General features: G+C 46.3%; 1 protein-coding gene across 1 annotated transcript; it reads right to left on the reverse strand.

Moving 5' to 3' along the window:
- Nucleotides 1–43,148: 43,148 nt before the first annotated feature.
- On the reverse strand, nt 43,149–89,695 carry PECAM1 (platelet and endothelial cell adhesion molecule 1). Its single transcript, XM_063081002.1, has 16 exons — nt 89,451–89,695; nt 89,335–89,361; nt 78,336–78,629; nt 76,932–77,237; nt 73,874–74,149; nt 71,570–71,818; nt 70,002–70,277; nt 66,895–67,182; nt 66,112–66,219; nt 64,873–64,900; nt 63,656–63,729; nt 61,800–61,853; nt 60,756–60,818; nt 55,044–55,100; nt 49,152–49,174; nt 43,149–44,164 (listed from the first exon to the last, which is right to left on the reverse strand). The coding sequence occupies exons 1-16, from the start codon at nt 89,482–89,484 to the stop codon at nt 44,135–44,137; spliced, it is 2,187 nt and encodes a 728-aa protein (XP_062937072.1). The 5' UTR covers nt 89,485–89,695; the 3' UTR covers nt 43,149–44,134.
- Nucleotides 89,696–112,558: the final 22,863 nt, after the last annotated feature.

Raw genomic sequence — 112,558 nt, forward strand, 5'->3', positions numbered from 1 at the left:
CTTAATTTCCTTTTCCTCATACTGGGCAGCCACCCCCCACCCCAGCCAAAAGAAGTAATTTCCTCTTCCTGCAGCCTAGCAACAAGTACCCCGACAGATGGGGAAACTGAGGCTCCAAAAACCTGGGCAAATTCATTCGAATCTGGGTTTTAGAGCGCCGTCAGGCACATCTCTCTCTGTCCAATTCCAGATATCGGCTTAAAAAGGGCAAATTCCCAGCCTCCCGCACCTGACCACGACATCCAATCTAGAACTGACTCTATTGCTCGTTGTTAGAGCTTAGAACTCATCTAGTATAAACTACTCATTTTTGAGAGGCAGTGTCTGAGGCCAGGAGAGGTTAAGTGATTTCTAGAGGTAAATTCTCACTTAGAATTAGCTTTCTGGGGCGGTAATGCCCATTTTACATTTATCATTTGTTAACCTGGGGTGGGACCAGAAGGACCGGCACACCACACTGGCACATCAGAAGAGTGCCCTCTGCTTATCCATATTGCCTATCAGTGTGCCGTCTACATCAGTGGCTCCCAAACTTCAGCATCAGATCATCCTGCACGATTTTAACATGCAGACCCCTAAGTTCCACCCCAGCACCTCCATTCACGATGTCTGGGATGGTCTGGGGAAAATACCCACTCCTTTTCAACACCCCTCCCTCCATGTGACGCTGATGCCACTGGTAGAAGGGCCACACTCGGGCACATATTTCGAGGCTATCACAGTCATGAAATTGAAATTCAACAGCCAAAAATAAAGGTAAACTTCTTTTTATCCTCAAAATTAGTAATATGGTTGGGAGATTTACTGGTAAAGCTAGAGGTGACCTGCTAAGAAACTCGGAACATTTCCCTGAATGGGTCATGGCAAGAACTGAATTTAGAAGGGCACTGGACCCAAATGTAGCAACAGCTGACAGCTTGAAATCCTAGAAGAGGGGAGGGCAAGGTTGAGGCCTAGAGCCCAGGGAAGCCAGTCTTGTTCTCTGACTAGTGAGACAATGCATAAATACCTTAATGGCAAACACGCCCTTGCCCATATTGTCATCACCTGGCCCAGTCATAACCCCGGGAGCATGCCTTGCCTCTCTGGTGTGGCGTTCTGATGCCATCAAGCCCTGCCCACCCTCTGGCGACATTCCTCTCCTCCTCCCAGTGTCCAAGACACCCTTCTGACCCAGAAGTCACTGCCCTGGGACTTGGAGGTCAGCCTCCTTCCACTTCAACACCTCCCACAGATTGCATGCTCTTGTAATAGCCTCCACACAACCACCGTTTTTGCTGTGGTATCTGATGGGCACTGTGCTTGTCAGGAATGACTCTGCACACAGATTTATCAGCCTCATCAGGGCTGGGTCTCTGGGTTGCAGACTTCATTGCCTGGGATCACTACTTGCCTCTCGGCCTTCCCGAAGGAAAATGAATTCTTAGCCTAAGAAGAGAGGGGTTCAGTCGTGGATATCTGGAAATGAGCAGCAAGGGCCGCTATCAATGCAGATACAGTCTGACGCTCTTTTTGGCCACATCTTCACACCCCCACCTCAGAGAGAGAGAGGGAGAGAGAGAGGAGAGAGAGAGAGAGGGTGAGAGATAGAGAAAGGGTGAGGGCCCTGGTGCTCCCCTTGCAAGGGTTCTTGGAAGCCAGCAGTGTGCATCTGAGAGCACTTACCACTCTCCTTGCCCATACCAACCTCTATTTAAATGTTAGGTTAATCAATACATTATCAACTTAACCTCAAACTAGGGGCCAGTAAGATCCAGCACGAACACTTAGAAGGAGCCCTTGTTTTTGAAAAGTGAGGAATTTGAATGTCTTGAAAAATAAATGAACATACAATAAACATAATTATATGACTGTTTCCTAGCTATTAAGAGGTTACTCTGCACCAGATACTATGCCAAGTCGTTTATACATACTAATTCACTGAAACCTTACAAGAACCCTGTATGGTAGGTATGATTGTCATTTTCTCCCTTCTACAGATGCAGAAACTGTAGCTCACAGGGGAATGGTGATGTGTCCAAGACAGCAGGCTTGGTTAAAGGAAGAGCCAGCATTTATGACTCTAATGACCAGGCTCCTCCTCACTGCTCTGCTCCAGTGCCTGCCAAAATGCCCTGTCTTGATGCCAGAAAGGGGATAGATAACTTCAAAAGGCAAAAGAAGCAAATATCACTAAACTTCATCCAAAGGAAGTTAAGATAGGAGCACTGCCTTGGAGTTTAAGTCCCATTGTGCCAACTTACCATCTGTTTGACCTTAAACAAGTTGTATTATTAAATCTCTTTGAATCTCAGATTGTTCATCTATAAAATGGGAACAAAAAAAATTCTGCCTTCTTGGGCAGGTATGAAAATCAAATCAAATGAAGAATATGTACTAATATATGGGTACTTTGAACTTACAAATGAAATGGGTGATTTAGAGCTTGGCATCTGTGACTTATTGCAGTGACCTATGACAAAGCTCAGGGATTGTGTGGCTAAATTCAGATATCGAGAAAGATTCCTTACTTTGACCCCCCAAATAGCTGCTCTATGTGAAGAGCATGTACAAAGTGAACTAAATGTTTCCACCTACAGTAGGATCTTAAGTAATAGAAATTCGAGCCCAAGGTATAACTCTACCATCTCTCCTTGTCAGCCCCCCATCCCTGACCCTGGGCTTTCTCACAACCCGGGCTTCAGCCATCAATTAAGCCTACTTAGGTCCTGATATACTTCAGTTATTCCCAATTATGACAATTCCTATTTCCTCACAAATCTCTAAACAAACAAAAAACACTCCAAGATTTTTATTTCAGCTTTTTGTACTTTTGGAGGAAGAAATGGTTCAGAAGTATAGAAAAACAAAAAGTTGATCCGCTCGTACATCTAACACAGGTTAGGAGTCCATTGTGCCACACGCTGTACCCTTAATCATCAATGACAGCGCTCAGTAAGAACCAGGTGGTGTGCTGAGCACTGGGGAGATGAAGGCGCTTGAGGACTCCCCAGGTGGACTTTTGACCCTATGTCTAGTAGACAAAGCCTGACAAGTTGACAGACCATTACAGGCTTCCATAGAGGTAAGCCCAGGAGCTATGGGGGCACAGAAAAGGCACTTATAACCCCTCGGGAAGCCCGATAATGTTTTAGGGGTGGCTAGATGAAGGTTATGAGGAAGAGAAACCGGAAAAGTGATTACAGACCCAAGCAAGAGTGTTGTCATGAAAGCCAAGGGAGAAGCGATTGGAGGAGAGAGTGGTCAATGCAACAGATGCCTCAGGAGGGTCAAGTTAGAAGAGGCCTGGAAAGTATAATTTGGGATGTGGAAACTGGAAGATGATAGGGTCATTGACAACAGCAGTGTAGGTGGGGCACGAAATGCAGATGTTCCCTAGGGCAGGGCTTGGGGGAAGAGCTCAGAAAAAGGACAATGAAGAGGCTGAGGAGGAGAGGACCGATGGGACAGGGGACAGGAGGCCCAAGGGGATGGGAACTTTCCCTGGGTCAGGAAGAGGGTCTCCTCTTCAACTGAGATAAACTAGGTGCTGATGTGGAGGTTTCATTCCTCTTGGTGGCTTCTCCAGTCCTTCACTGTTTCTTTCCCTTTTGTTATCACCTCCTCATCCACTTAGGAAATGACTTTGCTTCCTACTTGAGAGCTAAAAAGCAGAAGCCACCAGGCAGGGGTTTACTCAGCTTCCTGCCTTCCACCTATGAACGAATCTGTACCCACACCCAGAATGCCTGAGGGCCCAGGCGTTTGCGGTGGCCCCAGGTGTGCTGAGTTGCACGGATGGCTCTCTGGGGCTGCACCACTGGGCCCGGGTGTGGAGAATCCAGAGGCAGGGCCAGGAACAGGAGAAATACTGAACAGGTGGGGGTGCCGACACCAGGGCAGTTGAAGGGATGGGTCGTGGGTTCTATGCTGGATGGGGATAAAGGAAATCCAAGGAAGAGGGGATGGATGGGAGGAAATACGTGTGGCCGGAAGGATGAGCAGGACCAGACTCTGTGTTTTCATTCAGGCACAGGGGAGGTGAGGTTTTCACAGGCAGGCAATTCTGAGTGACGACAAGGGCAGGTGCAGCCACAGAACTGGAGTTTCTACAGATGCTCAACTCCTGGGTTTCCCTCTCACCGGGTTCCTTTATGGAGAATAATCTGAGGACTGGCAGCCTCCAGCACTTTCTGTCCTCTCTGCACCACCACTGCGAAGACCCTCCAAGATGAGAGTGAGGAAGGGGGAAAAACGTCATTCTCAGCTGGTTTTCCTTCTATAATGCAAACCTCTGAATAATCAGAAGGACTCCCGTCGTCCTCGAGATACAAGCATTTATGGGAAGCCTGCTCTGGGGAAGTCGTCAGGGGCTCAACTGGTGGGGTGATACTCGTGCGACTAATCTCCTGCCTTAATGGAGCAGTGAAGGATGGTGATGTCGATTATTTACTTTGCTAGTTAGCATGTGAGACCTAAGGTTATTAAATATAAGTGCTTTAAAGCTCTGTCATTCCAAGCTCCCTCGGGAATGGTGGCTTCTAACTGATGTGGAGCAGGACCAGAGGAGAATTTCTGGGGAGAAAGACTGACATTTTCCTCCCTTTCCACCCTTCCTCTGTCTGTGCCTCACTTCTCAGGGGCTTCCCAAGTGCTCTGCATAGAGAAAGATACGCCTTTTGGAAGATATTCCCACACTTCCTCTATGACCTTGAAATTGCCCACCGTCCTTGCCGCTTCCCAGCCACAAGTCCCTCTGCTCACATCATCGCCCTCCTGCCTCCACTCCAGTACGGGAAATCCAATCTCGAGCTTGCCCAGAATCACCCTGGAGCCCAATTCTAACTCCAGGGATGAGGGGCGGCAGTGCAGCCAGCAGGTGCTGGCCTGACCCTGGATCTCCCTCTTCCCCACCAGAACTCATCACCCCTAAGCAGCAGCAGTGGGAGGGCTCAACTGGACATTTAGTGGCATACCTCCATCTAAACACAGAGGAAGCTTGTTTTTCTTTGTGTTGTTGTTTGTTTATTTTTAACCTAGAAACGGTGATATTTATACACCCTGATATAGAGTAGTTTGAAGTGGGACGTGTCAGCAGGTTGTCGAACAGAATCATGGATGGAAACGGCAGAATCGCTAGCCTTTGCCATTTCCGTGTGGCTACTCAGCACCTATTTGATTCAGAAGGCAAAGAAAGCCTATGTCTGAGACAGAGCTTAGGCAAAGAAACGGTTTAAATTTATTTTGGCCAGAGTTGCCCAGAAATCAGAGCTTGAGACAAAAGCCCATGTGCAAATACAATATTGGGGAGTGTGAGCACAAGGAGAGCGTTATTGCAGTTCAGGGGACCAAAGCAGGGCTAGAGGAAGAAGCATTTGAGAAAGGGTTATTGGGTGGCTTGATTTGGAGGCTCTGTCTGGGAAGCCCTATGAGAAGCATCTCAGAACCCACCTCTGAGGCCGGCCCGTGGCTCACTCGGTAGAGTGCGGTGCTGATAACACCAAGGCCACGGGTTCGGATCCTATATAGGGATGGCCGGTTTGCTCACTGGCTGAGCGTGGTGCTGACAACACCAAGCCAAGGGTTGAGATCCCCTTACCGGTCATCTTTAAAAAAAAAAAAAAAAAAAAAAAAAAAAAAAAAAAAGAACCCACCTCTGGAGCTGAAGAGGAAGAGGGAGGGGAAGGCATTTATCTACTAGGCCTACCCTCATGGGTGAAAGGCTCTGTACAGGGGCCTGAGCCCTGATTCCAGAATGCACTGGCTTGGCACTGAGTGGGTTCCCACATGTTCTAAAGCTGCAGTTTCAAAAGAGGTGTCCTTGGCTGGGGCTGAGAGGTGCCAGCTGCAAGCCTGAGGCAAGATACTGTCAGGTTGCACCTGCCAGAAGCTGATAGGAGTATTTACAGATCTGACCACTTAGAGCAGTGGCTGGAAAGGCCTCAAGTGGTATTTAAGAGGTGTCTAGTACAGACTATCTCCAAAAAGAGAAACCTATTGCTATCACAAATTTGGAGCCAAAAAAAGCTGTCATTTTAGGTTAGGGTGGAGGGATATAAGATATTGTATTAGGCCTTTTTGTGTTGCTATAACAGAAATACCTGAGATGGGGTAATTTATAAAGAACAGAGGTTTATTTGGCTTACGATTCTGGGACAGCTGTAGGTGGCACGGGCCTCAGGCTGCTTGTACTCATGGTGGAAAGTGGCAGGCAGCTAGCAGGTACAAGCAGATCACATGGCAGGAGAGGAAGAGAGAGAGAGAGACAGAGAGAGAGAGCGAGCGAGCTAGGTGGCCACGCCAGTTGCTGGGCTCTTTTACCTGCCGGTAATCCTGCACTGACTGGGCCGATTGTTGAGCTAGGGCTGGGTCTGGAGCTCCCAGACCCCTCAAGCCCATTCACAGACTGGGTCACAAACCCTTCATACACCAGGCTGGGTCACCAGACCCCTTCGCACAGGTCTATGAGCTAGGTAAACAGCCAGAGTCCTTGGAAGCCACAGGTTTTGGAAAAGCACGGCTGCACTGACGGCAATCACACCAGGCAGTAAACACCAGCCAAAATGGCCCCACACAGGCACACTAACTCCACCCCCCCACACACACAATGTTTACTGAACCACTTCCAACTGGCCCTGAGGCGAGGGGAGCCTGATTAAATTATTCTATTTTCCCGACATACCCCCATGACTCAAACAGCTTCCAACACTGCCACATTGAGGATCAAATTTCTGCATGAGTTTTTGGGGGGACAACACATCCAAACTCTATCTGATATCAAATGTCTTTTAATATTATAGTGTTTTTTTAGGGAGGCAGCATTAGGCTAGTGGCTGTGGGGTTATTTTGACTTGAGTTCAGGGTCTGCCTCTATCATTTCCAAGTTGTGAGACCTTGGAGAAGTTATTAAAACTCCCTCAGCCCCTATTTAATCATCTATAAACTACAGGTGTCCACATCATACATTATTATAAAGATTAAGTGTATGTAAAATGTTTAGCACAGTATCTGTACATAATAGATGCTCAATTAACAGAAGCTGGGTTTTTTTTTTTATTCTAGAGAAAATTCTTGGCCATGGAATATAATGCATGCAGGAAGATATGGGGTGATGAGCTTAAGACTCAAAAATAAAAGTGGAGGGCCGGCCCGTGGCTCACTTGGGAGAGTGATGCTGATAACACCAAGGTCACGGGTTCGGATCCTATATAGGGATGGCTGATTAGCTCACTTGGGAGAGCGTGGTGCTGACAACACCAAGTCAAGGGTTAAGATCCCCTTTCCAGTCATCTTTAAAAAAAATTTTTTTAAAAATAGTGGACGAAGATATCATCACATGGTTGCAAGATACCAAAAAGGACTTCTCATACTCCAAACAACCAAACAGCTTCTATTTACGGTGACTACATATCTTGGAGTTTCCAGGGTAGCAGCCATGTCAAATATTCTCTCTTGTTGTCCCAGTACATAAACTCATATTTAAGAGACAGTCACCTTGATCTTGGACCACCAATAGGTTTATCCCACCAAGAAGGGAAAACATCAGCCCCTAGATTCCTTTGCTCCACCCACCCCTGGAGTGTCAGAAACATAGCCCTGCCTCCTGGGGACCTCTTCCAACACCTCACCTGAGAGGGCAGCTTTGTTCGTTTGCACAGGTGAGCTAATTAACAGCCAATAGTCACTTTCAGAACCAGACACTTGAAGCACAATGAATACCACACAGCAGAGGAGGAACCAAAAATTCACCGGTGGAGCCCCCCGCAAACTTCTATCCCCCAGTAACCCTCTCTCCTGATGGGCCTGTGTTATCCACCACAACAGGAAATGGTTTGGGTTTTTCTGTTATAAACACGACAGAAGCTCATTTTAGAATATTTAAAAAACAGAAACAAAGAAAAAAGAATAAAAAACGCACTCATTTTCTTACAACCTATTAACAATGGTCAACATTTTGTATTTCCTTCTGTTGTTTTTTAAAGCATACTTTGTTTTACATAGCTGTTGTTTTACGATCTGTAGGGGTTTTGTATTCTGTTTGAAATGTAACATTGTAATAATGAGCAGCAATATGGCATGAGTCTTGACGTGGCGTCAGAAGGGTCTGAGTATTAATGCAGCCCTGCCACTTACTTGCTCTGTGACTTTGGGCATATAATTTACATTTTCTGAGCTTCAGGTTTGTTACCTGTATAAGAAGATGAAAGACACATCCATTCTCTGCCACTAGTTTTCTGTGTGGTCCTCTAGACTGTAAGCTCTCTGAGCACTGAGCCCCTTCTGACTGGTCCTCTGCTAAGACCCTACAGCCTGGCTCTGGCGGATTAAGGATGGCCACAAAGTCTTGGCCATTCCTCCCAACCACAGGTAGAGCTTACTTCTCCCCTTCCTCAGAGTCCTGGGCTGGCCTTGTGTGGTAGCAACCCTCCAAGATGGCCCCAGTGATTCTCACGTCCTGGTCATTCCTGCCCTTTCATAATCTGCTCCCACCATGAATCAGGACTGATCTGTGTGACAAACAGAATATGGTGGAGGTGACAGCTAACTCATAGAGGGCATTCAGGTTTCTGCCTTGGTCTCTTGCATCACTTGCTCTGGGGGAAGTAGCCACCATGTTGTGAGGACACTCAAGCAGCCTGTGGAAAGGCCCATGTGCAGAACTGAGGCCTCCCACGGAGGGCAAGCACCAATTTGCCAACTACATGAGTGAGCCACCTTGGAGATGGATCCCAGAGCACAGCTGAGCCTTCAGTTGAGTGCAGCTCTGGCTGTCATTTTCACTGCAATCTCATGAGACACCCAAGAAGTGACCAGAATAACTGCTCCGTCATTCTTGACCTACAGAAACGGTGAGAGATCAACATGTATCATCATTTAAAAACACTAAGTTTTGGGATTATTAGTAATGCAGCAGTAAATAATGAATACACCCTATGTATTAGTCCATTTCCATTGCTTTTAACAAAATACTTGGAACTGGGTAATTTATAAAGAAACTGAAATTTATCGCTTACAGTTTCTGAGGCTGGGAAGTCCAAAGTCCATCTGGTGATGGTGACAGTGACCCAGGGGTCTCACATTGCAAGATGGTGGAAGCAGAGAGAGCCAAGAGAGCGAGAAAGGCAGACTCTCCTCTTCTTTTAAAGCCCTCAGAACCACACCCCGACCACCATTTTTAATCCATTCACTACTGCATGGTCCTACAATCCAATCACCTCTTCAAGGCTCCATCTTTCAATACCTATAATAGGATTTCCCACCCTCTTAACAGTCACAGTGGGGGCTAAGTTTCTACTACATAAAACTTGGAGGACACAATTCAAGCTTCAGGGAGTTTGGGGGGGTGGACATAATCCAATCTACTATACCCTATGACTGGCTTTGACTGATAGAATGCAGCAGAAATGATATTCTGAGACTTCTGAGCCCAGGCTTTGAGAGGACTGAAGCTTTCATTTCCTGGTCCTTGGAACCCAGGAACCATGCTGTAAGCAGCCCCAGCCACATGGAGAAGCCACAGAAGAGAACTGAGGCACTCTGGGTGCAGGCGCCAGCTAATCTCCCAGCCAATAGCCAGCTCGATGAGTAAGTCATCTTGGGGGATCCAGCTGAGTGGTACGTTAGAAAACTGCAGCCTTAGCTATCACATGGAGCAGGACACACAGAAATGGGAGAGAATACAATAGCTGTTTTGAGTCTCTGAGTTTTGGGGTGCTGTGTTGTGCAGCAATATTTAACCATAACGCTGGCTCAGGTCCTGGCATATAACTGGCTCTTGAGAAATGTCTGGTGATTGAATGGGTGACCCTTATTGGGTCTCAGTTTCCTCTTCTATAAAATTGCAGAGGTTAGGCCATTCCATGCCTTAACATTCTGTGAGTCTCTGTCTCTCTGCTGTTTTATGGCTGCTTGCCTGGCTGCCAGCCACAGAGTCTCACTTTTTTCTTGCAGGAAGGTCCCATATCTGTGGCATCTTTGTCCCCACCCCATGCCAGTTCCTTCTTCTTTCTTTCTGTGGCACTCACACACCCGGGCACTTCTTCCTCATGAAGCTCCCCCGATGACTTCAAACATGGGGCTGTGCATCTTGGCAGGAAGAGAGCAGCACAGGCCCTCCCCCTCCACCTTACAGACAGCACCTGGCCACTTCTGCCAGAGGAAATTGGAAACATTCCCAACAGGTCCCTGGGACACACAGGCCAAGAGCAGAACAAATGCAGACCTTCCTCAAGGCCAAGTCCTGTTGTTGTCTTTTGGCTAGAAAATGACTGACCTCTTTCACAGTGTCAAGAGCCTGGCCTAAGTTTCCTAGAATATAGACAAGGTCTCTGCTTCTGAGAACGAACATTCAGCCTCCGGTTTATTAGGTTCCCTTGTTTGCCACAGAGGTGCCACAATTACTTTTATGAGCAGAGTCTACAGCCCTTTGGGAGGAGGGGCTAGATCAATATCATTCCATTAAAAAATAAAGAAACAAAAAGGAAACTAGGCCTAGAGAAGTCAGCTAGCTCACCTAAGATCACAAAGCAAGTCCAGCTTACTGGTCGAATTGGAAGTGACTCCCTTCTGTTTGGTAATCACCCGCCCTACCTGCCTACACCCACCTCGCCTCCCAGGTCACTCTGAGCAATCATGGTGTGACCCACTTAAATCACTATTCAGAAGAGCAGTTGGCCCTTCCTGACTGTAGGTCATCCCCAAATAATGATCATCATTATAATTAGTAAGGCCTCTCTCATTAAGCTACGAAGGTACCTGTTCCAGACTTTATAAAGTCACCCAGTTTCCGGAGGCCAGGAGGGATCACGATGTCATTTATCTATGCAGCCAGCAAACGCTGACTGAACACCTACTGGATTCTAGGTGCTCTGCAAGGTGTTAGCGACGCAGCAGTGAACAAAACCCAGGCCCTGCCCACAAAGCACTTGCAGTCTAGTGGGAAATGCCGAAGCTCTTCCTCTGCTTTTGTGTGAATAATGAGGTGCCATACACCCCAAGCCCAGCTCATGGTACAGTTTTCGTACATTGCAGAGGAGAGGAGAGAACACCAACTGTATTAGTCCATTTAGCATTGCTATAACAGAATACCTGAGATCAGTAATTTATAAAGAAAAACGACACTTATTGCTTACAGTTTGAGGCTGGGACGTCCAAAGTCCATCGGTGGCGATAGTGACTCAGGGGTTTCATGCTGCAAGATGGTAGAAGCAGAGAGAGCAGAGAGAGAGAGAGAGAGACAGACTCTCCTCTTAAAGCCCTCAGGACCACGCTCCTGACCACCATTTTTAATGCATTCACTCCTGCAGGGTCCTGCAATCCAATCACCTCTTCAGGGCTCCACCTTTCAATGACCACAATAGGATTTCCCACCCTCTTAGCAGTCACAGTGGGAGCCAAGTTTCTAATACATAAATCTTGGGGACACAATTCAAGCTTCAGGGAGTTTTGGGGGGACATACTTCAATCTACTACACTGACCTCCCCCTTATGCTCCGGACTTGCCCAGCTGCCTGCTTGGTCTCGCCTCTCGGTTGCTGATAATCGTCATCTTGAGTCAAAATGCCTCAAACGGAGCTCTCAGCCTCTGCCCACCCCCGTCTTTGTCCATGGCACCTCTGCCCGCCCACCCTCTTGCTCATGGTCACATCCAGTCCACGAGCTAGTCCTGGCTTGTGCACATCCAAACTCTCAGATCTGTCTACTTCTCTTGTCTCCAAAACCACCACCTCTTACCCGGTCTCTGCATTTACTCGACGATTCTACTTGAAAATCATAATCACGAACCTCAGATGGGCACTTGAGACTGGCCAACAAGGCCCCTATTTCCCCAGTAAGTTCCCTGTCCCACTCCCTGAGACAACTAGGACTGCTCTTTCTGCAGATGCCCAACATCCTTCCCCTCTCACCCGATGACCTTGTCTCCTCCTCTCCTGGAAAAACGGGTCCTGCCAACTAGACCCCCCTCCATCTACTCAGCACCAGGTCTGCATACCTGTAGCATCTGTACTCATGTCATGTCTCCTCTGTCCTTGATTCTATCAAAGGCCTAACCTCTCTGGCTTCCTGAGAGTTTACCACTGCAGTTGTCTCCCCTCTTTTCTCCAGCGTAGTCAATTTCTTCCCAGATCATTCCCATCAACATACAAGCATGCTCTAGTATCTCTCTTCTGAAAAATCCCCTCCCTCTTGCCCAAGGCCCCCTCCTTCTATTGCCCCATTTTCTGCTGCCTTTTATGGCAGAACTTCTCCAGAGTTCTGTCTTCTCCCATCACCCCCTTCAGCGTGCTCCAAAGTGGCTTTCACCTGAAACCGCTCCTGCTAAACTGCTGATGACCTCCACTCTGCCAAATCCACTGGTCACTTCTGGGTCTCTGTCTTACTTGGCTCTCACTCAATCCTTTTCAAAGCATCCATTCCCTCCAGGCTGTGGTGGGACAGATCTCAAGCTTCAGCACCAGGGTCACACCTTTCTGGTTGTCTGTTTTGTGTCCAGCAGATCGGGCTTGAAGTGGGACCTCAATCTGTCCATTGGTGCCAGGAAATGCAGGAATGGATTGGTCACCAGCATGGGTGGCGGGATGTCCACTACCATCACCAAACTATATCTCCACGGACCTGTTTTCTTCATCTTTTACATAGGGCTGGAAACGGAAAACTTCAAATGTTGATACACGGTTGATAGGATTGCTGGTGTTTCTTTTTCCCCCCTCTAAATTTCTATTATTGCTATTCTAATGGTATTTGGGCCACAGGGAAAAGTTGGGTGCCAAAAATAAAATGCCTGATAAGAAGACTTAGCCCTCACCTGAATGAATCTCACCTGTAAGTGGAGAGCGGGGAGGAGTCACCCATGGGAGGCAGCAATTAGTGGAAGTGACCCACCTGCTCCTGTAGCTCTGAAGGGCGTGACAATTGGGGCCTGGCTGGCATCACTCAAGGTTCCCATGCAGCTGGGGTTGAATCTCAGTGACCTTTTCCAGAGCTTGGCTGTGGAATTCATGCATCTGCTCTAATTCTGTGTACCTTTATGCTGATAAAGAGTGCCCCAGGGAACAACTTGAAACCTCCTTGCCTTTTCTCCCTTTCTGGAGATCATTCCATATCTAATCCTAACCTTTTTCATCAATATCTTCCTCTTCCTCCTCAGACCTCTTCACCTTTACCAGACTCTGAGGCTCAAGCTCTCCCTCCTCTAAAGATGAAATCAAGCCCCGTGACCCCAGCAACCTACTCCCTTTAGCCCTGGCTTGTAAATCGAGAGTGGCCCAGGGCCCTCTGGTCCTCTCTTGTGGCCCCCTGTGTACCTCCTTTGTGGCACTTATCAAAAAAGTGATTCAAGTAATTATTAGCATCTGTGCCCCTGGACAATGAACTTCAGGAACACAGGGATTGGATCTTGTCCCTCGCTCCTTCCCCAAGACCAGGCCCATCATAGTCTCAGGAAACACTTGTTGCTGAAGGCATGATGTCCCCCAACAGATGGTGAAGGGCCCCTCTGGGCCTGCTGGACTCGAGGAAACACACCTCTTAGCTCTTCTCTTCATCTTAGTGCTTAGAGACACGATGTGTCCTATCCACCTAGAGTTGGTCGACCGGAAGAAAAGAGAGAAAAAAGTTACCACACGCTGAGTTGAGGATTTTTAGGCTAGAAGCTGCTGGCCTGAGCCTGAGTTTCTGTTCTCACTCCACAGTGGTGTGACAGACATCTTTGTTTTTATGCCTCAGAGCTTCAAACTAAGTCCCATCCAGGGAACAGAGCAGCGCTATGAGAAGAAAGGCACAAACCCTCTAGTCTGAATCCTTAGGATGATGTTTCCAGGGCTTGGGGAAAGAGCAAGAAAATCCTTCTAATGAATGGGGTTGGGGTGGGGCGGTGAGTCCAATGACATTCTCTTCAACATCAACTAAACCTACTAAAACACTGTAGTAGCTGTGTTTAAGAGGCATGAAATGATTTTACATCCTAAATCACATGGAATATATAAAGATAGGTAGAAATTCCTGCTTCTGTGGCAAAGTCTGGAAAAAAAGAGGGAGGGGACGTGCTAAATTTTATTTTCCCTTGAGGACTCTTGAAGACTGAAAACCAAAATAACTTAAGAGGAACATGATGTTTTCTGAAGTCTCCCCTTTTGGATCTAGTCCACCGGGGACGAGCTGCACCTAGTGCTGTGTGACAGGCCCAAGCCTGGCTGCTGATGCTGGCAGAGTTGGTGTGTCCTGGGGAGGAATTTGGGGCAGGGGGGAGGAGGAGGGTGCTGGAGCTAGGGATGTGAGTAAAACTGAGGATGTGTGTGTGTGTTTGCAAAGTGACAAGAGGTGTAACTCTCTTTCCTTTTGATGCTGTGACCTCCCTCAAATGTCTCCAGATGCTCAGTGCTCACCTGTGTCCATTAAATACAAAACATTTTGCTGTTTAAATTAAAAATGGTAGGTGAGTTTCCCCACTATGAAGGGAAACACTGGGCATTTCCAGAACTTCAACAAAGCCTGCATCAAACTATAGCTGGGAAGTGTGTGTGTAAAATTGTTATAAGAGTATTGATTATAATTCAGAAAAGGACTGTCAGAAGTTTAAAAAAATAAGGACGAATCCCTGTACCTGCCAGCTGCCAAAAAAAAAAAAAAGAATAAGGACCAGATCTCTAAGATCCTTTTCAGCTCTACAATAATACAAAAGTAAATAAAAGTCTTAGCAAAACAAAATCAATTGATATGTTTCAGCTTTAGGGAGACCTCGACCTCAACTCTTATTTGATGGAGAGAGGTGGTTGGGCCAAACTGTTCTAGAAAGCTACCCCTTTTTTCAGTCTTTCTCACTAATTTAGCAGAATAGAAATCATGAAGCTGTCTTTTCTTGTAGACTATAAGACCTTTTTTTATAGCAATATTTTAAGCTTTTTATTGTAGAAATTTTCAAACTTGTACAAAAGTAGAGAGGATAGCAGAATTGATACCTGTGTACCCATAACCCAGCTTTATCAATGAGCAATACATGCTTAATCTTTTTTCATCAGTCCCCTACTTTCCCCTCAACTGGATTATTTTAAAACAAATTCCAGATATATTATTTCTTTTTTTAAAAAGATGACTGGCAAGGGAATGTTAACCCTTGACTTGGTGTTGTCAGTACGACGCTCAGCCAGTGAGCAACCGGCCATCCCTATATAGGATCTGAACCCGTGGCCTTGGTGTTATCAGCACCACATTCTCCCAAGTGAGCCACAGGCCGGCTCTCATATATGTTATTTCATTTGTAAATACTTCACTATGTATCTGTAGGTAAAGTCTCCTTAAAAATACATACCTACAATATTATGGTATTGTGCATACCATATTTACTAATATTATGGTATCTATGCATGTCTAGAAAAATTAACAATAATTTCTTAATATAAAATACCTGGCCAGAGTTCAAGTGAATTTTATTTTCATATTTGACACTATTTATTGAGAGATTTCAAAATGTTTAGACTATCAAATCCACTGCTAGAAATATTTACTGAATCCAGAAAAAAGCTTTCTACATCGCGATGTTTTCTGCAGCGTTAAATGGTCACACTAGGTGAACGGTTAAGTCATGGTAATATCCAATCAAATAGCAGGGTGGTCAGAGAACAGCAGGGACCTTAGATGGACTCCTCCACCACTTACTATCAAGTCGTCTGACTTCTCCAAGCGTCATCTTAGTCACTGATAAAATATGGGTAATAATACTACCCACCTCCTGTGAGGATTAATGAAAAATGCACATAAAACCCCAAAGCGTTTGCCTGGTTCCACTGTAAAATGTGCAGCAAATAAGCATGTTTATGAAGAACTTGTAGTGACATAGAAAATTATTATAATATCAAGTTTAAAACGATAAAACAATTATACATATCATATAACCACAACCATTAAAGCATCTCAAATTAATACGCCAAAATAACTTTTATCATTGAGTGGTGATTCCCTGCTGCCTGCTCTCATTCTGTCTGCCTTTGTCAAAGCAATGCATACTCGTTGCAGAAAATTTGGAAAGTGCAAAATAGAAAAAAAAAAAAAAGAAATCCAAGGTTTGATTAATTAATAAGGGGGCAATGTTGAGATTTTCTTTTTAAGTCCTATTGCCTACCGCCCCCGCCCCCCACGACTTTTGGCTACCGAGCTGTTAGCGCCACCTCGTGGTCAAACTAAGAAACTACTCTTAGACAAAAAAAAAAAAAAAAAATCCAGTGAGGAATTAGTGTCAATGGTATTAGCTCCACGGCAGCATAAATGCCACTTTGAGTCTTCTACCGTGGGGCTTCCAACTCGAGGTCCATCTCAGTCCGTGGATCTCGTGCGTATCCTCCTGTAATTGTCCTCAGGTGAGAAACATGGGTCAAATATTTCACATGACTAGTCCGTGATACTTTCTCCATGAATCTAGCCCACCCATCTCAGAGTTATTCTGTGTTCAATCTGGGCCTTGCCAGGAACTTGTCTCCACTGGGTCTAACCTGAGAGGAGTCCACCTGCCCAGTGTTTACAGCCAGGGCGAAGAGAACCGGCACCTGGCCGCTCGAAAACCACCTGGGAGAGGGCGGAGTCAGAGAGGAACCGCACCTGCGTTCCCCTCCCCGTGGGACCCCACCCCGTGGGACTCCTCCCCGTGGGACTCCTCCCCGTGGGACCCCACCCCGTGGGACTCCTCCCGGGTCACGCCTCTTCTGTGAGGAGCCTGCACCAGCTGCGCACCCTGTTAAAGGCACCCAGCCTTCTCAAAGGCTGCACCTGCACTGCTGCATCTGAAACGTTTGGGGCGTTTTGACATAATGAGCTTTGCGGCTTCCGCCCAGAGATCCTTATTCGGGCGGTCTGGGTGGGGCCTGGCAATCTGTAATTGACAAACCTCCGTGGGTTTGGGGACCAGGGGATCCCTAGAGAGTGTCCTTTCCGGACTACCAGTCTCTGCCCTCTTCCCAAGGAGTCTGGAGAACTTCCTCCTCCTGAGTGTGGCATTGTTTCAAGGACATCCAAAAGTGACACACGTCATGGAAACAGAGCTCTGGAAGTAGAGGGAAGATTTCCTCTGGACTCTGCCCCTTAACCCTGCTAAGTCTCTGTTTCTTCATCTGTGAAATGAAGGTGATAACATTAGTACTGCAGGAGGGGTGACAATTAGCCTTGCGTTTCATGAATATTCAAAAAACCCCCCAAACAAACCATTAGTGCTTACCTCACAGGGTTGTTGTGAAGTGAAGATTAGTTAATATAATTATTTAGTTACATTTATATTTACATTTAATCATAATTATTTAATATATGTGAAGCCTAAAGCCTTTAAAACAGTGTCTAACACATAGGAACTAATATCAGTAGCAATTATCTTTATTATTATTATTACTATTACATACATATGGGTGCCTTTAAAAGGTACAACTCTGGGCCGAGCCCGTGGCGCACTTGGTAGAGTGCTGCGCTGGCAGCGCGGCGACGCTCCCGCCACGGGTTCGGATCCTATATAGGACTGACCGGTGCACTCACTGGCTGAGTGCCGGTCACGAAAAAACGACCAAAAAAAAAAAAAAAAAAAAAAAAAAGGTACAACTCTGCTACGGTTTGAATGTTTGTGTCCTTCCAAAATTCATGTATAAACTTAATCCCCAATGCACTGATATTAAGAGGTGGGGCCTCTAGGATGTGATTAGGACATGAGGACCCTGCCCTCATGAATGAGATTAGTGCTTCTATAAGGGGGCGTGAGGGAGGGCTTTTGTCCCTTTCGCCCCTTCCTCCATGTGAGGACACAGTGTTCACCCCCCCAGAGGGTGCACCAACAAGGTGCCATCTTGGAAGAAGAGAGGAGCCGTCACCAGACATCGAACCTGCCAACACCCTGATCTTGGACTTTCCAGTCTCCAGAACCGTGAGAAATAAATTTCTACTGTGTATAAATTACCCAGTCAAAGATATTTTGTTACAGCAGCAGAAATGGACTAAGACAAAACCTTATAAAGAAATCTTGAAAAAGAACCTACGGGGTTTGGTTAAAATACAGGGTTCAAACCATCCCCCTAATGACCCTCCCAGAGTGAATCCAGGTGGAATACGCATGTCGTGGATGAGCTGCACCCACAGAAGTGAGGCTCCCTAGGGAAGGATGAGTAGTGGGTGCCTGAGGAGGATTTAGGAATAGACAAGTCTAGTTGTCGTGACCGTGCACCCTGCTGCATGGAACGCTGGGGCTGTGGGGGAGACAGCACCTGGGTGTCACAATGCTGTGCCCAGGAGCGAGGACACATTGATGGCCAGCTGCTTCTGTCTTCAAGTCCTCCATCTCTGCTCTCTGATTTTATTTATTTATTTTTCTGGCAGCTCACTGGTACAGGAATCCAAACCTGTGACCTTGGAGTTTAAGGCTGTGCTCTAACCAAGTAAGTTAACTGCCAGCCCCTGCTGTCTGATTTTAAATACTCCTCTGGCACATCCAAGAAAGTTCCTAGGATGTTAAATGGATTCAAGGCCAGGCAAGGCTCAAGCTGAGAGTGGCTTCCATTGGATGAGAGACTACTGGGAAGCGCGGTATGACTTTCAAAAGGTCACCTGCAGCCCGCATCGGGAGCACCAGTTGTCCTCAAAGGACAGGACTCAGAGCAGGGAGCGCAGCTATTTCCTTTCTGATATTCAACCCAGTGACCAGAGCCAGGCAGACACCCACGGACTCCGTCACTGCCCATCTTGGAGTTGAGAGGGTTGGACTTTGGGGCTCTGGGGAAGGAGGGCACCGTCCGGGGCTGTGACACAGTCAGGACCCGCCATGCATCCTAGTGTGTCTGAGGAAGGACGTCCTCCCTGTCTTGGGGACAGTAGAATGAACGCTGTCCTGAGAGTCCAGGGCAGGGCCTGTCCCCATAGTGAGCACAGAGTGAGTGAGATGGAGTCAAACATCAGGGGAAATTTCCAGAGCAGCGGACAGACGGACTGACTGCTCGCCTGGCTGAAGGAGGGTTCCAAAGCCTTCCTGCCTGGGGGTGTGTCGTGAAGTCAGCTTTTGGGGATCACAGTGAGCACCAGTAGGCCCTTTCTTCCCAGCCCCACTCTCTGGGCATGTCACACCTGTGCCCAGGAAGGCTCCTGTCATCCTGTGAGAGCACAGCAGGGCCAGGACGGACCCTACGGTGCCTCCAGATCAGGCCCGTCTTCCTCACACTCCAGGGTCCTAGATTTTCCACAGGCCTGCCTGTCCCCATCAGACGCCGCCCTGGGCCTTGGCCTGGGAGCTGCCTCTGCCCACAAAGTTCCTCATCCTCCCTTCTCATTCAGACTAAAGGGCACCCTTTCCTTTGTTAGATCCTTGTTCAAACAAAACATTCGTAAATAACATCTTTGAAATAATTGGGGAAATTTGAATATGAACTGGGTACTAGGATAGTAAAGAAATATTATGACTTAATGTATTGGATGTAAGAAAGTATCTTTGTTTTTAAAATATACACTGAGGTATTTGGGGTGAACTGCCACCATGTTTGATATTTACTTTAAAATCCTTCAGAAAAATTTTAGAGAAAAATCGGCAAGATGTTAACAACCGTTAACCCAGGTGATGAGCATGTAAAGCTTTCTGAATGTCTCAAAGTTTATATAGTATAATGTGGGAAGAACCCCCTCTGAGAAGCACTTTCTTTTTTTTTTTTTTTTTTTTTTTTTTTTTAAAGATGACCGGTAAGGGGATCTTAACCCTTGACTTGGTGTTGTGAGCACCACGCTCAGCCAGTGAGCGAACCGGCCATCTGTATATGGGATCCGAACCCGGGGCCTTGGTGTTCTCAGCACCACACTCTCCCGAGTGAGCCACGGGCCGGCCCCTGAGAAGCACTTTCTGATCCCCAAGACCTGGATTGGGTGTTCCTGTCCTGGACCGACATGAATCACCAGGTCACTTACAGTCCTGAATTCAACTGCCTGCTTCTCTAATCAGGCTAAGACCTTTGGGGTACCCCCATAAAGTCTGGCAGAGAGTGTTGAGAAGGAGGGAGGGAAGAATGAGAAAAGATGGAGGAGTTGAAGACAGAGGCAGCTGGCCATCAATGTCCCCTCCCTCCTGGGCACAGCATTGTGACACCCAGGTGCCCGTCTCCCCCACAGCCCCAGCGTTCCATGTAGCAGGGTGCACGGTCACGACAACTAGCCTTGTCTGTTCCTAAATCCTCCCCAGGCACCCACTGCTCATCCTTCCCTAGGGAGCCTCACTTTTGTGGGTGGTGCACCCACGTCCGGGCCTAGCACACAGCAAGTCCTCAGCCCTTGCTCATTAGGCTGAATTTTCTAAGAGGAGGTCTGCTCTCCCGTCTTCCTCTTCCTAGAGGGCTCTACCAGTGTGATGATTAGAAAACGGACTGGCTTTTGTGGCCGCCCTTACTTACCATGTCCCAAGCATACCCTCGGCCACAGTGCGGGTAGGAACGGAGTCTAGGGCTGGCTGGTTAGCTCAGTTAGTTAAAGCACAGCCTTGGAACACCAAGGTCAAGGGTTTGGATCCCCATGCCAGCCAGCCACAGAAAAAAAAAGAAATTGAGGCTAAATATTTATGCCCACCACAAAAAAATGTGTCCACAAATGTATCAGAATTATTCAGAATAGGCAAAAAGGCAAAACAACCCAAATGTTCATCAACTGATAATTGGATAAATAACATGTGGTATGTCAATACAATAGAATATTGTGAGAATACTTCAAAAAGTTCATGGAAAAATAGAATGAAAAGATAATATGAATCTTTCCGTGAACTTTTTGAAGTACCCCGTATTTGCCAATAAAAAGGAATGAAGTATTGATTCATGCTTCGACATGGATGAGCCTCAAAAACATGCTAAGTGAAAGAAGCCAGTGGCCAAAGGCTACATGCTATCTGATTCCATTTACATAAAATGTCTAGAACAGGTCAATCCATAGAGACAGAGAGTGGATTAGTCATTTCCTAGGGCTATGGGAGTTAGGGAAAACGGGGACTTCCTTTTGGGGGCTACAGGGTAGGGGGTTTCTTTTGGAGGTAATACAAATGTTCTAAAATTGGCTATGGTGGTGGTTGCACAGTCTGAATATAGTAAAAGCCTCTGAATCATCACTTCAAAAGGTTGAATTTTATGGTTATGTGGATTATATCGCCATCAAGCTGTCATTTAAAAATGTACTTATATACATATTTATGGCCATTACCCCATCTATGCTGCTGGGCAATAAGGCAGACAGAGATGAATGTGGGGATGGTAATCTCCCCAAGTTAAAATAGAATAAAAGATGTGCTGCGGAGGGGGGCAAGCCTGTAAGAGGGCCTATAAACAGGACGCTGGTTTTCAGCTGTCAGACGCAAGCTGCTAACTAGGGCTGCTCATCTATGACCTTGCAAGGAGCAAGGGTTGATCTCAGTCTATTTACTAAAGAGCCCAGTGTGATGCTATGGAGATGGTGAGGAAGAAAACTCCTCCCATGACACCAGGAAAATGTAATTAAAAACATAAATCACACTTTCCAGGCTTTGGAGACATTCATCATGTAGCTTTCCACGGGCATTCCATGGACAATGCAGTTTGGAGAATTCTATGAATTACTTTGGAAAAGAAAAGGAGGGGGCACTTCCAGCATTGTGGGCATGGTGGGTGAGGAAGGAGGAAAGGAAAGAAGATAGATTAGTAGCAACTTGGGGGCCAGAAGGGCTAGCATGGGGTCGTAGTCCATTTTCTGTCACTTACAATAGAATACCTGAAACTGGGTAATTTATAAGAAAGAGAAATTTATTTCTTACAGTTTTGGAGGCTGGGAAGTCCACAGTCCAGGGGGTGCCTCTGGTGAGGGCTTTCTTCTGGGTGAGAACTCTATACAGAGTCCTGTAGTGACTCAGGCAATCACATGACGAGGATGGCAAGAGCTCCTTCATGTGCTCACTCGCTGTCCTTATAAAGCCACCAGCCTACTCCCTGATGACCCATTAAACCATTAACCCATTACTCTGTGAATGCTTTAATCCATTCATGAGAGCAGTCCCCATGATCCAATCATCTCTTAAAGGCTCCACCTTTCACACACCATAATCGGATTTCCCACTGTCTTAACGCTGTTAATGGGGATCAAGTTTTCAATGCATGAACCTTTGGGGGACACATTTAACCCACAGCACATGGGTTCACAGCCAGGACATGTGTTGTGGGCTCGCACAGCATTAGAAATTTTCTCAATCAGTTGCCATAAGGAGGTGAGTTCTAGGAGGGGAGAGATTTTTGTTTGTTTTGTTCATTGCTGCATCCTTGCGGCTGGTGCACAATAACTTTTTTGCATGCACATTGAATACATGAGTAACATTAGATTTGACTTCCAAGTCTGGTGAAGACAATAGGGACCAGCCTGAAACAATCTGAGAACTGGACAAAATATGTCTTTTTCTTTCTTTTTTTTTTAAAGATGACCAGTAAGGGGATCTTAACCCTTGACTTGGTGTTGTCAGCACCACGCTCACCCAGTGAGCTAACCGGCCATCCCTATATGGGATCCGAACCCGTGGTCTTGGTGTTAACAGCACCACACTCTCCCGAGTGAGCCACGGGCCAGCCCTGGACAAAATATATGAAACAATGGTTTAAGACATTGAACTTCAGGCAGCAGACCTCAAGGACAATGATTTTTGAGAGAGTGAAACTTGCCATTGCCCTAGTCAACTGTCTGGAGAGTTCACAGACCATGGTGTGAGGAGGAGGAACCCAGATGTAACTGGGAATTGAGTGAGGCCAGGGCAGCCAGTTTGCAAGGCAGAGACCTGAGGAACAGGGAACTTCACAAAGAGAAAGTTCTAGAAATCTGCACTGGGTCTCCTCCTCAAGTCATTAGCTCAATACTGATCAGCACGAACACGTGAGAGAACAACCTGAAGCCAGAGAAAGAACCACCTGAAAGCAGAGAGAACAATCCTTGAGCTCATACAGGATCAGGAATAGTCCATGTTCCTACCAGCCATAGTAAAACACCTTGAAACTCATGAGGCATTGGGGAGAATATGAGGGTACTCCAAAAAGTTCATGGAAAGATTCGTATTATCTTTTAATTCTATTTTTCCATAAGGTTTTTGAAGTACCCTTTTACACAGAAGGTTTCTTCCCCCCCACAGTAGTGGGAAAAATTAGCCCTAAACACTGCTGTGGGTCCTAACCAACAAAGCTTCATAGCAAGACTTGAAGGATTCCAACTGTTCCTAAGCAACATAACTGCATCCCAGAACAAAGCTCAGAGATATTTATAGGAATACAAAAATATCCAGAACCCAACAAGGTAAAATTTGCTTATGGGGGAGCTGCTGAAGCGTGATGGGAACCTGTCAATGGGAATACTGTGCTACTGATGTCTCCCACACTCTACTGGCAACCATGCAAAAAGAGCGAGAAACCAACAGAAGCCCACCGACAAGAAACAGAAGCCCTTTCACCTTTAGCACCCCTCCAGTGCCCTCTACTGACAAAACTTAACATCATGCCTCTTGCAAAGGAGAAATGCTTACAGGGTCCATCTCAGTTATCACGGGGCAGACAATGAAGGGTAGATTTGGAGCTGAGAGGGAATAAATTGATAGCTGGTAGCCACAGTCTGACATCCAGTAAAAAATTATCAGGCATGCAAAGGAGAAAAAAATACGACTCATAATGAAGAGAAAAAATCAACCAATAGAAACAGATCTAAAAATGATGCAGGTGATAGAATTAGCAGACAAAGACAAAACATCTACTATATATCCTATATTCCAGAAGGTACAGGAAAGATTGAGCATGTTTAATAGAGATATGGAAAATATCAAAAAAGATCCAAACTGAACTTGTAGAGATGAAAAATATAATGCTGGGGGTGGGGGTGGGGGTGGAGTCAGGAACATACTGGATGAGATTAATTCCAGATTAGATGCTGCGGAATAAAAGCTCAGAAAACTGAAGACATAGCACTTTAAACTATCCAAAGTGAAACAAGAGTTTTTGTACAATCACTGGTGTCCTTATGAACAGGGGATATTGGACACACAGAGGAGAAGGCGATTTGAAGACAGAACAGAGAGCAATTTGAAGATGCTCTCTTCAAATGGATGATTGGAGTGAAGGAAAGCCAGCAGCCACCGAAGCGGGAAGATGTTAAGGAATGAATGGATTCTCTCCTCGAGCCTCTGGGGGAGTGTGGCCCTGACGACACCTTGATCTCAGCCTGGTGATACTGACTTTAAACTTCTGGTCTCTAGCACTATGAGAGAAAATATGTGTGTTGCTTAAATCATGCATTTTGTGCTAACTTGTTATAGCAGCTCTAGGGAACTAGTACAGCCACACAGTAATTATCTATAATAATTATCTGTGATCATTAATACAATCAAATGACTTCCCCCATCCTGGTTAATAGGATCAGAGCTAGGTTAAAGGCAGCTTTCTGGAGCCTTCACTTTGACCGAAAACTGGCTCCATGGGATTTGGATGGCAGCCCGGCCAAGGAAGTGGGCATTAACTTGGGAGTCAGGAAGTCTGGGTTCGATCTCCATTCTGCCTTCCTCACTGGGTGATCCCAGGCAAAGGCCAGCTTTTGGTTTTCTTACCTGTAAAAGTCCTGAACTGGGAGAGAAGAGCTAGGTTTCCCTCCTGCTCGAAGTGCTATTAAGCTTAGAGGAAATGCCGATGAGAACATTCAGCACAAACATGTGCTATTATCATCTTTGGGGATGGGGGGCCCTACGGTGGCTCTCAGATTCTTCCCCTGGCAGCCACCCTGCTCCGAGTTTTTGGAAAAACAATAATGTGAATAGGAGCGCTAACCTTGACCATGTGCCAGGTGCTGTGCTAAGCATTTTATCTGCGTCCTTCTCCCCAGGCAGCATGGGAATAGGATAGTGGAGTTTGTGCTATGAAACCAGAAAGACCTGAGCTGGAGTCTCAGATCTGCCACAATCAGCCGTATGACCTTGGGCAAGTGACTCAACCTCTCCGAGCATCAGTATCCTTGCCTACAAAATGGTGCTGCCTCTCCCTATTTTCCCAGGATGTTATAAGGATCGGGTTTACCTTAAACAAAATGCCTGGCCCAGTTCTTTCACTACCACTCGTTCCTCATAGCGAGGGAAGGATTCGTGCTGAACACACGTGTTCACAAAGGGGATGTGCTGATGTGTCTGGGCTGGAAAACATCTTATGTGCCAGCAGCATCCATTCAAAAGGCAACACCACCACTCCCCTCCCCACCCCACTGCTGTGAAACTACAGAATATTTTTTCTGTGACAGCACCTAGAATCATGCATACATGGTAATTTTCTGGCAAGAAGTGAGCAACTAATTTTCCCACCGAAAATTTATTCTTCCTTCTTTTGTGATTAAAGGCTGGGGAAAAGGCATCATAAAAACCGTCTGAGTTTGGCAAAGAAAATGCAGTTTGAAACTGGAAGTAATCATTGTGTCTACAATTCTAAAAAAAATTAATAAATCGAGGTGTAGTTTTTAGAGCCAAAGGCATTTTGCCATGGAACCCCTTTGCACTGAGCACGTGGTATTAAGTTAGACCAGAAGGGTCTGCACGCATCCAACAATTCATTGTTTTTGCTCCCTAAAATGCGGCTCTGCCTGGACTTTCTGTCCTGATTAAAAGTCCCTCCAATCCCCTGAGCCACTGGCCGTGGACCCTGACGTTTCCTCAGTGCTCCGTTCTCACTCCCTCAAGTCACCCGGTCCTTTGGATTTCATGCCTCTTACAGTGGCCTCACTGTCCTGGGTAAGTTCAGCCTCACTCCCTGGCATGTTCATTAATTTCCCTGCCTCCAGGCCTGCACTTGGCTGAGCACCCTGCAAGCTAGCTGCCGAGAGACCGTTCTGATCATAGCAATAAAAAGATCGCAATGGTGACTGCCAATTTCTCAGAACCTATTGAGTATCCCCCATATTGCTTATATTCTTTCATTTAATCTCCAAAAGCCTACAAGGTTGCTTTCATTAGTCCTACTTCACTGATGAGGCAACCTGCTTAAGGTTGGTTAAGGTCGTTCACTGATTTCCTTCATGGGCTCCCCAGTACCCAACAGCTGTTTCCCAAACTATGCCCTGGGGACATCGCTGTATCAGATCGCTTATATAAGAAGATGTTAACAATAAGTTTTCATTAAAATAGCAACGAATTGTGTGTGAGGGGGAGGGAAGAGGTCTGGGACATATTCCCTATGCTGTTCCTTTTTGGAGAATCCCCGACATATTAGTATATTAAAGGCTTTGACGTGTCCTGCAATTAAAAAACAAAAGCAAAACACTTTAACCCAGAGTTTTCCAAAGGCATTTTGCCGTGGAACCCCATTGCACTGAACATCCATCAGTCTGAAGCAGGTCTGCTGTTTCTTGGCATATAGTCTGGGAACCACAGGTTTTCTGGCTCACATTGCAGGATTAGTCTAGTTGGTGCATGAGCCCCTGAGCTGGGCCTACCTGCCTCTCTGGTTTCACCTCTTCTTGTGCCCTAGGACAGCATTCTGTCAGGCTGTTTCTCCTGCCAGAACGCTGTCTCCCACCTTCCCTTCTTTTTTTTAAAAGGATGACCGGTAAGGGGATCTCAACCCTTGACTTGGTGTTGTCAGCACCACGCTCAGCCAGTGAGCAAACCGGCCATCCCTATATAGGATCCGAACCCGTGGCCTTGGTGTTATCAGCACCGCACTCTACCGAGTGAGCCACAGGCCGGCCTCCACCTTCCCTTCTCTATGTGCATCTAGCACTAGCTGAAATGTCTACCGCTTGGGAGCGCTTCCCCAAGCCTGCTTACCTAATTCCTGCCTCGATCACACCGTCCCTGTACCTAGCACCTACCTTTAGTACACATGTCTCTCTGTGTACATAGAGGAATATTTGCTTTTACATGGCTGTCTCTTGTAGACTGTGAACTTTTTGTAGGGCAGACTGTGCTTTATTTCAGAAGCCTCAGCGCCAAGCACAGAACCTAGTATGCAGTAGGTATCTGCCAGCTGAACTTCTATTGTCTTCTAGTCTACTATCTTAATATATTTTCTGGTCTATTTTCTTAATATATTTTTCTGACTATAAAAGTATGTCATGCTCATTGTTGGATATTTTTAAAAAATACATTTAAAGAAGAAATACTTACCCATAATAACAGAAGGACCAGGTGAATGATTCTCACCCTGGCTTTGACATAAGAAGTACCTCAGTGAGCTTGTTAAAAATAGAGATGCTAAAAATGATAACATTGTATAATGTTGAATATACTAATTATCCTGATGTGAGCATCACATATTGCACACAGGTTTTGATATTCAACTCTGTACCCCACAAATACGTACAATCAACTGTTTCAATAAAAAAAAAATTGATATGCTCAAACTGCAGCTAGGCCACCCAGCTGCTGCCACTGTGTGTGCATGTGTGTGTATGTGTGTGTGCTTAATAAATTTCCAGTTGTTTCTAAAACTCATCTCTCATTCAGGGTCACTACTTAGGTGATTTCCAATATTTTTGTACTATAAACAGGGGTGTGATAAACATCCTTGTATACAAATCTTTATCTCTAGGTCTATTTATTGCTTGAGGATAGATTCCTAGCAGTGAATTACTGAGCCAAAGAGCAGGAGGGTTTTTAAGGCTCTAGGGACACATCGTCAGTTACTTGTCAGTTACTCTTGGAAAGACTGTGCCACATCTCTCACTCCCACCTGCAGCTTCCAGGGTGTTTGTCTCATCAGACCCCCACAATTAGGGGCCACTTTGGACAATAAAGAGTACAAGACTAGTTGCTATCAAATGTGAAAGAAAAATTGCCTGGCTGGGTGGTTTTGAAAGAGGGGCATTTAGCAAGCATTTGAAGCCTAATTACTGTTTAATCAAGCCTAGGATGGCCCAGCCTCATTCTCTTCTTTTTGTAGAGACTGAGAATTGCAACACACGGTTGGTAATTTTGCCAACGAGGTGAGCCCCTGTCACTTCATCCGCGGCTTGTGTCTTCCTAGAAGAGCTTTGCTCTTGCTCTCTCTCTCTGTGGGACCTAGTTTGCATTTCCTCCTCCCCAGACACTCAGCAAATGGGCAGGTCCCCTAAACTGACAGCGTCTCACCTGGGATGCCTGCACCCCCAGTGCGGGCAGGGAGCTGGCTGCCAGCCACCCAGAAGGTTGCCTGAAGTTTGATGTCCTCAGCTGTCATAGTTCATATTTACCCCCTCTCCTCCTCCACCCAACTCTGGCAAGCAAGGGCACCCCTGGCAAAGTTTCTCAAGTTTTGGACCCACCTGCCTCAGAGAGAGGAACACTCACCAGGCAGCTCATGCCTTAGAATGGAAAAGGTCACACTTCCCTCCCCTGTGCTCCAGGAGCAAAGGGTCTCCAAGAGTTACAGTGTAGTTGGGAAAGAGAAGTTTCCAGAAGAAGGGAACAGCACCGTGTCTAAGTCCAAAGGCGGACAATATCTGTTCGAGTGTTCAATGTGCTTATCCTCTAACCCGCAGTTCCCAGCCTAAAAATCTATCCCAAAGAATTCTCACTCATGTGCATAATGCTGTTTGCAAGGATTTTTCCTGTTTGCAATTTTTTTCAAAAAGCCCATTAACAGGCAACTGGTTAAATAAATGAGAGTTCTTCCATGTTATGGGATGCCAGGCAGTTAAAAAAAGAGGCAAAAAATAAAACACAGAAAAAAAAGAACGAGGCAGACGACTTGTATAGACAACAGGTGAATATCTGCTATTAAATAAAAACAGCAGGTAAAATATGTAAATATGTAACATAAAATAATTTATTCAACCAGCATTTAATGAGGTCCTACTATATGCCAGGCACTGTGAATAAAAAGGCAAACCACACAAACCCCTGCCCTCATGGCAGGTACATAGCCAGGGCATGTTTATAAATAAACAGAAAAAAGACTGGAAGGAACTGTTTTTTTTTTTTAAAAGATGACCGGTAAGGGGATCTCAACCCTTGGCTTGGTGTTGTCAGCACCACGTTCAGCCAGTGAGCGAACCGGCCATCCCTATATGGGATCCGAACCCGTGGCCTTGGTGTTGTCAGCACCACACTCTCCCGAGTGAGCCACGGGCCGGCCCTGGAAGGAACTGTTGACACTGACTAGTTCTTCCTAGGCCGGGCATAGGGGAGAGAAAAATGGTTGTAAATGAGAGTTTTCATATTTTACTCTCTATGCTTCTATATTGTTGGAATTTTTTTTCACAAAAGAGATGCATCATGTTTTGCAATTTAATATAATATGAAAAGAGGAAATGAAATTAGCGGGAAATCTAGAATTGGAGTTCATGATACAGCCAGGGCCTGAGAGGCCTGAGCTTGAGGAAGCCAAGTACCACTGGGATTTTATGATATTCCATGAAAAACAAGGACACTGTCTTCTTTAAGTTGTCAATCCCCACCCCCTCCACCAACCCACACACATGTTCCACATGGCCTGGACTGTCTAGGTGTGGCCCTATTTAAAATAGGTGGCTCATGGTAAGACTGTTCGGCATGCAAAGCAGCCAGAGTTTTACATCTATCCAGGTACCCCATGGACAAGCAGCTCAGAGCAGGGCTGGATGGATATTAAATAATGATGAATCTCTGCCCTTGGCAGGTGACATGGGTCCCCACTGGTGTGAATTTTGTCCCTGTTGGAGACCAGTGTCTTTCTCTACCACCAAATCCCACCGGAGCAGACAGATGTGGTCCTTGCTCCCCTGGAATGTAGCCTCAGGTGACTCAGGTGTCTGTGGACTGAGGTTGCAGGGCAGACTCGGGCAGATCTGTCACTTACTAAGCATCTGGGAAGCCATGAGCCCCAAGTATGCCTAGCCCCCCCATACCCCTGGGTCCCCATGCCCTGATGGTGCAGTGATGTGACTGTTGGTGGCCAAATGGAGACATTTTCAGATTCTAGCTGGGATTTCCTGTCTCTTCTCAGAATGGAAGCAGGATGCCTACAACACTGGTCTTCAACTCTAAATTCATAGTCGAACCACCTGGGAAGAGACTTAAAAATATTGATGCTCAACCTTTAGCCGTTAAGTTTTATCTGAAATGGTACCCGAGCATCAGCATTTTTAAGTTTCAGAGGTGACTCTGATGTGTAGCCTGGGTGGAGAGCCATCAACCTCGGGCAGCAATACTCCCTGTCCCTGAGCACTGAGGGACCTCCTATCATCTGAGGCTGGAAACCCAGGTTATGTCTGGGGTGACCAAGACTGGTGTCCCCAGTCTGGTTTGCCTGGGGCTTTCCTGATTTTAAAACTGAAAGTCCTGCCTCCTGGAAACCCCCTTAGTCCCAGGTAAACTGGCATGGTTGGCCACCCCTGTCATGCTCTTGGTTATGGAAACCTCTTATGTGAGGTCAGTGGTCGTGTGTAAAGGCCATCCTGGGTTTCCAGAAGGCAAAATCTGCACTTTGGGGTGTGTGAGTGTGTGTCCATGGAGTGCGCACTTGAAATGGGCCTCCCAGGCCACCACAAGCTGCATGGAAGCAGGACTAGACCCAAGTATGCACCCTGCCTATCCCCTGCCCACCCTGGGGAGCCACACGTGACCCCACCTGTGTGAGACACTCAAAAGCAAGCAGCCAACCTACCCTTCAGGTTGCCCGAATTTGTAGCAGTTAGAACAGGGGTTCCTGACTCCCCTGTGGCCCCCCACCACTTGGGGTCTGCAAAGGCAGTGAGGCGGCATACGCTCCTGAGTATTTCTTAAAAGCCTAAAGAAAACCAGCCAATCATTCCCAGCTTCAGGTGCACATTTAGTTTAGGTGACTTTGATGAATTAAACCCCATAACTCATCCTCATCCTAAATGTCACTTGCTCAGAGCAGTCTTGCCTGCTTGACTCCTGTCACCACTCCTGCACACCAGGCAGAGGCTCACCTGTAATCAGCTAGTCCGATGCTAATTGGCTGTTCATGCCTGTCTCCCCAAGAGTACTTTCTGAGGCAGGGACCTTTCTTTTTTTTTTTTTTTTTTTTAAAAGATGACCGGTAAGGGGATCTTAACCCTTGACTTGGTGTTGTGAGCACCACGCTCAGCCAGTGAGCGAACCAGCCATCCGTATATGGGATCCGAACCTGGGGCCTTGGTGTTATCAGCACCGCACTCTCCCGAGTGAGCCACGGGCCGGCCCAAGCAGGGACCTTTCTGTTTGGCTCTTGCTCTCCCCCCAGGACTTGGCCCTATGCCTGGCACAAAGTAGGGGCATGAGAAACAAAGGATATTTCACAATATGGGAGGGAGGGGAAAGATAATGAGAGGGGCCTGGTCTAGGAGCCCTGAAGTTCAGAACAAACTTACTCCGTTCCCTTTGCTGGGACTCTGTTACCTGGCCAGTCTGGGGACATGTGATTTGAGGTCCATCAGGGTAAGTTTTGTGGCTTTGAGGAGTCTCAAAACAGAAAATTCACCATCCAACATCCCTCTTATTCCCGAAGAGCTTTGGTCTTGAAGAGTTTCCCATGAAAGCCTGAAAGAAGTAGATGGGCCATGCTTAGTAGTGGTTCTTGGCTCTGGCTGAACATTAGAATAACCTGGGCAGTTTGTAAAAACCTTAATGCCCAGATTCATCCCAAGCCAATTAAGTGAGAATCTCTGGGGGTGGGACCCAGGCATCAGAGGGTTTTAAACCTCTTCAGGGGATTCCAATGTGCAGCTAACAATGCAAACAGCCACTCTAAGTTGTTGGATAGTGAGAAAAGACGTGGGCTGGTAGTGACCTCCCCTCCCCCCAACAAGCTGTGTGACCATGGGCAAGTTGCTTGACCTCTCTGAACTTTCCTCTTTTATAAAATGGGATAATGCCTTCTTCACATGGTAGAGTGAGGCTTAATTGGGATCATTATTCGAAAGAGATTAGTCCATTGTAAAGCATGACATAAATGCCAGTTATTTTATTTTCTGACTTGGTCATCAGCTCAGCAGAAATAGGTAGAGATGGGGGTGGGCAGAGCAATGGTGAGACAACAGAGAGAAAAGAAAGGAAGTTGATCAGCTGGGATAGGAAGGGTCGATAGAGGGGCAAAGGGTGAAATCCACCTCTAGGGGAATCCAAGGTGTCACCAGGACCTCTACGTCTTCATCTTATTCCTAAATCTCTGTTGGTTTCTCATTCTGGGAGTGCCAGAATGAGGATGACAACTGTCTGGGTCAGAGTTCCGACAAGATGCAAAGGTTCCGAAGCAGTCCCTTTCTCGGGGACCTCCTTCACTCCCTCCACTACAGAATGGGAGATTCTCCCGGGCTTGTGCACATGGGCCTTTCATGCCAGGCAGTGGGCCCTGGATACTTGGTGAGGGGCTGAGAGAGAGCAACCAAGACCGTCCGTCCTGCTGGGGAGGCCAAGGGGGCTGGGAGCTTGGGCTTCCCCTGCCCTGCCTTGACAGGGACCCCCACCCCACCCCACCCTGAGCGGGGAGGTCAACTCACAGCAGGAAAAAGGGCGGCAGTAGTTCCTCGGACTCAGTCGACCTCCAACAGAGTGCGCTTGGCTCTTCTACCCAGACTTCCCTTCCACAGTGTGCTCAGTAATGCATGTGGAGGGACTGAGAAAGTCCTACTTGCAGTGAGCTCCACTTACTTATAGATAATGATCTTTTTTTTTTTTTTTTTTTTTGGCAGCTGGCCAGTATAGGGTCGGAACCTATGACCTTGGGGTTATTAGGCTGCACTCTAACCAACTGAGCAACCGGCCAGCCCTAGATATTGACTATTGATAGTGACAATTCCTCTTTTTTCTTGTTTGAAAGAGGGATCTGATTTCCCGGCTCCACTGCTTCCACAGCCCAGAGAGGTGGGGCCCCATCTCTTCAGTTTTCCATCTGCTCCTAGGTTTGATCTTTAATCTGTCAAGAAAAATAAGCCAGAGGAACATAGGTAACCACTGTGGGGGAGTTCAGGGTTACCATAGCTGTTATTGCCCGATTCACAAGTCCCAGGCCCTACTTCTTAAGTGGTTCCTTGTGACTTAAAATATACCCAAAGATGGTAGTTCTCCCTTTTTTATTTTGGAAAATTTCAAGCTATCAGAAAAGTTACAACAAATAGTACAATGAACATTTATATATACTTCACTGAGGTTCATTAGTTGTTAACATTTTGCCCATTTGCTTTCTCTCTCTTTCTGTATATTAAATTACTTTAATATTTGCTGAATCATTTGAAATTAGCTGCAGATATCATGATGCTTTCTTTCTAATACTTCAGCATGTATCCCCTAAGAACGAGGACATCCTATATAACCGCAGTATATTACCACACTTGAGAAATTTAACAGTTATACTATATTATGATCTAATATACATTTTATATTCAGTTTTCTCAATTGGCCCAATAATACCCTTTAATAGCTTTTTTTTTTTTTTTTTAGGGTCTGGGGCCCATGTGTTCCATTTAGTTATTTGGCCTCTTTGGTCTGTTTCAACCTAGAGCAGTTTCTCAGCCCATTTTGGTCCTTTCTGACATGGACATTTTTGAAAAGTACCAGCCAACTGTGTTAAAATTACAATTACGTTCAGTATGTGTGATCTTTGCCAGAGAAATGTGAAATTTATTTATGCTACCACTAGGTGGCGGTCTTGGTAGCCCTTGGTCCTCAAAAGCTGTGGAAGGGCAATTTGTCTCAATCAGATAAGGCTCTTATTTGGCAAAGCTTATGATGTTGGAAGTGCCCGTAAATTTATAAAGGCACGTGGTGTCCTTTCCAGCAGGGCTGCTCATATGAGTCACCTGGGGATCCTGTTAATCAGGATTCTGCATTGGTAGACCTGGGGTGGGTCCTAAGATTCTGCATTTCTAAAGAACTGCCCGGTGCTGGCGAGCTGCTGGTCTGCAGACCACACTTTGAGCAGCAGGGGTTTAGAATCAGCATATGAAGAAACATATCTATTTACAATAAAGCAACTTTTCTATTTATATTATAGTCAGCAGTGAAGCTTGTCTCATCTCCTACTACTCTCCCCTCCCACCCTCCACCCAGCCCCTCGGCCTCTCTGCCTCTGCACCGTAGGGCCTTTGCTCTGGCTGTTCCCTCTGCCTGGAATGCTCTTCCCTCAGCTCTTTGCTCAAATCTCACCTCTGTGATGAAACTCACCCAGACCGTCCTACTGAATACTGCTGCCTACCCCTGCCCCCTGCCGCCTGTTCCCCCTTAACTCGCTCAATTCTTTCTTCTTTCTGTAGTCCTCACCATCTTGTCACGAGCCATATAATCTACTTATTGTGTTTATTGTCCATTTCTGTGTCCCCCTGCTAGAATCTAAGTTCTACGAGGGAAACTCGTTTATTTTCCTCATTCATATATCCCAAGCAGTGTCTGGCACATAGTAGGTGTCTGGCATACAGTAGGTGCACAAAAAATATTTGCTGAATGAATGAACCTTAATAGGACCTTCAAAATAATGGAGTCCAATCCTCTCATTTTATTGATGAAAAATGAACTCTAGGTCTTTGGGCAAGTTCACACAGACTATAGGGATATTGTCCCTACTCTCCGTGAGTATAATCTAAAAGTAGGGCTTGTTTTTACCAGATAACTTTTAAGCTATAATTTTAATTTTTATTATTTTTACGTTAGGCCTTTCCCCTAAAGGATCTGAAGCAGCCGGCGAGATGAAAGGTAATGTGGAATGGAACAGTTAGAAATCAAACTGGAAGAGAGATCATCTCAAGGAAGAGGGAGTCAACCTAACAGGCACTTGACAGTATTTAATTACTCTAATGGGATGCAGCATTTGCCTCTAAGTTCTTTGGCAGCTGAGGTTAAACAGGAAGCACGTGGGACTCCATAGTGTTCATTGTGTGACCTAAGAAAGCCTGAGTATTCAGCAGGGACTCACGGCCAGGAGGAGTTTGGTATCAGAGAACTCTGTGTATCATCCATTGGACCCCAAATTGAACAATGTTTACCAAAAAAGTCCTAAGTCACGGTTGAAGAATGTGATCCTTCTATTTACAAAGACTAATAGTACGATGTTAAGCACGTTACAGCTCTTGTGGTTCAGGTGAGTTATATTGTGATGATCCAGCTGAAAATAAAGACAAAAACCAGAGAATCTAGAACAGTTAAAGAGGTCTAGGAATATCTTTTACAAATATCTGATGTCTCAAATTTTTGATCAACGTTGAAACATGGATAATTCATGGATTGGGTTTTCATACATTCAACAAGTTTTGATTGTTTCTACCATAAATTGTTCTCTTTCCTTTTCCCACTTCCCCGCACGTCACTCCCCAGGCCCAGCTGTCTCTAAGACAGAGAGGAAAAGCACAGGGTTGTAGGGGAAGCCGGTTCTGTTTCTTCAAGTTGCATGAAGTATTTGCCAGGGTTTTATCATGTGTCCAAAAGAGAGACAGACTGACTGCACGTGCAGCAAAGTTACCTTTTCTGGCTATCAGGAAGTTGTCCTCCACTATAGGGCAGGGACAATTGCTGATTTCTGCAGATGCTTTTTCAAAACCTAGCTCTTTTACAAAGCCTCTGAACATCCTGTGAATATTAACCAATATATTTTAATAAATATCAATGCACTTTTTCTTATACCCCCCTTGTCTTTTTTCTTTTCGTTTTAATTTAAACATTTCCCAAGGCACTTTTTCTGTCTGGTACACTTTTCACAAGTGGAAGTTCGATGTGACCATGTCTTCACCTGGGCCCCCCCAGCACGCTCTGCCTCTGCCCAGATGTGGCACCCATGCACGGAATGTCCTTTCTCCACCTGGCATTGGTTCTGTCACTTTGACGATCCTTGGCTGTGAGAGGGCCCAGGGCTTGAACCTGCAACACATCAAGTGGCCTCAGCCACCAAGTGGTGCTGGGTTCTGCTCCAGTCAAATCCATGCTTTTGGCTGAATGGCCTGGATCCCTTGGCTTCAACCACATGGATCAGTTGCTTTCATCTTGAAAGAAGAGACCAGACTGAGCCTGCCACTGAGCCGTCTTTGAGGGCTGGGTGGGCCTGTAAGAGGCTTTGCAGAACAGGCTTTTAGTCTGTGCTAGTTATTTGCTGACTCCTGCTTCTTCAGGGTATCTACTTACCTTGGCGTCTTCCACATAGCCGTGGGACGTGCACACGCTTGCAGTTTGTTGAATAAACTCTGATAAGCAATGGTGATGTGTTGCACTGTTTGGAGTCATGCTGTCTTGATTTTCACTTCTTTTTTTTAAAGTCTGGCCAGTATGGGGATCTGAACCCTTGACATTGGTGTTACAATATCATGCTTTAACCAACTGAGCTAACCGGCCAGCCCTTGATGTTACTTTTTGATTCAAATATCACATCCCCATAGGCCAACACCTCCTACAAAACAGAGAGAAGAACCTGTGTTTGTCTTGGCACGGGATCTGCTGCAAGAGCAGGACCAGGGTATCCTTGTTTTCCAGTGTGCTGTGCACACACGTGCATATGTGTGAGCACATGAACATTTGTGTGTTCGTGTGCATGTCTACTCATGTAGGCTCATGGACAAACTCTGAGATGAGTACAGCAGACCAATACATTCCAACTGGTTCAAGTGTAAGAACTCTCCTTTACCATAAAAAAGTTGCAAAGACCCTAACATGAGCTTAATTGCCCTTTTAGTATTGTAGGTTGATATATATATATATATATATATATATATATATATCCCCATGCACTTGAGGACCTTGTGCAATGACTACAAAGTCCTTCAGATCTGGGGACCCACTTCCTGAGTAGACCTTTAACACTGGAAGGGGATGACTCCCATGAATATTTGACATTCTAGCAACTTTCCCCATAGGCAAGTGTGACCAAAGAACGTGACTTCTCTCAGCAAAATATCACAAACTCCACAGATGGCATGTTTGGTTTTCTGATGTATCTCCTGCCCTTAGCATAGTTTCTGGACCTTAACAGGCACTTAAGAAGTTCTCACAAAAACATTCAATAAGATGAGGCCACTGAGTGGCCGGCTGGACTCACTCACCAGCTATGCCAACCGTTTCTGTTTGCCAGCCCTCAAAGAGCATGATTCGAAGTTTTACATAGAGCGCATGACTTATCATCTCCAAACTTGGTTGTGCAACAAACACTGCATTGCTTCATAAATGAAATATAATCTGTCTCTGAGCCCCCATTCTGCCAGGCTATTGGGAAAGTTAACGTTGGCCTCAATTGGAAAATCTCTTCCTCTCTCTAGGATTGGACAGAATCTGGAAGGCTCATGTGGTTCCTAGAAAACAGGGGAGGGAGAAGGGATTCTGGTTGGAGGCACTGCTCAAGCTCCTTGTAGTCCATGCTATCAAGGTCCTCAGAAGGCTGGCTCCCTGCCATGTGAGCTTCATGGACTCTCTGCCAAGGCTGCAAGACCCAAGGCATAGGGTCCAGTCTCCCTGGGCGCCTCTTGCAGTCAGCCATTTTCCTGAGGGACCAGCCTCCATCTGGGGCCAGGGAGTGGGTCCCTGCAGCTTATGCTTCCTAGTTTTGGGGACTCTCTGTTGTCTGCTGTTCCATTTCTGTCCCCTCCCTGATACAACCTCTCCTGGGGTGAGGGGCGCACAAGCTGGGCTTTCTAGAGTTGTGCATGGTGACAGGGGCAGGAAGGAGCCAAGGGAGAATTAACAACAAGTTACACCTCAGTGAACTGAGCCTGTCACATGGCCCAGTGGAGTGACAGCCTGCCTCAAGTCTAAATCTTTGGGGTTATTCCTAAATACCCAAAACCTCCAATGATAAATCTGCAAATGCCAAAGAGTCAACTGAAATGATCACAGTCAGCACTTCATGATAAAAAGAACTCCTTCTGCCATCTTGTTCTTCTTTAACCTCACTGGACAAGCCACCTGTAAACTCAGCTCGTCTTGGCTCAGGGATACACGCTTTTTATAAATCAATGGCTGGTGGTGTGACAGAGCTTCTAGAGACAAGTGTTAGGTTCTGGCTCAAGGTCTATCCTTACCTTGGAAGGCACTGAAATCCACTTTTTTCCTTATCCTGGAACCCAGCCCCAGACTTCATAGAAGTCTTGGGATGACAGAGGAAGATTTCCTCCGCTACAAATTCTGGCCCGAACAATCCAAGCCCTGAGGAGGGAGTTGGTGTACCAGAAACTAATGGAACAGTTTCTGGCACTAAACCAGACCCTCCAGTGCCAAGAGGTTCCTGGAAAATGAGCACATCCCTGGATCAGGAGGAAGTAAGGCAGCAACTGGGGACTTTTTCCTAATGAAGTCAATAAATCCTTGGAAAAATAATCTACCAAAGGTCAAATATACGTAGAAAACAACTTTGCAGGCTTGGAGTTTTTTTTTTTTTTTCCTCTAAAGAGGAAAAAATAGAAAATATTCCATGCATTGGCTTTCAAAATAAATAACTGGGAATATTAAACTTATCAATAAATACAAAAAACATATAAACATTAGTTCTGCATTATGGCCAATTAATGGCAGGGAGAGAAAGGGAAAAGATGAGATAGAAGAGGAAAAGAAGGGAAAGGAAGAAGCAGAGAAAGAATGAGAGATGAGACCGAGGGAGAGGTTTGAAGAAAGTTGGAGAAAGAAACAGCAACATTTCAGAGATGCAGAGACACAGAGCTCAAGAGAGCGGTGCACAGCGAGAGGACACCAGGCTGAGAAGCTCAAAAGACGACACTGAGAATATTATGTTATTTGAAGGCAAATCACTCTCACGCTTTCCTCTTTACATAAGCATCTTGGAAACAAGGACATAAGCTCATCTCGTCCGATCCTTTCTGTCCTGGGTTGAATAGTGTCCCCCCAAATTCATGTCTATCTGGAACCTCAGAATATGAGCTTATTTGGATAAATAGGGTTGTATTAGTCCATTTCTGTTGCTTATAACAAAATATTTGGAACTGGGTAATTTTTAAGAAAACAAAATTTATTGCTTACAGTTCAAGCGGCTGGGAAGTCCACAGTCCAAGGAACGCATCTGATGAGGGTTTTCGTGGTGGTGACAGTGACCCAGGGGTCTCACATGGCAGAAAATGGCAGAGCAGAGAGAGAGGCTAACCTCTTATGTGCTCTCCTTTTAAAGCCCTCAGAACCATGCCCCTGACCAACATTATTAATCCATTCACTATGGCATGGTCCTACAATCTAATCACCTCTTCAAGGCCTCACCTTTCAATTACCATAATAGGATTTCCCACCCTCAACAGTTACAGTGGGGATTTAAGCTTCAGTGAGGTTGGGGGAGCATCCAGTCTACAGCAAGGGTCTTCGCAGATGTAATTAGTTCAGATGAGGTCATACTGGATTAGGGTGGGCTCTAGATCCAATGACTGATGTTCTTATAAGAAGGCCATTTGAAATCACAGGCACACACGTGGAGGAAGGGCACGTGACGGCAGAGGCAGAGACTGGCGTGATGCAGCCACAAGCCAAGGGTTGCCAAGGACTGCTGGCCACCACCAGAAGCTGGCAGAGGCAAAAAGGAGTCTTCCCTTACAGCCCGTGCAGGGCGCATGGTATGGCTGACAGCTTGGTTTTGGACTTCTGGTGTCCAGAACCATGTGGGAGTAGATTCCTGTTTTTTTTTTTTTTTTTTTTTGTCTTTTTGTGACCGGCCACACCATGCTCAGCCAGCGAGCGAACCGGCCATCCCTATATAGGATCCGAACCCGCGGCGGGAGCACTGCCGCGCTCCCAACGCCGCACTCTCCCGAGTGCGCCACGGGGTCGGCCCAGATTCCTGTTGTTTTAAGCCACACAGTTTGTTGTAATTTGTGACAGCAGCCCTAGGAAACTAATACACTTCTTTTGCAGGAGAGGAACCCTAGGATGTGTGACATCTCCAAGGTCACATAGGCAACTGATGGCCAATCTCTTATTTACTTTCCGGCATCCTTCATCATGTCTGAACATGGAAATAGATGTTTCTCTTCTATTGTCAAAGTTCATTTTGAAATAAAAATGTTCATTTCCTATTGAATCATGAAATCTATATGAAGGGACAGTTCTGGCTTTAGAAATACTTCAGACAGGGCTCAGTTAGTTAGAGCGTGGTGTTAGAATACTATGGTTAAGAGTTTGGATCCCTGCACAGGACAGCCACAAAAAAAAAAAAAAAAAAAAGAAAGAAAGCAATACCTTGGACTATGAAGTTTTTCAATACATTTACTGTCTATTCCTTTGATATTCCAAAATAGTCTAATAGCTTATTACTTTTGAGAGATGAAGGCCGCCTCTTTCCAACATTGAAATGAATATTCGTTTCCTTATTCTGAGAAATTTTCTAAAAGCAAGCCATGTCCTGGGGATTTGGGATGTAAAATGGACCTTGAAGTAGATCCTTTGATAAGAAACATGTTGGCCACTATTTTGGGTTTTTTTTTTTTTTTTTTTTTTTTTTTTTAAAGATGACCAATAAGGGGATCTCAACCCTTGCCTTGGTGTTGTCAGCACCACGCTCACCCAAGTGAGCCAACCGGCCATCCCTATATAGGATTCGAACCCGTGGCCTTGGTGTTATCAGCACCGCACTCTCCCGAGTGAGCCATGGGCCGGCCCTATTTTGGGGTTTTTAACTGATATCAAATTATATGGAGCATCTGTGAGTTTTTAATTATTTAGAAGTTCTTAAATCTTTTGGATCATGTCTCCCTTTGAGAAATGGATAAAAGCTATGATTCTCTCCCAAAAAAGTGCATGCCCTCACAACTTTTTGCACCTGCTCTCAGGGGATTCTCAGACACCACGCCCCACTCCTACCCCCACCCTGTGGATCCCAGGTCGAGAATCTCAGCTGTGGAGACTGTCCTTAAATAGCCACCAGGGAGACATCGCCCTCCAGTTTACCTTTCACTCGTGTCCGTGGGGTTAGGCAAAAGCTGACTCTGGCCTCTATGGCAGAAATTTTGTCTCCAACATGCTGATGACACTGGTGGAGAGTCTTGAAAACAGCCATGCTCAGGAGTCGAGTTCTTGCTGAGCACCTTTCAGGAACCTGCTCCTTAAGACTCGAAGACTGAGTCAAGACAGTGGGAATCCAACAGAAATTCCCAGGGGACAATGGCAGCTTTTGGAAGAGGACTAATTTAGTCACAGGGCTGGTAGACACCTGAGGCTGACAGGCTGTCCTGTTGTCCCTTGAGGGTACCATGATCTCTGGATTCAGGGCCTTCATGCACTTTGTCCCTTCGTCTGCCACGCTCCTCACCCTCCCTTTTCCATGTGTACCCTCCACCTATGTTCAGGTTTTTGGTTAGACCCAACTTCCCGGTGAACTTTCCCTGATCACCTAAAGTTTGTGTTAAGAGGCCTTTTCATGTGCTCCTGTTTACGCTTTTACTAAACTTGTCATATTGTGTTGTGATCGGCTCTCTACTCGTCTCTCTTTCTACTCGATTATATGTTCTAGGAGGGCAGGGGCCCCTAATTCTTATAATCTTCCTACCCAACACTCAGCACAGTGTCGGGAACACAGGGCATGATGGGTGCAAAATTGTCGAACAACCTAATTAGTCCCTGGATGCTTCCACGCAGGGTTTCCCAACCTGGCCACTACTGGCATGTTGGACTTGATGATTCCTTGTCACGGGAGACTGTCTTATGCATGTGGGATGTTTAGCAGCATCCCAGGTTTCTACCCACCAGATGCCAGTAGCACACCCATCCAGTTGTGACAATCAAAAATGTCTCCAGTGCCCAGTGACCAATGGGGCACAAAAGTGCCCCGGTTGAGAACCACTGTTTAAATGAATAAAGGTTGAACTTGGAGTCACTTCGTCCCTCTTGGGTCTAGGTCAGGAAGTGAGTCGATCAGTGAATACTGATGGGGCGACGGATATATGCTCATGAAATGGGTGGCTGACGTCTCGTGGGCCTCAGAAGGATGAACACCTTCTATTACGCGCTTGCTGAGGATGGACGATTATTACAACGTGTGGGCACCAGAGGGCGCTCTCACTAATGCGTTTCGCAGCCAAGAAAACTGCCTCTCCTGGATGGGTGCGCTTGTGATGTCAGGCTTAGACCCTTGGCTGTGCCAGCTGGTTAGGAAGGCTGAAGCCCTGGATTTAGAGTTTTCAGCCGTAAAATCTACTGAGGAGGATCCCTGCGTGTGTGGTTTTCCTCCTCAGAAATAAAGGTGGGGGGAAGGGGGAAGTAATTTAAAACTCATGCATGCTCCATAAACAGGGCATCTGCAGTAGGAAGGTCTTGGCACCTTCCATGCTTCTTGGCAGCAATGACCCTTCTCTGGTGGCGGCAAGGGTCTGGAGTTGACACAGGGGCTCGGGCTCTCCCTAGATCATCAACACATCACACTTGAAGGTCATTAGAGGTCATCTAATCCCTTTGCCTTCAACCTGAGTCCATGGCCCTGAAACCGTGGAAATTGTATGACATTTTTGTGATACAACTTTGTGTATATGGAGTTGCTGGGAGGGGGGGTGGAAATCCATAGCTTTCATCATATTTTCAAAGGAGTTTAAAACCTCGAATGTTAAGGATCATGGTCTAATCTCCTTATTTTGGCAATGAGGAAACTGAGGCTCGGAGGTTAAGAGGCTCCTTTAAGTTTCTGTGGTTGGAATCTGGCAGAGTCAGGGTGCACACTCAGGTCTCCCTCCACCTTCCAGCCAAGGGGGGTGGTGCTCTGATGGAGGACTGGGCCTGTGCGTGTGGGGGTGAGGTCCAAGGCTGCTGGTGACATTGGGTCCCGAGGCCTGGATTGGCTGGGGAGGGGAGGGAGAGAGCTTTGCCGTCTTAGATTTTATTTATTTCATTATTTGCTTTTTTTTTTTTTTTTAAAGATGACCAGTAAGGGGATCTTAACCCTTGACTTGGTGTTGTCAGCACCACACTCACCCAGTGAGCGAACCGGCCATCCGTATATGGGATCCGAATCCGTGGCCTTGGTGTTATCAGCACCGCACTCTACCGAGTGAGCCACGGGCCGGCCCCTTATTTCATTACTTGCTAAATCTTACAACCCTATTTGCCAGGGATGGCCTACAAGTCTTCAGTAGGGAAGCAAATGCCAAGGCACCAGCCGGTGGATTTTAATGACTCGGTGTTTGAGACTCAATCTACCTCCGGCCACGACTTCAATAAAGGCCACACAAGCCCTTGGACTGTGTAAGACTCAACCTGCTGGCGAGACCTGCTTTTTCCTCTTTGTGACTTCAAAGGCCAGAAAAGTCCTCACGTGCTACAGATATTCTGTTTGTAGGTGGCCTCTTAGAAGATGACATTTCACAGATTTGTGAAGAGTAAAGATCAAATTTATTTAATGCAACACCCCTCAGGGTCCCTGCAGCTGTGTCACTGAGGTGAACAGGGAAAGTGATTTGGGTGAGGTGTCCTCACTTGTGAGATTCTGCAGGCCCCCTCCACCCACTCAAGACACCCTCAGAAACATCTTAAGACCTCTGGAGACCATTTCTTTAGTAAGGAATAAATAAAAAAAAAATTAGTAAGAAAAAATACACATTTCATTTTTCTATGAAAAATAATATTTGCTGTAGGCAGCCATTGTCTTGTTTTTGGACCTTCAGCATGGAAGAGGAAAAGAAAGATATGGAAAAACAGCTTAAGAACGTCTGTGCTTATTCTGCCTTCATTTTCTACTTGGTGCATTGCCCGAATGACCTGGTCTTCAAGTTGGCATTTCAAAGGAGTTGATCCGAAGCAGCTTGTTTTCCCATCTGTGGCAGGTGAGGTCATAGAGGCAACAGAGTGAAGCCATCTGGTCAGTGCTGTGTGCTTCCAAAGCACAAGGACTACCCAGAACTGCAGGCCTTTGAAGGACCAGAGGAAAAGAAAAAGACTAGCCCCTAAACCAGGTCATTTACCGGAAGTGATTGACTACAAAACAAAACCCAGCATCTGTGTATGAGGGAGCATGCAAAAGTTCTTTGTACAAGACAAAATATTCAAGTTTTCAAATATCCCAGTGGCCTGTTTACCCTGAAGCTCCTTTCACTCTCCCAGTCGCAAGGATGATCCAATTTGGTAGAAGGAGGCCCACGTGGGAAATTAAGCATCCCTCCTGTATCTCTTTATACCCAACGTTAACACAGTAGGGTGGATTTAAGGACTGGTGTTTTGGCCTGGGAAATTGCTGTGTTCGGTGGGAGCACGGCCAGTTCATAAATAAGTGCACAGAACTCTTGGAATACGGGAATCAACTGCTCTTCTTGGACACGGACATGCTCCCACGGGTGAGCATCTGTCCTCGCATCTGTCCTAAGTTCCATCAAGGGAGCCTTCCGTTCTCTGCAGTGAGAAGAGACAAGACAAGCTATGGTCACACCTTTCAGGACTGGAGATTGCCCTGGTAGAATGATTTGTAAAATGACAGACAGCACTTCTCAAAGGGACTACAAAGCAGCACGGTCATCACTGCCACCCCACCCTTCAGGGGGCAGCTCCTGCCCAGACCCATCTCTCCTCACTCTCCAGGCCTGCTCTGCAGGGCCTACGGCCTCTATCCCTGTGCACATGTCACACGTCAGGCTACCAGGTACCTTCATCAAGCACCCACGTGCACCCAGCACGCTGTCTCACGGGTGCCATACTTACCCACGGAGGAAGAACGGAACAGTTGTAAGACACCTAGCTTCTAGCTCCAGCTCCACCTCTAACTAACACGAGACGTACTCTCTCCAGGACTGCTTTTTAATTTTAAAAATGAAGGACTGAACTTAAATGATCGAATCTTGAATGTTTTAAGATGACATAACTCTGCCTAAAAAAAGGAATAACTTTCTGATACATTTCAACGTGGATGAACTTTGAAAGCATTATGCTAAGTGAAATAAACCAGACACACAAAGGGGCAAACACACGATTCCACTTATATGATGTATGTGGAAGAGTCAAATTCATAGAGACAGAAAGTGGAGCAGTGGTTGCTAGAGGCCGGGGGTAGGAGCAACGGGGACTGGTTGTTTAATGGATATGGAGTTTTCAGTGTGGGATGATGAAAAAGTTCTGGGGATGGGCGGTGGTGATGGCTGCACAGCAATGTGAATGCACCTAATGCAACTAAATTATACATTTTAAAATGGTTGAAATGGTAAATTTCATGTTATGTATATTTCACCACAATAAACAAAGTTAAAAAAAAAAAAGATTCCTTATGCCACCTTGTGGCATTCTTCACCTGCTTCAAATGGCATCTGTGTCACCTGCCCACCTATCAGGGACTGGACCAATAACTGACCCCAGCACCGTTCTCTATGCTGAGGCTGCAAGAACCTGCCCTAAGAATTTCATATTCTATCAATTATTGATAAACAACACTACTATGAAGTAGAAGGTAGCAGGGTCCTTAACAAACTGTGGAAGGGGTTGAGAGGCGGTGATAGCTGAGCAGCAGTGGAAATCACAGAAGTGACTCTGGAGCCAGCCTCAGGGGTTGGATTTTGACAAATGGAAGGAGCCATTGCAGGGTAAAGAGTGGGGCATGAAATGAGTAGCAGGGTCCCAGGGCAATGGTGGGCCCCCAAAAGCAGGCAGCACCTGAGTACACCATTCCGGACCCTCTGTGAGCACAGGACACCCTGCTGCAGGTGGAGCTTAGGGAGGCAGGAGCAGGAGAAGAGATTGGGACTACCCGGGGTCTTGGGAACCCCATGGCTGGGCTGTTGGCTTCCTGAGGTTGGCCAACATATTATATCCATTTTGTTGTGGGTCTGAGGAGCCTTATGGAACAGGATGCAGCTAGAAGGCCAAAGCTCTGGCTCCTCCTTTGCTAGGAGAAACCTGGGTGAGTGGGCCAGGAAAGCTGCATTGGCCCCGGAGGGCTGGAGGCCTGCCAGCCCTGGCAGCTACTCTTGCCCCATTTCCTCTGCTCTGCCCCAGGGAGGGAGACATGACTCTGATGTCCAGTCTTTCTGCAGGCCCCAGACCAAGTCCCTCCCCAGACACCTTGGCTCTCTTTCTCTGGGAGCAGCCAGTACTGGGGTACTGCTGCAGGACTGACACCACAGACGGGAAGGGCTGGGCTGCAGTCAACAAGGCCTTGGGGAATTTGAAGTAAAGGTTAACACGCTCACATCCAAGGCCCGGGCTGGCTATGCTTAAATCAGAGGCCAGCTGACAGCCACCCAAGTACAGCCCTGAAATTATCCTGCTTCTGGGCAGAACATGGTGTGGCCCCTCATGGAGGTCATTCTCCTTCCAATCCCCCCTGGGATCTCTAATTCCTGCTTCTAGCAAGTGCCTCTTATGAGCACTTCCAATATACCAGGTCTGTGCGAGGTGCTCATTGAACCCTTGCAACAACTGGGTGACGGAGTTTCTTATCCCCAGTTTACAGATGAGGAAGCAGAAGTCCTGAGAGGTCAAGAAATCTGCCCAGAGTGACACAGTGAACAGCTAGGGAGCAGCAAGTCAAGCTTTAATTAAGTCTCTGACTCCTACGTCAAAGCCTGGCTTTGGTTGAGTCCTATGCCTTGGGTCAGCGACGGCGACGTTCCCCACGTGCATCAGGAGCATTTCAGGACCAAAGAAAGTAAATGCCCCATCCACGTCCACTATTACTAGAGTGTTTGATGAAAAGAACTGTAAAGTGGTTAATGAACTCGCTTTTATATGGTAGTTTGCAGTTTGCAAAGTTTCTCATTTGCATTTTCTCCCATAAGAAAATTCTAGTGGGTAGCTGTCATTGTCGTCGCCATCATCATCATCTCTTATAGATGGGGATGCTTAGGCTTGAGGAAGACAGGATCACCCAGCCGATGACTGGAGAGCTGGGACATACTCCCCGGTCTCCTGATCCCAGCTCCTGGGCAGGTCCCAGTGCAGGCCCCCAGAAAGGACGGAGGGGAGCTGTTACTGGCAATTGCCTTTTTCTCCATAAGAAGGCAGGGTTCTCTCCAAGATCCCGAGACCCTCGCAGGTCCAGATTCACCCCTTTCGGTTAAGTACAGGGTGTTCTGTTTCACGTTATCTGTCTGCGTCGGCCACAAATACAATTTATAAACAAGGCAGAAATGGCAGAGGAAAAATGAAGTCAGAATGTGCCATTGAAGCAAGTCAAACAATACTAAATTAGTATTTGGCTAAGTGGCTATCTCATTGTTAAGATATTTCCTCCAATATGTTTTCAGAAGCAACAGCCATTAAACAACTGGGACTGATCGCCAGGTTTGATTTCAGGAAGGAAATCCCCTCCCATTTCCCTGCTGGGCAATTGAACTCATTTTCTCCTAACCCACACCAGCTGATTATTAGGGAAACTATACCTACTTCTTTTATAAACAAAATCCATTCGCTTAAAGATTCAAAATTCTTTTCCTAACGGCTGGGAACCCATGTTCCCGCCAAATGGCTTTGTTATTTTGGAGGGTCAGGAGCAGCGTGGGGTGAGCTCTCAGGAGCGTCCTGGGAGCAGAATCTTGTGGGCCGGCTTCTGCGGAAAGGGAAAGTTGTTTGGCCTGGATCTTGGAGCCTTTGTCCAGAGAGACCCTTTGGGTTGAAGACAAAGTAAATAAGTCGGTCTTGCAGGGTGTTTATCCCTCTCGGCAGCAGGCCGGCCTTGGGTGGACACAGCCATGTTTATTGCAGCAGGAGAACACATTTTTATCTGGGTCCCACACTGCCCATGGAACAAAATTCTTACTTTCCACTCTCGCAAGGCCATTGTTGCTGAGACAATGACATGACTTCTTGGAGGGTGCCTTGTGTCATGGACAGAGCCTTGGCCAGGGAGTCTGGAGACCTGGGCTCCATTCCTGCCTCTGCTATTAAGTATCTGGGTGACCCTGGGCAACCTGTTCTATGTATCTAAGCCTCAGTTTCCCCCTCTACAAGTTGGGCTCGCTGCTGTTCTGAAGCAACAGTCTCTGATTTCAGGGGTCTGGGTGGGTTTGGGCTAGAAAGAGACATTCATTTCACTCTTCTTTTCCTTAAATTGATAGCTTTCCTCTATAAAAAGAATGTCTGTGGCTTCCTGTTTGTCAAAGGCATAATGAACTCTATTTTCCAAGAATTCAGAATCCAGCAAAACAAAGGAAGCCAGGGGCCCACTGGAAGGGCTACCAGAAATCTCATGAAAGACCTCCCAGACCTTAAAGAAGCAGTTAATGAGGCAAATTCTTCATTGCTTAAGATAATTGCTGCCCAGTTTACTCCTGCACTGCTGGGTAGTCCACCAAAAGGTCGGCAGTGGGAAGACCAGTCTTTGCAAGTTTGAACTTGGGCCTCTGTGTCTTTCTCAAACCTTCCCATCTGCCAAATGGCAGCTTCCTAAACCTCTGTTTCCTACAGAATGAAATCTCCTAAGAAGGAGAAGAGTGTCCTTTACATGCAAGGCCTAACCTGCCTTTCCCTGCCACTTGTCACTGTCGCTGTTATCACCTTGCTTTATGATCACTGATAATGTGTTTGATTCGCTCTTTAGAGGGTGAACTCCTGGGATCAAGGAACTTGAGTGTTCCCTGCAGCTGAGAGCCTGGTGTGTAGGCGGCAATGGGCAAAGGCTCGCTGAGCTGAAATGTGCTGTCAGAAGCTCCAAGTATACCCCCTAAATTTGCATAACCCCCAAATCTGCCTCACTTCCAAAGCCTAGACCCTGGAGTTGGAGGAAATGTGTACTTTGCTCATTTGGAGCTAAATGCCTAGATTCCCAATCCTACGGGGGGATTTCCAGGGTCCCCCTTCATAAGTGGGCTGAGATGTAATGATGGAAACAGTAGGAGTGAATATTTGAAATCAGGACTGGCCCAGGCTGGTTAGAGGTGCCCAGGGCTCCTGGTCCAAAACAGACTAGGTCAGTATGGGGGAGGGAAGGAGAATTAGTGGAAATGCAGGACCCAGATGAGTCTGGAAATATTTCACAGCTCAGTGGAGTACTTTTTATTTTTATTTATTTATTTATTTTTAAAATCCCTATATATGGATGACTGGTAAGGGGATCTTAACCCTTGACTTGGTGTTGTCAGTACCACGCTCTCCCAAGTGAGCTAACCGGCCATCCCTATATAGGGATCCGAACATGTTGCCTTGGTGTTATCAGCACCGCACTCTCCCAAGTGAGTCAACTGGCCATCCCTATATAGGGATCCGAACCCATGGCCTTGGTGTTATCAGCACCACACTTTCCCAAGTGAGCCACGGGCCGGCCCTGGAGTACTTTTTAAAATAAGGTATATGTCCGCAACAACATCATAGAATGTAAAAAAATAATATTAATAAATAAATCAACTTAAAAAAATAAATAAAAAAGTAAAAGAATGTATATGAAAAGTGTACTTACAGAAGATCTGTTTTCCATGAAATCTGCAAAAAAAAAAGATAACGTGGCAGTGAACGAGGCAAAGCAGACAGTCCAGCTTCCCCACCGACATCTCAGGACTGGCGCGGGTCACGGAAGGAGGGAGGGGGCGGCGTGCAGAAGGGGACCCCAGGACCGCAGGCTCACCCAGTGCTCAGGCTCACAGCTTCCTGACCCACAGACAGGTGCCCTGGGACCCTCTAGCTCCACGTGACAAGCATATAAAGTCCTGGCACCTCATTTAGCATTTTACACCGTTTCTTAAAAAATTAGTACCCCATGTTGTTTAAGGAAAAAATTGAAAACTCCAGGAAAGTAGAAAGTAGTGGATAAAAATGATCTCTGGTCCCACTCTCCAAACCCTGTCAACACTTTCTTTACTTACAATCATTTTCTCCTATGAGTAGGCTTTTTTTTTTTTGAACAGTTTTATGCAGTATATGATGTTTTATATCCTATCTTTTTCACATAACATGACTTGATAAACATTTTCTGGTAACTTAGTAAACTTAATTGTGAACATAGCTGCATCATAATTGTTAAATGGATGTACAACTGTTTCCTTAACCAGTTCCTTACTTAAAAAATTTATGTTCTTTCCAAGTTTTTCCTGTTTAAATAATGCCACCAGTATCCTCTTTGGGAGTCAAGCTATTTCTGTATTTCGTACTATTTTGTCTGTCCTGTCCCAGGAGTAGGATCAACAGAGCAGGAGGAATAAACATGGCAGACACTCTCGGCAGATATGGCCAAGCTGCCTGCAGGGCAGAGCCACCACGTCCTTCCCAAGAAGACTCCTTCAGGAGGGTCACCTCAGCTGTCTGGGAGCCCACACCATCTTCCTGCCAGAATTCATGCTGGGGCTGGCAAATGGCCCCAGCCAAGTGTCAGGAAGAGGAGAATGAGAAAAGCCAGTGAGAGCAGGGAGCTTTAGGGCGAGGGTAAGCGGTCCCTGCCTGCATTAGTTCAAGATGGCTTTCCCCATCCTAGAGGCAAGAGAGGGGTACAGCTTGCCCCTTTGGACAGGACCAGGTCCCCACCAAAGCCAGAGTTTCTGAGTAGTCGGTGGCCCACATGTTGGGGTAGATTCCCCAAATGGCCCACCATGGACACAGACTTGAGGACAGAGAAGCCCAGGGGACCACATCTGTTGCCTGGGAAGTGCCCTAGAGGAGATATGGGTATTGGGGATGGTGGCTGTTCTGGAAGATGGTGGAAGTAATTGTAGGAGGGCTGTAACCATCCCCCAAGACCTCAGTCACACCCAAGGGAAGAACTCCAAGGGGCTGTGGTTTATACCCAACCCCCCAAGCTCAAACCCAGTCCCTGCTGGACCTTGAGCAATGTCAGGGCCCATCCGTCACAGCCGGAATCACAACCCTTCTGTTTCTCTAATTTAAAAATATCCTGTCTCTGCAAGTCCACCTCCCCCTAAACCCTGTCTTATCACAACTCCATTGTGCCACTCCTCTAGAAGGAACAGGGCCAGAAGGTCCTAAGGGGCCTCTCTCTGTCCTGGCTGGACCAGAGGCAGGCAGCGATGGCCAAGTGGATGAATCAGCCCAACCACAAAGCTGAGCCATTGTGTCCACTTCCCCACATTGAGGGAGCCATGGGCAGCACCCCCCAACCCAAACCTGACCTGGGAGGGCCCAGCAGACCCCATGATTCCTGCTCCCTGACAGACCCAAGGCCTCTGGAACCAGACACAAGAGGCAAAGAGCATCAAGGCTGTGTTTCCCAAAGCAATTTGGACACAAGATGCTAAAAATTCAAATATGCTAATGATAATGATAGAACACTACATCTGTGCATGCCTGTAGATTCTGTCTTTTTGGTCCCAGAGCAACTTCTACAAAAGTAGGACTTGCTTTGTGGCATTCATTTTCTTCATGGAGGACCTTTTCACCATCTTCATGCTGAGGAAGGAAACACCACACCGGGGGGCAGGGGTGGCAGCGCCCCCTGGCCTGGCTGGCTCTGGGCCTTGCAGGATGGGTGGGCACCGACTCTCAAGTGCTCCTCTTCTCTCCCTCCCAGAGGAGACTTGGCATACATGCCTCCCTTGCTTTGGATCTTCTCGATGATCATTTTCTTCAGGGCTACTGTCATCCCAGCCACTCCTGCTGTACTGGGTGGCAGGGGATTTGATGAGGACCAGGTTTCTGACCCCTCAAGAAACATGCTGGAAGTCTGAATTCCAGCCAAAGAGAAAGCAGAGGTGAAAGGCTAGGTGAGCAGACACTCAGATGGGGACGTGGGCCCCGTCTATGTGGTTAGTGCCTGGAACAAGACTCAGCATCTCCTCCAGGGCCAGAGTCATCAGGCGGGAAGTCCCTCAGGTCACTTCCTGGGTCACGGTGGGCACAAGGAAAGCACGAGTTGGCATCTGCAGAGGAAAGCCAGCTCTCCTGCGGGAGGAGTCACAGGAGGTGAAGTCCTCCCCATAGACATTTGGGGCTGGGTAATTGGTGGGGGCGGGGGGTTGTCCTGTGCATTGGAAGATGTTTGGCAGCATCCTTGGCCTCCACCCACCAGATGCAGGAGCATCCCCTCTCCCTCCCCCAAGTTATGACAACCAAAAACATGCTTAAGGTCACTGAGCTAGACACTTGAAATTGGTTAAAATGGTACAGTTTATGTTATGTGTGTTTTGCCACAATTTTAAAAATAAGAATAAAATTTTAAAAAGTAAAATAATTGGGGAAAAAAGTATAGCGTGGTGTTCTACCATATATCTCCAGGCGGTCGGGAGTGAACAGGGAAGGGAACCACACAGGACTCCTGCCAGGGCTATGCCCACCCACGAGTGGGGGAGACAGGAGAGTGGAGGGGGCTTTATGATACTACAATTAAAAAAAAGAAAAAGAAAAAAAGCTAAGCTTAGAGCCAAGGTTGCAAAGACCAGGCGCCTCTCAGGGCCTGCAGCTCCGTCTCTGGGGCTGGGGCCTCGTTAGCCAGAGCCCGGCTCCCCTCCAGGACCGCAGTCCTCCCAGTACCCCACCTGGGCTGCTCCTTGGAGGCCGGCCTGCCTGATGCCCTTTTGCTTATCTAGGGGAACTGTTTTCCTTTCTATCAGTCAGGGGAAAAGAGGAGCTTACGAGCCAGAACTACGCCCTGTGAGCCATTTCCCAAAATAGCCAGTCCTGTAGTGCTGCTGGTTGGCAGACGAGGGGGAGCAGGAGAAGGAAAAAGCCAGAACTCCACTTGGCACCCTGCCGGCTCACTGATCTGTGCACAGACCCACCCCCACGAGGCCCTTTATTTTATTGGGGGGCCACCCACCAACCCCACACAAACGTAGTGTTTCTGGGTTTTCCCTGCCAGCCAACCCTGAGCAATCCCTCCAGGATTTCTGGGGAGTAGGAAAGACCAACTCCTGCCAACGAGAAGCAGAACCTTAGCAAGTCACCATCAGGAGGGAACTCAGAGCATCCAGAGAACGGTTCTCAAAGTGTGGCCCCCAGGCCAACAGCAACAGCAGACAGTGGTCAGCCCCACTGCAGACCTGTCGATCAGAAATTCACAGAGGTGGGTGATGCCTAACAACCTGTGTTTCAACACACCTTGAGAACGACTGATCTAGAGTCTCGCCCATCCGCCTCATCACAGAGAAGGTGAGGAGGCCTCGAGATGTCCCATGACTTGCCCAGGGCCACCCAGACCACACCAGGTTGTTACTCTTCACTTCTACAGTAGACAGAGATGGATTCACCACTGGAGCTGATGATAACACGGAAAGCAAACCAGGAAAAGTGGGAAGTGGAGAAGCATGCAGTCAATTGGGTTGGCAGCAGAGAGGAAATGGCAAGGCTTTGAAGAGCATCGCTCTGCGGCCAGGCTCCCTGGGCTCCATCCCTGCTCTGCTACTGGCCATGAGTCAAGGACAAAGACAAGTTACTTGACCTCTGGGCCCATTTCCCCATCTGTAGAGCAGGAACAATAACAGAACCCCCGTCAACCCTATGTTGACCTTGAGGATTAAGTGAGGGCTCCGAATGTCACACACGCAGGGAGCGCTCAATAATTGTTAGCCATAACTGTCACAAAGGAGGAAGGGACTCTCCAAACCCAAAGAGAGTTAGGTTAGAGGGAGAGAAAAATCAACCTGGAACAAAAGACATTTGCAGTCTGTAGAGATGGAGTAATAGAGCAAGGAGCTGCTGAACAACTGGGGAATGATCTGGGGACGCGTGAGAAATGATAATCCTTAACCAGCTCTGGGGGAGGTTTAAACAAAGGGATGTTAAGGACGAGGGCGGGGAGCCCAAGCGGGTGGATTATCTGGGTCTGAAGGATCCGGGATCCGGCTCTTTGGAGAATCACCTGGCTTCCCCCAGATGAAAGGGAACCTCCCTTTCTGATCTGGGTAGGGAATGGAGGAAAAGGGATTACTTGGAAGACAGTTTTTGTTAAGGAAGTCCCAGGAAACGAAGGAGAGAAATCTCTCAGATGGATGCCTGCTCTAATTTAGCAAATCAAAAAGAGGAAAAGAAAGACAGAAAAGGAATCAACCACGGCCTGCAGGCTCCTTCCCTGAGCAGCAGCTGAGAGGAAACACTCAGGAACAGGAAAACCCTTGGCTTCCAGGAGGGAGCATTCTAGACAAGGTGGGGGCACCGGCTTTAGGCCGCGGCAGGTTCCAAGGGCTACAGCCCATGCAAGACACCTAGGCTGTCTCTACCTTCAGCCCCTGGGCAGGTTAGAGACCTGTCAGGTTCTTTAATGGGCGGCCAGGTTAGAGACCAGATTGCAGAGGGACCGCAGCTCTAACTGGCCCCCAGTGGCCCAGGTGGTGCGGTGGGAGCACCCTGGCCTGGAGGTCTGGCCTCTCGTCTCTCCCTGGACAAGGCGCTGAACTCTCTAGGGCTCAAGTTCCTCCTGTGTTTTTAAACTGAAATTGACTGAATGCTCACTCTGTGGTAGGGATAATACGCTTGAGATAATTAGCACCATCTCCCGTGATTCTTTCTCATCCCCCTTCTCATTTCATCCCAACCCCATTTAACAGTTGAAGAAACTGAATCTCAGAAGGGTAAAACTTGGTTACAATCACGCAGCTGGTCATTGGCAGCATCAGGACAGGGACTCGATGTCTCCCAGCAAAGCCAGGGCTCTTCACCATCTTGAATCCCTACAAGATTGACGTCTACGGTGCCCATGGTTCCAGCCTGAGGGAGCGGTCCAGTGCCAACAGCCCAGAACTGAGTAATCTAGAACGAGCCCGCAGACCCTGAGAGAACCCGCTTGAACAGCTAGCTGCCCTAAGCAGATGTAGGAAATCAGAATATGCCACCCCCAAATATGCCACTTTTTTTGTTTGTTTGTTTTACTTTATTTAGCTTAACGGGCTGGCCAGTACAGGGATCCGAACCCTTGACTTCCGTGTTACGAGACAGTGCTCTAACCAACTGAGCTAACCAGCCAGCCCAAAATATGCCACGTTGGCACAAGGATTATTTTGAGTTGGAGGTGAGTGAAAATTAACAAATGCAAAAGAGGCCTTCCCAGAACTTCCTTATCTGACCAAAAGCAGAAACTTCTGGGAAACGAGAACCGCCACAAACGCCCTATCCTGGGGAAGCTTTATGGCCCTGAAGACAGAGAGTCGGTGCCAAGACAGACCTGCACAAACCTCATTCCATTCCCTCTCCCCAGTCACCTCCCACAGTTTGCCACCCTGGAAGCCTAAACCCCCCTCTTTCCTTTGTCTTGTCACTTCTCTACTAATTTACTGTTCTTTGTTAAGAAGCTATATAGACCCCAAGTTCTAACCAAATTCTAGCCTTCTTTGCTTTCTCTTTTCTCTGCCCACTCCCAAGGCCCCATCAGTGAGTCTAGGGGGACATGGGGAATCAGGAGACCCTTACTCACCACGGTCGGCTTTCCGGATTTCACTGTACAACGTTTCTGTGCCCTTTGTTCCCAGAGCTGGAAAAGGGACCAGGCACAAGTCAGTAGCTGCCTCTAGGCACCAGGTCAGCCCACTGCTGAAGCAGGGAAGTGTCCGAGGCTCCCCAGGCAAGGCTGTGCCCCACTTCCCCACCCCACCAGTGCTCATGTCCAGGAGCACCTGGAGACCTTGTCATTTCCTGGCTTTAGAAGATCTTGGCCTAACCAATATCACTTTCAGTCTGGAAGTAGGAGGTCAACAGGCCATTGTGGGGCAGGGCCACCTGCTACAGAGGTACCCTGGATCTGAGAGGCCACAGACAGAGGGCTCCCAGCACAGGCCTGCAGCCTCTTGATCAGCGGCCCCATCCCTCTTTCTCTGCCACAGTGACCCTGTGGCCAGCTGCTCTGCAAGGTTCCTCCCAGCAGGGTTGGGCTATGGCCTCCCAATCACCTGAGAGCCAGGACCCCAGGATCAAGAACCAGATCCCGAGGTCTGGGTTAGAACCTGGGCATCGTCAGTGACTCTAAACATTATTCAGAACTAAGAACCGCTTACAATTTTAAATGGCTGGTCTTGTTGATTTCAGGGCTAACTAGTGGGACTCGCTGCAGATTCTGATTGAACTGGTCTAGGTGGGCCCTCGTGTCTTGTAAGAGCTCCCTAGGGGATTGTAATATGTAAACAGGGTTGAGATCTGGGCTAGATCCTTTCAGAATAGCAGACGAGATGACTGATCTGGGGTGTGGATTACACCCAGAGAGACTCAAGGGCTTGGGAGACAAAGAACACCTTTATTACCACCTGTTTATTTTACACTGAAGTATGTTTACACACAAACACACACTCCTACACACAGTATGTATACACATACACGCTGTGTACACCCTCATATGTGTATACATACACACAGTATGTACGTATAGACATGCACACCGTCTGTATGCACACTTGTACACAATGTCCACACATACACAGGAACCTGGATATTTCCCTGGCTCCTCTCACTTGCACAAAGGACAGAAAAGCCTCACTGCAGAAAGAAACCTGCTGTCGTGTGGGCCAACATTCTCCTGTTATAGATGGGGAAGGGGATCCCAGACAGGGTAATGCACTTCGTATCACCACGGTCAGAGCCATGTGGGCCTTTCTCTCCTCGGGGCAGATGGCTGGGGCATGACCCTGGACTCTAACTGCACAGAGATGTCCTCTACTCACCATGCTCCAGGGACAACCCACATTCACCTCCTGACTCTACACACACTCCTCTGCTACCAGCACTGCACTTTCTCTTTGCCCCATTCCTCTGAGATCCTGGATGAGCTTTGTTCCCGCACCTATGTGTGTGCCCTCCTGCACCCGCACACTCCCTGCTCTGTGTGCCCTGGGCAGTTCCATGGGCCCTCGGTGTTCCCACAGCACTTTGGCTTCAACCCACTGACTTTCTTGGTTTCCATGACTGTCTGTCATGGTAGACTCTGAGCTCCTCCAGGGCAATAGCTGAGGTCTTGGGCACCTCCCATTGCCAGACCCTGCACAGCTACCCAGGGGCACCTGTCCAGGTTGAAGTGACAGTGAAGGGTGGAGTTTCTGTGTCAGGACCTGCAAAGGAGGAGAAAGCCTGGGAATGGTTCAGATCCCCACAGCTGAACTTGGGGCATTTGGGGTAACTAGGACCTTGCAGAATGCATTGTTGTAACTCCTCCCAACAGGAGCTGGAACTCAGTAGAGTGGTGAGATGCCAGGCCCCCGCCTTCTGGTATATCTGCCTCAAGAGAACTCGAGAGGGACAGGCGAGATGCCCACAGAACCCTCCACTCTCCCGCTGTGGCCCCAGACTTGGGGGCACAGGGAAGCTCTAGGAGGGATCCTCGACATCTTCGAGGGACCCTCTGCTCAGCGTCAGGCCCGGGCAAGTCACCTGTTCAACATGACCCTGGACACCTACTGTGTGCCCTGCTCCATGGAAGAGGCAAAGGTGGTCAGGTCTGTCCCAGCTTCTGGGAGCTCCAGGCTGTGGGGCAGTCAGGTGGGCAAACAGTGGTAGCACTGTGACAAACACTATAGGGCCCTGTGAACCAGGTGCTTGTGAGGTCCCTGTCACCTTGTCCCGACCTGGCCCCGTGGCGGGGAATGAGTGAAGGGAGAGGGCTTGGCAGTCAAGCCTGGGGACCTGGACACTGTGTGAACGCCACTGCCCCCAGGTACACAAGGGGTGGCCGGGAGACCTCTGTGGTCACCTTGGGGACGCTATAACACCCTCTGGACCTGAGTAGTCCCACTCGACTCCCTTTCACCTTATAACTCATATCAGCCGGGGCTGCAGGGGTGGCGTCTGCCTCTTGATTGGGCTGCGAGAGTTGCAGCCGTCCCTGTGGATTCTACTGCTGCCCAGCCCAGGGATGGGGCAGGGGGTGCGGCTCGTCACTCGCTCTGCTCCTCCATGGCAGCAGCTGCCTGCTAATGACTAAACCAGGCCCACGGGCTGTTTGTCTCTGCTGTCAGCGATGCTTCCTGATGGGGCTTTATTCTGGCTTCTGTTTTCCTCTGTGTGAACAGAGAAAGATGGCTTCCACGTCATGGGGTTTTCCCAGTGATTAGTCTCAGAGCAAACAAGCAGCAAACCGGGATTTAACGAGTTCCTTCCTGCCCCTCCCCCGCCCCCAGTGACCACTTGGTCAGCTGCCAGCCAGGGTTAGAGCTGGACGTGGTCCCCGTCACCTCTTCTACCAACTGTGGAGGAAGAGAGGCCTTGAGGACAGGGAAGTGGGTTGGCCAAGACCAGGTCAAGATCACTGGCCTTGAGCCCACAAAGCCCTTTCCTCGCCCACTAAAGCCCCACTCTCCACCCATGGGAAGCCAAGGGGCGAACACCAGAGGCTCAGGCCTGACCTCCCACTGCCCCTCAGCAGCCAAGCGGGAGGCTGAGTCCAGAAAATGCAACTTGAATCCACCCTCTAGAAGCCCTGCATTGCCACCCAAGCGAGCCTCAGTCCAGGTCTACCTGGGACCTCTGCAGCCCACACAGTGCCTTTGTACAAATCAAGGAAAGGTGACCAGGTAGGGGGTCACACCCCTGCAGTGGCACAGCTTGGTGGGGAAAGGGTGGGCCATCCGCCCCTGCTGCACCTGTCCTAGGGATCTTGATACTTCCTGCTTTTCCCTTCCACCTCTCCCCTCCTTAGAGCAAGAAAAAGAAAATCAGACGCTACTAACATGGACACATCCCCCAAGGAATGGAAAATGGACACTTTTCCAAGGACAAAACCCTGCTCCCTTCCTCCCTCTCTGGCTTCCTTAAACCCCAAAGCCTTCCAGGCATCCTGAACGGCCCTCATCATTCCACCCACTTGGTCCCAGCTGGGCAAAGGCAGGGACAAGCCCTCCGAGGGGAGGATCAGAAGCCCAAGGCTGGAGCCCACATGATCCCTGAGTGCTCGGTGGAGTGGGAGGGCCAAGACCGAGGGAGGCAGCGGGTTTTCCCACTTGCATTCAAAATCTTTGGGAAGCCATGGCCTCTCACTGTTGTTTACTTTTCCTTCCAAATCTGACGTGCCCTTAAGAAGAGGTAATCTGTTCCCCAGGGGACCCAGTCCACCATGCCCACTGCTGAAGGAAGTATGCCAAGCTCCAGCTGGACCAGGAAAGCTGGTGGGGAGCGCCCTCCAGCCCCATGCATCACAGCCCACCCAGGCTCGCTTCTGAGCATCAGGTGCCAGTGCTGTCTCCTCTTGGCTGTCTCATGGGCATCTCACACTTAACCCAACTCAACAAGATCTCACCGCGCACTGTTTCCCCCAACCTCAGACATCACAGCCATCCACGCAGTTTCCCAATTAAGAAACGTGCAGGGATTCTGTCTCCACCAGCCTGGCCATGAAATTCTTCATCTGGTGCTGTGATCTGTCTCCAGAATATATCTAGAATCTGCATCGCCGGCTCTTTGGCTCCCTTCTCATCCCCTCTGGCCTGGTGATGACATACTTGTCTCTCTGCTTCTGCTCCTGCCCCCTTCAAACTGTTTTCCATGCCAGCCGTGAGGACCTTTCTTAAAGAAGGCCACCTGTCACTTCCCTGCCTAAAGCCTTCCAAAGGCTCCCTGATCCGTTTAGAATGGATGCAGAGAAAACTTTAGAGACCTGCGAGCCTCGCCCTCCCCAGCTTCACCGTTTCGGCCTTGCTCCCTCTGCAGACGCAAGGGCCTCCTTACACATCTTAAATGAGCCCGCGCTGCCCTTCTCATTTCCTGAGTCTGCCTAACCCTCCTTCTCAGGGGAGCTACCTTCTCTGTACCCTTCAGGCCCAACTTAAGCGCCATCCCTCAAAGAGGCCTCCTTGGACCACCCAAGCCAGAGAATGTATCACCTTTTACGCTTTCTCATTGCACCCTGTTCTTCTCCTTCTGAGCGCTTACTATAACCCAATACCAGCTATCCTTTGCTGCCTTGCTTTCCTGGCACAGTGGCTGGTCCATCGTGGGCCTTTGTCACTATTTGTTAACGCCTGCATCACTTTGCAGTGAGAGAGGAGGAAGAGAACTTCAGGCCTACCATGTCCCCCAGCCTCCTCAGGTCTAGTGTAGACTTGGAAGTGGGTGGGATGCCCCATGTAGTTGTGCAGATTAGGCTGGACCCAACTTGAGGGGCTCTTCTGATTGTAGACTATGGGAGTGGTGCTGGTGGGGCACATAGCATAGGAGCTCTGCGGGACAAAGTCCTGTGCACACACCTGCTCACATGGTGCCCAGACCATGATAAACAAGAGAAGGAAGGAATCCCAAACTCCTCTCAGATCATAGAGCAAGAGGTGACTTCAGGACCCCATCGCCACATGGCTCTGGCTAAAGATAGGCCGACTTGGCCTGGAGAACTGCCCCAGGCCTGCCTGGCTGAATGGACACAGCCTGGCCTTCCCCTCGTGGGAGGGGAGATGAACGGCCATATCTTAAAAAGCTTCCCAGCAGGGCCGAAGTCTCTGGATGCCTATTTCCCCCGAGTGCACAGGGAGCCTCTGGGTGAGCTGAGGTGGAGGAAGGTTAGGATACGTGTGCTTTTTGATGGGGCCCAAAGCAACTGAGATCGATGTTCTAGTGTTTGCTGTGGACCAGCCCACTCCGTGTCAGTACCCCCAGCACAGACCCAGAGAGAAGGACTTCCAGGCGGCCTGCCCTCAAGAGGACCACGCACACAGAAACACAGCCCAAGCCGGCGCCACTGTTCACGCTGAACGGGATTCTGTGCTTTCAAAAGCCTTTTCCCAAGTGTCCCTCTAAATAGCAAAGCCCTCGCTACCTTAAAACACACACTTGATTTACACATATTCAGTCTGCACAAGGAACTTTCAGAACACGCTGGGTTTGGGCAAGGGGGTACCTCTGGAAGAAAGCCTACACACCCTTCCATAGAAACAAATTGCTAGCACTTGGTGATTGCCTGGCACTTAGTAAATGCCCAATAAATGTTACCCATTACTAGTAGCATCATAACTAATAATTATCTAAATTTTACAGCTCAACGCCTGGGCCAGGGCCTTTGCTCCTGCCTTAGGTAAATGCCGGAGGTCTGCCATCCACCTCCCTTTCCGGTGACTGAGGGTACCTAGACTCTTCTCATGGGCACAGCACCCCCACCCTGGGGGTCTACACCCAAGCCGAGAGCAAAGCACAGGGAATCACTCCAGCGCGTGGTGTTTACCTCTGTGAGGCTCAGCTGAGGGCACTTCCACTTCTGTGTACTCCACGTCCAAGTTCAGAGGCTCTGCACAAAAGAACCACAGTACCCTGTGTTTAGACAGAATCTCCTTTGGGAGCCTCAGGCCACATTACAGATTTTTCATTCAGATTATTAAAGTATTCTGTATTTTGAGGGGTGGCTAGACACAGGCTTCACTCCATTCTAAGTGGATGAGAAACCTCAGGCCAGGGAAGGCAGGACGAGCCCTGCACTGACCCAGGAGGCAGAGACAGGGCCTAGGGGCCTGGGGTCTCCTGTCTGACTCCCCCGTAAAATGCTGAAAGCCTTCTCCACAGCCACTGGCACACAAAGCCATTTCCAAGACTGAGAGGCTTTCAGGAAATGGGGAACGGGGTCACCAACTTAGAAGAGCTTTGAGAGTGAGAGGCATACAAGTTAATAAAATCACTTGGGCTGCTACAGTGAAATCTAGGAAATTAGACTGTATTCAACTCAATATTGTTGTTTTGTGTACAAAGCCCCCAGACAATGGAGGGTTCTCACCAGCTACTAAAACAACGATTCTGCAGTTAACAATTCTTTCCACAGAAGCCCTTACAGAATCCTTTCACTTCTTTAAGAGCTTTAGCTCCCATGACAGCAGCCCAGCGTGGAAAGGAATTTTGAATAATGGTTTAGCCCAATCCCTCTGAGCTTTAGGCAGAAGCAAGCAATCTATTGCTAATTGTCTTTAAAAATCTCTGCCTCAAACACCTAAGAGAAAAGAAATCCCACTCTCTTACTCAGTAGCCCGTTTTGAATCAGGAAGTTGCTTTTTAGGTATAACCCAGTTCTCTCCTCCTTGTATTTACTTTCCCATTAAGGACACTTGGTAGCACCTTTTGGAGAAAGCAACTAGCCATCTAACTGTAACACGTCGGTTAGTGACAAAGACATTAGGAGAGGTGCGAAATTATTCACTGGTCTTAACGTTTTACTTTTCTTTTCCTGCAGATCTTTTCTTATGTAAAAAGTTCTAACAAAAACATTTAATCAGATAACTACCTTTATTTTCGTTTACTGGTTTCATTGCATGGTTTCCAACATCATCATTGTAACCTAGTTACAAAACAGTTGTAAAAATAGTTAATGATAAATGGTTAGAAAAATAACAATTAGAATGACAACAGAAATTCTAGTTTTCTATAATTTTTAAAATATTCAGTGCCACTAACAAAGGAAGTCAATGTAGGTGACAACCAGCAGTGTCTCTGGCTTCTGGATCCCTTCCTTGATTTCCCTGTGGGCCCCATCTGACCTGCTGTGTGGTCTTTTTCTAATTTTTATTTTTTAAGAAATTTGTATACGGTCTTTTTCTAACACAGTGGACCTCTATCATGTCATGGGAGGGAAGCTTCTGTTTGTGAATTATTCGGAACTCAGAACTGTTCGACGTGAGCAAGTTCACTGGAAGTTAAACTTCTCTCTGGAAGGGACCGGCCGGAATCCACAAACATGAAGGATACTGGTTAATTAACCCTTTCCAGTTGGAGGATTGAACTGATGAAAACATGGTTTAAAGAAACAGCAGTGTCTCCAGGCTGTTACCTTGGGGGCATGGATAAAAAAAAGCTCTTATCTTTTTTATCAAGTTGTTCTTTGTTAAAAAGAATTCCTGCAATGTTATAAATACTATTCCTGAAGAACACATGGTTTTCTATCATGTATGTGAACTAATCCCCATTATGATTATTAACATATATTTATAAACTGGAATAATCCATGCAGAGGCAATAGAATAAGAATTGGAGTACTTTTTACATTACGGAAATTTGGAGAAAAATTTTATTTTAATATAAATCTATATCAATGTTTAATTTAAAGCATCTCTGTATTTATGTATAAATAATACAAATTACCCACATAACCCCCCCTTATACCAAAAAGGTATTATTTTCTCTTACAGCAGATTACTTTTTGCTAAATATTCACCAAACTTTTCTAAGTACAGTTTCTTAAACTGTAATGATATATTTGCTCTTTTCTTTTTATTGGCACATAACTTTTATTACTATGAATATTTCATTTTACTGTTTTAAAGTTTATGATTCACTACTATAAGAATTGCTCAATTCTTAAAACACATTTCTCAACTAAAATATTTCCCTGCAAAAGGTATATCCTAAAAATTTCTTATTTTTGAATGATACTGTTGATAGAATTAGAACAGAACATGGCATTCTATTCTCAAACCTGCTGATAAAGAAATAAAATTGCCCCAAATCTGGTCTGGGACAGGGGTTTTTGTGTGATGTGATTATAACCCCCTCTGGGAAGTAACTAGCATCCCCGTAAAAATTTTTGAGCGATTTCCTCATAGACCTAATAGGATTAAGAACTCCTAGGACTGGATCCCTCCACCTCCTGCTGAGCGGACCCTCAAATGAGTGATAAGCCCCGTAACCAGGTATTCCTTCATTGGAGCACTTTTTTTTAATGCCTCTCCTAAGACCAAAATCTTTAAATTGGTTTCACATGGTGGCAAATTTGAAATAAAACTGTCTTGTGCTTGTCATAATTCCAGCTGAGAAGATGTTTACCAGTGCTTTCATTTGATATCTGTTCTCTGTCTTGTAAATGGAGAATAAATACACTTGAGCAATATTCAGAGTCTTTGAAGGTAACAACGTATTATGACTATTCCCCATCTTTCACTCCACAGGAAGTTTAGACGGCGGTGAAATTAGAATAAAATGTTCTGCCATTCCTAATGGCTGAGTAGATGAAGTGCCCCTGCTTGAAGCCAGGGTTTCCCTTCCAAATTTAACCCCACCACTTACAGAGTCTGCTTCTAAGAGGGCTAAGGAAGCACATAGCAACTTGGGAAAAACTCTTAGCAACTGAGGAAACCATGACATTACCATAATGACTGTTGGTTTCAGGACTGGGATCCAACATCTTCTCGTTGTTGGAGTTCAGAAGTGGTGCTGCTGGCCTTAAAATAAAATTTAAAAAGAAGAAAAAAAAATACATATGTATACAGTTGTCCCTCAGTATATGTGGGGGGCTGATTCCAGGATACCTCACAGATAATCAAAATCACCAAAATCCACGGATGCTCAAGTCCCTGCTATAAAATGCAATAATAGTATTTGCATATTCTATGCACATCCTCCCATATACTTTAAATCACCTCTATAATAACTAATACAATAATAACCTATGATACAATATAATACACTAATACTTATAATACCTAATACAATGTAAATGCTATGTAAATAGTTGTTATACTGTATTTTTTATCTGCATTATTTTTGGTTGTTGTATTGTTATTTTTTAGAGTGGTTTTTTTTCCCCAAATATTTTTGGTCCACAGTTGGTTAAATCTGTGGAAGCAGAAGCTGTGGGTATGGAGGGCTGACTGCGTAACATTTTGGGGGCTCTAACCCCAAAGCAACAAAATAATCTAGGGACGATCATGAGAAACCCAGGAAGTTTTCCAAAGTGAGGAAAACTTTACTCTCTCATTTGGAAAACTAACATTTTTTTCAGCTCTCAGATTCTTTGACAAAACTTCTTGCTGTTCAAATAAGTGTCAGGACCAAAGAGCACACGAAATCCGGGAGTCCTTTATTAGGCTACGCCCAACACCCTGAATTCCTCATCCTGTGCTACTGTTTCTCTCCGGAACAGAGCAATCATTGCTGTACTCTTGGATTTTGGATTTTAAGATGAGTAAAGATAGTAAAACCATTTTTCAAAAAAAGTCCGAGTCTGTTTTGTCAAGAAAGTAAATTTTTAAAATTTCATCTACTACCATTATAATTTTGTAAGGAAAAAGGAATTTCACAAGTAATAGTGTAGGAAGGATATGACCTCAGAATAAAGGACATTCCTTTCTATGAAGGGACAGTTGGCAATCTTCCCCAGACACACACACACACACAGAGACACACACAGACACACACACACAGACACACACACACACAGACACACACACACACATCACACCCAAGGCCCTTATTTTTCTGAGTTTGCCAAGAATCACTGAAAACTCCCAAATGACCAGAATCTCCCTACTGACAAGTCCACTATGCCCACAAAGCAGCCACCCACCTCTGACAAGTACACTGACCTGGACATCTCCACTGGCCTCTGCCTGGCTTTAAAAAAGAAAGAGAAAAACCAAAGTCAATATAAGGCACCCACACCCATAGCAGATAGGAGCACTCATTTTAACCACATTTGACTTTCCTGAAGATTGAATAGACATGAAAAAAGAGAAAACAAAGTCAAAGATATTCATGTTCAAAAAAAAAAAAAAAGATGAAGAAAGAAAGAGGTGTTCTTTTAGTCTTACACCAAGAAATTTCACATCATTTCTCCCAAAATATGACATTTTGGCTGTTTTAGCCAGAAGTGGGTTCTTTTGTTTTTTGTTTTTGGCAGCTGGTTGCTGCAGGGATCCCTCTTGACCTTGGTGTCACAAGGCTGTGCTCTAACCGACTGAACTAACTGGCCAGCCCCAGAAGTAACTTTTGTTAGTGGAATGTGAGGGAGACACAAACAATGATACAGGAAGCGGATGAACCAGATAAGCAGGCAGCTATCTCCTTGATTCAAGACAATTCCAAAAAGTAAAGGCTAACTCAGTCCCGGTGCTCCTAGTTCCAAGCCTGCGAGCAATGCCGGGGTCAGCATTAGGAAGGGGTTTGTTCTGGACCTGGAGGCTCTGCAGCTTTCCTGCTCGAGAAAAAAACCCAGGCTCCTCCTCATCTCATCTGCCCCTTTCCATCCCAGGCAGCAGCACCAGAAGCTCCAAAAGAATCCACCTTATCCCACAAAAGGTTTTGCAGAATTGACCGGTGCCATGCCCTTCCTTGAGTCCTGACTAGCTGACTCTGATTCCTGAGCATCAGTGGGCTTCCCGTCCATGCTTGGAGGACCCCGAGCACAAGGTGGAAATCATGGCACAGCTGGCAGGTTAATTAGGAGTCACTCAGACTCTGTGTGTGTGTGTGTATGTCCATGACACACTCCACCGATGATAGGACCCGGTGTGGCCAAACCCACAGAAACGGCTTCTTCTGACCACATGAAGATGCACCTTCCCCCAAATTCATCTTTTCTGGCTCACCCAACTAGGAAGGAAACCACTTTCATTTTTGCCTGGTTAAATCCAGGGGCTCCACACCCACCCAAGCCAAAATCTTTGGTTGTCAAGGTGACCCCCCCAGGAGAACAATCAGTTACATCTCCTCGGCTCCCACTGGGACAGAGCACCAGCCCCCCGGGACGGCGAAGGCTCGCACAGGCACGGCCAGGCTCCTGGCAAGGACGAGCTGTCCGAAGGAACAGAAAAAGCTGTGCTCACCCTCGGCCTTCCTCAGCAAATAGCATTTGGCCCCAACTACCAAGGTGGCAATTATCACCCCGATGACAACCACTGCAATAAGTCCTTTCTTCCATGAGGCGAGAACGACTGGAAATGAAAAAAAAAAAGTATAAGTATATAGTTTCTTCCTCTGCCAGCAACAAATAAAGACAGGCTTAAGCGACAAGTAAGACTGATCTTGACAGCCCTCGTAACTGGTGTCTGACCTGAGTGTCTATCTACCTCCCAGAGACTGCACTCAGCAGGTGCAGAAATGGTCGTTTCTGCTACAAACAGAGGTCAGCTATGGTCTTCGAGGAGGGAACAACCAGCTTTGCTAGAGTAGACTCCTTTTTGGGTGTCTGTTCAGCCCTCTTCCCCCTCTAGGAAACCACCCTCCACCCACCCGCTCTCCTACCCACGTCTGTTCTGCACGACCCAGTCCATGACCCAAGGTGAGTCAATTGATATCTCTGCCAAGAATTTGCAATTGGGACTGTTGAAATACTTCCAAGACCTTATAACAATCAATTCCTCTTTTTTTAAACGTAGTTAATTTACGTAAAATACTTCCAATTCCTTGTAATAATCAATTCCTGTTTTTCACGTGTTAGTTTGTATGGGTTTTTGTCACTTGCAACCGGAGAGCCTGGAGGACATTGATCTCTTAACCCTCAGTCACATGAGCTAAACTCCCAGCCACTCACTCTTCCAAGTGTCATGTGTCTTCTGGCCTCGCTCCTGAGAGCCGCACTACACCCCGCTATTGAGACCCCGACTCACCTCTGACTGTCAGTTTTCTGCTTTGGGGGAAACTTTTGGGGTGACTGACTCTGTTGAAGGCCGTACAGTAATACTGTCCTTCCTGGTCCTTGCTGGCCTGTGGCTTGCGCCAGAATGCCTGGGTGTCATTCAAGGTTACTTGATGGAAGGGTTTGCCCTCCTTTTCTCTGTAAAACCTATAGGTGATTGGAGCAGACCCTTCATTCACGAAGCATCGAAGCACAATGTCCGTCCCAGACTCCACCACCTCACTCAACAGGATAGAAATCTGGACCTCATCCACCGGGGCTGAAAAGCAGGAAGAGGATCAGCGCTGAGCAAAGAAGTGGGGAAGAGAAGGGACATGAAACAGCCATGCCTGGGGCCAGCTTCTGCCTTGGGCTGCGACTCGGACTGGGATCCTGCTCTTCATCCGAGTCACTCCTCTCATCCCACCTTCTTCACGGGTCCCCCCCTGATTAGCCCAGAAGGTCAGCAGTGGCTGTCTCCTGTCCTCACTCCCTGATTAAACACGAGACGCTAGGGACAGCTCCCTTCACTTACCACCTTGAGTGTTACTGACCCCTCGGTTCAACTATGAGTAACTTCTTGCTTACAAAGATGCATGGCTCTTCCGAATCTTACAAGTAACCTTGACCCACTGCCTTCTCTATCTATTGTCCTGTTTTTCTCCTTTTTCCTTCACGGGTTCACATTCTCATTTCTCACTTTCTTGTTACCCTGAAATCTGACTTCCATATCTTTGTTCTGAAACTGCACTCTATCCCTGGTTTCAGAGAAACCCAAAAGGTCACTCGATCCCCGGTCCATTGTCCCTGAGTCCCCTGCAGATTAAATTCAGCGGTCGAATTTCCCAACCTTGGTCTCCCTACCGCCCCCCAGACTTTCCAGTTGAACTCAGCTTTCTCTGGGCGTCTGTGCTACCCCACAACCCTGAATCTCTTTCTTCCTTACTTGCCATCCCCTCCTTACTTACTAGTTATTCTTTCTTTTGCCCCTGAAATACAGGCTTTTTGCAAAATTCAGTCCTCAATTTTCCATCTCCATTCTTCTCTTTGGTGATGCCACCTACACTCATAGCTTCTACTTCTGAGCATTTAACACCTGAACATAGAGCTCTAGTCTAGATCACTTTCCTGAACTCCAAGTCTCCCTTTTCACCTGGGTGTTTCCCCCTGGAAGCCAGGCCAGCCTCAGTCCCAGCAGGTCCAAGCAGAACTCAGCTACTTCCTATATCCCCCTTTCCCTGGCTCTGTGCTCAGCCACCAACATTCTGATCCTAAATTGTCTTTCCAAGTAGACTTTCCTACTAGTGTGAGAATGGACTGGTCAGCAGCCGGGCATTCTGACTTCTGAGTCACCCTCTTGTGAGTGCAGGGCATGGTGAGACCACGGAGCTGCTGGTCAGAGTAGGCTGAGCACCAGGCCCAGGACGGTGGGGTCTTACACAAGGGCAGACCCCCAGAGGGTTCAGCAGACCTGACAGCCTCGCTCACCGTGAAGCACAAGAAGGTGGTGGCAACCACCGGCCAGCTGTCTGCCCTAAGCCTTAGCCGCTTGTCATAAAACAAGGATAATGCTGCTACCAGGCTCCTGTGGCTATTGGAAGTATTAACTGGGATACTTTACTCCAGTACTTCACAAAGTGTTGAACGAATGGTGAGAGTCCAGTAAATGTTACCACTAACACTGACCCAGTTTAACCAACAGTCTCATGTGGGCTTCTGTATTAGCCTTTCACGTATGCTGAGGTCTGAAGTCTCTGCTCCTTCTCACTAATACAGCCACCAGGTTAACCTTCCCAGGAACCCCTTCTCATCACGTCCTCCTTCCCTATTCTGGCTCTTCACTGCACACAGGATCGTCCTCAGCTCCTAAGACTGGTGCTCGGTGCCCTTTGCAGTTGGGCTCAGTCACTTTTTCAGCTTACATCCAGAGGTTCCCCACTCCCAGCCTTTGTTTCCAGCCGTCTGATTTACCCAGTCTTTTGAGCTGCTCTGTGGAGACTTCGGTTCATGTTTGCTAGAGATGGTGGGCCCTCTTTCGGTCTCTGCCCACCTGTTGTCAAGCCCTGGCTCCTGCCCCAGCTCTTCCGTGAAGTTTTCCCATGAGAGCTAGATGATATTTCCCATGCTTTGAATTACTATCACCATTACTGAAAGGATATAGTTCATGTGACAATTCATAAGTGTTGCCTCTAACATTATTTTATGCTTGTTTGGACTGTTATTCAGATACTCCATTATTTAATCGGGAGATCCTGTGTTTCTTGTTATATCATTGAAAACAAAGAATATGTCTTCACTTTTTTGTATGTCCCATAGCATTAGGTGCTTAATTCATGCTGATGTTAATTTGAAAATTACGGCAACTCTTAGACTATACATTAATAGAAGCAGGAATCCCCCTATCCAACTAACGTCCATCTTGACACATGTAGATAAGCAATCATTACACAAGAAGGAGCGGCGGACGGAGAGGAGGAAGCCTTACTGAGCTTCCTGCAACAGGATGAAGAATATCTAAGAGATGCAAGTATGGCACCCCTGAGGCCTTCTGGGAGGCACAAAATAGAAGCTTAAGGAAATACATCCACCCGCGAGACAATGGTGTATTTCTCTTGACTATGAGAATCCCAGGCAGATGTTAGCAATTCCCCTAAGACCGTGGCCTGTAGCTCTGATTGCTGCAGCTTCCACCCATGACAGAGTTGCCTTGCCAGGGTCAGCAGCAGAGAAGAGCGCTGGTCTACAATTCTCAGAGAAGGTGCTCAGCTCATCTGAGAAGCAGCAAATACGAAGGGAGCTCAGGTGCACAACTTTCGTGCTCCCTAAAGGCGGGACACTCTCCCTCTTCTCCTATTTTAACAGTTCACTTGAAAGATTCTGAGAAGAGATTACGTTGGCCACATCAACTGCCCCCAAATATTTTCTGTCCCCACTTACTGGGCCTTGGTCCTGCTTCGACACAATCTGGTTTATGGACTTTGCCCAAGTACCACCCACTTCTCTTGCTGTCCCTGCAATCCCTGGGAAACCCTAAACCTCCAGAAATGTTAAATAAGGCCCCAATCCCACGTAAGTTCTTCTCATAGCACAGCAACTTACCTATCACCTTGACCCTCAGAACCTCGCTGAACATTTTGGCCTGGGAATGGCAATTATCCGCAATACACTGGTATTCCACATCCTTGGTTGCATTATCTTTGAATACTGCAGGATCATTTGAGCTCTTATTACAACTCTCCAAAACTTTATTTGCTTTTAAAAGCTGATAAAAAATAGGTGAAGTTCCACTTATCGATTGGCAACTGACTTCTATGGTCTGTCCTTTTATGACCTCAGACCTGGCATCAAGAGAAATCCTAGGCTTGGAGAGCATTTCTAGAACGACACAGAGAAAACAGATTTAAATGGCATTGAAAGCAGAAGCAAAGCATCCAGTCCAAAAAGTTCCTTCTCCAAAGTCTGGGCTTTGCTTTCTCTGTCACCACCGTTATTTCAAGTGCCTGCCTGCCTTAAGGAACTCCTAAAGACAGACATGCAATTTGTGTGTGTGTATGTGTGTTAAGAAGGGAGAGGGAAAGAGAAGTGTAATAAGCAAAATAAAGAATGACATAAATTCAAGAAAAACATTACGTCCTCATAAATACATGTTTATATTGTAATATATCTCACATGCACGTATATGCATACATATATATTTTTTGTATTGAGCCAAGACACAGAAAAGCATAAGGAAAGTATAACAAGTACCCAAACAGAATGTATTTTAAAGCAAATTCTTCTCAGTGCCGCAACCTCTCCTACTAGTAAATTGCATGCCTCAAGATATAAGAATTTCACTAGGTCTTTATTTAGATGTTAGCTTATTGATAAACCTTATATAATGAAATGACCTCCTCCCAAGAACAACAAAAATAAAGAAAATGTAATGAGCCACATTTGTCTCTCGCATTCTTTCCTTTTAGTTCGATGGTTAGAGAGCTGACACTAGGCTAAGATCCTGGTTCAGTGGAGAACTAAAATCTTAGCTAGATAGACCACAGCCACAGGCTAAACTGAAGGACCGTGACTAAATAATAACAGGGGCAGTGACAGCTTGACTGGAGTTCCATTTTCATGGAAAACCTTGCTGCTCGTGGCGCTAGTTAGCGATGCAAATCTGGCACCATCCTGACCTGCTGAATCAGAACCTGCATTGAACCAGAACCTGCATTCAAGCCTGAGAAGCCTGGCTCTAGGTGGTCCTCAGTACCTACATTCTGCCCACAGGAAGTCTTTCCCCATATGGATTTAAAAAACTGGAACTTAGATCATCTTAAAGTTTAACGTTGACAAACAGTGTTTCTTCCCTGAACTTCTGGGTGGGTTCCTGCCCCGGCAGCCAGAATCTTGCCAATTCAGAGGCCATATCATCAGCTTGCAGTCACAATAGAGCCATGAACTTGATTTTGGCCAAAAGCATTTTCCTTGTATTACCCTTCTCCTGTGCTCTGAGCAGGAATGCCCACATGCTTCTCTCTGGCCCCCCAATTTCATCCCACTCTACCTCAAGTTCTTACCCTGCCTGAGTCTGATCTGCTTTCAGACTGGAGAGGGTAGTGCCTGGCAATAAACTCCCTTTCTCCCATTCAATCCAGGGACACTCTTGGAGCCAGTGAGGACATACTCACCACACACATCTATCCGAACCATGTTGCTTTTCTTGACCACTTTGCCAATGCCTGCGGTGCAGGTGTATGTCCCGCTGTCCCATCCCGAGGCTATCTTGGTGAAATTTTGAGAGCGCGACACAATTGTGTCTCCCTTCCGGATGGTGAAGTTGGCTGGAGGCGCTCCTAGGATGGAGCATGACAGGTTCAAGCTTTCACCTTGGTCCAGACGTGTGGAGGAAGTTTCCAGCTTCGGCTTGGAGAATAATTCTGAAAAACAGTGCGTGGGAATGGGGCAGAGGTATCTGGCAATCACCCCCAAACTCCTTCCTGGAGAGGCCCTTGGCCCAGCTGCTGTTGGCAGAACAAACTCCCAACTTCCTGCAGAAGTTTTCCTTTGCTTCTCATGTACCTGATGATCATACAGTTAAAAAGCTAGACTTCATTCTTCCAATGGTGAATTTTCCTCTCTTGTTAATCCAATGTATTTCATGGACATGGATTAGAAAAGTTTTGCAACTTGTAATGCAAGTAATGATTCATGCATTCATTCATTTATTTGTTCACTCACTCATTTCATTCCACAAGTGCTTATTGTAGGTCATCTCTGTGGTGGGCACCTTGCTAGGCATTGGGGAGACAGAAGTGAATGAGAAACAGTCCCTGACTTCAAAGCGCTTATGTCTAGTGGGCGATTCAGACACGGTGTTTGCAGCAGAGCCCATGGAAGAAACTCTGAGCCTAGGCGGGGGCAATCAGGGAAAAGGCCTCTTGGAGCAAGTTATCCAGTGTCCCAGGCAGAGTGTCTTAGTCCACATGGTTGTTATAAGAAAATTCTATAGGGCCGGCCTGTGGCTCACTCGGGAGAGTGCAGTGCTGGTAACACCAAGGCCACGGGTTCGGATCCCATATAGGGATGGCCGGTTCGCTCACTGGCTGAGCGTGGTGCTGACAACACCAAGACAAGGGTTGAGATCCCCTAACCGGTCATCTTTAAAAAAAAAAAAAAAAAGAAAATTCTATAGACTGGTCTATTAATGTCTGTGAATTCTTTAAAGGCAAAACCTGGTCTCAGTTAGCTCTCTATCCCCAATAAGTTGCCCAGCATACAGAAGGTGTTCAATATATGTTGAATTGATACTCTTATCTAATGAGATAATATAAATTGTGTCAGTAAAAAATAGCATGAGCCATTGAAATATTTGTTGTTATCCATAATTAACCAACTTGCTAGTATACACTATAAACAAGCAGGATCCAACATACACGCTAATTGCCCAGTTGGGTAGTTGGCAGCCTACCCATGGCACTGGGGACTGTTGCTGTGACTGCACACTCAATGCTTGACACATAAGGAGCTTTTAGTAAATGAATGAGTGAATGGAGGCATGCACGTATGATGAGCACTTTTACTGGGGAACCAAGAAGTGCTGAGTCGCTGCACTCTTCAGCACTGCCATCCAACAAATACGCATTTAACTCCTATAGTTGTCAGGTGCTGGTCTAGGCGTTAAGGATAGAGCACTGAGCAAAACAGATAATATTCCTGCCCTCAGCAGCTTACGTTCTAGTGGCTGAATACATATAATAAACAAACGAGAGGTAGAGTATATTTTTTTGGTGTAAAGTATGTTAGAGAGAAATAAAGCCAGGTAAGGGGGGTAGGAGTCAGAGGGAACTTTTAAGTCCATGGGTTTAGAAATCAAACAGTCCTGGGGGTGACTCTTATGCTGCCGCTTGGTAACCCTGTAATCCTTGGGTGAGTTACTAACCTCCCAGTCTCAGTTTCTACATCCATAAAATGGGCATCATAATTCCAACCTCCTAGAATTCTTATGAGTCTGAAATACACATGTATATAAACCTGTCATACAGAGTCCAACAAGGGGGAATTGTTACTATGATTTTTGAGTTTACTGATGCTTTCTCATTCCTGGCCCTGTCCGAGGACCTGTGTCTGGGATCTAGCATAGCACTCGGCCCAGGAATGACAAGTGTAATATAGCACAAGACACTGTGCTAACACTTTATAGCACAGTTATCTCATTTAATCATTACAACAGTGTTACAGCGTGAGCGCTGTCGTTACCCCCATCTCCCAGAGCTGAGGCGACTTTGTTGACTCACGCAAGGTCACAGAGGTAGTGAGCAGCAGGGTTGGGACTGAGCCCCAGAGCCTGCACCCTCCACCACCACCGCAGACTGCGTACTCGCTCCCCCTCCTGAGTACATTCATTCAGCCAAGCAGGGACAGAAGAAGTATCTGCTCTCTTGGTCATCCTGGATTCTAGCCCAGTTGCCCAAACCCTCCCGCAGCAGCCCTACCTGTGATGTTGACCATAATGCTGATGACTTTCGATATGCGGCTAGATTCCACTTTGCACGTGTAGTTGCCATTGTGTTCCATCATGGCCATGACTGAGTAGTCGGCCCCGTTGCTGTGTCTGCTGTTTGCTACAATCGTCTTGTCCTTCTGGATTATGATTTCCGGGAACTCATAGGGCTGGTGGGTCACTTGAACGAAGCACTGAATGTGGAGCTGATCTCCTTCAGTGATCATTCCTGTGGGACTGATATGGAACTTGGGACTAGAGAAGGATTCTGCAAGAGAAGAGGGCAAGCCAGTTGGACTCAGGTAAGGGGAAAAGGTAATTGCTACTCCTCCGCTCTTTTGCTGCTCCCCCTTTTCCAGCTTCTGTTTCTCCTAATTAATTTTAAAAATTCAACCTTTCCTCTCAAAAACCTTCGCCTGGGCTGCTCTGACGCTCCCTTCCTTCTTGCTCATTCTTGCATTTTTAGCCTTAACTGCAATTCTCTGACTTTCTTGAGCTTCCCAAAGGCCAAACACCCTCTCCAGATCTCAGCTGCAGAAACTTCAGAAATAACCACAGCAATGAGAAGTGGACTCTTCCCCCTGCCCATTGTGGATTTTCTAGGCTCTTCTCACAGCATTTCACGGAAGCTTGGCGTTTCAGCCTGAAAATTCTATAGCTTTCAAAAGCGACAACCATGCTGCTTCGTGAAAAGACATGTTTAAATAACCATATGCAAAGAAAAAAGGTGGCTTCTACTCTATTCTATTTCATTTTTTAAAATGCTGGCCACAACTCACTAAATTGATTTAGTGACTCACACAGTTTGAAAAACACTTATGGTAAAATATGGTCTCAACCCAGGGCATGGGATCTTTAGGAAAGCAGGGCAAGGTCCTCAGCTTTTGTTCCCACACACACAAAGACAAACCCACAGCATAAACTCAAGTATATACACAGATTCCAACATGTAAAAAACAGAATAGGGTCATTTAAAAATGCTAGAAGTGAATTTAGAGTGATATAATACTTTAATATTCATTAGTGTTTTTTTTAATTATAAAGTAATTTAAACTCATGATAGAAAGCTGTCATTAAAAAAATAAAAAAGGACTGCTTTCCTGAGTAACAGTTAAAAAAGGGAGGACATCTTTTAGGGCACTCAACTTTTTATCTTTTCTTTTTTAAATGAATCTACTGATTATATTTAAGGTATTTTTGGGAAAGAGGAAAGATAACATATTAAAGCATATTTTCAAGTTTTTGTTGTTCTGGGGACACTCACCTTCTTACCTGTCTAGGGTAGCTGAATAATAACTGAACATTTTTTTCCGATACCCAAATTAAGTCCAGTTGCACCAAAGATTTAAATGCAGGAAAAAAAATTAACTCACAGAAACAATAAAAGAAGTAAGAAGAATAAACTTGACTAACTAAAGATTAAAAACTTCTGCATGGAAAACTTATCATAAAATAAAAAGATAAATGACAAACTGGGAAAATATTTGCATAGTGCCTCTGACAAAGTGCTAATTCTTTTAATTTATAAAGGGCTCAAACCAATCAGGAACAATGAAAATGGGCAAAGTGTATATAAATAGGCAGTTTATGGGAAAAAATGTAATAGACTAATAAGTGTACTCAGTCTCACTAAAAACAAAAGACATACAAATCACAACAATGATATATCACCGTGGCTCAATTAAATCAGCAAAAATAATAAAAGATTGATAATACTCTGAGTGGGCAAGGATATGGGAAAATAAACACTAGCATCACTTTTGATAGAAGTGTTCAACCATTTTGAAGAGCACTTTGGCAATATCTTCAATATTAGAAATGCACAAAATATTGGAATCAACAATTTGACTGTTAGGAATTAACCCCATAAAAAATAAAATAAAATACTTGCAAAAGTAAACAAGATATAAGTACAAGTGTCTGCACTGTATGATTGTTGCAACAGCAAAAAACTGGGGAAATGCATACCTGTCCATCAACAGAAGATGAGGTCGATAAACTACGGCACATCCTACAACAGAATTCCAAGTTGCCACTGAAATGATATAGCTCTATATGTTTTGATATGAACAAAAATCTATAACCTGTTGTTGAGTTTTACAAAGGGTATAAAAGAATGTGTTTGATAGGTCTGCATCTCTGATAAAAACAAAAACTCCGTACATGTGTAATATATATGCAGAAAGTCTAGAGGACTATCTAAGTGATTTTGACTGAGTAGTGCGGTACTATGAGTGACTGTAATTTGATACTTCAGATTCTACCATTTAAAAAAAAAATTCTACCCAGAGCACATATTATTTTATAATCATAAAATATTAAACACACACACACACACACACACACACACACACACACACACACACACACACACACAAACAGGACAACAGGGAGAGGTGAAGTGACGTTCCAAAAGAAAGGGGACATTTATGAAAAACTTTAGGGCTCCTACTTGAAAATAGCTGAGGTTATCTACATTAGAGTCTACCTTCCCCTGATCTTCCCAGCTTCACAGGTGCACCAGGGCCCTGGGAGCTTCTGGTTACCTGTCCTAGAGTCCTGTTTGTCCTGGGCACTCCCAGGCACCTAACTTGTTTACTGTTGGTCCAATGCAAGTCCATGTGGGAGGCACAGGCCGCGGACCAGGCCCCCTTCCCTCTCGATCCCCTCCAGACCCCACTTCCTGGTGTCTGACCCTCAATGGCTTAAAGTGGTGGTTTCTAAACTGCAGGTCATACAATGCATGAATGTAGTGAGTCATGGCCAGGATTTTTAAAAACTGGAATAAAATAGACTAGAAAGTATAAAAATGCATCATCTATATTAAGGGTATTTTTTGTGAAACTTTTCTTTGGGAAATCATATATTTTAACTGTGTCACAGCCAAAAAAGTTGGAAAAATACTGACTTAAAGTGATTAAGAACAGGTCCTAAGTCCTCAGAACAGCAGCCTGGCCAGGAGGCCCAGCCCCTTTCCTATTCTGGGCTCTTCCTCCCCCTATCAAACCAGAAACCATAGAGGATGATGGGCAGGGGAGCAGGACTCTGACCCCTCACGGTGACCAGGTCACTCCTGGTGGATTCTGAGATCTCCGTGCGGATCCCAAAAGTGATCCTAGCTTGACATCGGAATATTAAAACATGGTCCTGTTCCTCAACTGGGAATTCCAGCGTCACAAAATTCTGGTCCCGCGAAGTCTTCTCTCTTTTTTGCTTGACATTTTTTGTATCTAGTTCAAGTTTTTCAACTGTGAAATGTATTGGGGCCTTTTCCTCTGGGACAGAACAATTGACCATCACGACCCCGCCTTCTATCGCCTCCCTCTTGTCCAACGTCACCCTGGGACTGGGTACTCCTTTGGGGAAAGAGAAAGTCCATTAGTAGCAGTTTGATTCAGCGGCACAAGCCTCCCTCCGCTGAGTCACTGTGGCTAACTCATCTGAGGGTTCTTTTTTGCTCCCTGAACACCCAGTGCTACCTACCAGGTAATTGTGGAGCATGTATGTGCCTAGCACTGTACCAGGTACTTTGAGAAATATAAAATATGCTCAAGATGTGGTTGAAGCTTTCACTGGTTTATAATCCCATTGGGAAGATGATACAATCAGATTCCCAACTGATAGAGTTTAAAGAAAAAACATGGTATTTATTAGTATTACTGTGATGGTTGTTATAATTAATTGAATGCCATCCACAAGCTAGGATTAACTTTAATTTATTCCACAATCATTTACTGAGTGCCTATAATGAGCCAGATTCTTTTTCGGGCTATAAAAATAGACCAAACACTGTCTTTCTACTCACAGTTTCAAAGTCCTTTGAGAAATAGTTGTAATATTGAGTGAAATAGCACACTGCCATTTACTGGGAACTCACCATGTGCTGGACATTATGCTAAGCACTCTACCTACATGATACCTTTTAATCTTCTCAATAGTTTCCTTAGCTGGGTATTATTGTTATCTTCATTTTAGTAATGAGGATTTTGAAGTTTAGAGAGGTTAAGGGACTTGCCCAGATTGGAATCCAGGCAGAGTAGCTGCAGAATTCAGTGTCTTAACACAGCACTATTGCCTTTATACACACAAATACCATTAAACATGGAGAGAGCCTAAGAATTGTAAGGATCAGTACCTTGGGAAGACCAATTTTATTTGGAAAAGTGTCAGAGAAGAAATCATTGAGTTGAGTCTTGAAGGAGAAGTTGTAGTTCACGAAGAGATGACATAAGGAAGGGAATTCCTGGGAGAGGGAATAGCATGTGCAAAGGCAAGGAGGTTAGAAATAGCTCGGCACATTGCAACATGTCTAACGCCTGCATTTTCAGGTTAGGAAAATGCCGGGAAGATGAGCGAGAAGGGTGATGGATGGACAGGTAAGGCCAGCGTTACTATTAACGCCACTGTGTGTGTTGTGTTCCATCTGCCTGCCTATGTTCAATTCAGGGACTCACCTCTCACTGACACCTGGTACTCTTGAGTGGGTTTCTTCTTCCTGTTCAGAGTCACAGTGCATTTGTACATTCCTGAGTCATAGACCCGGGCTTGAGGAATAAAAATGCTCTCTGTGTTCTCCATGGAGGAGACATTATAAATTAGCTCGTCATCTTTATAGAACTCCACCAGGTGCTGGGGCTTAACGTGTGAAGTGGTGCTCACATCCACGATGCACTGAAGGGTCAGGTTCTGCCCGTTTTGCACAGTCCAGTCTGGCAGGCTCTCCATGCGGATGCTGTTGATGGTGAAAACTAAATGCAAAGGGAGTGAGGGCAGACACACCTGTCATCTCAGGAACAATATCATCCCTGAGACCTTCACCATATCAGATGTGGTATTATCACATCCTATGCAGTACAGAGTCCAGGGGCCCCAAATGCCTGCAGGGACCAGGCAGATCATGACTGTGTACAGTGGGTTGAGCATGAGACAGTTGGTACTAAGCTTCTCCTATTCCCATCAAGAAAAGGTGGCAAAGTATGACCAATATAAGATGTATGTGTTCAGATCCCACTCCTGATGCCAAAAAATATAAGATGTATGCAGCCTGTGAGATGCCATGTCATGACCCCTGGAGAGAGGACAGGATTCAGGCAGATCAATGTTCAAGTCCTAGCTCTTCATTTACTGTGTGACCTTGGGCAGTCAATCTCTCTGAGCTCAGTTTCGTCAGCTGTAAGATGGGGTAATAATATCTCCTTAGGTTATTGCAAGAGACTTAACAAGAGAGCAGCCAGGAAGCACCCAGTACAATGCCTGGTGCACAGTAAGTGCTTAATAAATGACAGCTACCTGCATTCTGAAACTGAACAATCACACCCCGGAACTCCTTCCCCACCCAGGCCTGACCAAATTAGCACAGTCCCAACTGGTGTTTTCTATCCGATGGGCTCAGAGGCCTCACCAGATGGTGAAGACTTGGAACTACTTTTGAGGCAGCCACTTCTATTCCCTACCCCCACCTGCCACAGAAGCAAAGAGCACAGGTTCTCCTCTGTAAAGGACAGGACTCTCTGGTCAAGCACACAGAGCAGCTACAACATTCAAGCAGCTACCCAGTCTCTGCTAGAAATCAGGCTCTGTGCCGACACCAAATGCATCATTTCCAGCTGACATCCTCCAACACTGGATGGGCTTATATCCAGCAAACATAGGCTGTCAGTAGAATTCAACTAAATAGAGACCACATTCTGAAGTTATTGTACAGTGGTGAGCTGATGGGGAGATGGATTGCTTAAAACTAGATGCTCTCTGGCTATTTTAATGAGTATTTTTGTCAGCTGGTGGTAGGCCACTGCTCTGAAAATTTTCTAGGCTGGACGGCTCTGGACCATGCTCCTTAGTCGGGACTTTTCTCAAGCTTTAGAGCAGACCAGGGGGCCGGCCCGTGGCTCACTCGGGAGAGTGCGGTGCTGATAACACCAAGGCTACGGGTTCGGATCCCATATAGGGATGGCCGGTTAGCTCAATGGGTGAGCGTGGTGCTGACAATACCAAGTCAAGGTTTAAGATCCCCTTACTGGTCATCTTAAAAAAAAAAAAAAAAAAAAGAGCAGACCAGGGAAGGTCTGTTTTCTGAGGATCTTCTTGGCCCTGCCTATAGGCCCTCTGTAGCCCACCCTCTCTAGCCCACCCGGAGTCCCAGGAATACCCCTTGATGTATTTCAAAGCACCTCAGCTCTACCTTCCCCATGGTTTTCTTTTCCACATGTATGGATCAAGGCTTAATCAGCACTGTAAAATATTCACCCCCCAAATTCCTGTAGGAAAAACATATCAAACATCTCATTGTCTATGAATGGCAGAAAAAAATGGATAATATGTGTGTGTCGGGGGGGAAGGGTTGGGAGAAAATGTATCTAATGCCCATGACCTTAAAGTCACATATTCTCAGCCTCTTGAAAGCCCCAAATCCCTACATGTCTCCCCCATGAACTTCTACCATGCCCATTCTCAAGGGGGCTATCTATCTGGCATTTGGACCTGGGTTTGAGCCACTGTGTTGGTATGCTTTGTTAGTCTCCTGTCTCACCTACCTCCACAAAGTGTGAATAAAGTGACCATGGGCTTTAAATTTTTTTGTTTAAATTTTTGAGTTGATAGTGTGGTCAAATGTTTCAAAGCTCCCGAAAGCAGATGATATGATATGTAAAATATGATATGACATGATATGTCTGTGTAAAAACCACAGAGTCTACAAATTATGTGAAGTATGGTGAGTTTAGAAGTTTCTAGATATACGATTAATATAAAAAAATCAACATAGCGATCACCTCTGGAGGGAGAGAGGGATAGGACGAGGAGAGGCGTACAGGTAGACACATAGGTGCTGCTAATGTTTTTAGTTCTTGGGTTGAGTGGTGGGGTCATATGAATTCATTATGTTATTAAAAACAAATACACATATAAATAAAACAAAAGACATATATGCACGGATCAAAGAGGAAAGTATGTTACGAACCAAGGATTATTTAATTTAATTCTATATAGTTGAGATTAAAAAAAAAAAAGAAAAATACAGGGGAAAAGATACAGTGAAAAGGTTCTTTCCCAGCCCTGTCTCCATCCACCCAGTTTCCACTTCCCCTTGTTGAAGTTACCACCAATTTTAGTTTTTGTGTATTTTTCCAGCAAGCCTCTTTATGCAAATACAAGCAAATACAAAGTCTTATTTATTCCTCTGCCTTTTGTACACAAGAGGTGGCACTCTATGCGCAAGGTTTGGCACCTTCAAGCACAGACCTCACCCAAAGTTTATGTGACCCTGATAAGGACTTCCGAAGCCAGGGATGGTATGGGACAGTCCCACAGCTTAGATAAGGCTCCTAAAGTTCAATTCTTATTAGATGCTCTGATAATAGAAAAATATTCATGGGTTATGAATACTCTATGTGTTCTGTGATACGCTAAATTTCTTTATCTTTGAACCAAGGAAGATCTCCAGAAGTCTGTGTGGTTTGGTCCTTGCTATGGCCCTCATAGCATACGTTAACCAAGTTAAGCTTTGGCTCTCTGTTGAAGGATGCTCTTATGGGCTGAATTATATCCAAAATCCTCAAATTCACAGGTTGAAGCCCTAACCCCCAGGACCCCAGAATATGACTGCATTTGAAGATAAGGCCTTTAAATGGATGATTATATTAAAACAAGGCTGTTGGGGTAGGTCTTAATCCAATCTGACCTATGTCCTTATAAAAGGAAATTAGGACACACAGAGAAACACCAGGGATGTGTACACACACGGAAAAGACCACGTGAGGACACAGTGAGAAGGCAGCCATCTGCAAGCCGAGGAGAGAGGCCTCAGAAGAAACCAAACCTGTTGTCACCTAGATCTTGGACTTCTTTCTTCCAGAACTGTGAGAAAGTTAATTTCTGTTAAGTTGCTCAGTGTGTGATATTTTGTTATAGCAATCAGAGCAAACTAAAACAGATGCTATTAAGAAATTGTCTTACGGAATTAAATTTCCAGTAGTCTGGGAAGTCATTGGGATGTTTTCAATGATTTCACAAAGTGTCTCAACAGCACCAGGAAATGCTACGTTTATGCTGAACACCGATTCATTCCTATCTTGTAGAGTCCAAGAATTTTCTAAAGAATCTTGTTTTCCTTTTTGCTTTGGCTGCTAAGAAGCGCAAAGCCACAGTTTCACCTCTGGATTCTGGCAATATTTGAGATGCATTTTTGTGTGCTAAAAGGACCACAGCTTTGTGTGCCCACCTTTGTTTTCTTCTCATCTTGATTTCCTCATTAATGGTATCTTGTTGAACAACCACACATACTTTTTATAAGCGGTCACAAGTCATTGTGGGATAAGAAAAGGCATAGTGGGCTGGCCCATGGCTCACTTGGGAGAGTGGGTGCTGATAACACCAAGGCCACGGGTTCGGATCCTATATAGGGATGGCTGGTTAGCTCACTTGGGAGAGCGTGGTGCTGACAACACCAAGTCTAGGGTTAAGATCCCTTTATTGGTCATCTTTAATAAAAAAAAAAAAAAAGAAAGAAAGAAAAGGCATAGTTAACGAGTTGGCCAGACAAAGTGGCAGAACCTGTCTTTCTTTTCCTCTCTTTTAACAGTTGAGCCTTTCTTGTACAATTGAAAATTTAATTTGTCATGCTCAACATCACTCAGCATTCGGGAAATGCAAATCAAAACCACACTGAGATACCATCTCACCCTGGTCAGGATGGCTAACATCCAAATGACTGTGAATGATAAATGCTGGCAAGGTTATGGAGAAAAAGGAACTCTCATACATTGTTGGTGGGACTGCAAAATGGTGCAGCCTCTATGGAAAATGGTATGGAGGTTCCTCAAACAATTGCAGATAGATCTACCATATGACCCAGCTATCCCACTGCTGGGAATATACCCAGAGGAATGGAAATCATCAAGTCGAAGGGATACCTGTTCCCCAATGTTCATCACAGCACTCTTTACAATAGGCAAGAGTTGGAACCAGCCCAAATGTCCATCATCGGATGAGTGGATAAGGAAACTGTGGTACATCTACACAATGGAATACTACTCAGCTATAAAAACGAATGAAATACTGCCATTTGCAACAACATGGATGGACCCTGAGAGAATTATAGTAAGTGAAACGAGTCAGGCACAGAAAGAGAAATACCACATGTTCTCACTTATTTGTGGGAGTTAAACATAAATAAATAAATATACAAATAACCTGGTGGGGGGGGAGGGAAGAAGACACAACAATGACAATTCCTTGAAGTTGATACGACAAGCGAACAGAAAGGAGGTTGTTGGGAAGGAGGGGGGAGAGGGGAGAGAGGGAGGTTTCGGTAATGGGCCCCAATAATCAACCACAGTGTATATTGACAAAATAAAATAAAATAAAATAAAAATAAATAAAAAAATAAAATCACTTAATGAAATAAAGTTAAGTAGCTAAACCTAAAAAAAAAAAAAAGAAAAGAAAATTTAATATGCCTATAACCTGTCTTGAATTTTAAAATGAGTACAATAGTCCACACCTGCCCCTTTTTTCCAAGCAATCAACTTTACAAAAAAATGGTATCTGATCAGTCAGTCCCTGAGATAAAATGAGGTGATGGTTTAAATCCAAGTTATGTACTACAGCGTTGATCTTTAGAACTCCCTTTTCTTTCTCTCCAAGTTATAAACTCCTGGTCTGAGAAGCCTCCGGGTGAGCTCTCAACACAGAAGTTCTTTGGACCATATTTAGTTCCCCCTCAATTAGTATGATCCACTCCCACGTACTGACTTCCCAGACAGGCAGCTCTCCTCTCATTACCTCTTCAATAACTCTTCCTTCTTTTTAAGACATGCTCTTTAGTCCAGTGACTCTACCAGGAGACAGTAGAGAGCAGGTCAAGTGCATGGAGCCAGACCACCTGGGCCAGATCCCACCTCTGCTAGTAACAAGCTGTGTGACCTTTGGCAAGTTACTAAACTTCTCTGAGCCTCAGTTTACTTATCCATACAATGGGCACAATAATTGTAAGGGTGAGAATCTGAGTTTAAGTACTTGAAGCACAATTGCTGGCACCTATAAAGTGCTGGAGAAATATTAGCTAGATTCTGTCAGTCATAGAAGCTAAAACCAGCTCCAAAGAGCATTAAAGCTGTATCTCTACTCCATGTTTCTAGGTAGTTCTCTAAAGTAAAAATCATTTTCTAATTTTTCAGGTTAATTTCTAGTGACTTCTCCACACTCCCTGTTTTGCTCATCCCACTGTGTTTTCTCCACATCGTCCTGGATGAGCTGCCCATCCATGGTTGGTGATGCCCAAGCCTGGAGTGCAATGCTGGGTACAGAAGAGAGTCAAGCACACTGGGGTTCAAGCCCCCGATCCCACAGTCTTTAACTGGGTGATCTTGGGAGTTGTTTAACTTCTCTGAGCCACCCCTTCTCCTCTTATCAAGTGGGGACTCTAATACCTGCCTGCCCTGGTATTTGCATCTAAGCCAAGGTGGTTGAGAGCTCTAAAGGGCTGTGTATATTCCACCCAATGCCTGGCTCCTGGTTGACCTTCCCTTCCTTAGCACCCTTCATTCAGAAAACATTTAAGGGGGCTTCTCTGTGCCAAGCACCGTACCCAGTACTTGGGGGATCTGAGCAGAGAAAGACTGGCATGATTTCTGCCCACAGGGAGCTCAGGCTGCATCTCACAACTCTTCTCTACTCTGGGCCTTCCAGCCTTAGCACAATCCCTGCCTGGGCCTCTTACTGACCAGGCCTAGTGCATTTCCTTTTTACAGGAGCCCTACCACTTTTTAGCAATTTTAAATCAAACTTAGCTAAAGCACCAAGCAGTGTATTTTTTAGTGCGGATGGTACCCACCAGCATGGGGCACTTCTGCTGTCTTGTTTTTCCAAGCAACTCTACATTCATCTGCATAAATAAATGAACTCTACTGATGCACTGGTAGGAATATTACATTCCCATGGCTAGCTGGAACAGCCAAGGGAGAAGGGAGGGCAGGATGGAAGATGGAAAAGCATCTTATAAAATTGATCAAGATATGAGTTCTCCCTCTTCATCTTAGCAGAAAACATGATTGACTTGAGGCCACAGAACAGCAGCCTAGTTGCATCACCACGACCACTGCTACCACCCTGACTACCACTCCACCCTTGCTACAGCCAGTGTTCTAGATCCCTCCCAATGATCCTTGCCTTCTTTTTCTCACACCTGCACGTGGTCACCTCCCACTTATACCAGGGCTGATCTATATGACCAAGAAAATACTCAGATGTGCTGGTATGTCACTTCCAAGGTTAGGTTATAAAAGACAATGCAGCCTGCATCTTGGCCACTCTCTCCTCCTCTGGGGTCACTCACTCTGGGTGAAGCCAGCTGTCATGTCATAAGCAGCCCTGTGGAAGGCCCACGTGATGAGGAACTGAGGCCTCCTGCCAATAGCCAGATGAGTGAGTCTGGAAGCAGATCCTACAGGCTCAGTCAAGCCTTCAGAGAACTGCACTCTGACTAACAGTTTGTTTGCAATCTCATGAGAGATCCTGAGCCAGAAACACCCAACCAAGCCACTGCCAGTTCTGATCCTCAGAAACTTTATTAACTGTGTGAGATAATATATGTGTGTTATCTTAAGCCACTACATTTTGGGGTAATTTGTTAACCAGCAATAGATAACAAATATGCCACCCAACCAATCTTGAAAAATCTCTACTGATTTTTTTTTATAATACAGAAACCATTATCCTCTTGGTAAATCAACTGTCCAAGTTGCACTGAAGTACTGTGTGTAGGTCTCACTATTTACACAACAGAGTGATCACAACCTGGGGGACCTGGGCCCCAGAGAAGTGCATGGATGGGCATTAGGGGGCCCATGAACCACCTCTAATTGTATGCAAATGTGTGTTTTTCTGGAGAGAGAGTCCACAGCTTTCCTTACTAAACCCCCAAAAGGTTCAGAACTGTTGGGATGGAGAATGGGGCTGTAGAACAGCCTAAAGAGGTCAGATCATTTCAACCTGGATGGATGAAGGTTGACGGAGAAGGACCCAAAGTGACCAAGGCACCACAGCACAGGTAAGGCACCCAAGGACCATACTGCCAAATCCCAAATACTAAAACCGTGGGGCCTACCTCCCTTGACCTCAAGGCCACCAGTCAGCGGATGCTGATGCTCCCTGCAAAGACAAGGTGTCATGACTCAGCCAGCCACCTGGCCCTCAACCTGGAAATGACTCAGAAAGAAGGCGGGGGGGAGAAGGAGGGGTCACCCACCATTGTCACGAGAATGACAGGGAGCCACAAGACACAGAGTCCCTGACGAACTTCCGTGCTGAGCAGAGAGCATGCCAACCCCCCTTCTCATCTGAGTCTCAAGCATCTCCAAGTTCAGTTCAAGTCCCCATCAATAAGACATTTATGGAGCACCCGTGCCAGATGCCAGGCTTACGGCAGGAGGAGAATTTGTCCCTGCTGTCTGAGACAGTGCAGGCTGGTGGGGACCCAGACAGCTGGAGTCCAGTGATGTCAGTAAGCACAGGAGAGACCGAGGAAAGTCTGAGGAAGTGAGCCCTGACCCGAGCCTGTCGGGTGGCGGGCAGGACAACAGCATGTACTGGGGCACAGGGGCACGAGGGGCATGAGAAATCAGTGCTTTCCTGGCACAGCCATTTATGGGAAGCAGAGTGTGGGGCCCAAGGGGCCAGGTGGGCCCGGCAGGCGGTGCCAGAACGGAGGGCCTTGCCTGCTGGGCTGACGAGTTGAGCCCTGTCCAGAGGGTCTCAGGAGAGGCGTGTGGCCTGGGGGAAGAGACCAGAGGCCAGTGAACAGCATGGGTGAGGGTTCTGGTGGAAGCCGAGGAGGCCTGAGCTGGGACAAGCACACTGGGAATGAGGGATGGGGCAGACTTGGGAATTCTTGAGTAGACTCCCGAGGACTTGTTTTTGGGGGTGATGAAAATGTTCTAGAATCAGACAACGGTGACAGTTGCACAACAATTGTGAATGTACTAAATGTCAGTCATAATAAATTTTATAACGTTTGTATTTTACGACAACAAAAAATAAATGGCTTGTTTGATTGGAGATGGGGGTTAAAAGAGTGGAAGATAAAGTTCCTGGATTAGGTTCCCAGGAGGACTTGGATGCCACCCACTAACATAGGAACACCAAAGAAGGATAAAAGAGGGAGACAAAGTCACGGTGGTGCAGCCGGGCCTATAGGACGACTGGGAGGGGACCCCAACTGCTGGCCGCCTGGTAAGCCTGAGGCTCAAGGGAGAGGCCGCTAGATTTGGACGGGGACGGGGAGGGGCAGGTGGAGGTGGAGGGAGGGGATGGGCTCCAGACAGGATAAGAGCATGGGGCCTGCAGAGACCAGGGTTTGAGGTTCCGACTCAGGGAAAAGTCAATTCTCTCCTGGGGAGGAGAGGGAGGGGGAAAACCAGGCGCCGGGATAGAGATGCTAAAAGTCTGGCGGGGAGAGGGACATGAAGACGTGTGGGAGTGGGGTGCCGGGGTGAGGTAGGGTGGGCCGCTGGCCCCGATCAGGAGGGAAGCCGGGAGGATGGGTGGGGAGGCAAATAAGCCAAAGCAGCCGGGTGGGCGGGAAGCGGAGGGAGTTCCCTCCAGGCTGAAGATGGAGCTGAGGTCATCCATCTCCTGAGGCGAGGTGAGCTGCTGCTGGGTGGGGATGAGGGGGTCAGGAAGGTCAGAGACAGGAGGGCAGAGGGCTGCACCTGGCGAGGAAACATGGAGTGAGCTGGCAGGTCGTGCATGGTGAATGCTGGTCTTGGGGGGCTGAAGGCGAGGAGACCTGACCCGGCCCCCCGCTCTGCTAACCTGCAGTGTTGACCCTGCACAGTGCCCGTGGCCTCCGGGTCTCAGTTTCCTCGAGTATAAAACATGGCAGAGGGCTGAGGAAGCAGTGGGACAGTCTCTCACTGCTCCGAGTCCTGCCGTTCCAAGATCTTCCCTGAAGGTACAAGGAACATTCTCTAGGAGCCCAAGGAAGGGAGCGAGTGACTTCCACTTGAGATGGGAAGGAGGCAGAGGATGGCAGCCCTGGGAAACAGGATATGAGGGGCAGAGAAGCAGGAGCCCCGAAGCAGTGGGTGTTTGCAGGGCAGGGTGTGGCCTGCATGACAGCTGGGAGTACCCAGGCTGGAGAGGACAGAGGGCGAGCGGGTGGGGCAGGAGCTGTGACTGTAAAGGTGGGCTAGGACCACACAGTAAACATCCTTATCACTCATTAGTCCCCACAGGCAGGGCAGGCGAGTCACCTTTTATCCAATCTCAACCTCACACCCACCCCACGGGATGGCTTCTGTTATCATCCCCTCTTTACAGATTGAGAAAAATGCTCAGAGAGGCCAGTAAAACATCTTAAAACCTTGAGTCAGGCCCTTGGCTCCAAACAGATGATCAAGTTTTGGTAAGTCGAGGTCCCAGTACCAATGCCCCCCTAACTAGCTCTCACGCGGACAAGTAGGTCGTCTCTGAGGCTCAGGGACACCATAGGTCAAGTAGGGTGATTATGAAGATAACGGATATCCTGCCCCCACAGGTTGCCATGGGGATCAAAAGCCCAAGGAAACACATGGAGAGCTGAGCAGCAAAGGCTGGCAGACAGGCTTCTCCAGCAGCCACACGAGCCCTCTCCATGCCGGGGCCGCAGCTCCCAGCCTCGGCTCAACCAGCCGGCGCTGTCCATGTCCTTCATCTCCAAACGCTGTGCAGTTTGTCTGCAACCAGTCACCCCCATTCTTTACTGATCGAAGTGACTTCTGACAAGAGGATCATGCCCTGTGGGCTCTCCCTTCGTTCACAGCCCCCGGACCCAAGTGAGCCCCCTCATTCACGTGATCCCAGATGAGGCAGAACAAAACCCTCTTATCTCAAGATGAAGGTTCAAAAATCAGCTCTAAAGTGGATGATAAAACCAGACTTCAAAGACAGGCAGTACCTTCCCTCTCTGTGTGCGTGCACGAAATATTGCAGATATGATCAGACTCACGAGTGGGTGGGAAGTGAGGTCCAGTCTGTGTTTTCCATCATTTAGGAAAAAAAATATGGTAGCACCAATTTAAGCTATGTTCTGTCTTCATGAATCTGACAGATCAATTATACCTCTTGTAATTAAAACAATCAGGGATGGGGTATGTTATGAACATAAGCAATTATGGTAGAACAACAAAAAACGAATTATAAAATCATTAATTTTTGAATCACCTTCCCACCCCAACGAACAGCGATTCACTAGCGTCTAGAAAATAGAAGTTACTTCTAAAACACGCTGATTAGAACCTGGGTTAGAACAAGAATTTTGTTCTAAACCCTTCTAAAGATGCCAAAACAGAATACACTTTAGTTCTCAATTGGAATGTTTTTCTCAAATTGTTATAAATATCAGACCCAAGCAATTTGACATGAGTTTGAAGAACGACGGAAAAGACGGTGAAACTATGTAGAAACATCAGGACTTACAGTTTTCTTGACCATCAAGGCTTGAACCTGGAAGAAACAGAAGCAATATGTTGATGTCAGAAGCTTCAATTCTCTCAGGAAGGTAAAGCGATGTGGGAAGAGAGTTAAAAACTCACAGAGCAGAAGGGTCAGCAGGGCTCCAAGCCACATCTTGTCCCCTCGGGCCCACCGGAGCTGCACCCTGAGAGCAGAGACTGTCCAACTGTCCTGCACAGTTAGTTCTGCCTCTGGGCCATGCCTCTGGGGCAGAAGACACTCCCTACTTGCCACGGATGGAACCTGCCCTGTGAAAAGCAGAAACCGCTGGTAAGTTCTCTGGGCACCTGCAGAGAGTCCGGCTCTGGCACTGGTCAGGTAATGGCGGCCATTGCTGGAAACTGGGAACAATGAGGCCTGGGCTGGCCTGATATCTCCTCAGGAAATGACTGGCCTTCCTGAGGGGCCACTGAACGCAGTCGCTTTGTTTAGTTCCTTTAGAGAAAAAAAAAGACACAAATGGCATTTGCCTCTGCGTTCTGGACCCTCCTCTGTCTCGCCTGGGTTTGGGGGACTCCTTCCCATGGCGAGGGGGTCCCTCCCTCTCTGCAACCTTCTCCCAAAAGGCTTTTCCCCGTGGACACCCAGCAAAATCCGCTTTTCCCGTGGCCCCCCCAAGGGGGCTCTTTCCATACAGCATCAATCTGGGCCTCCTGCCCTTCTGGGGCTGAATTTTTCAAAACTTTGCAGGGTTTGTCAGGGAGACCTGCCACCAGGGGCAAGCTGAGCTTGGAAGTCAGTGGAAGTAGGAGGCTGTCCCTGGGTTAGGCAGCCCTGTGAGGTGCCCACACTTCCTAGAGGCCCCCTCCGGCCTGCATCCCCAAATGCACACATGCTATACAGGGAGATTGCTAAGACATAAATCACGTCCTTTCACATCCCTGTTTGACACCTTGTAATGGTTCCCCATGGCCCTCCAGAAAAAGTCAGTTTACAACCCTCCCTCATCCAGCCCCTCCTCACGTTTCTAGCTGAGTCTCGCACTGGGCCCTTCTTGCCCCTACAATCTGGCTGCTAGAATTTATAGCTCCAAAGACGCTTCACAGGTCTGTGCCTCAGCCGACGCTGCTCCCCTGCCTGGAGTGCCCTTCCCCTCCTCTTTTCTGGCTAATTCCTACCCGTCCTTTTTTTGGTTGTTTTTCGTTTTTGTTTTTTTGACGGCTGGCTGATAATGGGAATCTGAACCTTTGACCTTGATGTTATCAGCTCCGCGCTCCAACCAACAGCTTCTTAAACTCAGTTCAGGCATCAGGTCCTCCAGAACTTCCCCTTGTCTTTCCCAAACTGAGCTCCCTTCCTCTGCACCGCCTCACCTCTCCACACTTCCCTCTGTCACACACTTTCTACAATGTGCTGTAATGGCCTGTCCTCCCCCGATGCTGGCTCCTTGATGGCAGGCACAGTACTGATCAAAAAGCGTTAGTAGAATGACTGATTGTCTAGGTGAAGACCAGTCACTGTATCGTCTAAATTAGATTATCACTGCCTTGAGGTCGGGGTGCCAAGTTGTTCCTGAAATGCTACCCTGAAGGACTTCCACATGGGAAAGCCGAGACAGATTTGAATTGGGGACAATAGAACCCAGATTTCTCTGGCCCCAAGGCAAGTACCAAAAAGTAATGGCTTCTAGCCAGGAAATAATTCCTCTCTCTGACCTATGGTTCAGTGGAAGTTTATTTATAAAGGAATTTTTTTCACTGTATAGTTTATTTTTTTTGCTGTTTTGTGTCCCCCGCTCCCCATTATAAGCTATCTTCTTTGGCCACCTACTGGCAACTACCCCCACGCATCTAAACAAACTTTGATTTGGGAGAAAAAAAAAAAGGAAGTACTGTGAAATAATTCCTTATAACCTGGGAGGCTGGTTTAAGTATAACTTAATATCCAGAAGCCATAAAATAAAAGATTGGTAATTGTGCTCCATGAAAAAAAAAGTTCTGCTTTGCCTCCCCGCCACCCCCCCCAAAAAAAAACAGTCAAGAGAAAAACTACAAACTGGAAAAAATATTCGCAATTTATATCACAGGCAAAGAGCTAACTTGCCAAATATGTAAAGAATGCTAGAAATCAGGAGGAAAAAGACCAATAATACGATCGAAAAATGGACAAAGGATATAAATGGATAGTTTACATAATACAAGAAAAAGTCTCTGAAATTAGAATTAGACAAAAAGGATCATCGTGCCTGTACAGAGATGAGCTGAATCTCTAAGGGTAAAAGCCTTTGTTTGATTTGCTACTCACTATAGACTAGGATAGTCTATAACCAACGCCATTAGGTACGGGCACACATTAACTTGGGGAAAGCCGATAGCAGCACAAATGATCCCTGTTTTCTGTGCTGGGAGGGGTGGGGCTGCTGAGCGGTAGAAACTGAGCAGCTGGAGAATTTTCTTTGTAAACCTTTCTGTACTTTTGGCTTTTGAATAATGTGACTGTATTACCTTTTAACTTTTTTAATTAAGAAATTGAATTTCTAACAGCTTTATCAAGGTATAATTCACATACAATAAACAGCACATATTTCAAGTGTAAAGTGTACACTTAGATAAATTTTGAGAAATGTATGCCCGGTGAAAAGACAACCACAAGCACGAAAGTGAACGTATCCACCACCCCCAAAAGTTTCCTTTTGCCCTTTGTCATCCCTCCCTCCCTGAACCCCTCTCCTCCCACCCCCCACCCCCCATGCAAGCACTGATCTGCTTTCTGTCACTATACATTACTTTGCATTTTCTAGAATTTTTTATGGACTCATACAGTCTGTACTCATTATTATTGTTATTATTGGTCTGTCTTCTTTCAATCAGCATAATTATCATTATAATTATTATTATTTTAAAAGATGACCGGTAAGGGGATCTTAACCCTTGACTTGGTGTTGTCAGAACCACGCTCTCCAAGTGAGCGAACCGGCCATCCCTATATAGGGATCCGAACCCGCAGCCTTGCTGATACCAGCACCACACTCTCCCGAGTGAGCCACGGGCCAGCCCTAGCATAATTATTTTGAGATTCCTCCATGTTGTTGGATATGTCAGTACTTCATTCCTTTTTATTGCTGAATAGTATTCTATTATATGAAATATACCACAGTTTATTCACTCACCTATTGATGGACATTTGGGCTGTTTCCAATTTTAGGCTAATACAGATAAAGCTGCTAAGAACAAATCTTTGTATGGACATATACTTTCATTTCTCTTGGGTAAATAAATATGTAGGAATGGAATGGTTGGGTTATATAGTAGGTGTATGTTTATCATTTTCAGAAACTCCCAAACTGTTTTCCAAACTGTTGATGCTGTTTTATAATCCCTCCAGCAATGAGTGAGAGCTCCAGTTGCTCCGCATTCTCACCAACACTTGGCAGGGCAGTCTTTAATTTTAGACATTCTTGAGGGGGGTGTGGTGATAGCTTATTATGGTTTTAATTTGCGTTTTCCTAATGACGAATATATGGCATATTTTCAAGTGCTTATTTACCATGCATGTGTCAATTAAATTTTTTTGTCCAATTTTTTAGGAGGTTGTGTGTTTTCTCGGTGTTGTGTTTTTAGAGTTCTTTACATATTCTAATACAAGTCCATTATCAATTACGTGATTTGCAAATATATTTTCCCAGTTTAAGGCATGTCTTTTTATCCTTATAACAGTGTCTTTCGATAAGCAGATGTTTTTAATTTTAATAAATGATGTCCAATTTGTCAATGTTTTCTTTTTGGATCACCTTTTTGGTGTCACATATGAGAAATCTCTGCCTCACCCAATGTCACAAAGATTTTCACCTGTGTTTTTATTTTGAGATCTGTTATCTATTTTGGTTAACTTTTGTATATGAGGCAAGATAGGGATCAAAGTTCTTTTTTTTTTTTTTGCATATAGATGTCCAATTGTTCCAGCAGTCTTTTGTTGAAAAGACTATTCTTTCTCCAGTGAATTCTCTTGGCATCTTTGTCAAAAATCAGTTGTCCATACATGTGTGGGTTTATTTCTGGAGTCTTTATTCTGTCCCTTGATCTATTTATCTATCTTTATGTAGTACCACACTGTTTTGATTACTGTAGCTTTATACTACATCTTGAAGCCAGGTGGTGTCAGTCCTCAAATGTCTTTCATTTTCAAGTTATTACGGCTGTTCTAGGTCCTTTGCAGTTTTGTTGTTTTTGTTCTTGTTGTTTTTGTGGTGGCTGGCTGGTACAGGGATTGAACCCTCAACTTTGGTGTTATCAGCACCATGCTCTAACCAACTGAGCTAACCAGTGTGCCTCTCTTTGCAGTTTTTAAATCAGCTTGTCCGTTTGTACAAAAGAAAAAACAAAACCTTCTGAGATTTTCATTGGAATTGTGTTGAATCCATAAATCAGTTTTGGGAGAAATGACATCTTAACAATATAGTGTATCTGTTTATTTTTTTTGGCAGCTGGCCAGTAGGAGGATCTGAACCCTTGATCTTGATGTTAACAACACCATGCTCTAACCAAGCTTGGGAGCCCAGGTGTGCCCAGGTGCACCCAGCACCCCATTTCTCCCACAGAGTTGCTCCCTTCTCAGCCAGAAGGAATTGAAGAACAGACTCAGAGTCATTTACACATGCTTTGCTCCTGCTTTAAATACACAGAAACTAACACACACCTCAATCAGCGCAATTCAGTAACCACACTAAAAAGCTGCCTGCTGGAATAAACCTCAGGAAGTGGTTTTTCTTTTTTATTTTTTAAAGATGACTGGTAAGGGGATCTTAACCCTTGACTTGGTGTTGTCAGCACCACGCTCTCCCGAGTGAGCCACGGGCCGGCCCCTAGGAAGTGGTTTTTCTGAGAAGCTGGGGGTAGGGAGTGGGCAGGAAGGGTTGGGCAGGCAGGCAACAGAAGTGTCAGGGGGCTACAGGCACCCGGCACAGCCAGCCTCCATCTATTTCATAGCCGTGATCGGAAACAAGATACTGTACATGGCCATTTCCTCCTTGTGGCCGTGGGTCTGATTAACTCAGGAGAGTTGAACTGAGCCGAACTGATCTCCATCCACGGAGCCTGGGACATACCCCAGCCAGGGAATGTACACGTACTAATGTGCATATCAGAAGTCTGAGGTTCCGGTCCCTTCTTTGCGGTTTAATAGTGTACATGCTTTGAGACTCACCTTTCTCACCCATAAAATGGGAATAATCTGCCCAATTACCCATGGCACAGGCTTGTTAGGAAGATCAAAAGAGAGCTAGCATTTGAAAGGATATTTAACCAGCAGAGCACAATGAGGACACACTAACACTGAAAACAGTGACAACAGTAGACACAGTAACAATAGCTGTCCGTCTGGTTTGCTCCCCATCCTGTCCCATCTGAACTGCTGCTCTGGTGACTCAAATACAATGGCATTTTTGCCTTTGTAGGCTCCTTCCTTGATTAAGAAAAATTAAAAATGATATTTTACAACTAGCATTGGTATTAATACAAATATATTAGTATTAGATATTAATAACACCAAGGTCAAGAGTTTGGATCCCCTTACCAGCCAGCCACCCCCACCCCCCAAAATTATATATTAAACCATTTCTTTGACCTAAAAGTTCTTTTTCATTCTTCTGATTTAAAAAAAAAAATTTTCCCACGGGCCCGTTAAAGTACCCTGGATCCTGTCAGGGTGCCTCCTGGGCCAAATGAAGAAGTTGTTGACAACAGATCAACCACACAATGGCCCTGGGGGGGCGAAGAGGCTGCTTTCTTCTGCCCTGAGTGGCCCCAGGCACTGGCCTGGGAAGTGGCAGAAGAGCACCAGTATGTTCCAGGCACTGAAGCAAAAACATGTTTTTGTGCATTCTGTTCTCAAAACCACACACACATGCAACAGATAAATTGAACTTTATCAAAATTAAAAACTTCTGCATTGCAAAGGACACCATCAGGAAATTGAAAGGTAAGAATGGGAGAAAATATTTGGAAATCACATATCTGGTAAGAGTCTAGGATCCAGAATATATAAAGAACTCAAACTCAACAACAAACAGACTTATTTTTAAAAATGGGCAAAGCATTTGAATAGACACTTCTCTAAAGAAGATATACAAATGGCCAATAAACATATGAAAAGATGTTCAACATCGTTAGTCAGTAGGGAATTACAAATCAAAACCACAATGAAATACCACTTTATACCCACTAGAATACCTATAATCAAAAAGACAGTAAGTATTGGTGAGGATGTGGTAGAACTGGAACTCCATACACTACCGGTGGGATTATAGAATGCTACATCCACTATGGAAAACAGTCTGGCAGTTCCTCAAAAAGTTAAAAATAGGGTTACCATATGATCCAGCAGCAATCCCACTCTTATGCATGGATACAAGAGAGATGAAAACATGTCTACAAAAAATTTGTTCATGAATGTTGATAGCAGCATTATTCATAATAGTCAGAAAATGGAAACAACTCAAATGTCCACCAACTGATGAATGGTTAAATCAATGTGATACGTCTATGCAATGGAATATTGCTTGACAATAAAAAGAACGAAGTACTGATACATGCTACACTATGGATAAACCTTTAAACATTATGCTAAGTGAAAGGCCTAATCCCCCACGTGACAGCATTTGGAGGTGGAGTCTTTGGGGGGTGATCGGATCATGAAGGTGGAACCCTCATGAATGGGATCTATGCCCTTATAAAAGAGACCCAAAAGAACTCCCTAGTCCCTTCTGTCATGTGTGGACAAAGTGAAAAGACAGCCATCTATGAACCAGGAGGTGAGCTCTCACCAGACACTGGATCTGCTGGCATCTGGGTCTTGGACTTCCCAGCCTCTAGAACTGTGAGAAATAAATTTCTGTTGTTTATAAGCCACCCAGTCTATGGTGTTCTGTTATAGCAGCCCACACAGACTAAGACACCCTGTAGGATAACCTTCACAGGTTCCAGGATTAGGACCTGACATCTTTGGGGGCCACTACCAGCCTACCACAGGGGTATCATGACCCACATTACAGATGGGGAAACTGAGGGCCAGAAGGTGAAGTGTCAACCAGGTCCTGAGTCACATCTGCGTGCTTGTGTCTGTCTGGCTCACTCTGAGGCTTCTGTAACTGACCTTGTACAGCACCTTCCTGGCAGAAGACTCAGATCTGGTCCCTGACCTGAGGCACACAGTAATCAGGAGACCAAGGGCCGACTTCACGGGAGTGTGACCTGTGCTGTCATGCAGGACCCTGTGCTCAGAGCGTCACACTTGGTTTAACATCCTGCTATTGTCATCTTGAAATTCTTAATAATTTTTGAAAAAGGGGCCCTGCATTTTCATTTGCACTGGACCCACAAATTATGTAACTTGTCCCACGTGTGACTTTCAGCAGCAAAAGGAACAGATGAGGTGAGGTAGGTAGAAAGGCTGCCCGACTCCCCTCCTCTTAGAAAGCTCTTGCTGACTGCCGACCCCACCTAGTTAACTTCTCTCTAGGCCCAGCTCAAAGGAGACTCTAGAGCAGATCGGGCACCTGTCATGCACTCTCTAAGCTGTCCATATAGGGCCGCTTCACAGCACCTTTCAGTGCTGGTAATCAAATATTTATCTGTGTCATCTCTGATAAGTCTCTCCCTGGTTAGGCTGTCACCTCCATGAGAGCAGGAATGGGTCACCACTGTGCCCCTGTGGTCTACACAATGCCCAGGACATAGTAGGCCTGATAGATGTTTGTTGAATGACTGAATTAGCCAGAGGAGCAGCCTGAATGTAAACAGTCATCTTGTACTCCTATGATGGTGTTGCATGGGCCCTGTGTCAGGCTCACACCGGATGGCTGGCTCCAGCTGAGCTAGGCTTCTGGGACAGGGAGAAAGCCAGCGTTAGTTCCCAACTGCATGCGGCAAGATGCAGCCGTGGAGGGAGGGCAGGTCCAAGGCCAGTGGAGATGACCAGGCCTTGAGGAGCCCACAGGGGTAAAGGTGGAAGTAAGTGTGTGGTGGTTTGGGGGCTGCATGCCCATAGAGACCTGACCAGGCAGCAGTAGCCAGTGATGTGCACAGCTGGTCCACACCTGCTCTCCCCTTGGGTAAGGGGTGGTGTGGCCAGCAGCAAGCCAGGCCAGGCCAGGGCTCCAGGAAGGCGCCAGACAGTCACTTCTTGCCTGTCTTGGATGAGCTCAGGGCAGGGCTGCCAGATTTGCAACTAAAAATACCTGACACTCAGTTACATTTGATTTTCATCTAAGCAACAAGTAATTTTGTTAGAATAAGTGTGTCCCCAAAATTGCATGGAACATTCTAAATTATTTGTTGTCTACCTGAAACTGACATATACCTGGACATTCTGTATTTTATCTGACAACCCTTGCTCAGGACCCCTTCTGGGAAGCAGCCTGTTACAGGAACACCTTGTGGTAAGCTGGAGTCATGCACAGAAATGCCAGATCTTTCAGGGGCTGGAACAGTTCTGTCTCCCAATTTTTTCTCTTTCAAGTCAGGTTACTGCAGGAACCCAGGGGAAAACAGGCTGGGGCTGCAGATCAGAAAGAGCTGAAGTGCTCTCTCCAGGCCAGGCCCAGGAAATAGCAGGTCGTGTCCTTGAGGGAAGCCCCACAGGGATTGAGATGTCACCTAGGGAAAGAGACCAAAGCCTGGCCCTGCCCTCCAGGGGCTGCATGGGAGGCTGTCTATCCACAGATCACTGGGCACAGTGTCGCAGATGCTGAGTTATGCTCCTCCTGGGAGTAAAAGAATGAGAAAGCTCCATGCAAGAGGTTGCTTTCTCTGGGTTTCGCTGTCTGGCTTTCCTCATCTACAGGGTGAATGATGACATCTACCTACAAGGTGGCACCTTCATCCGTCTTTTTGATGTTTAGTTCTATCATCTGACTTCTCCCTCCCAGCTTTGAGTCATCCAGGCATTTAATCAGAATGTCACCAGAGTCCTCATCCAAGTCATTAATAAAAATATTCAATAGTAGAAAAAGGAAGAGAGAGCCAGACTTGGCCTGGGCTCAACTTAATCAGAATTCCTTTGATACGAATGTTCAATAAGCCACAAGTCCCCTTACTGTGCTATCATTTACCCCACACTTGCCCAGGAGGACATTAGGACTGCTCTTGAGGATGTGTTGGGCGTCTTCATAAAGTCCAGAAGTACTGGTGGACCGTACATTCATTAGATGGTGCCTCCTCTTGATACTCACATAGCAGCGGTAATGATAATTAATAAGAATAATAAGAACAAGAATAATAAAAAACAACGTTGGGATATTTTTTGTCCTCCCTCTCTTTTCTATCCAAGACAAAATGAACTTTGCTGAAATAAGAGGAAACTCGAAATAGTTTATTGCAAGTTCGTGGAGAAGTTACCCTGCCAGGAACAACTCTTGGGGAAAAAAGTGTTCCTGGTTTATCTAGAGATTGGCAAAATGAATTTTAGTCACAAAAAGTGGCTTTGGTTTAAAGTACAGGCCGTTTCCAGCTTATCTTCGGGTTTTGATCCAGAAGTTTCTTTTTAAGTTGGCTGTTGAGCAAATGCTAAACGTACTCAAAAACAATCTGACAAACTCTGAGTTCTCTGGCTGGCGTCCCAAGGCATCGATCCATGATGAGGTTGACATTGCACTATTAGCAGCCTGAGCCCCAAGTCTCTTCAAGCTCCCAGATTTGAGCCCCTTCAATCCCAGGGAGAGGGGAGACAGGGAGGTCTGGGCAGTTTCCCTTCCTGGCAGGTGGGACTCGGCAGCTGCCTGTGTGCAGGGATTACTTTTAAGTCCAAAGTCTATAGCTTAAAGGCATTTTTAATAGAGCCTAGTGCCTTCTTTCAGGGGGCTTCTGGACAGGAACAATGTCCCCACTCCTCACACCCACCTCATTGGTGCGTGCAGACTCTCACCTCTGATTGCCTGAGTCTTATCTGGTGGCCCCAGAAATGGGAGAAACCTGTTTTCTAAAGCCTAGAGCTGTTGAGCTTTAGAAATCTGTTCTTTTCCTTTTTTTTTTTTGGCAACTGGCTGGTGCAAGGATCTGAACCCTTGACCTTGTTGTTATCAGCACCACGCTCTAACCAAGTGAGCTAACCAGCCAGCCCCAAATCAATTAACCACAAATGTGTGGATTTATTTTATTTTATTTTGGGGGGAGGCTGCCTGGTATGGGGATCTAAACCCTCTAATATTTTAATATTAGGGATTGGGGAACATGGAATATAAGAGATGGGAATGGTGGCTGGTGGCTGTTAGGCATATCATCCTTCTACGGTTTGCCCAGTTCTGCACAGAGGTTCTGGGACTTTAAGGGAGAAAAGTACTTTAAAATATTTAAAACATTACCGACCAGAGTGGTGCTCGGTCCAGTGTGTGTGCGACTCTGTCCACACCTGACTGGCCTTCCAGGAGCCTGCAGAAGGGTGTGTCCATTTCTTCTCATGATCAACTGTCCACTTGGTTTGAAGAGGATTCTGGTCAGGGGGAGCCCCAGGAAGTAGAGGCTGGGGGCTACAGGGCTGTGGAGAGCTGAAGGGGTCGTGGGGGCTGTGGGGGTCTCTCTTCCAGGCTCTCGGCCAATCTCTCCATCCCCTGCTTTGAAAGAAAACAATGGCTCTTGCCTAAGAGGCTTCTCCTGCCCAGCTTTTTGGGCCAAGCAGGTTGGTGGTATTCCTGGGCCAGGCCTCCAGGTGACATAAGTGTGGGGGCAACCTTGTCACCTCCTAGTGTCTAGCCTTAAATCCAGAAAATGTTCCGAGTTTTTAACAAAGAAAGGGCTAGGAAATTCCAAAACCAAAATCCCAGGGACCTTGATAGCTCTCCTCTGCTGAACTCCAGGCAGGTTACTTATTATGCATGGAAAAACTTTATGTTGTGTGGCTGGCCAGTTAGCTCACTTGGTTAGAGTGGGGTGCTGATAACACCAAGGTCCAGAGTTCGTTCCCCGCACTGGCCAGCCACCAAAAAGAACCAAAAACACTTTATGTTGTATCTAAGCATCGCCTAAAATCATTTCCTAGTGAGTCACAACTTACAACATGTGCAGAACTGTAATAAAGTCTTCCTCTAAAAAAAAAAGGCTATGGAGGGGCGTCCTCTGTCTCTGTGGTTGGAAAAGGTGGAGATTAGGGAGGCTGGGCCAGGCCTGACAGGGATCTTCTAAAAAATAAGTCATGACAAGTTAACCTGGTCCTGCTGTTGTCAGGGTTACTAGACTGTTGAATCAGTAAAGTACTGCAGGTATAGGGTCTCTGGATTTCAGCAAGACATCAGAAACCCCAGGTTTCTCCTGAGTCCTCATGGACACATGCATGATAGGGAGGCGTATTTCAGCTGAAACTTTGCAACGCAGCACGTGAGGGAAGTTTTTGTGAAGATTTTTAAAGGCAGCTGAGAGAGAGGGAGACAGTTCCAGAAGGCTGTGGAGTCTTCTCTGATCAAACAGAGCCTCCACCCAGAGGCTGGTTCCTGACGACTCCAGAAGCCATGTCGGCCACTGTCCTACATCATCTCTCCAGGGGGACAATGTGGCTATCAAACATCACTTCGTCTTACTGATAAAGCTACCCGGAGTCACATATTTGTCAAACCAATGCCATGGGTCAGGGCAGTATTCCTGCTGATTGGTGGGGTTGAAGACAAAGAGAAGGGAGGCAGACAGCTGTCAAAGTGGTCACCATCGCTAAGGGGTTAAGTGGCCTCCGTTGCTCAGGGCTGGGATTGCAGTTTTGGCTTGATGCTGAGAAGGGCCCTGAAGTTGTCCATGGAGCTCACGAATGACTGTCCAGACAATGCATCAGTGTCCTTGTCATGGAGACCTAAGCAGACCTGCCTGACTAACTGAAGAATGACAGGGACTGAAAAAAAGAAAGAAAAGCACCAGGAAGCCTAAGTGTTCACAGTCAGCATCGGGGGTGGTGGTGCCCGCTGGGGGCTCAGAATGACAAGGCCCAAGCATGAGGCCCAACAGCTCCCTGAGGAAGACAGGGGCCAGTCTGGGAGGAGAGACACCGCGAGACTGCCTGGCTGACTTTGGGAGGGATGGCGGGGACACTCTGGCCACCGTGATTTTGAGGGGGAGGCACGCGTGCAGAAGATTTCCAGGGCGTTTTCCTCCTCGAAGTGTGGTATAATTGCCCCCTGCATCCCGCTTCCAACAGCTTCAGTGATGGGCTGAGTTACTCTCTAGAGTTTGGTGGGGGGGGCTCTCTTTTCATTGGGCTGCATCACGGTTCTGAACCTGGGTCTCAGGTGACAGCAACATGCCTGGCTTCCTTGGGGTCCTCAAACTGGCCCTCACAGACCCTGGCTGGAGTGCCAGCATGGGCCACAACGTGCACCTTCGTCCTCACAAGTTCACCCAAGGGGAGGTGACTGCAGCACGGGGAGAAGGAAAAGCCAAGGAAACCCAATGGGTGGGTTGGGAAAGTAGCCCAGTGTCCATAGGAGTAGCCCTGTGTCCATGGGACACAGTGTCCCAGTGTCCCATGCCCTTCACCCTCCCAGGTCAAGATCTTGCTGGCTCATTTTCAGTTTTGGAGACTGAATCCATGCCACGGACACTTGGTGCACTAATCCAGATGTTCAAAGACGGGAAGGCAGAGGTTTTGGAGCTTGTCCATACAGAGCAGGAAGAGTTCTGACCTTTCCTTCTCAAATGTGACGTGGATCTACAAATGGGCGCGTGAGATAGTTTTTCATTTTCAATGGCTCCACAAATGTTCCATGTAGCACAGTTTCATTAGCTGGACACGTAGGAGCTGAGGATTAATCCTGCTCCACGCCACCGACATCGCTGGGAGGGAGCGGGAGCTGCCTTGAGGTGTGTGGACATTTAACTCACGGGAGCCACATCTTAGTCAAGGCCTAGCTCATCAGACTGCAGATTCCTCCTCGTAAGTCCAGTGTGGGGTTCAGTATAATAGAATTCTATAGGGATATGGGCAACTTTAACCTAGTATCAAATTAACAAATACCAGGAAAAATTGTGAAAGACTTCGAAATGGACCCAAAAGATTTCTGGGTGTCTTCAATGAAAACTAGGCATCTGTCCAGCGCATTCTGCCAGGTTATCTGATTCTATGGAGTGTTTGTGCCTTTCATTGTCTTTGAGATATTTTGTTAACTCTCCAGGTTGTAGAATTCTGGGAGGAACGCAAATGATTCATATCCAGAAAAATGTGAATTGTGTCCAGCAGGGACGACGCAGTTCATTATTGCCCTGATGATATTGAACAATTCTGCCTCTATTAAGCAAATTCATTTCAGCATCCCCGATGGCAGATATCTGTCAATTGATCATCAATCACTCTATCTAACACATACATGCTCTCTGATTCTCCTTTGAGCCAGTTATAGCATCGTAGTGGTTCCCTCATTCATTGAAATAAAATACTTGACACATGCTCCTTTTATATTTGTATGAGATTATTGTTTTATTCTTAAAAATTATTCTTTAACACAAGATTCTACCATGGAGCTTTCACTTCAATAGCAATAGCTAATATTTATTGAGTGCTCAGAGCCCTTCTCAAGTCTCATGTAACCATTTGACGAGAGAGACAAGACTTTCGGAGAGGTTAGTGCCCGTGCCCAAGAGTCCACAGCTGGTCGAAGTGGTGAAGTCAGCTGCAGCCTGACTCCAGCCCTGAGCCTTTGATTCCTTGCACAGTGCCTCTAAAAGAAAAACACTGGGATTTCTTGAAATACCCTACAATAGAAAAATCTTCGGCTTAGAGCAAAGACGGAAAGGGTCAAAGTCTGAAAAAGCCGAAATACACCAAATATGAAATATTTATTCACTAAGGTTATTCTAGGATGCAATCCTTCATTTTGTTCTGTACAACTGTCTTAATGTTTCCTGTTTCTTTACAGCTTCATTATGTGATTAAACAAAATTAAAAGAAACAGATACATAAAAATAAAAAAGGCAGCCAAATTGGGGTATGAGAATATGCTCAGGAAACGGGGCTTCTAGGCAGAAATGAGATTCACGTGGTTTAAGAGCCAGCCGGGAGCCTGTATAAATATTTCTAATATTGAGAATGTGAGAACACATCTGCGTCTTTAGGTGGTTCCCTCCCAGATCTCAACAATCCGCTTTAATTAGAGCTGTTTAAAAATGGACCAGTTGCCAGAGACATAAAAACATATGTTCACAAAAAACCTGTACAGGAATGTTTACAGCAACTTCATTTGTAATTCCAACTTTGCTGAAAAACTGGAATCAGCCCAGATAGCCTTCAGTGGGTGAACGGTTAAATAAACAATGTCCACACCATGGAATATTACTACACAATAAAAAAGGAACAAACTATGGGTACATGCAACTTGGGTGAATCTCCAGGGAATTATGCATAGTGAAAGCTGCCAGTCCTCCCAAATATAATTCTATTTATATAACATTTTTGAAATAACAAATTTTAAATGGAGGACAGATTAGTGATTTCCAGAGGTTAGGGCTGGGGGCAGAAAAGGAGGTGGGTATGACTGGAAACGGGCAAGAGGAGGGATCTTTGTGGTGTCTGAACTGTTCAGAATCTCGACTGGTGTTGCATGCATGGACCCACACAGGCATGCAGGCTGTAGAGACCTTCACATACACAGACACAGATGAGCTCACATAGAATAGGGGGAGTCAAATAAGATCTGTGGATTGTACCAACATCAATATCCTGCTTGTGATATTATACTGGAGTTTTGCAAAATGTTACATTAGGGGAAACCAGGCAAACTGTATATTTCTCTGTATTATTTACTAGAAGTGCATGTGAATCTATTATCTCAATAAAAATATCTTTTTTTTTTTTTTTTTAGTGGACCAGTTTCTGTTCCTGAAGGATATTAGTGCTGGTTGGATGGTTCCAGAGGCAGGTTTTGTTGGGGGATTCCTGCATTGGGTGACCCCTGCAGCCTTCAACTCTTCCATTCTCCTGAGGTCTCATGGGGAGTGAGGACCTTAAGACAGCTGCATATTGTACAGGATGCCCCCACATCTGCTGGTCCCACATGCATGCAGAGCCTCGTCCTCTCGTACCAAGAGGAAGAGGTGGGGTGAGCTCTTCCGAAGGCATGACCTCTCCCCCCACCTGCTTCTCCCTAAGGCAGGGTTTCTTCAGGCCACTCAAAAGGAAAACATGAATTTTCTCACTGCTACTTAGAACACGTAAGAAACTTGGAAATCTTCTCCAAGGGTGAAAAGGAGCGACATGCTCCAAATAAAGAGAAATTCTAGATGGAAAGCAAACAGGAACATTTTGTACCTAGGAAAGATCTTGGATGTTCAAGGAGGTAAGGGGGATTTCTGAAAATTATTCAAGAGATGAATTGCAACGCCCCACTTCCTCAATGAAATCTTTCCCTCTCCAGTCATTTCAAGGCCAATTTCCCCAGAAAATTATTCTTAGATGAACCTTTCAAAGAGTGGAATGGGTAAATGGGAGGTGTCCTTAACTCCCTCACCCCTTATCCCCCCTAGCATGAGGCCCAGAGAGGGAGCTCTTGGGTCCCCCTACAGAGAAAGACCCCGAGGCCCTGGGCTGGCCATGACTTACCCGAGTGGCCGGCAAGGGCACCACTGGGCCTGGCAGTGTCTTGGGACCTCCTGGCCAGGGAGCTTCCTTCATTGTCTCTGGGATGCCCCCTCACCACTTGCCCCGTGTCCTCCTGCCCCAGGACCTGGCACAGGTATGTGCGATGATAGGCCCAGGGCACCGGCCTCTAAGGAGTGGTGCCAGACCAACCCCAGCAGAGCCGGCTCTCCCCAGGCCTTCGGCTGACAGCACCTGGATCTCGTGGGAACGTGGAAGGACTGCTGATGACCCAGGTGTGTGGCCTCCCTTGCCTCCTCCTCTCCCCGCACCAGCATCTCCCCTCTCCTGCACTCCGTGGGGTCTCCACCAGGGAGTGGGCACACGTAGTGGAAGGGGACCTGCCTGGCAAGGGGCTTTGCCCACACAAAGGGGGCTCTGAGTTTAAGTCTTCTGCTGCCTAACACAATGCTACCTGCCACTGCCTGTAAATCCATTTTTAAACGCCTGCTAGGGAAGTTGAAGGAAGGGGAACAGCAGGGCCACCAGTTCAGCCTGGAGGCCACATTGTTCTGTCCCCTGCATTGTTCTCTGGCCGGCTGCACTTACCCAGAGGCCCCACAACCCCTGGGGAATCCAACGAGCTTGTTTTTCCCAAGATTGGGCTCTTCAGGTGTGAGCTGCCGTTCTTGGGCCACGTAGGTTCCTGTGGCATTTCTGCAGCAGGAAAAAGGAAGGAACTTCTGACCTGTGCAGTGATGGCATCAACAATGTGCACCCCCCACCGCCCCAACAGCCAGTGGTGAAAAGAGGAAAAGAACTCAGTTTCCATAGTGATAAAGCGCTGGGAAGGGAGCGAGCCAGGGAGAGTGAGCGGCAGGATTTTTCCCTTCTCCTGGCTCCCGGCAAACACAGTCCCAGTGCCAGAGTAGGCTGATGCCTGGTGGCTCTCCAGAACCGCAGGGAGGGGAAGGTGGAGGAGGACCGTACCAGATGGAAAGCAAACACCGAAAATCCTCAGCTCCCCTTAAAGAAAGGCGCATGGAAGGCACAGGTGCCTGAGCGGACCTGCGGGGCCCAGTGCTGCGCCACACCTGGGTGGCCGTGTGCCGTCGCTAAAGTTCTCAGGGCATTCCACCCACGTTATTCCATTCCATTATCTCACATATGCCCCACATGCTACTGTGCTGTATTATAGCCCCACAGCACAGGTGTTATTAGCCCTTTCACAACAGAAGAAGAAACAGGCCTTGAGAGGGAGAGAGATGTGCCAGAGACAACTCACTGGGTTAACAGTTACTCCTGAAGGCTTCAAGGCTCTCATCTCAGACTCTTTCCCTTGTTAAAATCAGACTATTTTTCCCGAAGAAAACATTCAGGTATTTTTTGAAATGCTCTGAAATGTCATTTGTCCCAGTTCTCTTGCCTCTAACCTTTGCACGTGCTGTTCCTTCTGCTTAGGATGCTGTTCCTTGCTTCTTTGGTCAGCTAACTCCCCAGCGAGGTGCCTCACCCTCCTTCCCAATAGCCCAGATGCCTTGTTTTCTGGGCTCCCACAGAACTCAGCACACCTTACCATGAGGCAACACAGAGTAGTGGTAAGGGAAAGGCTCTTCTAAGCCCAGACTACCTGTGCGATCTTGGGGGACTTAACCTCTCTGTTTCCTCATAGGCAAGATGGGGAGAATGATTGTATCTACCTGACAGTGTGTTTGCAAACACGAAAAGTTAACACTCATAAAGCACGGAGAAAACGCTGGCAAATGGTTAGAGCTCAGTGAATGTTAGTCATTAATGAATCAATTTTCTTAAAGCAGGAGCCATCTTTCGTGTGTATCCCTAGATTGAGATGCTCCATCACTCAAAGGGTTTTGGGCAAATGTATGACTCTGAATTCATGGGAGGCTGTTTTCCTGCTACTGCTTATACTCCAGGCACAGAACTAGGCCCCCAGACTTGTAATATTTCAGTTAGTTAAGTCACTCCAGGACTGGGCTCAGGTAGGTAAGAACCAGTGTTTTGTCAGTGTAGCAGCATGCGGTGTCCTTGCATGGCCCCCACTGATCGCCTGACATCCCCTCCCAACCTTCCTCCCTGCCCTGGCTAGGCTGGGAAAGGCGCCCCCCAACCTCAGTGCTAGGCCAAGGGACTCTGAGCCTTGCCACAGCTGGGTTACCCACATGTTCTGTAAACACTAAGAGATTGAAATAATCCACATGCCTGCAACCCAGAGGCTGCTCAGATGGCAAAAGATAACTCCATGTTTGGTAGCCAGTCTCCTCTGTGGTTTTGCTTGAAAAAATGAAACCAAACTCTTCATGCAAATATTTCGGTTTTAAACTAAGTTATATAACAGCTGAGTCTTCCACTTAAAAATACAGCCTTTTCCAAATCTATAGAAACAGATTGCAAACCAGTGGTTGCCTGGGACTTGGGAGAGATAGGGGATTGATTGCCAATCAGCAAGAGGGAACTTTTAGGATGATGGAAATGTTCTAAAACTAGACTGTGGTGATGGTTGCACAACTCTATATATTTACAAAATATAGGGTTCCCAAATTTAGCAAATAAAAATATAGGGTGTTCAGTTAAATTTGAATGTCAGATAAGCAACAAATAATATTTGAAGCAGATATTGCATGGGACATACTTATACTAAAAAAACATTTGTTTATTTGACATTCAAATTTAACTGGGCATCCTCTGATTAATCTGGAATCCTAACCAAAAGTCTCTGAATTGTACACTTATAATGGGTGAGTTTTGTAGTATGTCAAAGCTGTTAAGTTTAGCGTGATGCCTAGAATGCTCAGTTGGTTAGAGCATAGTGCTGATAACACCAAGGTCCAGGGTTCAATCCCTGTACTGGTCAGCTGCAAAAATAAGTAAATAAATAAAAAAGGTAAAAAATACCACTTTTCCTTCCACACACCCTCTCCACTCCTTCCCCACTCTCACCTCTAGCAAAATACAACTAACTACAAAAACCACCCCACCTGCCCAGGAACCCATAGACGTTTCCATAGAAGGTACCAACCAAGGTAGGAAATATTCTAAACAGTTACATTTAGGCCTTGTTTTCGTGGGGCCTGGGGCTTGCAGAGGGCAAGACCTTAAGGTCAGAAACACTACAGGGCAAACCAGAGCGTTTGGAGCAGGCCTGTTCTTGCTCGGTACTCCAAATGCTAAAATCATCACCCACCCACCCCACTCGCCACCCAGAAATTAGCAAGATGTACAGTCCATTCGATTTTCATTGGCTGTGTAGTCACTAAATGTCCTGCACAGGCTGGACAGGGGCCCACAAAAATGAGTGCGACCCTTGTCTGCCCCTAAGGAGGTCACCATATTGTGAGTTAGAAGCCCAGGACACACCACCTCCCAAAACACACACTGTCATTCAAAGCAGAGAGAGCGCAATTCCTCTTTTCTCCCTCCTACGGAAGAGAAAATTGTTTCAGCTCCTCCAATAAAATGAACTTTCTCATATATGTGGGGTTTGCGTATGGAATTGCATTCACAATCGATGAGAGAATATCACCCTTTTGGAATTAGTACAGTTCCCCCTCATCTGTTGTAAATACAAAGCCACCTGCTGGTAGGTCTGGCTCCCTGCAACCAAATGTCAAAATTACAGTAATTTGTTCTTGACATTCATCCCACTTGAGATAGAGTGTTAGAGACAATTAAATGTGCTGCTGGGTGTTTATGTCATTAAACTTTACTCTGTATGAATATCTAAAATCTGACTCTTTTCTTGGATGAAGAGGACTCACCAGCATCTCACTCTGCGCCCTTTACTTCCCGGCTAGCATTTCCATTCTAGAGAATTTCACAAAAATACCGGATGCTTCAGCGACTGTAAACCTGAAAACCTAACAATCTTGTTACTTAACTCATCAACTATGTGAACATGGCCACGTGGACATTTCAAACAGGGAAGGGAAGCACTCGAGCATTCGCGTTGTCAGCCCAAAGGTGAACCAAGACCAACAGTGCCCTGCCTGGGAGCTCTCAGGGTTAGTGACAGGTGGGTCAATGAAGAAGATTCCAGTGGCTACTTGTGGATACGGCGGCACACAGTGATTAAAATGCCAGTGATAGTAACTGGCATTCATTGCAGTACAATTAGTGATTTACACGTGCTATGGCTGCATCCTGTGAGGTTGCATAGTTACAGTAACTCCCACAGCACCCCGGCTGGTCTGGGCAGAGCAGGGATCCCACCCCAGGGCCCTTGCTCTGACCCATCTGCTCAAGTTCCTCCAGCTTTTGGCTGGAGTTATATCAACCTAGCAAGGTTGTCCCTTGTCTACCGGGAACTTAACTAACCAAATACGCAGACAAATGTGAAATAGAAAAATCATTAACTAATCATGAAAAATCATTAGATAATGCCATTTGGATCAAATCTTTCCAATAATGAGATATAAAATAAAAGTAATGGAGGGGTTGTTGGTGTTGAAAAGGTAGGAACCCCAGACGGCTCAGAATTATGGAAAACTCCTATGGTTATCAGGATATCGGGGGTGAATGTTTATTGGGTTAGGGAAGAAAGTAACTTGTTCCTAAGCACCAGCCTTGCCGTGCATTTGGAGGTATTTTCTATCTAAGGACTAAATTCTTTCAATAAGCACCTCATTTTGTTTACCCCGATCGGCTTGAAAGCTTTAATTTTCTTTCTCTTTAATTTCAAATGACTCAAAAGAAAAACAAGCAAAAATAAAAGCAAGACGGTACAGGCAGAAACAGTTAATGGGCCGGTCCTTCCTCCCCCAGCCCCTTTGGAACCACAGAAATTTGACAATAGCGCCATCTAAAGGAAGATTGGAAGGTTAGGTGAAAAATCATTTCTTTCAAATTTGTTTTATCACCTGCAGCTTCTCCTAAACTTCTCTCTATCAGCTTTGGATACCCTCATTGCTTATTTCACTTTTAAGTCACTATTTCTAATAGAGACATACCATTGATGTAACATATATATAATTTATAATATAGAAATAGTATATTAAAAATTGCGTAAAATAAAACTTCCCCATTCCTTTCTCCAGACATGGTACTCTATGCATACACAAATAAATAAATTAGCTAATAGATACATAAATAAGCATATAAACAAATACATTCATACACGGAATAATATATATTTTCTGCAACATACTTTTTTGCACTTTTTGCCCATCATGAGTATATTTCCATTGAAATATATAGAGAACTGTCTCATTTTTAAAAAATGGCTCCAAAATATCTCATCATGTCTTTTTGGGGTAATAAAAATGTTTTAAAATTAGAGTGTGGTGAGGATTGCAGAATTTCGTGAGGATACTAGAAACCACTGAACTGTATACCTTAAAAGGGTAAATTTTATGGTGTGTGAATTAGATCTCCACAAACCCATTTAAAAAAACAGATGTCAAAAAATATCCTAATGTAAGGAAGTCATAATTTAATATCTAGTTCTCAATCATTGGGCATTTAGGTGTTTGCCCTTTTTCATGACTGCAAGCACAACTGCATGGAAGCCCTTGGATGCCTGTCTTTGTGCACTTGTGTATCTGAAGGGAAAATCCTAGGTCTACACAACACAGCTCTGGACCCCAATGCAGGAACTCTGATGTTAGCTGGTGTGGTAGAAACCACTTTAAACTTCTGCCAAGAATATAAAGGTCTTTAAATGCATTAAAGAAAATTTCCCATCACGGTGGGCCTCAGTGACCATGGGGAGGGAGGAGAGAGAGCTGGTGTAGCCTTCTAATGATGATGTACCCCGGCTGAGCATTACGGTTAGTATCCCAGCTCTGCCTCTACCAGCTGGAGACTTGGGTCTGCTCCCTAATGGTTTTTTCATCTGTGGAACAGAGCAACTCACAAGATAATTACAAAAATGGAGTGAGCCAGCTCACCTGATGGACTGACCTTTGGCCAGGAGGTGCACAGGTTCTAAATCCTTCTCTTTGGTCCTTGAAAGAGGTTAGCTCAGGACTGGCCGGTTAGCTCAGTTGGTTAGAGCACCACGTTATAAAACCATAGGTCAAGGGTTTGGATCCCCATATCGGCCAGCTGCTAAAAACAAAACAAAACAAAACAAAAACCGGTTTGAGGCATAAGTGAAATACCAAAAACTGCATATATATATGTTTTAAAAAGTCTGAGTGAGAGCACAGCAAACTGAGAGGCAGGAAAGACCCGGTGAATCCATTCACATGGTGCTGTTCCCAAGAGGTGACCACTGAGAAGTGACCAGTCCAGTCCAGCGATGGGCACTAACTCTCACTTATTCACAGCTGTGGACGGATGGAGCAAGTCACATGAAGAATTAGGAGAGAAGGTGCGAGGCGGCAGCTGGCCTGTGTGGCCTGGCCCAGTCTTCCCAGAATCCTCACATCCCTTCCCTGAGAGGGGGTAGGGGCCACCTGGCTTCATGCCAGGTCTCAGGGATCTGAGCCTCCTCCTTGACAGCCTCCCGGGCCATTCTGGAAACAAGAGAACGTGGTGAAATTACCAAAGCCCCAGCCAGCCCCCTGCACCCATGAGGAACCACAAAGTTTCCCATCCTTCCTTGTGCTCAGTCTGTGGTGAGCACCCAGATTTTCTGGGATAGTCTTGACTCCACCATGAGCAAAATACTGACAAGCCTCTCTTAGGACAGGTTGCTTCTGTAGGCAGCTAAGGGCCTGCCCAGATCCTCCTTGGCATTGGCGTAAAAGGATAAATTCATCTCCACATTTTGGGGAGACCACACTTTTGCCAAGATGAGGATAGGTTTATAGTTTTCCTCCTGTGCTTTGTCAATGGAGCAAACCAAACCTGGAATGTTCCAATGGCCACGACTGAGGTTGTGTTTCCAGAGAAACTGCTCCATGTGCAAACACCAAGAAAAAGATTCCTTCAGTTAAGGAGAGTTGAGACTCAGAATTCTCTGCCGTTTGTCTGCTGCCTCTGATGTTAGAATTTGCAGGGCCCAGTGCAATATGAAAAACCAGCACGGGCACAGGTTGCATGTCCATGAAGCCAGCCCTGCAGCCTCCTGTCACCTGTGACCCCTGAGAGGTGTCCAAGTCCTGCATTGCACTTCAGCCGATGTCACCGAGCCCAGCACGCTGCCTTGAGCTTCCCAAATACCCACTGCTTTAGGAGAGCCACCGAGGCATCACTGTCCTCAAACGAGTTTTACTTCAGTGCACTGTAATTCTTACCTAAGTAGTAAATGTGCAGTGTTTCAAGGCTTATAAGTCTGAGAATTTGCACTAAAATATTTTAAAACCAAACACCCAGAAATGAGACAAAATTTATATCAGTTTCTTTTTTTTTTGGCTCTGGCCGGTACAGGGATCCGAACCCCTACCCTTGGTATTATCAGCACCACACCCTCCCAGCTGAGCTAACCAGCCAACCCTATGTTCGTTTCTTAAAGTTCCTTTTATACACCATAAATTTGAATCTTCTGAATCTGTATTAGTTTCCTAGGGCTGCTGTAACAAAGTACCACAAACCAAGTTGCTTTAGAGCACCTGAAATCTCACAGTTCTGGAGGCCAAAAGTTCAAAAGCAAGGTGTCTGCAGAGCTGGGTTCTCTCTGAAGTCTGCAGGGAAAAATCTGTTCCATGCCTGTCTCCTGGCTTTTATTTATTTATTTATTTTGCAGTTGGCCAATAGAGGAATCTGAACCCGTGACCTTGGTGTTATAAGGCTGCACTAGCCAACTGAGATA

Source organism: Cynocephalus volans, chromosome 16, assembly GCF_027409185.1.
Source record: "Cynocephalus volans isolate mCynVol1 chromosome 16, mCynVol1.pri, whole genome shotgun sequence".
Lineage (NCBI taxonomy): Eukaryota > Metazoa > Chordata > Mammalia > Dermoptera > Cynocephalidae > Cynocephalus > Cynocephalus volans.

Excerpts from the sequence above, each read along its gene's own strand:
- PECAM1 (XM_063081002.1), bottom strand. The coding sequence starts at position 89,484 with ATGTGGCTTGGAGCCCTGCTGACCCTTCTGCTCT. Across the intron at positions 89,362-89,450 it reads CCTGCTGACCCTTCTGCTCT|GTTCAAGCCTTGATGGTCAA; the intron begins GTGAGTTTTTAA and ends TGTTTCTTCCAG. Across the intron at positions 55,101-60,755 it reads CTCAGCTGAGCCTCACAGAG|CTCTGGGAACAAAGGGCACA; the intron begins GTAAACACCACG and ends TCCCTTTTCCAG.